Source organism: Equus asinus, chromosome 17 (genome assembly GCF_041296235.1).
Source record: "Equus asinus isolate D_3611 breed Donkey chromosome 17, EquAss-T2T_v2, whole genome shotgun sequence".
NCBI classification, from domain to species: domain Eukaryota; kingdom Metazoa; phylum Chordata; class Mammalia; order Perissodactyla; family Equidae; genus Equus; species Equus asinus.
The window spans coordinates 32167153-32311331 of NC_091806.1; the positions used below are offsets into that span (position 1 = coordinate 32167153).

General features: G+C 36.8%; 4 protein-coding genes and 5 pseudogenes across 4 annotated transcripts; 2 read left to right on the top strand and 7 right to left on the bottom strand.

Moving 5' to 3' along the window:
• Nucleotides 1-11641: 11641 nt before the first annotated feature.
• LOC106822544 (olfactory receptor 10Q1-like) lies at nt 11642-22634 on the bottom strand. The gene is made up of 2 exons (XM_014827790.2): nt 22469-22634; nt 11642-12606 (listed from the first exon to the last, which is right to left on the bottom strand). Exons 1-2 carry the CDS (start codon nt 22632-22634, stop codon nt 11642-11644), a joined length of 1131 nt encoding a protein of 376 aa, XP_014683276.1.
• A 4635-nt stretch (nt 22635-27269) lies between these two features.
• LOC106822545 (olfactory receptor 5B12-like) lies at nt 27270-28217 on the bottom strand. The gene has a single exon (XM_014827791.3). It carries the CDS (start codon nt 28212-28214, stop codon nt 27270-27272), a length of 945 nt encoding a protein of 314 aa, XP_014683277.3. The 5' UTR covers nt 28215-28217.
• An 8963-nt stretch (nt 28218-37180) lies between these two features.
• LOC106822546 (olfactory receptor 5B3-like) lies at nt 37181-38128 on the bottom strand. Its single transcript, XM_014827792.2, has one exon. The coding sequence runs from the start codon at nt 38123-38125 to the stop codon at nt 37181-37183; it is 945 nt and encodes a 314-aa protein (XP_014683278.2). The 5' UTR covers nt 38126-38128.
• Nucleotides 38129-47857: 9729 nt separating this feature from the next.
• Nucleotides 47858-48801, top strand: LOC106822553 (olfactory receptor 5B12-like; annotated as a pseudogene).
• A 9435-nt stretch (nt 48802-58236) lies between these two features.
• Nucleotides 58237-59555, bottom strand: LOC106822547 (olfactory receptor 5B3-like). The gene has a single exon (XM_014827794.3). It carries the CDS (start codon nt 59550-59552, stop codon nt 58614-58616), a length of 939 nt encoding a protein of 312 aa, XP_014683280.1. The 5' UTR covers nt 59553-59555; the 3' UTR covers nt 58237-58613.
• A 31710-nt stretch (nt 59556-91265) lies between these two features.
• Nucleotides 91266-93866, bottom strand: LOC106822552 (olfactory receptor 5B3-like; annotated as a pseudogene).
• Nucleotides 93867-112470: 18604 nt separating this feature from the next.
• On the bottom strand, nt 112471-113408 carry LOC106822551 (olfactory receptor 5B12-like; annotated as a pseudogene).
• A 9512-nt stretch (nt 113409-122920) lies between these two features.
• On the bottom strand, nt 122921-123857 carry LOC106822548 (olfactory receptor 5B3-like; annotated as a pseudogene).
• Nucleotides 123858-141704: 17847 nt separating this feature from the next.
• Nucleotides 141705-144179, top strand: part of LOC106822549 (olfactory receptor 5B12-like) — a 6744-nt pseudogene continuing 4269 nt past the window's right edge.

Consider the following 144179-nt stretch of genomic DNA (forward strand, 5'->3'; position numbering starts at 1 on the left):
CATATCTATTCATGAAAGTGTCTTGGATATCCTATTGTCAGAGACCTTCATGAAGAAACTGAGACCCAGAGAAGTTACCTGACTTGTGTGAGGTGCTCAACAGGTCAGTTGCAAAAATAAGACCAATTCAATTCTTATTTCACCCAAACTACCCTGTGACTATCTAGCAATAAAACCTAGTTACTCTTTATGACATCAAAAGGAATGAATAGAGAATAATTGTCTATTTTTTTTAAAGAATGTCACACTGCTTTCCATAACTCAATAGACTAACGAGTTAATCTTTTTTTTAAAGATTAAAACTAATTAGAGTCAGAATTTTTTGAAACAATATACTTCTAAGACCATAAAATGACTGCATAATTTGAAATAATTTGTATATGAGTTTCTAGTAAAATAAAATCTTAAAAGCCTTTCCTCACAGTTTGCTATAAAGAAACATACCTTCACAATTTTAACTTACACAGATCAGTTGTCATTTCTTGAGCTGAAAGGCAGATCACTGGGATTTGGTCCCAAATCAGGCTCATAAATATGTGGAACTACGTACTGTCAGTTATCAAGGCCAATGCAAGAATACTGGGAGTAGTTCTAAACCCAGATGACTTCAAGGTACAGTAGTCAACATAAACAAATGCACCAGGAGGGCACACTTAAGAGGATGGTAAGGGGATAGTGGTAGATATGAAAGTTCAAGTGTTTCCCCAAAGCATTTAGACTCATAGAAAAACAAAAAACAAAATGACGGCAACAAAAAACTGTGCTGGCTAAATAAAACATATCAGGAAGCCAGATTCAGTTCACAAACTGACGTCTTTTGCGCCTTGTAGGAGTATCCAAAAGTCCCTGTATTTAACTCTAGAATTAGACTTTAGCCATGTATAGACTAGGCCTGAATGTGAAAAAATTTAATATTTTGGAATTTCACAAATCTTTCAAATGAAAAATCAGTTATATTGAAGAGATATCACTTGTTAGCAGGGACAATATGTCCTGTTTCCCCACTTCACTACTCTGCTAAAATATTTCTGTGGTACACGGAATAGGCAGCATCATTACTCAGATTAAAGCAATGTGCAAAGAGAACGGACAGGTACTCAATCCTGGAAAGTGCTCTGCTTAGATGTTGCCTATGAAGATAAAGAGAATTTGACAGTACAAGACTGCTAGGATTTCTCTAACCAGAACTCATTATCAGTAAATTCTCTTTCCGTATAAGAGCACGATGTTTACCACCAAATCCTTCATGTATTTTATATATATGTGTGTGTGTATATATATATGTTTATTGTGATTGCAGCATATATATTTATATATATACACACATACATATTATGTGTATACATAAATATACATATTATACTACATATCTTTAAGTTATTATATATATAACATATATATATATTTCTTGCCATATAATATTTTTCTATCTTGGCATTTGTTGTCTCTCTCCAAAACTTTACTTGTTCATCTCTGTGTCCCCAGTACTCAGAAGAGTACCAGGAATGCCACAGATACTTAATAACATTGGACAAGTGATTTAGTTGCTTGGAGAATAACAATACTTCATGAATTAAACCAGAAGTTTTGGCTAGAAAACATCAATACCTTCTAATACACCTGTTTACTGACCAGTGTTTTTCTTCTTTTTCTTTATTTTCCAGATTTTTCTACAGTGACTATGGATTTCTCTATCAAATTTGGGGAGGGATGCTTTATTTTAAAATGTCATGGAGATGTTCAGCATACTTTTATGGGCAGCGTTCAATTTTCCCTTTGTAGTTTAGATTATATACTTCTTTCCCCTGCCACTGTCATTTATATTTTGTAAACTTGCTTCCAAAACTATGATTAAGGAGAAAATCCAGGATCTGCCTTGCCTGACCACTTCTATGAGGCCAAGCTTTTGACCCACACATCTTGCAGGGGGTGCCAAAATGTGTGGAGCTCAGCTTTGGGTGGATACGTCCAGACCAGATTGCCTCCTACCAACATTTTTCTTCTATTTTGGAGATGGTTTCAAAAGGATTAAATTTAAAAAGCATTGTTTTTGAGAGACAAGCTTCAGTTTTCTGGGAAGGGCACACTTGAATTATCTGGAAAAAAATACTTACATTGTCATTCTGATTTTTTCTGAGTTTTACATGAAGAATGGATGCCGAAGTGATTGCAGTGTGCCTCTGACCCCAAAAGATTGCCTCCGAGTGATATCATGTGTAATGAGTGCAGAGGATGAAGTCATCAATCCTGGTTCCAAGGTGGCATTTGAACACTGGGGCTTGAAAAATGTATTTCAGTACATTTTTCAGAGAAAGAAATCCATTCCTAATTTCATTATGTTAGTTTGTCTTGCTTCATAATAATTTAAATTGATAAATTTAAAAAGAATAAAGAATAGGAGTTATGTTGATTGTTGATTCTCTAAAGTCTAGAGGAGTGGAATTTGTTATTTTAGAAACTAGGTGATAGAATATGCTCATCCTTCCTGACATAATTAATACTCTATATAAATTAGTAGGTCGTCATGATTTAAATATTATGTATGCTCTAATGACAAGCTCCAAACTGGCTTCAAACTTGCATGCAGATATATGCGTCTACCTCCCTACCGATAGTATTCACCCATCTAGTGATTTTTAAAAACTTAATTACATATTATTCTAGAAATTCTTTGATTAATTCCCTTCCATAAACCCAAAGATCCCATTGCTCAACATATATTCCTAGATCTTTTCCTTTTTTCGGAAAAAAATGTAGATATAATTACTACTGTTTTGTATTTTTCTTAAGTATATCACATGAAATCTACACTCACTTTTGTCAGAATATTATTTGCAATAAATACAATGCTGACAGAAGTCCCATGAGAAATCTGAACAGAAAACAGCTTATTAAATATGACCAAAATGAGATAATGGAGTTATGACTGGAGTTATTATTATCAATTGCATCGGACCCAGGTGTGAAGAAACAACCCTCCCCTCTTTAAAGAAGACATCCAGTCATTGGCAAAACCCTTTGGGTCAGCTTTCTCTCAAAATGCATATCCAACTCTGCTTGGATGTATGAAAAATAATTATCTTACAATTAGAATGCAGCAATTAGAAAATTATGTAGTGTTGCTTATGATGAGACTGAAAAATTAAGAGGAGACATTTTTATCTGGCATCCAAGTCCCTTGAAGTTTGGGAATTTCTCCTTTACTGCTCGGTTTTAAGGAAACAAAACTAAGTTTAGCTGCAGGGTAAGTCATTCTTGATTTAGGCAATGACTGATTAATACAGATACACAGTCTCTTGAGAAGTCAGTTCATCTGGCAATAATGGAGACAGATGACTTCTATTCGAAAGATGTGAATAGGCTGTCATTGGATGCTTCTCAAACTGTAGCCACCCTCTCCTTCCCCATGTATCCACTTGAATCACAGACCATCATGCAAAAATTCTCACCTGCTTCAGATCTATCTGATAAAAGCCAGAAAACTCACAACACTGAAAGGTCTGTCCAATGTGCATAGCCTGGTAATTTCCTGTTGCTGATGTAACGGTTCTTACATTGAAATGGACTTGAGCCCACAGGCAAAGTGTCCTAGAATACACAGCATTAATGAAATAGTTATTTCAACCAGAATTTATTGATCTATTCTTTGCATCATTCACTGTCTATATACAAGGACTGCTCATCTCCAGACCTTGGTTTTACCACCTCCCAAGACTGGGTATCCATATCATCTCTCCTATGAAGATGCTTTCTAGAGAGTTTGACCATGACTCTTGATGCCTCAATCTTTATTCTCCACAGTTTAGGCGTCTTAGTGTTGGGAATCTGGCTGTCAACCTCAAAGTATGTTAATTCTTACAGGAGATAGACTTAAGAGTAGTCTCCACTCCACCTTTCTTGACTTACATATACATTCTAACATTGAACATTGGAGCATAGATTAAATAAACACACAGGGACCCCTGTTACATGGGAAAAATGTTTAACGAGGAAAATAGGTAAATTTTTATGGCAAATATGAGAATAAGACATATTAGGTAAAGTGAAATATCCTTATGAACATTTTTCTTTTTTAAATTAATTTTCTTTCTTTTATTGCAGTGACATTGGTTTATAACATTATATAAGTTTCAAGTGTACATCATTGTATTTCAATTTCTGTGTAGATTACATCATGCTCACCACTCAAAGATTAATTACAACCCATCATCATACACACATGCCTGATCAACCCTCTTGCTCTCCTCCCTCCCTGCTTTCCTTCTGGTAACCACCAATCCAATCTCTGTCTCTATGTATTTGCTGTTGTTTTTATCTTCTATTTATGAGTGAGATTATATGGCCTTTGATTTTCCCCCTCTGACTTATTTCCCTTAGCATAATACCCTCAAAGTCCATCCATGTTGTCACAAATGGCCAGATTTCATAATTTTTTATGGCTGAGTAGTATTTCATTCTGTATGTATACCACATCTTCTTTATCCATTGGTCCCTTGATGGGAACCTTGGTTGCTTCCAAGTCTTGCATATTGTGAGTAATGCTGCAATCAACATAGGGGTGCATATATCTTTACACATTTGTGTTTTCATGTTCTTTGGATAAATATCCAGCAGTGGAATAACTAGATCATATGGTAGTTCTAGTCTTAATTTTTTGATGAATCTCCATACTGTTTTCAACAGTGGCTGTACCAGTTTGCACTCCACCAGCAGTGTATGAGAGTTCCCTTTTCTCCACATCCTCTCCAAAACTTATTTCATGTCTTGTTACCTATAGCCATTCTGACCTGGGTGAAGTGATATCTCATTGTAGTTTTGATTTGCATTTCCCTAATAGTTAATGATGTTGAACATCTTTTCATGTGCCTGTTGGCCATCTGTGTATCTTCTTTGGAGAAATCTGTTCAGATCTTTTGCCCATTTTTAAATTGGGTTCTTTTTGTTGTTGTTGTTGAGATGTATGAGTTCTTTGTATATTTTGGATATTAACTCCTTATCTGATATATGGTTTGCAAATATCTTCTCCCAATTGTTAGGTTGTCTTTTCGTTTTGTTGATGGTTCCCTTTGCTGTGTGGAAGCTTTTTAGTTCGTTGCAGTCCCATTTGCTTATTTTTTCTTTTGTTTCCCTTGCCCTGTCAGACATGGTACTTGAAAATATGCTGCTCAGACTGATGTCAAAGAGTGTACTCCCTCTGTTTTCTTCTAGAAATTTCATGGTTTCAGGTCTTACATTCAAGTCTTTAATCCATTTTGAGTTCATTTTTGTGCATGATGTAAGATAATGGTCTACTTTCATTATTTTGCATGTGGCTGTCCAGTTTTCCCAACACTGTTTATTGAAGAGACTCTCCTTTCTCCATTGTATGCTTTTGGTTCCCTTGTTGAATATTAGCTGTTCATAAATGTGTGGCTTTATTTCTTGGCTCTTGATTCTATTCCATTGATCTGTGTTTCTGTTTTTGTGCCAGTACCACTCTGTTTTGCTTACTATAGCTTTGTAGTATATTTTGAATTAGGGAGTGTGATACCTCCAGCTTTGTTCTTTTTCCTCAGGATTCCTTTGGCCATTCGGGGTCTTTTGTTGTTCCATATAAATTTTAGCGTTCTTTGTTCTATTTCTGTGAAAAACGTAGTCAGAACTATGATAGGGATTGCGTTGAATCTGTAGATTGCTTTAGGAAGTACAGACGTTCCATTTTTAAAATTTTTAAAAAATTTTCGGATGTACATCATATTTCGAATTCTGTGTACATTACATCATGTTCACCACCTGAAAACTAATTATAGTGCATCCCCTCACATGTGAGCCTAATCAACCCTTTTGCCATTACCCTATGGTAACCACCAATCCAATCTCCAATGCTATGTGTTTTTTTGTGGTTATTTTTATCTTCTACTTATGATTGAGATCATATGGTATCTGACTTTCTCCCTCTGACTTATTTCACTCAGCATAATACCCTCATTTTAACTATGTTAATTCTTCCAATCCAAGAGCACAGAATTTCTTTCCATTTCTTTGTATCTTCTTCAATTTCTTTCAACAGTGTTTTACAGTTTTCAGTGTACAGATCTTTCACTTCTTTGGTTAAGCTTATTCCTAGGTATTTTATTCTTTTTGTTGCAATTGTAAATGGGATTGTATTCTTAATTTCTCTTTCTGCTACTTCGTTGTTAGTGTATAGAAATGCAACTGATTTTTGTTTGTTGATTTTGTATGCTGTGACTTGACTATATCTATTTATTATTTCTAAAAGGTTTTTAGTGGATTCTTTAAGGTTTTCTATATATAAAATCATGTCATCTGAAAATAGTGACAGTTTCACTTCTTGTTTTCCAATTTGGATCCCTCTTATTTCTATTTCTTGCCTGATTGCTCTGACTAGGACTTCCAATACTATATTAAATACGAGTGGTGAAAGTGGGCATCCTGGTCTGGTTCCTCTTCCTAGAGGGATAGCTTTCAGTTTTTCTCCATTGAGAATGATATTAGCTATGGGTTTCTCATATATACCTTTACTATGTTGAGGTATTTTTCTTCTAAACCCATTTTATTTAGAGTGTTCATCATAAATGGACGGTGTATCTTGTCAAATGCTTTCTCTGCATCTATTGAGATGATCATGTGATTTTTATTCTTTATTTTGTTAATGTGGTGCATCATGTTGATTGATTTGTGGATGAACCATCCCTGCATCCCTGAAATAATAATTGATCATGATGTATGATCTTTCTAATGTATTGTTGTATTTGATTTCCTAGTATTTTTGTTGAGGATTTTTGCATCAATGTTCATCAGTGATACTGGCCTATAATTTTCTTTTTTTGTGTTGTCATGTCTGGTTTTGGTATCAAGATAATGCTGGTTTTGTAGAATGAGTTAGGAAGCCTCCCCTCCTCAATTTTTTTTGAAGAGTTTGAGAAGGATAGGTATTAAGTCCCCTTTGAATGTTTAGTAGAATTCCCCGGGGCATCCATCTGGTCCTGGACTTTTATTTTTTGGGAGGTTTTTGCGTACTGTTTTGATCTCCTTACTGGTGATTGGTCTATTGAAATTCTCTACTACTTCTTGATCCAGTTTTGGAAGGTTGTAAGATTCTAAGAATTTATCTATTTCTTCTAGATTATCCAATTTTTTGACGTATAGCTTTTCATAGTATTCTCTTATAATCTTTTCTATTTCTGAGGTGTTCATTGTAATTTCTCCTATTTCTTTTCAGATTTTATTTATTTGAGCCTTTTCTCCTTTTTCTTGGTGAGTCTAGCTAAAGGTTTCTCAATTTTGTTTATCTTTTCAAAGAACCAGTTCTTGGTTTCATTGATTTTGTCTTTTTTTTCATCGCTATTTCATTTATTTACGCTCTGATTTTTGTTATTTCCTTCCTTCTGCTGCTTTTTGGATTTATTTTTTCTTCTTTTCCCAGTTTATTTAGGTGCACTGTTAGATTATTTATTTAGAATCTTTCATCGTTGTTGAAGTAGGCTTGAATTGCTGTAAATTTCCCTCTTAGCACCACTTTTGTTGTATCCCACAACTTTTAACTTGTTGTATTGTAATTTTCATTTGTCTCCAGGTATTTTTTAATTTCTACATTGATTTCTTCACTGACTCAATCGTTGTTCAGTAGCATTTTATTTAATCTCCACCTATTTGTGGCTTTTCTAATTTTCTTCCCGTAGTTGATTTCCAGTTTCATACATTTGTTGTCAGAAAATATGCTTGGTGTTATTTCGATCTTCTTAAATTTATTGAGACTTGTTTTGTGGCCTAATTTGTGACCACTCCTGGAGAATGTTCCATATGCTTTTGAAAAGAAAGTGTATTTTGTGGGTTTTGGACGGAATATTCTATGTATATCTACTAAGTCCATCTGATCTAATGTGTTGTTTAAGGCCAATGTTTCCTTATTGATCTTCTGTCTGGATGATCTATCCATTGGTGTAAGTGAAGTTTTACAGTCCCCTACCACTATCATGCTACTGTGTATTTCTCCTTTTATGTCTGTTAGTAATTGTTTTACATATTTAGGTGCTCCTATATTTGGTGCATAGGTATTTACAACTGTTATGTCCTCTTGTTGGATTGTTCCCTTTATCATTATGTATTGCCCTCTTTTTCTCTTGTTACAGTATTTGTTTTAAACTCTATTTTGTCTGATATAAGGATTGTCACCCCAGCTTTCTTTTCTTTGCCATTTGCATGGAGCATCTTTTTCCATCCCTTCACTTTCAGTTTGTGAGTGTCTTTAGGTCAGAAGTGTGTTTCTTGTGTGCAGCATATATACGGATCTTGTTTTTCATCTAATCGTCCACCCAATGCCTTTTGATTGGAGCATTTAGTTCATTGACATTTAAAGTAGCTAGTGAAAAGAATGTACTTACTGCTATTTTCTTACTTTTTTATGGGTATTTTAGTAGTTCTTCTCTGTTTCTTCTTCTCTTTCTTTCTTCCCTTGTGTTTTGATGGATTTCTTTAGTGTTATGTTTGACCTCCTTTCTCTTAATTTTTTGTATATTTATTACAATTTCTGGTTTGTGATTACCATGAGCTTCATGTATAATAACCTACGTCTTTAGTAATCTATATTAAGTTGATGGTTTATTATATGGACCTCTTGTTAAAAAGCTCTACTCTTTACTCTTTATCTCCCCTCCTCCCACATTTTACGTTTTTGATACCATAGCTGACTTCCTCTTTTTTTTTTTGCACGTGTATCTGTTACCCTCTTATCATGGAAACAGATGATTTTAGTACTTTTGTCATTTGATCTTCATATTAGCTTCATAGGTGATTTATCTCCTACTTTTACTGTATGTTTGTCTTTATCAGCGATTTTATTTCTTTTTTGGGATAATTTTCTTATTCTTACCTGTGGTCATCTATTTTCCACTTAAGTAAGTCCCTCTGGCATTTCTTGTGAGGCTAGTTTCTTGTGGGCAAACTCCTTTAGTTTTTGCTTCTCTGGGAAACTCTATCTCACCTTCCATTCTGAATGATAACCTTCCCAGGTAGGGTATTTTTGGCTGTAGGTTTTTTCCTTTCAGGACTTTAATATATTGCGCCACTCGCTTCTAGCCTATAAGGTTTCTGCTGAGAAGTCAGCTGATAGCCTTATTGGATTTCCTTCGTATGTAACTTGCTGCCTTTCTTTATCTTTAATTCTTGACATTTTGATTATAATGTGCCTTGGTGTAGGACTTTTTGGGTTTATCTTGTCTGGTGATCTCTGTGCTTTCTATACCCAGATGTCTGTTTCCTTCTTTGGGTTAAGAAAGATTTTAGCTTTTATTTCTTCAAATAAATTCTCTGCCCCTTTATCTCTCTCTTCTCCTTCTGGGACACCTATAATACTAATATTAGTGCACTTATTGTCCCAGAGGTCTCTTACACTGTCTTCATTCTTTTTAATTATTTTTTGTTTTATCTGTTCAGCTTGGGTGATTTCTTCTAGTCTTTCATCCAGTTCACTGCTCTGTTCTCCTTTATTGTCTACTCTGCTTTTGAGTCCCTCTAGTGAATTTTACATTTCCTGTGTTGTATTCTTCATTTCTGATTGGTTCTTTTTTTAATTTTTTCCAATTCTTTGTTGAAGTTCTCACTAAATCCATCTATTCTTCTCCAAGATCAGTAAGCATCCTTACGACTCTTAGTTTGAACTCTTTTTCAGGTAGATTGTTTATTTCTGTTTCATTTAGTTCTTTTTCTGAGGCTTTGTCCAGTTCCCTTACTTGGTATGTATTCCTTTACCTCCTCTTCTTGGCTCTTTCTCTGTGCTTTTATCTGTGTATTAGGGAGGTTAGCTATGTCTCCCAATCTTAGAGAGGTGGCCTTACACAAGAGATGCCTTATGAGGCCCAGTAGTGTCCTTCCCTCTTGTCACCGGTTCCAAATATTCTAGGCATGTCTCCTGTGTGGGCTGCATGTTTCCTTCTGTTATGGCATTGTTGCTCCTGCTTCAGGTGCCTAGGGAGGCTAGGCTGTCCCCCTGACCAGTTGGTTGTAATGCTCAGCTGCATGTGGCTACTATGGATCCTTCAGTCACTTTATTAGGCATGGGAAGCCCCAGCACAATTGGTTGCAAGGTCTAATAGCATATTCCTGTTGCAGTTTTCTGTTAAGTGAGTAGGACTCTAGTCTGGCTGGTTGCTAGGCTCAGGGCCTTACAACTGCTGTATGCCTCTGGCCTTCCATGCTGTTGTCAGCTCTCTCAGGATTGCAGCTCAGTGGGGCCAGCCCCAGGCATGCGAGTACCCAGTTTTTTCAGGCTTTTGAAGGTGGGGCCAATCCCCTATGTGGCTATTTGAGAAGCACAAGTCTACTGCAGCTGACAAGCCCCACCACTCACAGGGTCACACAGCCCATCAACACATTCCTGCCCCATGTGCACTCGCCAACCCACTGAAGTGGGTGCCATCACCTCACTGCCACAAAAGCTCCACACCCTCCACCAATGCAGGCCCAGACTTTGCACATGCTCTGTCTCACAGAGGTGGACCCACCCACCTGGCCACAGAGGTTCCAGGCACCCTGCCTATGGGAAAACCCTAGTTGCCCAAGGGCCTGCTGTTGGTTAGGGCCAGGCCATAGGGTGGGCTGCCTGCCCTGGCTGAACTGGATTAAACTGGGTGTGGCAAACTTCTGGGCTAACAGGCCAAAGGAAGAACTTCAATGGCATCTGCCAGTGTCTGTGTCAGCACACCTGTACTAGATCACAATAATGGCTGCCACCAATGTTTCAGACCCTGGAGAGGTGGTCCCACCCCGGGGAGGTCTCACTTCTCACTAAGATGCACCCAGAGCCTATCAAGTGAGTCTCTTTTCACAAAAGGACTGTGCATCTTTCTTTCTGGTAATTTTACGTTACTTTCCAAAAGGGGTGAATTTGTCCATGGGCCCTTTAAGAACAGGCTTTTTTCCCTTTGTGTCAGATAACTTTTCTGGGGATATTCTGCACTGTAGTTAATAGCCAGCAAAGCCAGATATTATGACTCTTGTCTTGGTTGTGCTGATTCCAAAAGCTGCTTATTATGGTAACACTCCCCTGCTCAGATCCCCCTCTCTCTAGGGAAGGCTTCATACCTTAGGATTGCTCCAAGTTGGCTGTGAAGTGCCATGGCTCAGACATGGCTTTTTTGGCTCCAGGAAGGAATTTCTGCCTCTTCCATCTCAGTCAGCATCTTCCTTTGTTGTGGAGGTTTTTCTTAAATCCAGTTTTTGCTTCTCTCTCAGGGGTAATTGTTCCAACTGTAGGTATAAGTTTGTTGTGTCCATGGAAAGAGGTGAGTTCAGAGTCTGCCTATGCTGCCATCTTGACCTGAACATTTTTCATCTGAGGCACTATTCAAGGAGTCAGTACCACTGCTCCTAAGGAGGAAGCTTCAAAGATAATAAAGTTGCTTCAGAGGAAACATAAATCTTTCAATATGGGGCCTATAGTTCCTTTGTCCCCACTTTTAGAGTTTTACAGTTTCAGAGAAATTTTAGAAAATATGAGTGAACTGTAACAACTAAGGATATTAGGAACAGAGCATTAACAAAAGCACAGATTGTAGCAAATGAAATATAAATCTTTCATTTATGTGTAAGAGTTTCACTGTTGTCACATGCTCAGGTACCTCTTCCAAGTCCCCCTAAACCTTCAGAGAGTTTCCACAGTTCCTTTGATACCAATGGCCTTTTTCAGGGCACCTTTGACATCCTTGTTCCTGAGGGTATAAATCAGGGGGTTGAGTAAGGGAGTGACAAAAGTGTAAACAAGGGCAAACTGGCGGTCCTCATCTACTGAGGAGTGGGATTGAGGATGAAGGTAGACCAGGGCACAGAAGCCGTACTGCAGCAAGACCACAGTGAGGTGGGAGGAGCATGTGGAGAAGGCCCAGCGGCGGCCCTCAGCAGAAGGGATGCGCAGGATGGCAGAGGTGATGAACACATAGGAGACACAGATAAGTAGGAAGGGGACAGTCAGAACAAGAATACTCACAACATAGAGGACAGCCTGGTGCACGTGGATGTCAGCACAGGCCAGCTGCAAGACTGGAGGCACATCACAGAGGAAGTGGTTGATTTCCTGGTGGTGCCCACAGAAGGGCAGGGTGAAGATTAAGGATGTGAGCTGCAGGGAGAGGAAGAGGGCCAGGCCCAGGGCACTGGCCACCATCTGGACGCACAGCTTCTGGGTCATGATGAGGGTGTAGTGTAGTGGGTGGCAGATGGTCACATAACGATCATATGCCATGATAGCCAAGAGAAAACAGTCAGCAGCACCAAGTGTGAGAAAAAAGAACATTTGAGCTCCACAGCCAGCTAGTGGAACGGGCTTCCGGGCCCCTAAAATGTTAGAAAGCATCAAAGGCACCACAACGGTGGTGTAGCTGATTTCTATAAAGGACAAGTTGGACAGGAAGAAATACATTGCAGTGCGGAGCGAGGTGTGTGTGCACACCACCCAGATGATGGCTGTGTTGCCACAGAGGATCATCAAGTAGAGGAAGAGGAAGAGGAGGAAGAGGAGGACCTGAAATTCAGGGACAGTGGTGAATACACGGAACACAAATTCAGTGGGGCCAGATTGGTTGAGAACAGGGCTCCTAGAAAACACGTCTCCTGCAAAAGAAGAGAAAGTGCTGAAACTTTCTTTGCTGAGTAGTTTTATCGATTGAAGAAAATAAAAGATTGTAAGTTTTGTTTCTAATATGAGAATTACCTAATTGTCATCAAGATTGTAACAATAATAAAAGAAATAGAATAGTAGCCCTTAGAATTCTTCATATGTGTGTTCCTGAAAACAAAGAAATAGATTTCTAAAAAGTCTTTAAACATCAGTCTTTAACTCTAAGTTCACAGTTGCTAGTTCTTTGCTTTTGCAAAAGATTCATAGTCGTATAATTGTAGACATTTATTTTACAGATGAAACTTTGAATGATGGAATTCTTCATATTAATCTGGATGTTGTGGTTTTACAGAGGACTGAGCACACATCTTTATTCCAATGTTATCCTGACATATGCCACTTATATATTTTCCCTCATTAGAGTAGTTTCTGTAAGGCTTCAACTGTCAACCCAAACTTTAGGGCTCAAATGTACTGACTGGTAAAAACATTGGATGCATGGTAGGCAGAAACAAGAGTGGAGCTGGCTGAGATAACGAAAGATGATGAGGAAACTACACATCCATCGGAGGACGAAAAGAAAGAAAAACTAACCACTTTCCACAAAGTCACCACTTCCTGGCAGATTTGGATGTAAAATATACTTTTTATGATACAAAAATTCAGGAGACAATGGATTACTACCCAAAGTATTTTAAGAAAAATAAATCATGATTAAGAGATCTTATGCCCAATCAAGTTGTCATCCATGTATAAAAATATCAAAAAGAATTTTTCAGATTTGCAAAGGATCTGGAATTGTATTGTCTACATCCATGCTGAAACAATAACTCAATAACTCAAATAACCAAATTTGTTAAAAAATTAATCAAAATAGGGGCTGGCCCCATGGCCAAGTGGTTAAGTTCACGCGTTCCGCTGCAGGCGGCCCAGTGTTTCGTTGGTTCGAATCCTGGGCATGGACATAGCACTGCTCATCAAACCACGCTGAGGCAGCATCCCACATGCCACAACTAGAAGGACCCACAACGAAGAATATATAACTATGTACTGGAGGCTTTTGGGAGAAAAAGGAAAAAATAAAATCTTTTAAAAAAATTAATCAAAATAAAAATTAAATGTTGAGTATTTTGTGATATAAAAGTAGTGAGAATTAAAACATAGTAAGACACAGTTATGTCTAAATGATTATTTCAACTATCGTTTTATAAAGAACAGAAATTCAAATATAATTCTTGAGAAATTCATTATGAAAAATAATTTTTAATAGTAATCAGATCTAAATCTCAACTGATATAAAAATGTGAGAAGAGAGTAAGAGAAAGGAGAGAAAGGTAAAATTGTTTTAATTTCCTCAAACTATGTAAAAAACTATTCAGTATAAACCACATTATTATTTAGATGTGGATAATTAGAGAAAAGTTTATTCTTTTTATACGTAAACATTTAATATTAATTGCTTTGATATTAAGCTCAAATAGATAGTATTTTTCCAAATATATAATATAAATACATACGATATATCTTTCCCAATGATTTAAGAGAAAAATGAAAGAATGAAGCTATAATTAAAAAAAAGAACAAAAATGAATGAGAAATTATATAGAACAAAAATCTTTAAAAAAATGTCGGAAGCAGGAAGAAACCTATCAATTAAGACAATGATCATAAGTGGGCATGTATCACCTAGTAAAATATAAAGATGTTCAGATTGAGTTAGGAAACAAAGAGAGATTTTCAAGAGGCAAGAAGCATAGTGCTTTATAAAACCTATCACTCCTTTCATCCAAAATTTTTCTGGAAATGCTAAAATAGGAAATAAACCACAATGCCCAATCGAAATAAGATGACAGACATCTGATCATCCCTATGAAAACTCTAAGGCAGCCAACTGAGAAGTTGTTAGAACTAATAAGGAAATGTCTTAAGATGGTCAATAGTTAACTCTCTACTTAACCACCTTGTTCTCCTTTCTGTCTGTAAAATATACTGTGAGTGTCCACAGCACACTGAAGTCTAGGTGAGTAGTTTTCATTACTGTACCTCTGAGCACTTAGATTCCCTCCAGTGGAAGTTTTTGCTTATCAAGTCAGTTTTGTTTGTTTCCAATTGTGAAGAAGCCAAGTATACTTGAAACTGTTAAAATTAATAAAATAGTGTATGAAATAATGAACTCTGAATGTGAAAAAGGATTTTTCCAATGCAAATCAATTTTAATGGTTTGGAAATATTTCATAAAAGTGAGTTGCAAACAAGTAATAATTTACTGATGAATTAGCTAAGCTGGGCACAACTGCTGTGTATGTTTGAGGGAAAAAAATCATAAAAAGATTATGTAGCATGCATTTTTTTCAGAAATGTGTTTACATTTTCATTCCATGTTAGACATTGATATTGCAAATTGTTTACGATGATTTGTGAGTATGGTTCACATAAGGAAGACTTCAGTTTGCAATAGTCAGCCAACCAAAAGCATACACACGGAAAAGGCTTGGCATATATAAGAAGGCTGGGGGGGATGCGCAATTATATGTTTTAAGTTAAATTAAGATTTTAAGGAATATGTATATTTTAAAACTAATTTCCTTGTAACTGTCCTTTTAATTAACTGATCAAGCATTGGCCCAAGTAGCTTTGGGTAAAAGGACTTTTACTTTACATAGAACAACAGCTTTTCTCCATACCAGCAATAACTACCTAGAATATTCTAATTAAAATAGCCATGCCAATATAAAATATCAATAAATGTACTGTAATCTTTTTCTTAAAGATCGGCCTTGAGCTAATATCTGTTGCCAATCTTTTTTCTTCTTCTTCTTCTCAAAACCCCCCAGCACATAATTTTATATTCTAGTAATAGGTCCTCCTAGTTCTGCTACGTGGGACGCCGCCTCAGCATGGCTTGATGAGCCATGTTAGGTCGACACCTATGACCTGAACCCCTGAAACCCTGGGCCTCTGAAGTGGAGTGCGCGAACTTTACCCTTGGCCACAGGGCCGGCCCCATAACGTAATCTTAAGACAAATTTAAGGCATTGTTATAGGTTTTTCTAGGATGTGAAAACTCAATATTTTGAAAAATGGCATGTGTCTTAAAAATAATGCATCTAGTTGGTGCAAATCTGCTAAAAATCCCAAGAGAATTTCAGTGTGTGTTTGTGTCTCCATGTACTTCATAATGTGATTTTACAGTTTATTCGGAAGAATAACCAAGTAAGAATAAATAAATGTTCAAAAAACAACAAGGATGAGGTTTGCATTAAATATTAAATTGTAGCATAATTATATGTCGTAAAAATTATATCAATTCAAAAATAAGTTCAGGAATAGAGAGAGAATTCAATAAAACATAAAATACTCATGAATATCTGAGTCTGCAACATGTGATACAGTCAAGGCAGCATATCAGAGTGATTAAGAGCATGTTTTCTGCCATCAGACTGCTCAAGTTCAAAGTTATCTTGGACAGTTTACATAAAATCTCTATACTTCAATTTGCTCGTTTATAACATAAGAATGTCAATAAATGCACTTTCTTTATAGGGTTTCTGTGATGATATAGTGAAAATTAATGAAAGGCGCTTAGTATAGTGCCCATCCCTATAAACATTCACTAAATGTTAGTGCTTACTATTTTTCAAATACCCATAGTATGGAATGATGGACTAATATTCATTTTGACATTAATTTTCTAATTTACCGTATACTGAATTTATTTTGGATGGCCAAAAAGTTTACATTCTTAAAATCATAAAGGAATTAGAATTAATTAGAGCAAAACTAAGAACTCAACCCAGCAAGATTAGTTATTAGAGGTCGGGTCTACCCTATACTCTTGGATTCTTGGATTTTGCTCTTTTAATCTGTGTTGACTGCTTTGCAACTTAGTCAAGATGTTGCAAAGACCTACACAGAAAAGACAGTTTAGTTGGAACAATTCTGTTGGAGTGACTTACACAAACACTCAAACTCTGTCTGGATGTATATTTATAGGAGAGTGCAGGCAATCTCCTATGAAATGTGATTTGAGGAGCTTCAGAAAATCTCTACTGCCCCATATAGGCCCCCTAAAGGCACTGACTGTGAAGGAAATTCTTGAGTTTATTCCTATGAGAAAGTGCACAAGCTTTAAGGTCCTTCCATTTATGTTTGAATCCTGCCTCTGCCACATGGCAGCTCTCTGGCCTTGGGAAATTTACTTAGTCAATAAGTAAACCTACAAATCTCAGTTACCTTAGCTGACAGTTTGCAGGGTTGGTGTGAATGTTAACAAAAATGTACACAGAATTGTGCTGTGTTGTGCCTACCTCTTTTGTTCCCCTAAACTTTTTTTATTGTAAAATGCACATAACACAAAATTTACCATTTTAACCATTTTTAAATGTATAGCTCAATGATATTAAGTACCTTCATATTTTTGTGCAGCTATCATCACCATTATTTCCAGAAATCTTTTCATCTTGCAAAAGTGAAACTCTATACCATTAAACAAATCCCCATTTCCTCCTCCTTCCAGCCCCTGGAAACCGCCATTCTACCTTCTCTGTCTGTGATTTCGACTACTTTCTGTATCACATATAAGTAGAATCATACGGTGTTTGTCTCTTTGTGACTCGCTTATTTCACTTAGTGTATCTAGTTTTTCATAGGGGTTCATCTCTTCCCAGTCCTCTACCCTCTGCAATTCCTTGAATACTATCTTGTCTTTCTTGAAATCATGGAAAGTCCTTCAGCCTGCATGACTTTTACTTCTTTTCTTCTTAGCTAATTTCTACAGGTTTCAGCTCAGCAATCAATTATCCAGGAAGCATTCCTGATTCTCACCGTCTGTGCACCTGTGGATAAGGTGCTTTTCCTATGAATTATTGTAGAATTGTGACTATTTCTCAGTTACAAGACTGTTATGCCTGAATCAGGCTAAGCACTGTCCAGCAGGCAAGGAAGCTAGCTAGCACTTATCAACCACCTGCTATATGCTGAAATCTTAGTCTCAGCTCCAGGGGAGAATATTAAAAACTTATTTTAAAAAGTGGTCATTGTCCTCAATCATGTAAGGGAGACCTGACATTTAACATAATTTGGGAAAAACTCTTCTAAGTGAGGATTTCCTATATAATCTTTTTAGAATACTAAAGCTGTAAAATGCTCCTCCCCCACATAGAAAGAAAGATACATAGATAAATAGATAGATAGATAGATAGATAGATAGATAGATAGATAGATAGACAGACAGATAGATGCCAGATAGAAAGGTTTCTGAGTACCTTACCCAGAAGCGTTTTTGCAGCTAATGTTTTTGCTACATAACTAATTGGCTATAAGGCAATTTTGCTGTAAAAGATAAAATAACTGGTTGACAGTTTGGTTTGACAGTTTGGTTTCAACTAGGAAATACATTGATAAAACTTACTGGAAGTGTGAAATAAGAGAGTGTAAAACCAGATTGCATATTATACTAGAAAATGATAGTATATCAGTTTGCAAATCCTTTGGTGAGCCAGTTCTCTCTCCTACCCATCAAAACCAAAAGTTCACCTAGAGGTGGCTAGTCATTCACAACAGTCTTCAAGAGCATTAATTATTGATTCTTCAGCTAATTTAGATACAAAAATTTGTTCTCTAATGCCATCTTTACCAAATTTATCCTGCAATGTTAGAAGTTGGAGGCAAAGAAAAAACAAAGCTTCTCTTCCTCTCCCCCTGCCCCACCAAAAAAGAAATGGTTATATAATTCCTGATGTGCATAAGTTTCTTGAAAATGGTGACAATGTTTTGCTATTTAATAGTGGAGAACATGATGTGGACAGAATTTTGGTATTTGCCACAGAATCTGGCTTAGATGATTTGGTGAAATATAGGGACTGGGCATGTGATGGAACGTTTAAATGCAGTCCAGATACGTAGTACGTGTTTCATTAGGTTCTTTTTAATGTCTCTCTTTTATTTACTTTTTAAATTATTTTATCTTTTATGGCAAAATTGTCTTATGGCCAATTCATTATGTGGTGAAAATGTTTGAGGCAAAAATGCTTGTGGCAAAGATGTTTAAGGCAAAGATATTTATGGACAAAATACCAAGCATGAATATATATATATACACACATATGTTCATAAATAGATATATTCATAGACACATAGATGTAGGCATACATAGTCAAGCACATTTGGGAAACATTAAATATTCATTTTGCGTGTGCGTGTGTGTGTGAGGAATATTGACCCTCAGCTAACATCTGTTGCCAGTCTTCCTCCACTTTGTATGTGGGTCACTGTCACAGCAAGGCTTGATAAGTGGTATAGGTCTATACCCGGGGTCCAAACCTGCAAACCCCAGGCCGTTGAAGTGGAGCATGGGAACTTAACCACTACACAACCAGGCTGGTCCCTAAATATTCACTTTTTGATTCACAATGGAGATTAAAAAACTCTGAGACTCTGAGAATTAAAAGACTCTGAGAATCCCAATGTGAAGAAGTATGTATAAATTTAACCTTTCAAAATTTTTCATGAAACTCTAGGGTTCATGAAAGCCTCCTTAGATGCCTTGGAAAACATATTCAAATATACTAATAATGGCTTATGTCATAATGTGCAGGTGCTCATCTAAGCTCTCCACAGGTATTAGTCCAGTTGCACCTCTTAACTAAATCATGGGGCAGATAACATTTTCTGTCTATTTTACAGATAAGGAACTGAGGTCCCAAAAGTAACTAGTCTGAGATTAAACAGCTAGTCAGTGGTGGAGTCATAATTCAAGCTCAAGCATTTTGGATCTAGAAAAGAAAGACCTACGTTTGGGCCCTGGCTTGACTACTTCCTAGTTATATGATGTTGGACAAGCCACATCTAAGCCTCATTTTCCTCATCTGGGAAATATGGATAACCACACTCAATCTAAAAAGTCATGTGATTTATTCAACCCTTCTTGCACGTACTTGAAAATTCTCCCTACACTCTAAAGTAAGAATTGGAAAACTTTTTCTATAAAGATCAGATAGGAAACATTTTAGGCATTGTAGGCCACTTTGTTTCTTTGTATATTGTGTATCTTCCTCTCCCCCTCCCTTCTTTTCTCCCTGTCTCCCTTCCTCTTCCTTCTTCCCTCTCCTCCTTCCTCCAGTTGCCCCTCCCCCTTCTCTTTCTCACTTCTGCCCTCCCTTCCCCACTCTCTTTCTTTCATTCTTTTCTCTTAAAGTATAAAATACATTCTTAGTTCAAGGGCTGCGCAAAAAGAGACTGAATTTGGTCTGTAGGTCTAGTTTCCCTACTCTCGCTCTAAAGTATTATACACAGTAATTTAAGATCAATAAGGAAAAAGAATATCCAATTTATTTTTAAAGAGTAAAGTCTCTGAAGATGTTTCCTTACCTCTTTCAATTCACTGTGTTCCATCAGCCATCAAAGAAAATTCAGAAAGGCAAAATATTTGTTTTTCTGAAACACTAATAGTTCCTGCCATAGATGATTAAGTGAGCTCTCCCAGAATGCTTTTTGACTCTATGTATCCTATTCTTTAAGGATGAAATGAAATAAGGATACATGGGCTCCAGATGAGTAGAATCCCCTAGAAATGAAAAGTGACCAGTAGGTGATTTTCTCATAGTATCTCGATGTAGATGGGAAAGGGTGTGCTGGTGTTCAGGAAAAGAGTCTGCTTTTAGAAAGCTGTCCTTGGGATAGGGTAAGATAAAGATACAAGGAGAGTAGGGACATTATGGAAATATCCTCAGCCAGAGTCCTACGTGGGAGGACCAGACTCCTCTTCTGCATTATTTTCTTTACTCAGAGGCCTTTCTTGCCTGATTTAGCCAGATAAGTTAGTGCCTTATGGGATGTCTTAAAATAATGGGTCCCAGAGAGGAGGAATTTCCCCAGTGGTCTTTCTTAAACCAAATTCAACTAAAAAACAATTTGGAGGAAGTTTCCTGGGTTGATCAACTGTGAAAAAGTTATTAGGCAACTTTTCACAAGAGGATCACAGACAACTGCTCTCTGGGAACTATAGGATGGTGTCCACATTCCTACCAACAGGAACCTATGGATGGATTCTAGCAAATCCAATCAATGGGAAATATTCATGCCAGGTCAAGGCTTCCAGAGGTGTAAAGTGCATTGAAATGATCCTAGCCTGGGCAATTAGGAATGAAAATTTTAGGTTGAGCTTTGTCACTTAAATGCTAAGTTACCTCTGGCAAATTTTGAAGATTTATTTATTTATTTGTTATTTGTTTTTTACTGTTTTTAATTTTTTTCTTGTGAGGAAGATTTGTCCTGAGTTAACATCTGTTGCTAATCCTCTTTTTTTTTTTTTGCTTGAGGAAGATTAGCCCTGCACTAACATCTCCCCCTACTTTGCAGATGGGCTGCCTCCACAGCATGGCTGATGAGTGGAGTAGGCCTGTATCTGGGATCTTATCCTGTGAACCTGGGATGGCTTAAGTGGAGGGCATGGAACTTTAACTGCTCAGCCATGGGGTTGGCCTTCTGAAGATTTTTATATTTGAGTTTCCTCATCTATACTATGAGTGGTTAGACTAGATGATGTTCATGATCCCTTCTAACCTCAGAACTCTATGATTTCTACTTCTCTCTCAAGAAATAGAAAATATATTAGAGAATTGTATCCCCTACATCACTTTTAGCTTTCTCCTTTCCCCTGTCAATCGTATTTATATTTCTCTCTGTTATGCCCTGCCTCCTTCCTGTGCTGATAACTATAATTTTAACTCTCCCAGCCAGGTTGCTCTATTTGCTCCTCCTTAGTTACCTCTTTTCAATTTCATGTACCATTTTACCCCTGATACTGCTAACAGAATATCCATTTTCTCCTCTCCTTCTAATCCTGTAACTCCTTGCAAACCTTCCACCTAAGTTCGGGTTATGATAGATTTTCCTGTCCTGGGAAACATATTAAAAAAAAAAGCACATGAACTTGAATATTTTTGTTACAATAGTCAATCAAGAGAGTCTTCCTCTGATTTAGGGATAATATAGATGACTCATATATGAATCAAGTTCATGTAGAGGTTAACTAAGAACACATTCTCCTTGTCATTCATTGAAACACAGTTTCTTTAATATCCTAGAATATCCATAACACTTTTTTTTTGGTGAGGAAGATTGGCCCTGAGCTAGCATCTGTGCCAATCTTCCTCTATTTTGCATGTGAGAGGCCACCACAGCATGGTTTGATGAGTGGTATGTAGGTCCATGCCTGGGATCCCAACCTGTGAACCCTGGACCACCTAAGCAGAGCATGTGAACTTAACCACTATGCCACCAGGTTGGCCCCTCCATAACGCTTTTAAAACAACATAATTAATTATGTTCATCAGCAGTTATAAGGACCAAACTATCTTGTTTGGTAGTGTAAAATCTACCTGGTTGTAAGGTATCTATACAAAAATAGTCCAGAATGTGTAGTATTTATGATAAACCAAGCATTCATTGTTAGGTCTCTAGATAAATTTTGAACCATGACAATAGAGGAAATCCCCTAGGAAGTGAGTGGTGATAAAGCAAAGGGGAGGTCCAGGGACTAAGCTGTGGGCCATACCAACATTTCAGGTTTGGGAAGTTGTTGAGGGTGAAGTAAGTGAGATGAGCAGGTTTTAAGACAAGATAAAAAGCAAGAGTATATTGATGTAAATATCATTATATAGTAACAATTCTCAAATATGTAGCTTTGCCCCAAACCTGTCTCCTGAAATTTGGAAATGCATATCACCTTCTTCCTCCAATCTCCGTGTCTAATTTTAATTTGGTATGTCAGTTAGCACTTGATTTTCCTTACTAACGTTCTCCTCTTGCCATTTCTCCCCTCTGACATGAGTGACAATTCCTTGCATGAGTCACCTTTCTTTTCCACCTCTACACCCACACCATCAGCAAATCCTTTCAGCTCCACATTCCCAAAGGATCCAGAATGTGACTTTCTCCTACGTCCACCTCTACAGCTCTCATCCAGGCTACCATCATCTATCTGTAGCTTGGATTTCTGCAGCTTTTTCTTTGTTTTCATTTGTTTTCTAAATTATTATTTTAATTTATTTCTTATTGCAGTAACATTGGTTTATAATATTATATAATTTCAGGTGTACATCATAATATATTTTGAATTCTGTGTAGAGTACATTATGTTCACCACCCAAAGACTAATTACAATCCATCACCACGCACATGTGCCTAATCACCCCTTACACCCTCCTCCCTTCTCCCTTCCCCTCTGGTAACCACTAATCCAATCTCTGTCTCAATGTGTTTGTTTGTTGTTATTTTTCTCTTCTACTTATGAGTGAGATCATATGGTATTTGATTTTCTTCCTCTGACTTATTTCACTCAGCATAATACTATCAAGGTCCATCCGTGTTGTCACAAATGGCTGGGTTTCAGCATTTCTTATGGCTGAATAGTATTCCATTGTGTATATATACCACGTCTTCTTTATCCATTCGTCCCTCAATGGGCACCTAGGTTGCTTCCAATTCTTGGTTATTGTGAACAATGCTGTGATGAACATAGGGGTGCATGTATCTCTCTGCATTTGTGTTTTCAAGTTCTTTGGATAAATATCCAGCAGTGGAAGAGCTGGATCATATGGTAGTTTTAGTCTTAACTTTTTGAGGAAACTCCATACTGTTTTCCATTGTGGCTACACCAGTTTGCACTCCCACCAGCAGAGTATGAGGGTTCCCTTCTCTCCAAATCCTCTCCAACACTTATTGTTTCCTGTCTTGTTACTTACAGCCCTTCTGACTGGAGTGAGGTGATATCTCATTGTAGCTTTGATTTGCATTTCCCTGATAGTTAATGATGTTGAACATCTTTTCATGTGCCTGTTGGCCATCTGTATATCTTCTAGGGAGAAATCTCTGTTCAGACCTTCTGCCAATTTTTTAATTGGGTTGTTAGCTTTTTTGTTGTTGAGATGTTTGAGTTCTTTGTATATTTTGGACATTAACCCCTTATCAGATATATGGTTTGCAAATATCTTCTTCCAACTGTTAGATTGTCTTTTCATTTTGTTGATGGTTTCCTTTGCTGTGCAGAAGCTTTTTAGTTTGACGTAGTCCCATTTATTTATTTTTTCTATTGTTTCCCTTTCCCAGTCAGACACGGTATTTGAAAAAATGCTGCTAAGACTGATGTCAAAGAGCATCCTGCCTATGTTCTCTTCTTCGAGTTTCATATCTTACATTCAAGTCTTTAATCCATTTTGAGTTGATTTTTGTGCATCTGCAGCCTTTTTTATCCGGGTTCTTAGCTTCCACTCTCTCCTCTTATAGTCTTTGCTCTTTCCTTTTTATGCACACATTTTCTTATTTATAATTTCTAAAGCTAAACTGATTGCTTTTCACATATTGCTTTTATTTGCTGCATGTCTGTTTTTATGATAATACCATACTGTTTTGATTACTGCAGCTTTGTAATATACATATAGATAATAAAGATATAAGCATTAGGCTTAGATAGTGAAAAGGAACATGGTATGTACTTCAAGGGGATGAGGGAAGAGGGGACATTGTGGGGTGATCTGAGAGATGTCCTTTCTTTAGGCACAAAGAATGAAGAAACCTTGAATCCTATAATTAACCATTAGGGACCAACTTTGTGCTGACTCATTTATGCAATCTCAGTTCACTCATTCATTTATTTATTCACTCATGTAATCATCCAGTCACATATTTCCTCATTCATTCATCTAATGTTTCATTGAATGAGCATTTAATGATTCCCATAAAAAGACAAGTCTGCTGAGGATGAGAGGGCTGATGTATGAGCTACTACCAGTCTTCAAGAGTGTACAATTCCCATTAGATTTCAGTTCCAGAGATCACTTTTTAACTTGTAGAAAGCTACATCTTGGCCTAATTAAATCCCTCTGAGTGACCAAGGATATTACTTTAGTTCCCTGTAGCCCAGGTTAAGATTTCCCCTCACTGTTGATCTCAAGTTCAATGTCTGATTAGAATCAAAGTCACAGTTAGTAATTTGAAGAAGAGCTTTAGCTCATTCTGCTATTCCTAATGCTTCTGTCTTAGGTCATTTGGGCTGCTAACAAAATATTATAGATTTGGTATTTATGTTGTTATAAACAGCATAAATTTATTTCTCACAGTTCTGGAGTCTGAGAAGCCCAAGATCAAGGTGCTGGAAGCTTCAGTGTCTGGTCAGAGCCTACTTCTTGGTTAAAAGATGGCCATTTTTTTGCTGTGTCTTCAGATGGTGTATGGGGCAAGGGAGCTCTCTTGGATGTCTTTTATAAGAGCAATAATTCCATTTACCAGATATTGAATCTGTCTCTTCCTAAAGGCCCCACCTCCTACTACCACCACATTGGGCATTAAGATTTAAAATATGAAATCTGGGGCACATAAACATTGTATCTAAGATGCTTCCATTCCAAAAAATAATCCAGACAGAAATTTTTAGTCGTATAAATTCATTATTCATTTTTATCAAAAAGTTACAGAAGCCTGTTTGACAGGATATGGGTGAATTGTTACATTACTCTGTTTCTGTCCAACACAGGGTGTTAGATGTGGTTAAATCGTGTCTGAACTTGCCTGCTTTAGGTTCCACAACTATGTGACTAATACTCCACATCAACCCACCAAGACTTAAAGGTCAGGGCATAGAGATCTTTTCATAATGCATTCATAGTTTACTGTTCTTTTCCTATTTATTCTCAAGTAGGCAATGGGACATTGGGATTTGGTGAAGGTGAGCACATCAGATTTTAAGGTTTGTGGTCTCCAACTTGACTTAAGTGGATGCCACTGGCACATGAAAATTTTCCAGCTAAACTTCTTTATCCAAGTGAAACTTCTCATTAAGTAACATAAAGCTTCTAGAAAAAAAGGATGGCAAATCTTTCCAGATAGCAATGGCTTCATTGTTAGTAGTACCAATGCATGGACAGAATGCAAGGGCTCTAATCCTCTTCATATTTCTCCAAAGATCTCAAAAACCTATGTTACTTAATACGTTCCTAGTTAGAGCTGTGATAAGGTGATAGGGATTTGGGGAGTTTTCAGAATATCAACATTGAAGGAGATTTATACAGTTTCAAGGAAGATTCTAGAACAATATTTATCTGAATTTTTCATGTCTCTTTCAGTCCTTCTAATGCTTTAGTTACAGATAATTGTGTTATCTTGAGAAGATTAGTGGCTCTTTTTGAAAAAGAATTTCTTCAATCTTAATATCCTTTATGTCCACTAGAGTACGTTATGGTGGTAAACTATTGTTAGCTGAAATAAACTGGAAAGGATTTGCTTTGGAGTCCTGAAGACTTGGGTTCAAAATTCTCATCTTGCCACCATCTACCCCTGTCTGAGCCTGCGTTTCTTCTTCTCTGTATGGTTGATCCTCTCAGAGTTAGTGTGAGACCTGATTGAGATAGCATATGCACATAATTGAGCAGGCTCTAGATGCTAAATTAATATTATCTTTTTAGTCTCAATTTCTTCTACATATCAGGCTCTGGGGAAGAGACTGCATTTTACAACCTCCTGGTGCCCAGGTCTTATCCCGAGATCTATTAAATTATACTCTCTTGAGGTGAGATCCAGGCAGCAGTATTTTAAAAATCTGGCGCAAATTATTTTAATGTGCAGCCAAGGCTGAGAACTACTGCTCTGGGCTAGTGTTTCTGGTTGCTTGAGTCCAGTGGTTTTCAAACTTGAGCATGTTTCAGAATCACCAGGAGGGCAGGTTAAAACATAGATAGCTTGGCTCTGCCCCTAGAGTTTCTGATACTGTAGGTCTGTGGTGGGCTTCCTACAATTGGCATTTCTAAAAAGTTACAGGTGATGCTGATGCTGCTACTTTGGTAATGATGCTTTTGAACCACTGCTCTAGGGAAACAGTTCTGAAAGTGTGATCTTCACAGCAACCTCATCTGAAATACAGGGGAAGCTTATTAAGAATGCAGGAAGTCCTCCTTATCCAGACTTTCTTATATGAACTTTATCTATTAGAAATCAGGTAAGGGATAAGTACAGATATGTATTTTTGTTCTCTAAACTGTGTTTTTCTCCACGAAATTCAGGAACTAAATAGGTTTATCTTATATAGTATACCTCACTTTCCAAACTCACCGCTGGCATTCTTGCTATCTAAGCTCAGGATCTAGGTATATGTGGCTAATAAGGGATAACACTGCAGATTTGTGGGCTCCACTAGAGATATACTAAATTAGATTATTCGTAATTAGATTGTGAGATTCTACATTTCAATAGTCTCTCAAGGTCATTCTTAGGAGCATGAATGTCTGAGAAGTATGCCTCTATGCTATGTGCAAGAATCCTGAAGTTTTTTAGAATTCTAGTAACCGAAAGTGTAATTGTAGTGTCATACACCCATGAGATTTACCTACAAAGCACTTTAGGCTAAAAGAGTGATGTAGTGTGGGATTCTATAGCATCTAGGGTGGTAATCTTGATCTTAAGATAGAAGTAACATCCTCTTTCGAGAAAAGGACATCCAAAATTTCTCCTATGAAGTGATAGTCTCAAAACATGAATAGAACCAGTCTCACTGGGGAGGGAACTGCTCAAAGAAATTGAAAAAAGAATGAATTAAAGTTCAAAACATATTTTTAGACACTAGAAGTGCAATACAAGTTTCATATGGTTTACATGTTATTTCTAATTAGAAGGCTAAGCCCAATGAAGACTTTGCTTTTCCAACTACCTTTTTGAATGCACTCTTGACTTCTTTATTCCTCAAGCTGTAGACCAGAGGGTTCAGCATGGGGATGACCATAGTATAGAATACGGATGCCATTTTGTCTGTGTCCATGGAATGATTAGAACTTGGCTGTAAGTACATGAAGATGATTGTCCCATAGAAGATGGAAACAGTGGTTAGATGGGATGCACAGGTGGAGAAGGCCTTCTTTTGTCCCTCAGCTGAGTGCATCCTCAGGATAGCAATAAAAATGAACATGTAAGAGTTCAAGATAACCAAGAGAGTGAAAAAGATACTGGACGCTGCCAATGTGAAGAGCACAATTTCATTTGTGTGGGTGTCAGAGCAAGAGAGAGCCAGTAGTGGGAGAATGTCACAGAAAAAGTGATTAATCACGTTGGAACGACAGAAGAAGAGGTGGAAAGTGAAGGCAACATGGATAGAAGACTGTAAAAGTCCACAGATGTAAGAGCTAGTGACCAGTAAGGTACACACAGTATTTGTCATGATGGTGGTGTAATGCAGGGGTTTACACACTGCTGCATGGCGGTCAAAGGCCATTGAGGCCAGGAGGAAATTTTCACTAATGGCAAAGGCTGCAAAGAAGAACATCTGGGCAGCACATGCATTGTAGGAAATGATGTTAGCTCCAGTGAGAAACCCCACTATTACTTTGGGAGTGACAGCTGAGGCATAAACACAGTCCACCAGGGAGAGGTTACTGAGAAAAAAGTACATGGGAGTGTGGAGTTGAGAGCCCAAAAGAATCAACATGATCATCCCCAGGTTCCCAACCAGAGTGATGAAGTAAATGAGAGTGAAAACTATAAATAAAAGTACTTGCATCTCTTGGGCATCTGTTAACCCCACAAGAATGAATTCAGTTGCCTCTGAAATGTTCTCCATCAAAGTCACTTGGGAATCATCATGACCAGCACCTGTGACAAGATGACAAACTCAAGATAATGATATTTGATCACTATCATGGGAACAGAAGTGTGAATAAGACCTCTTGCTCATGTGTGTGAGCTGCGTATCAAGGACAGGAGTCTGAGTGTGAGAAGTTGGGCTGAATTGTGGGTAGGGTTTGATTGAGTGAAGTTGTTCATCTAGAATGGTATGTAAGGACACTGGAATGTCCTTGCTGACTGTGGCGGCCACAAGGGCACCATATTATGACTCTGGGCATATTTCAGCTTGTTGCTGCATGTTCTACTCTATTATATTAAACCACATAGGACTTTTTCACTACTTGCTGTATCTTACAGGCACTCTTGTCTAAGATATGTATAGAAAGGTTAATAAACAGAAAGCATAATACAGGAAACATTTTGTCAGTTGTTGGTATATGATGCTGACAAGCCCCATCAAATACATTTGCCATCTCTGAGGGACCCCTCAACCACTGGTTCATAGTACCTCAAGATATACAATGATTCAGAGCCCTGCTTTAGAGACATCAACATTTTTCTTTGTAATTTAGAAGGGCCCTTGTTTGGATGCTCCACTGAAACCATTGGCCCCTGAAGGAAACTTCATGAGTTTTGGCACATTCTTAGTGATGTTTTGGCATTTTTCAACAACTCTAAAACTAAAAGAACAGTTTTTTAAAAAGTTGAGGAAAACTGTAGCAGTTTTCTCTTCACGTCATATTCTTTATTTTTTCTCATAGGTTGATGTTTTCCATCTTCCAAGCATTTCCTATGTCTTTGCTTTATTTGTGAGGTAGGGAAATAAGGTGGGGGGGGGAGTGGAAGAGTTGCTTTTGTTCTCATCTAGAGACTCTGTGCCCTCAACCAAGCCATAGACCTCCTGCTTTATTACATAGTGTATCTGGTTGTGCTCACCTCCATTGGTAGCTCACCTGACAGCTTATTGGGCTGCTGTGTTTATAGTATGAGAAGCTTTGTCAATCCAAGAGACACTCCTGACTCTGGAATCTTGTCACATTCATTTCTCCTGGATTAACAATACTTAAGGATGTGATATAGCCCTTTAAAGATAGCCTAGTGGGAGAGAACTGTATCAAAAAGACACATTAAACATAACATATTTCTAAAGTAGAGGCATTCCCAGGGCTCTTTGAAAGTAGAAAGTATGTGGTTAGCCCAACTCAGAGACTCAGGAAGGCTTTCTGGAGATGACAACTCATGAGTTGTTGCTTGGAGACTAAAGAGACATTAATAATGATTATTAGTTATTATAATAGCAAACACATAGCATTTACTCTATGTTAGGAAACTGTTCTAAGCTGTTCATATATATTAACTTATGTAGTACATTTAGCATTTCTGTGAGGCGGGTGCTGTTATTACCCTCTTTTTACTTCAAATGGAACTGAGGTTTAAAGAGGCAAATTACTTACCCAAGTAAAAAAATCTGGTGGTAGAACTGGGATTTGAACCCAGGTAGTATGATCTAAAATCCATACTATTAAGCAGCCTTCTCAAAAGAGTGGGTCAAGTTAATTAACTTTCTAGTATTTCAGCTTCCTTATCTTTCAAGTGGGAAAAACAGCTTTCAGCTTTGAAGGGAGATAAATAGAATAACTTAAATCCTGCAAAACATTTAAAATAATGTCAATTACACAGCAAGTATTCAAGAAGTTTAAGCTGTTACTACTACGGCGACTATTACTATTACTACTACTATTACATTTACTACTACTACTGTTACTACTTTTACTACTATTATACCAGGAAGAAGAAACATCATGGATAAAAGGATGAATTGTTAAACACAAGTGTATAAACAGGCAATTATAAGAAGATAGGTATTACTAATTAGTAAAATACATGGCACAATCAAATCTCAATTAGGGAGTGATGTGCAAAAATAATTGTTAGAAGCAAGACGGATAGAATTGAATCCTAAGAGAAAGAGCGGTAAAATGCGTCAGATTATAGACATAACATGACCATATAGAAGAAGAGCCTAAGGTGACTATTTACACCAAGTATAACTCAAGGATATGTTTTTTCTATTTGTACAGATAAGTGTCACTCCCAGATTAACAACTTAGGTGGGATGTGGCTTTGGGAGTATTACTTACACTCTGTGAATCTGAGTTTCATTTTCTATGAAATAGTTCATTTAATACTTCATGTAACTATTTTACGGAGCTGGAAAGACAAAATTAAATAACATATGGAACCCTATTAACATAACGCCTGGCACACTGAAAGTATTCAATGTTAGTTACCTCTTCTCGTTCTTATCCTAGTTGGCTTTGCATACAAGCAAGCTCTGTACCAGGAGGTGGTGTTATAAAATGAATAACGTGGTTCCTGACTTTTTAATGAGGTAGAGACAACCAGATCTACAAATTATTTCCCCCAAATAATGTGCTATAATAAAAGTGTATCTGAGGTGTTACAAAATGGTCACAAAAATACTCCAAATATGCTAGAACATCCTAGTGACCATGAAGTCACTTCCTCTTGAGATTGGTTCTTCAGTTCTTAGACGTCTCTGTTTGCTGGAGTTGCCAGATTTAGCCCAAATGCATAAACATGTGAATATGATTAAATTTATTTTTGAAAAAAGTTAATTTCTGTATTCCACTGATGCACCAAGAATGGCCAACTTATTGACCGATTTCTTATCTACTGTAAATTTAAAATAGCTCCTTTTGATCTAAAAATTCAGAGGTATAGGGGTATGGATAGGATTGTACTACAAACACAAGATCAATTCTAATCTAGTTCTATTGCTAATCATCTGGGTGTGGGCCTGCCACTGGCCAGATTTTAATTCACAAGATGAAAAACATTCTCTGTTTCCCTTGTTGGCTACTATTCTGCTCTCATGTGACAATGAATATGAAAGTTCTTTAAAAAGCATAAAAGATGCTAACATTTGACAATCAGGCAATCTGAGCCATTACTTTACATAGCTTATCTCATCTCTTCTTGGTTACTGCAGGCTGTTCAGCCAATAATATTGAATGTCCAAATGTTGATGTTCTTAATGAAAATGGCTTTATATTTGAGATCCCCAGATAGAAGAAAGTTCTACAACCCCTGATTTCAGAAAGGGAAGTATGATATTTGCACTGCTACTCTTGTTGCACACTTTAAATAAAAGAAAATTAGGAGGTACAGTCTCCCTTTTGAGTCTAACCATCACTCCAATCATTTATATAAGACATCTGATTGTAATGACCGTGGAAATCTGGGTGCTGTAGCACAGCAAAGCAGAGTGGAAAGACCGGTGGGCTAGGAGTGAGAAGACCACTAGTTAACAGGCTGTCTATGATCTAGTCATTTAATCTCTCAGCGCTTTATTTTCCTCATTTGTAAAATAAAAATGGTTGGAACTTCTCGAGCCCTTTCCCATTCTAATTGACTATGATTGTATGTTTTCCTAATACTTACTTTTGTCCTAAGAACAGACAAATGAGGGGACAAAGGAGGGAGTATGGAAAACCTTCATGCCCAGATTTTTGACCAGAAGTCCACATCCAGGAAAGCATCGTGCTGGAGAAACTCCTTCCCCACTTGTGGAGCTCTGTTGTGGAACGTAACTCGGGTTTGCCTTCTTGCAAATATCAAGGCAGAGACAATGACTTTTTCTTACAACAAATCTCAGGGGAACCATTTAGTGTCATATAAGTAGATATCTCAGGAGACTCCTGATCCCAGATTGGGCCTCCTAACCTGAACCTGACTGTAGATATCAGAGGATAATGTTTGCATGTATTTCAGCTGAGAATCATGTGCTTATGAAGACGTGGGGAAGGGAAGCTTAGAGGGAAGTTCCCCTAGTCATCAAATCAGCAGTGCCATGGTCAAGTTAGGCAACAAAAATAAAAAAACTCACTAAAATCTCTGGCTTAGGTGATGTCAGGACTTCATGCAGGATTTCTCATATCTAGTTCTTTCCTTAGAGCCTAGAAATTGCCCCAGGATTTTTTTTTAAACAAAACACCCATTTGTCTTACCACTAAAGTGCTGGTCTGGGGATATTTAGGAAGATTTTTTTCTTTTTTCTAGAACTAAGAGATGGATCCATTCTTTCCTCTGCATGGTCATCTCTGACTCCAAATACTCAAGCAGAACTATCTCTCTTTCATCAGTCAGTCAAGCATGGCTGTTACAAATTTGAGCTGTGCAGTCATGTGACATAAATTATGCTAAGAAATGGGAAACATCAGCCTATGAGAAAAAAATAAAGACTGTCATATGAAGAATGAATTCAGTCACTTCTGAAATGCTCTCCATCAAAGTCATTTGGGAATCATCATGAGAGGCACCTATGACAAGATGACAAACCAAAGATAATGCTATGTTATCACTATCATAGGAAGTGAAGTGTGAATGGGGTCTCTCACTCATGTATGTCAGCTTCCTGTAGAAGGCAGGAGCTCATATGGAAGAACTTGGACTGAGTGCAGAATAAGAGTGAGTTGAGTGAGGTCGTTCATCTAGAAGTATGGTTGACATACAATATGATATTAGTTTCAGGTGTACAACATAGTGGTTTGACATTTATACGCATTACAAAATGATCACCATGGCAAGTGTAGTATCCATTTGTCACCATACAAAGTTACTATAATATTATTGAGTATATTCCCTATGCTGTAGATTACATCCTTGTGACTTATTTATTTTATACCTCTTAGTCCCTTTCACCTATTTTGTCCATCCTCTCACCCCCTCCTCTCTGGGGGCAACCAATTTGTTCTTTGTATCTATGAGTTTGGTTTTTTTTGTTCATTTTAGTTTTTAGATTCCACATATAAGTGAAATCATGTGATATTTGCCTTTCTCTGTCTGACTTATTTCACTTAGCATAATATCCTCTAGGTCCATCCATGTCATTGCAAATGTCAAGACTTCATTATTTTTTTGGCTAAGTAATATTCATATATATATATGAATATATATATATGAATATATATATACACACACATATCACATCTTCTTTATCCATTCATCTAAAACAATGGGGAAAAGACAGTCTCTTCAATAAATGATGTTGTGAAAATTAAATAACTGCCTGCAAAAGAATGCAATTGGAACACTATATTGCACCATATGCAAGAATAAACTCAAAATGGATTAAAGACTTGAGTGTAAGACCTGAAACCATAAAACTTCTAGAAGAAAATATAGGTAGTAAGGTCTTTCACATAAGTCTTAGTGATATTTTTTTGAATCTGTCTCCTCAGGCAAGGGCAACAAAAGCAAAAATAAACAAATGAGACAACTTCATACTAAAGGACTTTTGCACAGTGAAAGAAACCATGAGCAAAATGAAAAGGCAACCTACTGAATGTGAGAAGATACTTGCAAATGATTTATCCAATAAGGGATAGTATTCAAAATATGTAAAGAACTCATGCAACTTAATTTCAAAAAATCCAGTTAAAAAATTATCAGAGGACCTGAATAGACATTTTTCCAAAGAAGACATACAAATGGTCACCAGGTACATGAGAAGATGCTTAACATCACTCATCATCAGGGAAATGCAAATCAAAACCACAATAAGATATCACCTCACATTTTCCTGGGACAGGAAAAATTCAAGATGAGTCTAGAGCACCTTCTAGTTTCAGAAAGAAAAAATCAAAACAAAAGAAAACAAAAACCAAAAACAAAAGGACTGGGGCATATCAAATGAAAAACAGGTCAAATTGAAAGTGTCCCCAATGGCCAAAGATGGAACAAGTCAAGCAAAAAAATAAATAATATCATATTGAATTATAACTAGGATGTAAAACAAAAATAAATGAGCCCATGCTGGTAAAAACAGACAATCAAACAAACAAATTAAGTGAAGGAGGAGAGACTTCATTTTTGTAGAAGAATTCTAAATAATATATTTAGGAACCACTCCCCTGGAAAGGAAATGCACAACTCGTCTGTCGATTGTCATACTGTGGCAGCTGCATGCTTCTCTGAAGTGGAAAGCTATGCCACCAGTATTTTAAGGACCAGCAGAGTCACCCATGGTGGACAGCTTTAAGTGGAGTTTCTAGACTAAGACAGACTAGGAAGAAGGACTTGTTCACCCACTTCTAAAAAAAAATTGGCCATGAAAACCCTATGAATAGCAGTGGAGCATTATCTGATATAGCACTGGAAGGTGAGAGGATGGTGCAAAAGACTGGGCAGGATTCTGCTCTGCTGTTCACAGGGTCACTGGGAGTTGGAATCAACTCGACTCCAGGGCACTAACAACAACATACCCCAGGATGGGGAGTATACTACCCAGCCACCTTGAGTCGGGTAAGGACTTTGTGATTAGCTTGCAAAGGATAGAGTACAAAAAGTGGAAAACAAGTAATTTTACAGTGAATAAACTGGCAAAAATATCTTGGTCAGGTGATCAAGGTTAACATCCTCAGTGACAAGTCATGTTGGTAACATATATCCCCTGATAGGATATGATGAGAAAGGCATGTCTTATTCTTCCTGAAAACCTATAACCACTGTCTAATCAAGAGAAAAACATCAAGCAAACGCAAATTGGAAGACATTCTGCAAAGTATCTGACCAGTATTTCTCAAAGCTATCAAGGTAAAAGAAAAACAAATAGAGACTGAGAAACTGTTACAGATCAGAGGAGACTTAAGGAGGCGTGCAACGCTGTGAATGTTGTTTCCTGGACTGGATCTTGGAAGAGAAAAAGGACATCATTTGAAATACAATACAATCTGACTAAATTCTTGAAGTTTAAGCAATAGCGATGTGCCAATGTTAGTTTTGACAGATGTATTAAGATAAAGTAAGATGTGAACAATAAGGGAGACAGCGAAAGACATGCCGGACTTGTCTGTAATATCACAGCAATTTTCTTGAAGTCTAAAATTATTATAAAATTTATAATATATTTAAAATAATCATTAAAAATGTTTCCAGGAGGAGAAAACACCATTTTCACAGCCTTTGGAGCCAGAAGAGGATATTTGTGTTACACCATACCATCATTGATAATATCAGCATGTCCCTCTATAACATTCAAGTACAGTTGTATAAATCTTGAGATGTTTAATGTTTCTAATTTTATAGAAATGGGAAAGAATTCATGAGTGCAAATTCCTTTGAATAGCTTTAGTATAGAATTGAACTCATTTTAGGGTCCAAATAAAATACCTAATTATTGTATATTGTATTAGTGTATTGAGGTAGGTTATGTTTATTGTTGTAAAGTATTGTCATGCTTACATTTTGTATGGATACTTAGAATCATCAATTATTCTTAAAGTTAAATAAATCATCAATATGTAGGAAGAAATTGTTAAAATTGAATCATGTAGGAAACTTAGCACAGTCTCATATTTTGTCTTTTTATGATTTACTAAATAAATTAATTTCATGTGTTATTTGCCACTTATTGAGAAATTTCTAATAAAAAAACTTAAGACGGTTTGATATGTTCTACTTGATGGTGTGTTTTTCAAAAGATTACATATTCCAAAAGTGGGAGAATGCAAGTAGTGAGTGATAAAATAGAAAAAACTAGTTACATCTCATGAAATGCTCTAGAATTGTTTTCTAAAGACTTATATAATAAGTAATGAACTCAATGATCAGTGGTTCAAATATATAGACTGCTGGACTCAAAGTATAATTAAATAATTGATTTATTAATTTAACAAATATTTACAGAGGAATTAGTATGAGCCAGAATGTAATTTATGTTTTGAGGAAGAAGTTGTTAGTAAAGAAGCAAAGACATTCTTCTAGGGTAGTGTATATTCTAGATATGGAGATAGATGAACAGGTGAACAAATAAATTAATAGTAACAACAATAGTTGAGTACTAATCAACACTATGAAGAATAAAGCAAGAATTGAACAGTATCCATTACGAAGTGGAGTGACTGTGATATGGTAATATTTAAGCAAAGACCTGACGGAAGTGAGGGAGCTTTCTGAACATTGGCAACAGCAAGTGCAAAGACCCTGAGGCAGGAACATGCTTGGAGTTGTCCAGCAATAGCAAGGAACTGTGTGAAGGAAGTTGAGTGAATGAGTAGGAGAGTGGTAAGACATGATGTACTCATCTAAAACTAAAGTATTCATGCATGAGTGACATTAGCCATTTCACAGTATTTCTAGAGAAAAAAAAGAATAACATTATTATTGCTCCGTGCATTTTCTTTTACAAAGTTGAGGAGTTGGTAGTCATACACAGAAAAATTGAAAAATTCCCTTGTTATCAATTGATCCCCTTTTTTTTAACTCTGGTCTTACTTTTGAAAATTATTGTGTGATCATACTTTTTCTACCAAATGACTTACTGAAGACAAAAATTTTAATTCCTTCAAGGTGTTATACCTACATAGCTCTGAAAAAAAAAGCCAACAAAAAGTATATACCTTTATTAAAAATATGTGTCATGTTTTCCCTTATTTTGGACTCTTGGAATAGTTTTTTTAATGAGAGAAATAAAAAATATTAGACATAAGTTTATATACTGCTACCACAATTAATTACTTTGACTTTTTAAATAAAAGCTAGTCATACTCCATCTACATACTTTAACAAATTTCCCACTCTTGTGTGTATGTGCACACGTGGGATCCTTGCATGCACTCCTATTCATGGGTTTGAGCCCTGTTTTACAAATATATTTGCATTGGTATATCATAAAGAAAATGTGAACATATGAATAAATCAAATGTAATTAAGAAGGTTTATGACAAATAGGATCTAAAAATTTTTAAGATGCCTTTTGGCTATCCTCATTCAGATATTACATATCTGGACATTATTTTTTGTTTTATAGGAGACACATTTTTGAAGGGGAAAGGGCAATACCTCAGTAATGTAAAGGTAGTGTAGGCCATAAAATGTGAGTTAATGCATGGAGAAGATCTGACAGGACTGAAACTAGGTCTTGCGGATCCTATAACTTTAAGATCTGAAGCCTAGAGACAATTTTGCCTTCTCAACAGCCTTCTTGAAAGCACTCTTGACCTCTTTGTTCCTCAGGCTGTAGACCATGGGATTTAGCATAGGGATGATCATTGTATAGAACACAGATGCAATTTTGTCTGTGTCCATGGAATGACTGGAGCTAGGCTGTAAGTACATGAAGATGACTGTCCCATAGAAGATGGAGACTGTAGTGAGGTGAGAAGCACAGGTGGATAAAGCCTTCATGTATCCTTCTACTGAGGGCATCTTTAGGATGGTGACAAATATGAACAGGTAGGAAATCAAGATTACCAGGAGAGCAAAAAAGATGTTGAAGCTTTCCAGAAGAGCAAGGATCAGCTCACTAACATGTCTGTAAGAGCAAGAGAGGGCCATGAGAGCTGGAACATCACAGAAAAAGTGAGGGACCATATTGGACTTACAGAAAGAAAGACTGAATACATCCCCAACATGGATAGAGGCATTCAGGAAACCACAGATATAGGAGCCTATGGCCAGACGTGTACACATACTTGTTGTCATCATGGTGCTATAATGTAGGGGTTTACACACTGCTGCATAGCGGTCACAGGCCATAGAGGCCAAGAGGTAACTTTCCACAGTGGCAAAGACTGCAAAAAAGAACATCTGAGCAGCACATGCATTGTAGGAGATGACCTTGTCACCTAAAAGAAACCCAGCCATCATCTTGGGAGTGACAGCTGTAGAGTAACAAATGTCCGCCAGAGACAAGTTACTGAGGAAAAAGTACATGGGAGTGTGGAGACAAGAGTCCAAGAGAATCAACAGGATCATCCCTAGATTTCCAAGTACATTAGTGAGATAAATGAAAGTGAAAATGATAAAGAGAGGAACCTGCAGTTCTGGGGCATTGGTTAGTCCCAGCAGGATGAACTCAGTCACTTCTGTGTTGTTCTCCATGGATGTTATTTTGGAATCACAGGATGCCCTGTAGCAATGAGAAATAAAGGTACAGAGTGACAAACAAAGAAGAGATTGAAGTAAAATTCATTTAATATTATATATATATATATTTTTCATTATAACAATAATTTATATGTCAAGATTCTACAAGTTTAAAGTATTGACTAAACAATAAAGTTTAAGGCATGAATTATCTGTAGAGTCTCACACTTTTGAAACTGAAAGATTTTTATGGATCATTTTTCAATTTTTAAATTTTATGAATTTGTAAACTGATTTGTAGAAAAGGTAATGCCTTGATTAAGATGAAATGTCTTGAATGACTGCATCTGTCAACTCAGTTTTTCTGAGCCTACTAAACACTTAGATCTATATTGCCCATGTGCAGGAACTGCTCAAGGCATTTTACATGTAGATTCATTTATTACTCTCAACCTCCCTATGGGAGTGATTAATTGTTACATGCATTTAACTTAGGAAGCACAGAGGTTGGGTAATATATTTAAGTTTACAAAATTATTTGTGCCAAAGCCAGGCCTTGTACCCAGGCAGAGTGATTCCCAAGTCTACGGGTCTTAATTGAATTTAAACCAAGTTGAATTTAATTCAATTTACAATTACTCCATGTCTCCAAAGTTCTAAACTCAGAGTTTGGAATATTACAGTGACATAAGAGAGATATATGCATAGTGCATGTAGTGGTGTAACTGGAGCAGTAGGGGCATGTACATCCAGCAGAGGCAATTCTGAGAGGAAGGCACAGCATCCAGTATGAAGCCTGGGTTCTGGACTGAGGTGCATATCAGCCGTATCATTCACTACCTAGGAGTTATTGGTCCTCTCTTAACTCTTCTCAACCTGATTTTCTTCATCTACTAAATGAAAATAGTAATGAGACCTAACTCAAGGTATTATTGTAAGAATTAAATGATAGTGCATAAAAAACAATGAGTAAAGTGCTGGGTATTTAGCACAGTCTAATTAGATTTAGATGTTTATATTAAAATCAGAATTATGATTATGATGGAATGATAGCCTCCATGTTTGTTTGAAGAAGGTGGATGGTTAAATGTAAGGCTCCAGTGTGGTAGAGTTTTTTAAGACTTCTCTCTTCAATTTGCCTTTTTTCACACATGTGGTGCCCTGAGATTTTCTGTGCCTCCAGTGTTTCTCAGTTTGTCACTCTGTCTACATGAGTGGATGTTCAGCCATTTCATGTGGGCCATTCTTTTGCTTAATTTCTTCCTTAACATCTATGGCTTAGCTTGGGTTGAAAGGGTATTCTTTCTTAAATTCATTCTTTCTTTCATTACTCTTATCCCATAGTTGAATCACAGAGAACAAAGGGTGAATGTTCTTAGTTTGTTGGCTACAGATCTCTTTTGTTGGCCAATTACATGCTTGAAAATTTTTTATTTGAATCTATTCTTGTTTAGGTACAGTGTTTTTAATCTTTTTATTTGACTTTGATACCTTTACAAGGGCATGTATTATCTGCTAATTATTTTTTATCACCATCCTCTTTAATCTTTTCATAGCTTCACTTTAATGCCTAGCCCATAAAGTCATTATGTTTGCCAACCATAACCACTTGTAGAATATACTGTGTTCTACAATAAAAAATAAGACCTAGGGGCTGGCCCCGTAGCTGAATAGTTAAGGTCGTGTGCTCCACTTCGGTGGCCCAGGGTTTCGCCAGTTCAGATCCTGGGAGCGGACATGGCACTGCTCATCAATCCATGCTGCGGCGGCATCCCACATGCCACAATTAGAAGGACCCACAACTAAAAATATACAACTATGTATGGGGGGCTTTGGGGAGAAAAAGGAAAAATAAAATCTTTAAAAAAAATCTATATACATTTATATTTGTGTGTGTGCATATGTATATATATGCATCCTTTCATTTAATCCTCACAATAATGTTATAAGGTAAGTGATATTATTATTTCAATTAATAGAACTGATGATTTGAGAAACTATGTAAAGCTCTACAATTAAGAGCTAGTGTGAGGAAAATTCAAGACTTAGGATTCAAACCCAGCTGTGACCAAATCAAAAGTCTTTGCTTTTAGCCACCTCACTGTCAGCATTTATAGATGTGCTAGTAACAATAAGAGTGAGATTATGGGGAAAAGTTTACAGTGGAGTATGGATCTTGCTCATTCAAGAGGATTTATTTCACACTTGTCTTTTTTTAACCTTCACTGAGAGGTCAACAGATAGTGAATAAGATGAAATTTATGCCTGCTTACTCAAGCATCATCTATCCTTTATTTTTAATTTTATTTATTTTTATTTTTATTTATTTTTTTACCAGTCTCTTTTAGGAAAGCAACATGAAAATGTTTCAGAATTATCACTAAACTTCCTAATAATGGAAGTTTTGATACTTATGTCCAGTCTCAACTCACTGCTGTAGCAAAATATTCAAAAAACCTATTTCTGTGCTTAAATAACTCATAGAAGGTATAGATGCTCCATTGATTTTGTATGAATTACACTTCTGACTTAAAGTGTATATGTATTATAGAAGCTTACCTTGCTGCTGGAGATGAAGGGGCAGTAAATCCTGAATAGTGAATCTAAAATCAGAAATTCAGCCATAGAGTAATATATATTTACTGTGAGCAATGTTCTCTATTAGGCACTCGTCAAAAATTTCCAAAGTCTCTAAGGCAAGTAGAGATGAGAGGAAGAACACACATGGAGGCAGGAACATGTGTTTAAGTACTGAATTCATCATGCATTCTTTGTGTACCCTTGGTAAAGTCTCTTATCTTCTTCTTATCTGTAAAATAAAGAATAAAATTACTTCTCCCACATAATCCAAGGAATTGTGTATGTGAATAGCAAATAAGGGAAGCACCATAAAAAGCCTTGCTGAAGGGTTATCACTTTAAAGTCAACCAATATAATTTTCATCTCAAAGTGTTCTTCCTGGTCATTGTTAGGAGTTCATAGCAAATCGTCAGGTCAAGATTTGGGGGTGGGAGGAAAGCGCTTAAGTACTAACAGCTGTTAACATTTAGATGAAAAATGATGGCTAAAAGCACACAGTCAGTCCTTCTAAAATGATGTTAGATTGAAATATATTTGGGATTCTAGAGGCTAAATAATGGGAATCAAGAGGGATTTATAGACACATGGACCTCTCTGGGGATGTCTCCCATGAGGACACATGACTTTTATAACACTTTCCTAGGGAAAAAACAAATTGCCTGTGGAGACCTACCTGGATACATTGAGGGTGCACACCTGTGTGTATTACTTATTTCTTTTTTCTCCCACTTTCTAATTAAAGTAAAATTTACAAACAGTAATATCCACAGTTTTTAGTGTATAGTTCTAATAGCTTGGTCAAATTTCTATCACATATCCACTAGCACAGTCACAATGTAGAAGAATTTCATCACCTAAACAAAACCTCTGAACTTATTTGTGGTCAAATCCTTCTCTTACTCAATGCCCATGACAACCACTAACCTATTTTCTGTTCATATGTTTTTGTCTTTGCAAGAATGTCACTTAAATAAAATCCTAATAAATGTAGCCTTTGACTCTGGCTTCTTTTGGCTAGCATGGTGCATTTGAGATGCATCCATATTGTTACTTGTATTAATTTCTTAAAGCTGCCATGAAAAAAGTACCGCAAGCTAGACGGATTGAACAATAGAGATTTATTGTCTCACATTTCTGGAAGCTAGACATCTGAGACCAAGGTATTGGCAGATTTTGTTCTGTTGGTTCCTTCTGAAGGCTCTAAGAGAGAATCTGTTTCATGTTTTTCTTTTAACTACTGGGTAGTTTGCTGACAATCTTTGGTGTTCCTTGACTGCCTATTTGGGTAAATATCTATAAGTTGGATGGCTTGGTCAGATGGTAAGTATATGTATAATTGAATGGAAACTGCCAAGTGTTTTCTGACTGCCAGTTTGCATTCCTACCAACAAGGTATTACAGTTGCTTCACTTCTTTGACAGCACTTGATATTACAATGGTTTTAAAATTTTTATTTCGGTTTTATTTCATGTTCTTTCTTGCTCTTTCTCAAGGAAGATTTAAGAAATTTCCATGATAAAATCTGTTATTTACATGCCCTTTTGCCTTACCAAGACAGTTCTGGCTTGAGAATGCTTTTTTTTTTCCAACAAGGGAGATAGATCCATTCTTTCCTCTGCACGGTCACCTATGAGTCCACACTTCCAAGCAGACTTACCATATCTTTGTCAGTGCAGATAAGTGTCATGGTTACAAATTTGTTCAGTGAACTCAGGTTGATTTTCTTCTCATGTTTAAAGAGGGAGATAGTAATGTAACACTTATGGACTTTCAAGAAGCTTATAACCTGGCATAGATACAAAGTTTAGCATACTGTCTAGCACATATCAGTTGTTCCATCAGGTTAATTATTAATATTTTATTACTTATAAAATAATTGATATAGCATAGTTCACAAAGATAGTGTTGCTGAAGCATTTCATATGCTGCTTTACATGTGCTTGCCCCATTGCAGGTGGGCTCAGAAATGACTAGTTGCAGAAGTGGATTGTCATATGTAATGATATGCGTCATTTCTGGGTGAGTTAAAGCAGATGTGCAACCTTCCAGTTGTTTCTTCTGCTACAGTGACTGAGGAGACTTAATGTACCAGCAAGCGCAGCTATAGATGGTAAAGCCTATGTCAGTAGTGTTTTTGGGTGACATCTCGGAGAAATACTGCCCCTCCCTAGACAAGCTGTGTTATGAACTTGTACTGTCAAATGTGAGAAACAAACCTATAGTACACTGAATAATGACCCCCAAATATCAGATCCTATTGCCTGGAATGTGTAATGTTACCCTATATGACAACGACTTTGCAATTGTTATTAATTTAAGGGTATGTACATGGAGATTATCATGGATTAATCAGTGGACTCTAAATACAACAACCAGTGTCCTAACAAGAGAGAAGCAGGAAAAAGACCAAAAAACACCCCCAAAACCCCCAAAAAAGGCAAACACCATCAGAATAAACCTTTTCTCAGAATTATTCTAGATCATATTCAAAATCTGAAACCAAGTAAATGTTGATCCATGAGAATGGCAACTTAACCAAGATGTTTAAGGAAATCTCTGTCAAACCAGCAACTCAACACAAGCGAAAGGGATAGACATTTCAGATACTATACACAAAACATACAGTCAGTAAATAGTTTAGAAAACTGATTAAACAAACAGATACAACCAATGACAGGAAAACAACAACAAAAAACCTGAGAGAGAACAATCTGATTTCCAAAGTTTATCACACTATATATTCACAAGTATATATGTGAATATATTTGCATATATTCACAGTGTAGTTTTCAGTAAAAATTAGGAGACATGCAGAAAAACAAGAAGATATGTCCCATTCACAGGGGATAAAAAGAGTTAACAGAAACTGTTCCTGAAGAAGTGCAGACATTGGAATGATTGGCCAAAGATTTTAAGTTACCTGTCTTAAATATACTCAAAGAACTAAAGGAAACCAGGAGAATAATGTCTGAACAAACAGAGGATATCAATAAAAAGATATAAAGGATAAAAAGGAACTGAATATAAATTCTGGAGCTAAAATACAAGTGAAATTAAAAATTCGCTAAAAGGTTTCCACAATTGTTTGAGTAGGAAGAAGGAAGAACTAGCAAACTTAAAAATAAGTCAATTGAATTAATTCAGTGTGAGGAACAGAAGAAAAAAAGAATGAAGAAAAACTGAACAGAGCTTAAGAGACTCTTGGATCACCATCAAGTGTACTAGAATATGCATAATGAGAGTTCCTGACAGTGAGGAGAGAGAAGGAACAGAAAGAATATTTGAAGAAATAAGGCTAGAATTTCCCCAAACTTGATAAAAAAACATGAATCTACTCATCCAAGTAGCTCATCAAACTGCAGGTAGGATATCACAATGAAATAAATACTGAGACACACTGTAATCAAATTATTGAAAGTCAAAGACAAAAAGGTTCTTGAAAGTAGCAAGAGAGAAATGACTTGTCACATACAAGGGATTATTAACAAGATTAATAGTCAACTTCTCATCAGAAAACATGAAAAAAGAAGTCAGTGAGAGAAGATATTTAAAGTGCTGGAAAAAAATCCTGTCAACTAAGACTTCTATATCTGGTAAATCTATCCTTCAAAAAATAAAAGAGAAATTAAAGAATTCCCAGATAAACAAAAGCCAGAGTTTATCTCTAGTCAACATGTCCTACAAGAAGTTCTTAGAAAGAAGTCCTTTAGACTGAAATAAAATGACGTTAGATAGTAATTCAGAACTATACAAGAAGTAAAGAACACTATAAAGATAACTATATAGGTAAATGAAAAGCCAGTATTATTGTAGTTTTGGTATGTAACCGCTCTATTTTTCCCATATGATTTAAAAGAAGAATGCACAAAAATGATTTTAAACTAAGGTTAATGTCACAAAATGTGCAAAGATGTAATTTATGACAATAAAAGTGTAAAGGGGAGAGATATAGCTAATAAGTATATTTGATTCCCAAGACCATGATTTTTAATTCCCCACGTTGACTCAGAATGACATTCAATACATCAATCAGTCTTGAATAAGGCAATATAATGAGTCACTTTTTTGTATCCAGGCTTGGGGTAGGCAGTTTACATTATATGTGAAACATTAACGCGATATTTCTTAGTTATTAAGCTTTCAGATCAACATGTTTCCAAATTCCAATTCTGCTCATTGCTAGCATTACAGTCTTCAGTGTGTAGCTCATTGTCAGCAAGCTTCAGTTTCTCCATGCGTGAAATGGGAATATATCTCACATGGTTGCAACATAAATTAATGAAAGTATAGTATAAATGTGGTGTTCCCAAAATAACAAGGGCACAGTAAATCCTCGCTATCACAGTTTGTCATTATTAAAGTTCTGATATCCACTTTAATACAGATACAGATGATACAGATGATATCGATCATCTGTATGGGAAGGTAAAGCTTAAATTAGAGAAAGCAAATTGTTACAAGTAACAAAGTAATAAAAGATTGCCTACGGATTATAATGGCAAGCCAGTGTCTAAAGAGGAAAAGTTACTGAAGACTTTGTGGAAACTTGTGCTATTCTTTGAAGAGTAAGTGAGATTTGTGCTGGGAGCACAGAGCATCTTGTCAGGAGGACTGCACTTTTTAATTCTTTCCTTAGCACCAAGTATGTGGTGGTCCGATCCATAAAAAGTTCCCCATCTCGGAACAAAGAATGCTAAGAAGTCAACAAATGCTTCGAAGGACTTTTGTTTTTATCAACAGATTAATTTGATTATGAGTGATCCCCAAACTAGTTTTCTTCCCCAGGAAAATGTTGAATTAAGATCCACTTCTTTACTTTGTGGAGAAGAGAGATGGTTAAAAAAAAAGGGGGTTTTCAGTTCTTTGTTTTTTTCCAGATTTAAGAGAGTGTATAATTCTGTGTGTTGACTGAGGTAAGTAATTTAAGGGACCAAAATGGTGCCTTAGGCACTTTGCTCTGGATAATAGTGCCTCTCCAGTGGCCTCCATACTACAAATGGCAGAAGTTTAGAGGGAGCAGAGAACTCTGCATGCTTCTATCAAAAACCTTCACCCTCCCCTTCCCACTCCCAAACTCGTAGCCTGATTGTCACTGTCCACCTGGAGACCTTAGGACTAATCTCAATGTTCTTTTTCTAACTGTGTCACTCACCATGAAGCTGAGAATCTCAGACCAGACCTCAACCTCTATAAAATAATGTCCGTATCTCTTTATTTCCCTATTTCTGTCCCCAAACTCACTCCTGCCCAAACTCTTGAAAACTTTCCACTGTGCACTCTGGAATTCATAGGAGTCATCAACATAACCCAGTATACACTTAACCTCTCCTCTGAAAGTTCCATTTACCTACATGGTCTAACTGAAATCTATGTCCTGGGACAGTGTTCCCCTTGCAGTCATCTCAGGGGGAGGCAATTTTCTCTCTCACTTTCTTCTTAACACTGTACCACCTCATGTTCTTGACTTTGTTAACAGTATAACAGTCTAATTTTTGTTTGCTGTAAACTCTTTCCTTTTGGTGACTTTAATATGATATACATTTGTTGAAAATTAGAAGTTGCCAACGGAGTTCAAATTAATAAAATCTAACGCTGCCAGTCCTCTCCTCTGAACTCCAGACTTGTGTAGCCTTGTGTTTATGCAACACTTCCACATGGATGGCCAAAAAGAATCTCAAACTCAGCATGACTAACCTGCGATGGTGTCTCTCATTTTTTCCCAAAGAACTGCTTCTTCTACACCTTTCCGTGTAACACTATACATAAAAATGGAGTCATCATTGTTCTCTTCCTCTAATGCCCTATATTCAATATATCAGGAAATCCAGCCAAGTCTACTTTTGAAATATATCAGGATTGGATAATTTCTCACCTCTCTATCACCCTTATCTAAGTTATCATCATCTCGTGCATAGATTAATGAGATTAATGCAAAGAAACATGCAATGGGTGAGATCATAGGACCCCAGCTTTCATTCTCACATGGAAGCTCTCCTTAACCTCGCCTACAATTTGGATCCCTAGATAGAGCCTGTCACTATCTTTAAAAATGATATTTTAAACTAGCTTTTAGATATAATAATATCATTTATAGAATGTGTTTAAAGTGTTAGGCAATTTTATCTCAATTTTAACAGGTGGGGAAACTGAGACCCAGACACATTATTTAATACTCAAGATGACTGAGAAAATAAATGGATTTTTACTTGACATAGCTGGACTGGCCACTGTACAGGTAGAAAAAGAATATTGTGTGAAAAATTGAAGGAAGGAATGAAAGGAATGTGAGAGTGGAAGGAATTTTGAACAGAAGCAAATGGAGTGAGTGAGTATATAGGATAGATTTCACACTTATTTGGAATCCCTCTGTAACAGCATTCACCCCTCTAATCCATACATAGATCAATGACTGTGTCCTCGTCATAATGTGTAAGAATTTACAATGTCAGTTTGCATTATCAATCCAGTTTGATTATGAGTTCAAGGGAAAATTGATGACCGAGTGATATTGAGCAACACCCAAGGTCACCCATCCAGTATATAGTAGAGCTAGAGTTTGCATCCAGATGTCCCCAGTTTGGATTCATACTTTTAACTTTTATTCTCTAGCTGTCTTTATTCCTTGTACATGAATTTCTATAGTATCTCATTGTGTGGTAATTACACATTTTATGTATCTTATTATCCTGTGAGATATTGAATGCTACAACATGATATATTAAACTATCTTTTGCTAACATATAATACTGAGCTTGATACAGTGGACATAATGGTAAAACAGTGACTCAAGTGAAATGAATTAAATTACACTAAATCTACTTTATTACATGGCTATTTTGTGTTAGTGTTTGAAGATCTGAACTGGGAGGCTAACATAAACCCATCAGGAATAATCCTGATTTTGCACACACTCCATCCCTGCACTCTGGTTTAACCATTTATGAAGTTAGAAGAATGAGTTATTTTAACTCCAAAATACTTTTGGTTGGAACACTCTCTAGTCTACCAATTTCTAAAAACTACATTTTGCTGTTGTACCCATGTTAGATTCAGAGAATACTGATATAAGTTATACATTGGGCATAATGATGGCTCTAAGCACAGCTATTATCTAGATCCTCTTTTCTCATTGCTATAAGGCATTCATATAATCCACAAATGACCCCAATGGAGAACAGTACAGAGCTGACCAAATTCATTCTTGTTGGGATAACTGATGACGCAGAACTGCCCATCCCACTCTTTAAAATGTTCACTTTCCTCTGCCTCATCATGCTGGTTGGGAACTTGGGGATGATTGTGTTGATCCTGCTGGACTCTTGTCTCCACTCTACCATGTACCTCTTCCTCAGTAGTCTCTCTCTGACAGACTTTGGTTACTCCACAGCTGTCACTTCCAAAGTGATAGCTGGATTCCTTACAGGAAACAAGGTCATTTCCTACAATGCATGTGCTACCCAAAAGTGTTTTTTTGTGGTCTTTTTCACTGTACAAAATTTTCTCTTGGCCTCAATGGCCTATGACCACCATGCAGCAGTATGTGGACCAGTAAAGTACACCACCATCATGACACCAAAAGTGTGTATGTGTCTGGTCATAGGCTCCTATGTCTGTGGTTTCCTGGATGCCCTCATCCTCACTGGGGACATATTCAACCTCTCTTTCTGTGGGTCCAAAGTGGTTGATCACTTTTTCTCTGACGCTGCTCCTCTCCTGACTCTCTCATGCTCAGACAACTACATGAGTGAGATGATTTGGTTTGTTTTGGTGTGCAGGAATATCCTCTTTTCTATCCTGCTTATCTTGATCTTCTACCTTTTATATTTATCATCATGCTGAGGATGCACTCATCTGAGAGATGCCATAAGGCCTTTTCCACCTGTACTTCCCACTTCACTGCTATCTCCATCTTTTATGGGACAGGCATCTTCATGTACTTACAACCCAGCTTCAGCCATTCCATAGACACAGAGAAAATAGCATCTGTGTCCTATGCCGTAGTTATTCCCATGCTGAATGTGCTGGTCTATAGCCAGAGGAACAAAGAGGTCAAGACTGCCTCTAAAAAGGCTTTTGGGAAGGGTAAGTCTTCTATAGGGTTCATATTTTAATTTTATAGAATCAAGAATAAGACATTCATACAGCTCAGATCCATGTGGGGAAAATATTAACTTGCTAGACTAACAATTTTATAAATTCCTGAAGTAATTTCCATCGGTTCTTTACTAAGTATACAACCAATTGTGTTGACAAATATTGAGGTCTCAGGAATAATAGCTTAGGAAGAATAAACATGAACTTAGAATTTTTATTTGAAAATTTCTCCTTCATTACATTTTGTTATTTAATTTGTTTACAAAATCATCCACACCACCATATGCACACCTACAGTCACATGTATATTTAAGTATATTCCCACACATCCTTCATTCATGCAAAGCCCATGTAACTCACACATCCATGAATGGACAGTGGAATAAGTTCAAGAGATGAATGGAATTAATCTATTTTTATAGGATAATTTAAAACAATGATTTTAATATTTGATAATAAATCGTTTAATATGAAACTGTTAATTTTTTAATAGTCCCTACATGTGTGATTTTTAAATTTTACTTTTAAAAACTTTTTATGTGAAAATATTTTATTTTAATTTACTTAAAATTGGTTCCAAACATCCTGGGTATAGGTTTATTACTGCAGGGGTTTTTTTTGTTTGTTTTGTTCCTTTTCAATGATAATAAAGGTCATCATGTGGGCATCTTTATTTAGCTCAATATCCACCTTTATTGATTCATTACCCAGTATCAACATTTTATGTGACAATTTTAATAAAGGAAGCAGACCAGAGTATAAGAACAGGGAAACAATAATAGAAGCATATTTTAATCTACTGAAATAAAAATAACAACATTTAATATTAATGTGAGGCTTGACTCTTTGTCTTCAGATGCTCAGTCCAGGACACATTTCATATTTCTTTCTTCATGTATACAGTCAGGTTGCCAACTTTTTGGTCAACATTTACCTCAGGTTAGAGGCTGACCTGACTGTTCTTGTCTGTCTCGAAGAATTATCTTGCCTAGATTTTTAATTTCAGTGTGTTAGCACACTAAGAATAGTTCACAGGAGTGATAACAGTTATGAAGATGTCTTTGAAAAAGGAAACTATTATCTTATTTTATTGAGTCTAAAGAGTATTTCTTTGAATTATCAATACTCTGCATATTGGTTTTTCTTTGAATATTCTTTTCCTATCTAAATAAGTTAGAACATATTTAGAACACATACAAAAATATATATATTTTTAAACCTTAGCCTCATATGTGGGAAGAGGGAAGTATACTTTGTTCCATGTGGTGTCTGTAATCTAGCATTTAGGACTCCTGTGGTTTAACATGAAGTGCCAACATACCTTGCTATGGCATGGTAGAGATATTTAAATGTAAGGGACATATCCTTCAGAACCAAATGAAAAATCAAAGCAACAAATTGTCTCTCCTGATAAGGAAGTGTTTTCCTTTTGTAGAAAAGTAACCGAGTTCTCCGATCTCTCCAAGTTATTCTCCTAAAATGCTAAAACCTGGAGAAGTTCCTCTACAAGATGGTGAAAAAGGAGCCTCCTGAACTCACCTCTACCAATGGACACACCAAATCTACAGCGACATATTAGACATTTTCCTGTTACATAAATCATAAATCCAGAAATAGCTGAGTAAGTCCCTCACATAGGGAGAAGGAGAAAATATTCACATCACTCACATTGAAATGGGTGGGAAATGTTGAGGCACACTCTCATCTTTAACCCCCACGTCCAGCATAGTGCCATATAATCAAAAGGGAATGCCCAAATCCCAGCCTCTCCCTGATGAGCAAAGGGTTTGAATTCTTCATCTAGCACTCCAACTTTTAACATTCTCACCTGAGGGACAGGCACTCCAAACACCTATCTCTGAAAGCCAATGTGAGACAGGAACCAGCCTAAGAATATAGCGCCATCTGCAAGACCCCTGGCCTAACAAGATAAGGACCCTAACCAATTGGCAAGCTAGGAGAACCAGAGGCCACCAAGATTCACATTCAGCAGCCTCTGGACTTTCCTGGGCTTACACATGTGCCCTAGCATCCAGGAGTCCACTGAAGGTGACTCTAGCCCCTTACCATAGTAAAAATCACCACTAGGGGTGGAGAGCTAGCATGCTAATGATACATGCATCACATGTAGTAGCATGCTATGTGACAGCACACGTGAAAGTACAACCCTACCTCTACATTCCATGACAAGACATTCCTCCCTAGCTTTTGCCTAACAAAAGCCCCACAGTCTGTTCCCTAAGGAGGCAGCCACTTGCCCCTTTCCTTTCTGCACTGGTTCCCTTGTGCCTTTCCTCTGCACAAGCTAATAAACTTTTACTTTTCTACTCCCACTTATTGTCTCTCTTGATTTCTATCCTGGGGGACAATAAGAACCCAATGTGCTGGTAACAAATGGAGCTTGCATACACAAGGCCTACAAGACTATAGCAAAGAAAGAAACAGTTCTTAACAGGCTCATGAGGATTTTCTGTGGCTCTCCTCTAAGAGCCCAGTACAGAGGAAGCAGGCAAAGAATGCCCATCTCCTGGTATGCCTATATGCATACATTAAAAGCTGTTGCCTCAGTGTCAGTATTATAATTTAATATACATCTAGGGGCTGACTTCAATTCTCCCTGGCTTCTCCCAGAGAAGACAGCAGAAACCACCTGCCCCCCTCTGTAGGCCACTACGAATCACCAATACCTCACTAGAAGGTGCTGGTACACATGTCCTGCCCTCCATATTTTGCAGCTGCTGCCCAAAGCACAGAACCCTAGATTGTCTGGCTCTGATAAGCCAAAGGTGCTTGCATTTGCAGGTCCCACAGGAGGGTAACAAACAAAGAAATAGTTTTTAACTAGCTATCCTCCCAGGGCTCAATGCAGAGGGAAAAGATGGAAATGCACATCTCCCAGTCTTTCCCTGAAAGAGGTCCATTTTCATACTTTAAAGGCTGTTTCCTGAGGGTAAGGCTTCTAATTTAGCATGCATCTAGGGGCTGATTGATTCTCCCCAGAGACTGGGGAAACCAGCAGATTCCACTTCTGCCTTCTAATTCAAGATAGCTACAAATTGCCCATATCTCCCTGGAAGGAGCTTGTACACACTTGGTGCCCCAGTTATTGCAACTGCCACTGAAAGGACAGTCCCCTGGATCACCTGGCTCTGACAGCCAGTGGGGCTTGCATTCATAAATCTCAAAGGACCGTAGCAAAAAAAAAAAGAGGCAGTTATGAATGGATTCAGGAGCAGCCTCGACCCTCAACTACACACCTGAATCCAGCACAAAGGGAGCAGGCAAAAACACCCATCCCTCTCAGTTTGTACCAGGAAGGGCCCTAGCTATACACTTTCCCAGCTACTGCCTGAGGGATTGGCTTCCAGTAGACCTGCATCTAGGTGCTGACTGAGATCCTCCCGTTTGGGACACTGACAGATTTTGGCAAACCATCAACAACAGAGAACCCCTAAGAAGAAAGAAGGCAACTCAGACAATCACAAAGGTTTGAGAAACAAACAAGGGGTCATACCAGACTGATTGATAAGTTTCATCTTCCACATAAGACCACACTGTCAAAACTGAGAGAGGTGGTTATTTTATCCTATGTGCAGAAAACAGCACAGACAGTCAAGGAAAATGAAGAAACAGAAGAATATATTCCAAACAACATTATAAGATAAAATTCCAGAAAAAAATATTAATGAAATGGCAATGTTATTTACCTAACAAAGAGTTCAAAATAATGGTCATAAAGATACTCACCAAGGTCAGCAGAACCAGGTATGAACAATGAGAGAATTTCCAGAAGGAGATAGAATATATAAGAAAGTACCAAACAGAAATCACAAAGCTGAAGAATACAATAACTGAAATGAAAAATTCAATAGAGAGGTTCGTCTGCTGACTAGATCAAGCAGAAGAAAGGATCAGTGAACTCAAAGACAGAAGCAATGGAATTCATCTAATCAGAGGAGCAAAAAGAAAAAAAATAAGAAAGAGTGAAGATACTATAAGGAACTTACGGAAACCATCAAGTAGACAAATATATGCATTACGAAAGTCCCAGAAGGAGAAGAGACACAAATTCAGCGAGCTTATTCAAAGAAATAATCACTGAAAAATTGTTTAACTTGGGGAAAGAAACAGACATCCATCCAGATGAGGAAGCTCAGAGAGTTCCAATTAAGATACATCTAAAAAGCCCCACACTGAGACACATTATAATTAAATCAAAAGTTGAAGACAAGGAGAGAATCCTAAAAGTAGGAAGAGAAAAACAGCTTGTTACATACAAGATAACCCCCCAGAAGCCTGTAAGCAGAAGATTTTTCAGTAGAAACTTTGCAAGCCGGAAGTGAGTGGCACGATAAATTCAAAGTGATGAAATAAAAAAACTGTGAACCAAGACACTCTACTTGGAAAAGTTGTCCTTCAGAATTGAAGGAGAGCTAAAGAGTTTTCTAGACAAGCAAAAGCTGAAGGAGGTCATCACCACTAGACCAGCCTACAAGTAATGTTAAGGAGACTTCTTCAAGCTGAAACTCTATATTTTTATTCCTCCCACACACACATCAGTTATTAGTGAAGTTGTTTTAAGTTGTTAAAATAGACAGTTATGGGAAGTTTTATATAAGCCTCATGGTAACAACAAAGTAAAAGCCTATTCTGGATACACACATGATAAATAGAAAGGAATCTAAGTTTACCATTGCAGAAAATCATCAAATCCCTTATAAAGAGACAAAGAGAAGGAAGGACTCACTGTTACTTTTTTTGACAATAACATTTATTTATTTTCTGTCTACTTTTTAACTATTTTAATTGTTATTTTATTGATGTTCTTAGGTGTATTTTAATTATTTTTTATTTTTTATTGAGATATAATTAACTTATAATGTCATTTACGTTTAAGGTGTATAATGTATTAATTTGATATATATATATTGCAATATGATTACCACTGTAGCATTAGCTAACACTTGTATCAGGTCATATAATTATAATTTTATCATTACTTTTTTGTGGTGAGAATATTTGAGATCTAGTCTTTTATCAACTTTGAAGTATATAATATAGTTTTGTGGACTATAATCACTATGCTGTGCATTAGATCTCCAGACCTTACTCGTCTTCTACTTGCAGGTTGGTACTCTTCAAATATAGAGCTTCTCAAAAAGTCCCATTTAGTAAATTTGCCCTTGTTTTGGACAAATTCTAGCAGGTATCTCTTTTATTTTAAACTTTTTGGTGAGGAAGTTTGGCCCTGAGCTAACATCTGTTGCCAATCTTCCTCTTTTTTTTCTCCCCAAAGTCCCTAGTTGTAGGTCATTTTGGTTTTTCTATGTGGGGTGCCACCACAGTGTGGCCTGATCCCATGCCCAGGATCCCAACTGGTGAACTCTGGGCTGCTGAAGCAGAGCATGGGAACTTAACCCCTTGGCCATGAGGCCAGCCCCTCAGGTATCTCTTTATGTATGGTTTCTACCATATTATCTTTCCTCTTCCTTTCTTAGTCTTCAAAACATATATAAACAACCTTTTCACCAGGTCATTCATGTCTCTCTTGCTCTTTTCTTTAATTTCTATCAGTGTTCTGCTCCATTTTTTAGCCTGGATAGTTTCTACTGAGCCCTTTACTAGTTTACTCCTTTGCTGTGTTTAATGTGCTTTCAAGCTAAATATTGAATTCTTATATTTAGTAAGAAAATAAGGAGTTTATGTCAATCCTTTTCTCTTTTCTCTAGTACTTTGGCTTCTCAATTAATGACTGTCTTTGTTGTTCTTCAATGCCTTTATACAACTTTTTTTAAAAAATTAGTTTTTACAGTTGTACTCACTGGCAGAATTAGGCTGTTCCCTTCTACATGGCTATAATCCCTGATAGTCCTTTTTACTAAATTATGTGCCAGATTTCTTAGCCATAAATTGACCCATAAAAAGAGCTGAGATCAATGTATATACATCCCATAACTCAATCTACTTCTCTTTTGAATAATAATTTTCATATCTATTTACTATGTAACTTCTCTTATTAGTTGCAATAAATTAGATTATAAATAGGTTTCTGAGGGTGACTAATTGATATATCTGTCCAGTGACTTTTGAAGTGAATTGATTTGAAAATTCTCTTATATCTGAAAGAGGAAGGAGAGATGGAACACTTTTTTAAATTAACTCACTAGATGACTAAGTATTCCAGATTATTGCCTTCTTTATTTAGCAAATACAAAGTTTCTGAAGTTAACCCAATTTTCTTATAATACAAGACATTATATCTCTATATGACCTGCCTATCTGTATCTCCCTCTCTTTTCTCCCGACCATATCTCATTTCATGTATTCCTCTCAACTCTACTATATATTATCACACTGTGATGTAGATAGTGCTATTATCCCTTCTTTATTACAGGTGTTTTCCAAAGGTGTCAAAGATAGAAAATTGAAAAGTCTCACGTTTAAAACCAGATGTATTTCTGTGCACAATCTATGCTCACAACCATTACACTATATAGATATTGGTAACAACATGGACCTAGAGGGAAAAGTGTTCTGATTCATTTACAATAACAAGAACAGCAGGAATTCTTGCCATGACAAGACAAAAAGGCATTGGCCATGTGGGATGGTGATGACTGAGACATGAACAGGCTGAATACCTTGGTGTACAAGTTTACTACTAAGTCATATCTCAGTAGAGTGGAGGTTAATTATTCACAACCTCTAGGAAAATTATAGGAACTACTCACACTATCATGGGTTTTTAAACTCACAGTCTGTAAGTTATTCTCCTTGGGTATGATGGATATTCCTCAAGAAATGGCAATGGCTTTTATCACGATGTTGCAGGTTTCCAACAAATCATTTCCAATTTGAAGCTAATTTTGAATCCCAATTTTCATTGCTTCTGGTATGATAATATTTGAGCTATCTTTATGACCTGCCTATTCGGATCATGTGATCCAGACCAACAACCCTGGTATCAAGAATAGATGGATTTGTTTGGTTTTATTTGGATTTTATTCTCAGAGGATGCTGAAATGGAAACTATCAAGGAAGTGGCTTTGCTATCTATGCTGCAGACACATCGGCTTCTTTTAGATTCTACGAACTTTTTTTAAATTTGGAGCCATTAGTACATACTGTCACTTTCTTTGGGACGATCTTTCTCACATTGGTTCTTTGTCATTAGCCCTGGCTAAAATGAAAACTCTGGGCTTTTCCTTCTGCCCTAAGGCTCACCTAACATCAGACACTGCCACAACCTGAAAATTACTTCTTTTTGTTACGACAATACAGATTTGCCTTCCTAAATGTATTACACACATGAAATTCATACATGAAAAATTGTGTCAATTGTGATAACTTGAACTATATTTTGAGTATACAATAAACTGTTTAATCAATAAAGTTATTGATCAGTCCCTCAAAAAAAATTTCTGAGAATGAGAAAACATTCTGTCCAGTCAATATAAAGTAGATTTCTTCTTTTCTCTCTCATTTTTCTATGTATAATTACATGCTTATTCTATACATAATTATAAATGGATGGCATTTTTTTCTACATATAATTGCATGCTTCTTAGGGTGTTTCATTGTTCAGTGTTTATCTTCCCCATTAGACTTGAGCACCATGAGTGCAAAAATGGTGTTTACTTCGCGTGAGTCTGTATTCCCATGGCTCATCATTATGGCTGAAACACACTTGAGATCAATAAACAGTTAAGTGAACTAATATTTCTTCCAGAACACTGAATCTGGACATCATATTCTCCCCTTTCCCCAGCCTTTGCTCTTTTCTGTTATTGTTTTTGTTTTTTTGATTGCTGTAGGCTCTCTCTCTGCTGAGGATCAGCCTAATGAGCAAACTTAAGGTCTCCTCAGGTCTTTTCTGAGCTTCTCCCTGGGCATGTATAGTCATTTTCTGATCTACTTATTTTTATGCAGTTGTTTTTGAATGTTCTAGACTTTAATGTTTGGCTCTAGAAAGGGGAAAAAATTAAGGGGAAAATAAAACAGGCAATAGCCCTTTAAGTCCCCTGGAAGTCACTTCAGCTAATGGGGGGGGAGGGAGTCTTGAAATAATAGGGGAAGTAGAACAACAATGACCTCCTACCTCTTTGTTTGCACCTCTGTGATCTGAAGCAGCAATCAGAGCACAAATTCTCAATATTTAGAGGACAGAGTCATTTAGCCCACCCTGGCTCTTGCAAGTTGTGTGCAAGCTGCTCCAGGAACACATGCACAGCTGCTTGTCACATGGCTCAGAGTGGGAAATGGGTACCTGCTACTGTGCTAAGAGCTGAAAATGATCAAAATTAACTGCAATTTATCATCCAAGTCTTCCCCTGGAAGTAGCAAGCCAATAGACTCCAGAAATGCCAAATAGTTACATCAGACAGATTCTCAGTGTAATTGTCTAGGTGAGGAGATAGATTCCTGGTGCTTCCTCTTCCAGCATCATCTCAGAATCTTAGCCTCTATGGCTCCTTCCTATAAGAACATGTGGGATTTTATTTAGGATACACACAGATAATTCAGGATAACCTCCTAATCTTAAAATTCTTAATTTAATCACATCTCAGTAGTTCTTTTTTGCCATATAAATTAATATTCCCAGGTTCCAGAGATTGGGTCATGGATCTTTTGGCAGCTATTTTTAGCCTGCCACAAGATTATATAGAAACATTCTGTGCTATTTCTGAAAATCTTCTGTTATTTTTAAAATTAAATAATCATTTAAAATAAAAGATAGAAACAATTGCAAGAGTAGAAACATTATCATAAATACCAAAATGAATATTTGTGTTAAACTATAATGATTCACAAGTACCACTACAAGAATCCTAACACATTCAAGGCACAATCTTACAAATATTGAGATGCTGAAGTCTCTTATTTTATACAGACAACAAATTAGACATGGGTGTACATTCCTGTAGATAGGTTTTATAAGTATCAAACCCCTGAGGATCAAAATTAAAAGTACAAAGATTGTGCATTATACTAGCATATTGAATGCATATTGTCTTTATTACTGAGAGATACTGTCATGTTTATATTTATATGGACATTTAGAATAATTTAAGTTAATTACAATTTGTATGTATGCAGTAATTTTCCAATTAGAAAATGTTTTTAATTTCCCCTCCATTTTTCTTGTACTCTGGCTCTTGTATTCTTTCAAAAATTATATTGTGAATATATTGATTGTATAAAATGGCTCAGTCAAGACGCAGCAATTAATTTGTGTTGCATTTATGTATCTCCAGATAAAATATGTCAAGAAAAAAGCAAATACTTTCATTTAAAAGTCACTTTATTTTGAAATTAGGACCCTTAGAACACTTAGTCAACAAAGTAGATACATAATGTTAAACATAAATTGACGTTCTAATACTACAATTAATTACTAAATTATGTAAGTTAAAAGCTAGCCACATTCCATTACATATGACAAATTTCCCACTCCCGTGTATAAGCTCCCACATGAGGCACATACATACACTTCTGCTCATGGGCTTGTTTGTGCCCCTGGTTTAGATGTATGTTTATAGCGGCATATGGTAGGGGAAATGTATGCAGAATGAGTGAATGAGTCAAATATCCATAACAAGGTTTTTGACAAGCAGGACACAAGATGTCTTATGATTCACCTTAGCCATTCTCATTCTGGTATTATATTTCTCAACATAATATTTCCTTTTTTCTAGACAACAAACTTTTGAAGAGGGACGGTAATAACTTAAAGAACTTAGCTTCAGTGTGGGCCTAAAATATGAGTCAGTACATGGGGAAGATCTGAGAGAAATGAAATGAGGTTACTGTGAATCTTATGACATTTAAATCACAAACATACAGACAATTTTGTCTCCAGAAGAACCTTTTTGAATGCACTCTTGACCTCCTTGTTTCTCAGGCTATAGACAACAGGGTTGAGCATGGGGATAATCATACTATAGAACACAGACACCGTTTTGTCTGTGTCCATGGAATGACTGGAGCTCGGCTGTAAGTACATGACAATAAGAGTCCCATAGAAGATGGAGACTGCAGTGAGGTGGGAGCCACAGGTGAATAAAGCCTTCTGGTATCCTGCAGATGAGTGCATGTTTAGGATGGTTATAAATATGAATAAGTAGGATATCAAGATGACCAGGAGAGCAAAAAAGACATTGAAGCTGGCTACATAAAGAAGAACCAACTCACTCACAAGCCTATCAGAGCAAGACAGAGCCAAGACTGCTGGAATATCACAGAAAAAGTGATGGACCACATTGGACATACAGAAGGGAAGACGGAATGTGTTCCCAACGTGGATGGAAGCATTCAAAAAACCACAGGCATAGCAGCCTATGATCAGACGTGCACACATACTTGTTGTCATGGTGGTGGTGTAATGCAGGGGTTTGCACACTGCTGCATAGCGGTCATAAGCCATTGATGCCAAGAAAAAATTTTCTATAGTGGCAAAAGCTGCAAAAAAGAACATCTGAGCAGCACATGCATTGTAGGAAATGATCTTGTCTCCTGTAATAAACCCAGCCACGACTGTGGGAGTGACAGCTGAAGAGTAACACAAGTCTACCAGAGACAAGTTACTGAGAAAATAATACATGGGAGTGTGTAGATGAGAGTCCATGAGAATCAGCAGAATCATCCCCAGATTTCCAACCACATTTGTGAGATAAATCAGAGTGAACATTATAAAGAGAGGGATCTGCAATTCTGGGTTATCAGTTAGTCCTACAAGGATAAACTGCATCACTTCTGTCTTGTTGTCCATCTACGTTATTTGAGAATCACATGCCCTGTAGCCAAGTAAAATAAAGTACGAGTGTTAAGTGGAATAGAGATTACAGTGAAATTGAAACATTCATATACCATGTGCATTATTTCATTATAGCAATAATATGTGTTTCAAGATTCTCCATATCTAAAGCATGAGCTTAACCACAAAATTTGGTACCTTATCTGTGGTTAAAAATAGCTGAATTAGAAGGATCTTTATGGATCTTCGTCTCAGTTTTAAAATTTTTTAATTTGTAAACTGAGATTTGGAAAATTGAATGACTTCTTTCAGATGACATGTCTGGGGTGCCGTATCCAGTTTTTCCCATCCTAGTAAAAGATTACACCACTATGTTGCTCATATGCCAGGACTGCTTTAGATGCTTTACATGTATATCCAATAATTCCTCTCAACAGTCTTATGAGGTTGGTTAGTTGTTACTTTCATTTAAATTGTGAGGCCCAAGACATTGAGTAATTTATTCATGTTTCCACAAGTATTAATGGAAAGCCAATCTTTGGATCCAAGTAGAGTGGTTCTAACTAAAATTGTATTAGTTGAATTTAAATAGAATCAGATTTAACTCAATTCACAATTACTTGTCTCCATTGGTCCAAATTCAGCGTTGGGGGTTTCACAGTGAAGCAACTGAGAATCATATGTATAGTGTGTGTGGTGGTATAAGTGGAGCTGCAGGGGCATGCACAACTAGCAGAGGCAATTCTGAGGGGAAAGCATAGAACCAGGTATAGAGCTTGTGCTCTGGGATGAGGTACATATCAACTCTACCACTTACTATCTAGGAATCATTTGTGTTAACCTAACTCCCCTGAACCTAATTTTCTCCATTTACAAAATGAAGATAGTAATGAGATCTAACTCAAGGTATTATTGTAAGAATTAAATGAGATAATGCATTAAAAAAACAATGAGGGAGCCAGCCCACTGGTGCAGTGGTTAAGTTCACATAATCTGTTTTGGTGGCCCGGGGTTCACCGATTCGGATCCTGGGTGCGGACCTATGCACCGCTTGTCAAGCCATGCTGTGGCAGGCATCCCACATATAAAGTAGAGGAAGATGGGCATGGATGTTAGCTCAGGGCTAATCTTCCTCAGCAAAAAGAGGAGGATTGGCGGTAGATGTTAGCTCAGGGCTAATCTTCCTCAAAAAAACCCAAAAAACTATGAGTAAAATATTGAGAGTTAAGTGATAAGTATTAGCTATAAAATTACTATTAGGATGGAATTATGGTCTCTCTGTTGGTTTGGAAAAAGTGAGAGGTAAGATGCAGGGCTTTGGGTGTGAGTGAATTTTGAAGTCGTGTAGCTTCCTTCTTCCATTTGCCTTTTCTCACACCATAGGATCAGGAGATTTTCTGTACTCTCCAGTAACTTTCATTCTTTCCTTGTTCCACTCATACAATTGGCTGCTCTTTCACATACCAAGTTTTTTTCTTAATTTCTTCCTTGAAATTTATCTTTTAAATTGCGTTAAAAGTGTCTTCTTCTCTTAAACCCTTTTTTTTCATGACTGTCATCCCATATTTGAATCACAGAGATATAAAGTGAGAGTTCAGTTTGTGGCTTCCCTCTAGCCTGCATATCTGTTTTTGTGACACACTTTGTGTTGTTATACATTTTATATGAATCTGTTCTTGTGTAGGAACAGTATTTTAATTCTTTTTATCTGAATCTGAGTCCTTTGCAAAGGCAGCCACGTTATGCTGACTGTTATTTCCTGCCATCTTCCTCCTACACCTTTGGCACTGTCACTTTACAAGGCTAGCCCTTGAAGGTTGTGTTTGCTCACCTTAACATACATAATCACTTTTAGCATATACCATGTGCTACAACCAATGCTAAGAGCTTTACATATAACAATATGTGTGTGTGTAAGGTAGATAGTATCCTTATTCTTATTTTAACACTAAAGAATTAAGGATTTGTGAAGTTATGTAATGATCTATAATTACACAGCTAGTGTGAGGATTTAAACCCATTATCAACTAATCAGAAGCCCGTGTTTTAGCCATATCACTGTCAACATGTGCAGATATGCTAGAAACAACAAGGATGAAATTCTGGGAGAAATGTTAAAACAAAATTTGGATCTTGCTATTTCTCTTTTGTCCCTTTCATAGTTTAAAGAAGAGTCATTTCACTCTCCTGTTTTCTTTTTTCTCCTTACTTACAATAGGGGGGCAAACGTACAGTGAACACAATAAAATTACCACTTAATGGTAGCATCACCCTAATTATTTTTTTATTAATCTTTTTTAGAGGATCATCATGATGTTTCATAAGTATCATTTAACTTTCTGCAGATGGAAGTTTTGACATTTACTCCCCAGCTTCACTTCAGTTTTTAAGGAAAATGTTCAAAACATCTATTTCTGTGCTTGATCAATCATAGTAGGTGTAGCTACGCCACTGCTTTTGCATGAATTACAGTTTTCCCTAAAACCGTACGTTGAATATGGAAGCTTACATTGCTGTTTGAAAACAAATGACAGTCAATCCTGAATAATGTGTTTGAAATAAAAAGTTCACCCATGGAATAATGCATAAATACTGTTAGAGAAGCTCTCTCAAATAGTGGTCAAAGGTTCCAAGGCCTCTAAGGCAGAGAACAATGGAGGAAAGAACATTAACATGGGTTCAAGTCCTGAATCTACCCTGCATTCTTTCTGTGTCCTTGGAGGGATAAATTCCTTGCTCATATGTAAAATAAACATAATAAAATTACCTCTCCCACATAATCTGCATAAATCTATCTGTAAATAAGGAAATGCCTTATTTCCAAATAAAGAAATGCCTATAAAATAACTTGGTGAGTGCAAGGGTTAACATTTTAAAGTCATTCAATATAATTTTTACCTTGGAGTATTGCCTTGGCCGTGGCTGCAGGCTTGTAGGAAATCTTAAGATCGAGAGAAGGCCTGTATGTGAAAACAACCATCAACATTCAGATTAATAAACGATGACCAAAAAGGCTAGGGCCAAAGCCTGGTCCCTCCAAAACAAAGTTACCTGGAGTCATGTTGGATTTCAGAGGCTAATGCATGGGAACTGGAGTGAATTATAGTGACATGGAGCTCTCAGGAGATGCCCCCATTAGAACATCTACAGCGTCTCTTCCTACTTTCCTAGGGAAGAAGTAATTAAACTGCTTGTGGAGACCAAGTTAGATATTTTGAACATTCACATATGTTTTTGTATTGTTATTTCATAGTATTTTTATTTTTAATTAATGTATAAATAACAAACAGTAATATGCATACTTTTTAGTATATAGTTCTAATAATTTGATCATTAATTTCCATGTATAGTCATGTAACCACTACTGCAGTCACCCGTAATAAATTTCCCCGAGTTTCTGTGTAGTCAACCCTCTCTGTGACCCATTGCCCCTCATAAGCACTAATATGCTTTTTTCCACATAATTCTGCCTCTGCAAGAGTGTCCTTATCTAGAATCCTAGAATATGTAGTCTTTGATTCTGGCATTTTTCACTTAGCGTAATTTAATTGAGATCCATCCATATTGTTACCTGTATCTGTAGTGGAATTTTTTAACTGCAGAGTAGTATTCCATAATATAAACTTCACATATTGTTTTTTTCTTTCCACAGTTGTTTCCAGTGAGTGATTATAAATAAGGCTGACCAAAACATTGGCTAAAATTTTTGTGAACATAGGTTTTTATTTCCTTTGAGTAAATATCTAAGAGTTGGATTACTTGTTCATTTGGTAAATACACTTAATTGAACAGAAATTGCCAAACTGTCTATGGAAGTAGCTCTACCATTTTGTACTCCCAAGGCCAAACACATTCAAATTTCTTCAAATTTTTGCAGCACTTGGTACTTTGAATTTTTAAAATTTAATTTAGTTTTATTTTCATTTCTACTCTTTCTCAAAAATGTCTCAATAAGTCTCTTTAGCAAAATCTTTTTTTTAAAATTCCTCTTACCTTACCACCACAGTTATGGCCTTCAAGTGTTTTTTTCCCCCAATAAAGGAGATGGATTCATTCTTTCCTCTCCACATTTTCCTCTGAGCCCAGATTCTCAAGTAGAATTATTACACTTTTCTCATTGCAAGCATGTGTGACAGTTACAAGTTCGTTTTGTGTACTAAAGTGGCTTGGCCTCAAAATGAGTAAGTAATTTGTCATCATAAAACTTCAGCTTATCATCTGTAAAGAAAGAGATAATAATATCATGCCATCCTCATAAGACTGTCAATGAAGTTATCAGATTACATGCATACAAAGCAGAGAACAATTTCCAGCACATATCACATTTTCTGTAAGGTTAAACAGTAATATTCCATTATTCAAAAAAAATTGATAAAGCATGACTCACAGAAATAGTGATATTCAAACATTCCATCTGCTTCCTCACAGGTACCTACCAATTATAGGTAGAGTGAGATGTGTATTAGTTGCAGACAACGGACTGCAGAAAGAACTGATATATATCATTTTGGGGTGGGTTGAAGCATACTCATTACTCTCTTGTTATGTTTCTCCTGCCGCAATGATTGAGGAAGCTTCATGCTTGAGGAGGTGCAGCTACAGATGGTGAAGGCTTCATCAGCCTTGCGTGACCACGTAGAGGAGGCTCTCCAATTTGCTAGATGCCCACGGATATATAGTAGCATAAGTGAGAAACAACTCTGTAGGGACCTGAATAATGATCCCCAAACATATCAGATCCTAATCCATGGAATCTGTAAATATTACCAATGGCTTTACGATTGTAATTAATTTAAGAGTCTTAAGATGGAAGATTCACCTGAATTATTTAGTGGGCTATAAATGTAATAATCAGTGTTCTTAAAAGAGAAAGGCAGGAAAAATAACCAGTTAGCACATTTCAAGGGCCCATTCCTATATAAAAACACTGAAAAAATTAAGCGAAAGCTCTAGAATCAACTGTGTTAAAACTCTGAAAAATAGTCAAAAGTTTACAAGTGAGTGCTGAATCAAGAAGAAGATAGTTAAATGTGGTGTTTAAGGAAATCTTTGTCAAACTACTATCTGATTATAAGTAAAATTTCAGGGACCTCAGAGACCACACCTGACAAAGAATATCATATTTAAAAATATTTTAGAAAATTCATTAAACAAACAACTACAATCCACAGCAAGCAATAAGAAAAAAGCCTTGGGAAGAGGGAAGAATCTGATTTTCATAGTTACAAACCTATAATATTTGAAATGCCCAGTTTTCAACAAAAATGAAAAGATATGAAATATAACAGTAAAGTACATACCATTAAGAGAAAACAAAGAAATTGACAGAAACTCTGAGAAAACATAGATATTATTATTATAAAGCACAGACTTTGTTTGCTGAGGAAGATTTGCCCTAAGCTAACATCCATTGCCAATTTTCCTCTTTTCGCTTGAGGAAGATTCACTCTGAGCTAACATCTGTGGCAATCTTCGTTTATTTTGTGCAAGGGTTGCTGCTACAACATGGCCACTGATGAGTGGTGTAGGTCTGTGCCCAGGAACTGAACCCAGGCCAATGAAGCAGAGCACACTGAACTTAACCACTAGGCAATAGGGCCAGCCCACAAAACAAAGATTTCAAATAAACTGTCTTGAATATTTGTAAAGAGGTAAAAGAATATTGGACATATGATGAAAGGAAACTAGGAGAATGAATTTTCATTAAATAGGGAGCATCAACAAAGACAGAGAAATTTTAAAAAGGAACCAGCTAGCATTTCTGGAACTGAAAAGCATAATAAGTAAAAAGAGAAATGCACTAGAGGAGTTCAACACTGATTAGAGCAGGGAGAATAAAGAATCAGTGAATTTAAAGAAGAATTAATTGAAGTAATCCAGACTGAGGAGCATAATGAAAGAATGAAGAAAAACCAAAAAGAACCTAAGAGACAGGTTGGATGCCATTAAGTGTGCCTACTCATGAAAAATGGAGTTCCAGAAGAACAGGAGAGTTAAAGAAAAGAGAAGAAAGCTAATTGCATAGGTAAATACAAAACCAAATAATTTTTACTTTTAGTTTCTAACTCTTATTTCTTCTACATGATTTTAAATAAAATAATTATAAATCTATATTAATGGTACAAAAAGTATAAAGATTTGTGACAATAACAAGGTAAAGTAGGAGGGAGGCAGCCATATAGGAGAGGAGTTTTTATACTACTGAAGATACCTTGGGATTACTCAAACAAAATTATTGTAAATTTAGTTGTTGATTGTAATCCCAGGATAATTGCAAAGATAATTAATATGAAAATGAGAAGGAAATAAAGGGTACACTAAAAAATCAATTAAACACAAAATAAAGCAGTAATGGCAGAAGTAAAGAACAAAAACTATAAGACACATGGAAAACAAATAGCAAAAGGCCAGAAGTAAGTTCTTTCTTAGCAGCAATTACCTAAATGAAATTGGATTAAACTCTCCAATAAAAGTTAGTGATTGGTGGAATGTGTAAGAAAACATGATTCAACTATGTGTGTACTGTCTACATGAAACCTACTTACATCCAAGACACACATAGGTGAAAGTGAAAGAATGGAAAAAAGTATTCTATGCAAACAGTAGCCAGAACAGAGCTGTGCTAGCTGTGCTAAGATTAGACAAAATAGACTGTAAACGAAAAACTCTTAGAGGAGACAAAGAAGGACATTATATCTTGATAGGAGTCAATTAATCAAGATCTAACTATTATAAATATATATATAAAACAGGGCCCTAAAATATATGAAGCAAAAATTGGCAGAATTGAAGGGGAAATTGACAGTTCTACAATAATAGCTGGAAATATCAAATACCTCACCAGAATAACAGAATGACTGGAGAGAAGACCAGTAAAGAAATAATAAGAGCAACACTATAAACTAACAAGATACAATATGTATTACATCCTATCCAAGAACTGAAGAACACACATTCTTCTAAATTGCATAGGAAACATTTTTCCAGGATAAACCATATACTATAAACCAGGACAAACCAAGAAAATCACAATACTTTTTGTTATTGTGATGACATTGGTTTATAAAATTATATAAATTTCAGGTATGCATCATTATATATTTTAAGTTCTGTGTAGATTACAACATGTTTAATACCCAAAGATTAATTACCATTCATCACTATACACATGTGCTTAATCACCCCTTTTGCCCTCCGCCCTGCCCCCATTCCCTCTGGCAACCATCAATCCAATCTCTGTTTCTATGTGTTTCACAATACATTTAAAAAGATTAAAATCATGTGAAACATCTTCACTGACCACAATGGAATGAAACTGGAAATCAATAAAGGAAAGAAATTTTGAAAATTCACATATTATAGACATTAAAGAACACACTCTTATGCAGTGCTCATAGGGTAATCTACAGCTATAAGTACCTAAATTAAAAATGAAGGAATATCTCAAACCAATAATTTAATTTACATCTGAAGGAATAAGTAATAGCAGTGCAGCTAAAGCCAAAGCTAGCAAATGAAAGGAAATAATATAATTACAATCAGGTTAACAAAATACAGAATAGAAAAAGAATAAGGAAAATCAACTATATCTAAAGTTGATTCTTTGAAAAGTTCAACAAAAATGACAAGCCATTGTACATTCACTGTGAAATAGAGAAAACTCAAATTACTAAATTCAGAAATAAAAGTGGAGGCATTACTACTGAGCTTACAGAAATGAAAAGGATTATAATAGAATACTGGAAATACACAAGCTACCAAAACGGACTCAAGAGGAAGAAAAATCTGAAGAGATCTATAACAAGTGAAGAGATTGTATCAATAATAAATAAATTTTCAGCAAAATAAAGCTCAGGAACAGATGACTTCACTGCTGAATTCTAGCAAACATTTGAAGATGAATTAAGACCAATTCTTCTCAAATTTTTCCAGAAAAAGGAAGAAAATGAAAACACTTCCTAACTTGTTCATTACTCCTTTATCAAATTTAGGAAAAAAAAGAAAACAAAACTATGGACCAATATCCCTCATGATGACAGATGCAACAAACCCAATCAGCATATTAAAAGTATTATAAGCCATGACAGAATATTTGTGCCAAGAATGCAAGGGTAGCTTAAAATTCAAAATCAGTCAGTGACGTCATCAAGTTGTGACATATGCTATTCCTGACTTCAGTCTTCCTGACAAGAAGACCAGTTAGCAATTATCCATAGACAAGACACCATTGAGAAAATCCCAGAACACAGGGGTGTGGCTGAAGCAGGTCTCTGGACCACAGATACTGAAAAGGACCACATTAGAAGTATTGGGGGAATGGCTACACTCTGACTGAATCACACTTCCCCCAGGCCAGCACAGTGCTGCACTAAGAGGGTATTCCTGTGCTTATGGTTACTCCGGCAGGAAAAAGAGAGTCCAAGGTGGACATACAGTTCCACCAGTGCTGCAGGATGCTTCCTAGGAGGCCCACTCAGGTCTCACAGCATCATGGGGGAATCTGTAGGTCTTGACTATTGGAGATAGAATTGGGACAGAGAATAGGGTGAGACTCACAGAAACCACCGCTCAGATCTTGGCAGACTGAATTCTTCCTTGCAGCAGTGCCCATACAGAGATACCAGTCAGTGGCTCTTCCCATCACCAGAGCCAAGTTGGTGACACCATCTGGCCAGGTGTGTGGTCCTTACTGATATGAGTCCACAGTCAAAAAGCTGGGCCTTGGAGCCTGTTCTATCAGCATGCCTGGGCAGGAAAGCAAATTCATAGCCCCACCTACTGCTGACTATTGCCCGCAGCCCAGCTCAACAAGGAAGTCTAGGTAGAACACCCAGGAAGTGGTATAGCCACTACAACCATGTACAGCCTTGCTTACAGTGGCACTGGAGCAAAGAGCACAGCAAGCAACCATGACCATCTGTAGGGCTGAGCTGGTGGCTCTGAATGGCAGAGAGTTCACTGCAGTTCTGCTTGCTTCAAGTGCATAGCTAACTAGCGTTACAGGTCTTGGAGCTTGTTCTATTGCCCTACCTGGTAAGGGAAGCAAACTCATGATCCTGCCTAGTCCTCAACATAGCCCCAAGTCCTGTGCAATCAGGAGGCCTAACCAAAACACCTAGGAATCTGCATAGCCCATCCTACAGCCCTGCTTACAGGAACACTGAGCACAGAGCCTAGTCAGTCACTTTGCTCATCTGCAGTGCTGAGTTGGTGATCCTGTCTGCTCAGGAAGCACCATGGGAAGTTTTGCCTGATTTAGATCCCCAGCAAATGAGTTATACCAACGATGGAGTCAGTTTTATGATTCTATCTGGGCTGGGAAACCAGAGAGTGAAAAGATATATTCAAAATATTGAAAGAAAAAAACTGTCAATGAGAATACTATATCTGGCAAAGCTATCATTCAGAAATGAAGGACAGATAAAGACCTTCCCAAACAAACAAAAGCTGCGGGAGTTCACCAGTTCCTCCACTAGACCTGCTTTACAAAAAACACTAAAGGGCCTTCATCAAGCAGAAAGTAGAAGATGCTAATTATCATCATAAAAATATGTGAATTTATGTATAAAACTTGCCATTAATGGTAAATGTAGGCAAAGTCATATTCTCTAATATTTTAATGGTGATGCATAATTCACTTACAACTTCAGTTTAAACATTTAAAAAGTATAGAAATAATCATAAGTACAATAATTGCTTATTTGATACACAATATAAATATATGTGAATTTTACCATCAATAACTAAAAAAGTTAGGAGAGGAGAAGTAAAAGTATAAAGTTTTTGTTTGTTATTGAAGGTAAGTTATTACCAGCTTAAAGTACATTACTATAAATATAAGATGTTTTATGTAAACCTCATGGAAGTCACAAAGGAAAAACCTGTAGCAGATACAAAAAAATATTATGATAACAGAGTCAAAGCATCCTACTGCAAAAGTCATCAAATCACAAAAGAAGATGTAGCAAGATAAGAAGCAAGGAAGAGTTTGATCCAAGAAGGCAAATATAGGAAGCTCCTGAACTCAATTCTTCCCACAGACACACAATTTCTACAGCTACAAAGATGCAATTTCCTCTTAAAGAAATTCAGAAACTAGTGAGTGACTTCCAAACATTGGACAAATTAGAAAAAAAAACACAGAGTGAAACAGGTAGGAGAGGCTGAGACACGCCATAAGTTCCACCCCCAGCACAGTGACATACAATCAAGAGGAAACTCACAACTCTCAGCTTCTCCCTAAGGGCCAAAAAGTTTGGACCGAACATCTAGCATTCCAACTTTTAAAACTTGTACCTGGAGAATGAGCTCCAGAACACCTAGCTCTGAAAGTCAGCAAAGGCTTGCATCCAAGAAACCCACAACTACAGCAAAAAAATATATAAAGAGCTCAAAGTGGGCTACCAAGTTCACACTCTGGCTATCCTCCCAGGGCTCAGTGCAGTGGGAACAAAAAAGAAAAAATCTCAGTCCCAGGCTTTCTCTGAAGGAGATCTGTTTGCATACCTCAAAAGCTGCTGCCTGAGGGTCATGCTTCCAATTCAGCACATAACTATGCACTGACTGTCATCATAGCTGGATATAGGGAAGCTGGCAGGGGCCATCTCCACATACTCCCTCTAGCCTACTCAAGGTCACTGGTACCTCTGGAGGGAGCTTGTGCACATGTCTGGTACCCTTACTTTAGCAGCTGTTGGAAGGGGATTTACCCCTTTATTGGTGGGCTTTGGTGGCCAGCAGGGCTTGTGTTTGTAGGTCCCACAGGCTGTAGCAAAGAAACAGTTTTTAACCAGCTATCACCACACTGCTTAGCAGAGAGGGAACATACAGAATAGTTTATCTCCTAGTTTTTCCCTGAAAGGGCTCCATTTGCATACTCTAAAAGCTGCTGCCTGAAGGTCTGATTCCAATCAGACTGAAGTCATTCCCTTTAGGACAGTGACAGGTCTTGACACAACTTAACTACTGTAAACAACTAAGAACAAAGAAGGCAGCTTCTCTAGTTACAAAGGTTTGAAAGACAACCAAGAACTTGGGCCAGACTGAATGAGAAGATTCATCTCCTACATGAGACCACTTTGTCAGAGAGTCAAGAAAAGTGAAGAAACAATAAAATATGTTCCCAAAAAAAAAGAAAAAGATAAAACATAAAACTCCTGAGAAAGACCATAATAAAATGGATATACGTAATTTACCTAATAAAGAATATAAAATACTGGTCATAAATAATGCAGGCTTGGTGAGTCAAGGAGTCAAAAGAAAGATTTCTTGGACTCTCAAGGTCTTGCAGTAGTGCTGTTTTATTCAGAGAATAGCATGGAGCAGCATGGGGACAGGACCCATGGGTAGTAAAGAGCTGCAGGCATGGGGGCAGTAATAGCTGCAAGCAAGGGTTGAGGGTAGGGCTAAATTTAAGGCATAGCTATGTGAGTTATCTCTTTACATGACAAAGGAAAGATGATGTAAAAAAAGTCATTAAAATGGTATCAGTGCAGGTGGGGTGTGGTTATTGGGCGGTCATATAACTTTAGACAAGTATAAGATCGGATCAGGTCAGGACATCCTATGCTCCCCCAAGGATGATATAGATCAGTATGTAGGACAAGTCACCTTGAGCTTCTCTCCCTGGGGCAGCCTTGCTCCTCATCAATAAAAATGCTACCAAAGTCAGGAGAATAAGGCCTGAACAAACTGAGAATGTCAACAAAGTTAAGTGGTAGAAAGGATCAGTGAACTCAAGGACAGGGCAGTGGAACTAATCCAAACAAGAAGCAGAAAAAAAAAAAAGAATAAAAAAGATTGAAGATAGCTTAAGGGACTTATGGGACAAAATCAAGTGGACAAATATTCACATTACAGAGGTTCCAGTAGAAGAGAGAGAGAAAGAGGGCATAACACTTATTTGAAAAAGTAATAGCTGAAACCTACCACAACCCAGGAAAATAAACATATATGCAAATCCAGGAAGCCCCTCTATGTTCCACATAAAATGAATCCAAAGAGATCCACACTGAGAAACATTACAATTAAATTGCCAAAAGTTAAAGACAGGAGCTGGCTCCATGGCTGAGTGGTTAAGTTCGCGAGCTCCGCTGTGGTGGCCCAGGGTTTGGATTCTGGGAGCAGACATGGCACGGCTCGTCAGGTCACGTTGAGGTGGCATCCCACATCCCACAACTAGAAGGAGCTGCAACTAAGAAATACAACTGTGTATGGGGGGGCGGGGCAGTTTGGGGAGATAAAGCAGAAAAAAAATGTTAAAGACAAAGAGAGAATCTTAAAAACAGTAAGAGAGTGACGTCAGTGTCATGGCAGAGTGAACTTGCCTGAGACTCTCTCCCCTCCAACATACAACAAAAAGAAGCAACCATATTCCAACGGATAATACCCTAACAGCACAAAAATCCTTAGAGAGTCACGGCGGCCACATGATGGAGGGTGGAGAGGCTGGAGCTCCCCTCAGAGGAGATGGAACTGGGTAAGAGAGAACTTTGCTTCCTCCCCTAAAGACTGTGGTCACTGCCATGGGAGGCACCATGAAGAAAGGAGTGGAGGGGTCACACATCCGCAGGATCAGCCAGGACTCCCTGGGCCCCTCACAGCCTAGAGGGAGACCCTCTAATGGGGAAAAGCCTTCACACAGGGTGACCTCATCAAGCCAAGACCCCAGGAGACCAGATAAGAAGGGCTGATTGAGAAACAAGAGACTGCAGGCAGGAGAAATTTCCCCTCCCCTGACCCATGCCGTGCCATCTCAGCTGAAGGCAGACGACTCAGAATACTTGGCTCTCAATCCCCATCCAGTGGTGATAGGCTGTAACCACAACCGAAGAATGGGAAAATCCCATCCTTCCAACATCAGGCACTTCATCAAATCTTCAGACCAGAGAGAAAACGATAAGCACCCAGAACTCAGTCTTGAGGACACAGAAATAAGTAAACTAAATGACAATGAATTCAAAATAGCTATCATCAAAAAACTCAATGAGGTAAAAGAGAACATAAACAATTCAATGAGTTTAGAAGCTACTTCACAAAAGAGATTGCAAATATGAAGAAGAATCAATCAGAAATATTAGAGATGAGAGACACAATGGAAGAGATAAAACAAAATATGGATTACCTAACTGCTCGTGTGGACACCATAGAGGAGAAAATCAGCATAATGGAAGATAGAGATGTTGAAATGCTCCAGACAGAGGAGAGAGAACTAAGACTAAAAAGAAGTGAAGAAAATCTCTGAGAAATATCCAACTCAGTGAGGAAATGCAAAATAAGAATTATAGGTATTCGAGAAGGTATATAGAAGGAGAATGGAGCAGAAAGTATGTTAAAAGAAATAATAGCAGAGAATTTCCCAAATCTAGGGAATGAGAGAGAAATGTGTGTGGAGGAAGTTTTCAGATCTCCTAGATTTCTCAATGTAAAAAGAGCTACTGCAAGGCATATAGTAGTAAAACTGGCAAAAATAAATGACAAAGAAAGAATACTCAGGGCAGCAAGGCAGAAGAAAATAACCTACAAAGAAACCCCTATCAGGCTTTCAGCAGATTTCTCTGCAGAAACCTTACAAGCTAGGAGAGAATGGAATGACATATTCAAAACGTTAAAAGATAAAAATCTTCAGCCAGGAACACTCTATCCAGCAAAAATACCCTTCAGATATGAGGGAGAAATTAAATCTTTCCCAGGCAAACAAAAGCTAAGGGACTTTGTAGCCACAAGACACCCCCTAAAAGAAATCATTGAGAAGGCCCTCGTACCTCTAAAAAGAAAAAAAGGGAGAAAGGATCACAAAACACAGAGCAAGGAGACAAAGAGATAGACAGAATCAGAATAGGATAGCAAATATTCAACTATAGCATTAGGCTAAAGGGAAAGAAAACACCAAAAACAAAGACAATCTTGTCACTTTAACCACAAACTCACAATACAAGTTGGAATAAGCTTTGAGAATAATAACTTAGGAGGGGGGGAGGAAAGGGGCTGAGTCAGTTTAGGCTAAGGAAATAAGAAGCCATCAGAAAAGGGACTATGTTATACACGAGATTCTGAATACAAACTTCAGGATAGCCACTAAATCAAAAAGCAGAACAGAGACACAAAAATAAACAAGGAAAAAACAAAGAAACACATCATAAAAAACTGCAGAATTCAATGGGTAGACCAAAACACACAGGAAAAGAAACAAAGGAAATGCAGGAAAACCAGAATACGAGTGATATAATGACAGCATTAACCCCTCATACATGAATAATCACCCTCAATGTAAACAAACTGAACTCTCCAATACAAAGACACAGAGTGACAAGATGGATTAAAGAACAAGATCCAACAATTTGTTGCCTCCAGGAAACATATGTCAGCTCCAATGAAAAATGCAGGCTTAGAGTGAAGGGGTGGAAGACGATACTCAAGCTAATGGCAAACAAAAGAAAGCAGGCATTGCAATACTTATATCAGACAAAGTAGACTTCAAGATAAGGAAGGTAAAGAGAGACAAAGAGAGGCAATATATAATGATCAAAGGGACACTCCATCAAGAAGAAATAACACATAAATGTCTATGCACCCAACACAGGAGCACCAAAGTTCATAAAGCAACTATTAACAAGCCTAAAAGAAGATATAAAAAATAACACAATAACAGTAGGAGACCTCAACACCTCACTCACATCATTGGACAAATCATCCAGACAGAAAATCAACAAGGAAACAGTGTAATTAAATGAAAAAAGAAACCAGTTGGACTTAATAGACATATATAGAACACTTATCCAAAAACAACAGTATACACATTCTTCTAAAGTGCACATGGAACATTCTCAAGGACAGACCATACGTTTGGAAAACAACAGAATACACTTTCTTCTAAAGTGCACATGGAACATTCTCAAGGACAGACAATACGTTTGGAAACAAGGTAAGTCTCTATAAATTTAAAAAAATTGAAATAATAACAAGCATCTTCTCTGATCATAACACTATAAAGCTAGAAATCAATTACAAGAAAAAAGCTGAGAAAGGGACAAAGATGTGGAGACTAAATAATATGCTATTGAACAAGAAATGGATCATTGAAGAAACTAAAGAAGAAATCAAAAAATATCTGGAGACAAATGAAAATGATAACATGCCGTACCAACTCATATGGGATGCAGCAAAACCTGTATTAAGAGGAAAATTCATCCAAGTACAGGAACATCTTAACAAACAAGAAAAATCCCAAATAAGCAATCTCAAATTACACCTAATTGAATTAGAAAAAGATGAACAAACAAAACCAAAAGTCAGGAGAAGGAGAGAAATAATAAAAATCAGAGCAGAAATAAATGCTATTGAAACAAGAAAAGCAGTAGAAAGGATCAATGAAACAAAGAGTTGGTTCTTTGAGAAGATAAATAAAATTGACAACCCCCTAGTCAGACTTACAAAGAAAAAAAGAGAGAAAGCTCAAATAAACAAAGTCGGAAATGAAAGAGGAGAAATAACAACAGCCTCCACAGAAATACAATGGATTATAACAGAATACTATGAAAAACTGTATGCCAACAAAATGGATAACTTAGAGGAAATGGATAAATTCTTAGACTCTTACAACCTCCCAAAGTTGAGTCAAGAAGAAATAGACAATCTGAATAGACCAATCACAAGGAAAGAGATTGAAACAGCAATCGAAATCATTACAAAGAATAAAACCCCAGGACCAGATGGCTTTCCTGGGGAGTTCTACCCAACTTTCAGAGAGGATTTAATAGCTATCCTTTTCAAGCTATTCCAAAAATTTAGGGAGGATGGAACACTTCCTAACACATTCTATGAGGCCAACATCACTCTGATACCAAAGGCTGACAAAGACATCACAAAAAAGAACTACAGGCCAATATTGCTTATTAACACAGATGCAAAAATTCTCAACGAAACTTTGGCAACTCGAATTCAGTAATACATCAAAAGTATCATACATCATGATCAAGTGGGATTCATACCAGGGACACAAGGATGGTTCAACATCTGTAAATCAATTGTGATACACCACATCAACAAAATAAGGAATAAAAACCACATGATCATCTCAATAGAAGCAGAGAAAGCATTTGACAAGATCCAACAGCCACTTATGATAAAAACTCTTAAGAAAATGGGGATAGAAGGAAATTACCTCAAATAATAAAGGCCATATATGACAACCCACAGCCAACATCATACTCAATGGGCAAAAACTGAGCACCATCCCCCTGAGAACAGGAACAAGACAAGGATGCCCACTATCATCACTCTTATTCAACATAGTACTGGAGGTTTTGACCAGAATAATTAGGCAGGAGAAAGGAAGTGAAACTCTTGCTTTTTGCAGACGACATGATCTTATGTATAGAAAACAAAAAAAAATCCATTGGAAAACTAATAGAAATAATTAACAACTACGGTAAAGTTGCAGGGTACAGAATCAACTTACAAATATCAGTTGGTTTTCCATACTCCAATAACAAACTTACAGTAAGTGGTCTTGAGAATATAATTCCATTTGCAATCACAACTAAAAAAATAAAGTACCTAGGAATAAATGTAACCAAGGAGCTGAAGGATTTATACAAAGAAAACTATAAGACATTACTGAGAGAAGTTAATAATGACTTAAAGAGATGGAAAGAGATTCCTTGCTCATGGATTCGAAGAATAAACATAGTTAAAATATCTGTACTACCCAAAGTAATCTACAGATTCAATGCAATCCCAATCAGAATCTCAATGACATTCTTCATGGAAATAGAGCACAGAATGCTAAAATTCATATGGGCCAATCAAAGGCCCCAAATTGCTAAGGAAATCCTGAGAAAAAAAGAACAAAGCTGGAGGTATCACAATCCCTGACTTCAAAATATATTACACAGCCATAGTGACCAAAATGGCATGGTACTGGTACAAAAACAGGAACAGAGATCAATGGAACATAACTGAAAGGCCAGAAATAAAACCACACATCTACAGACAGCCAATCATTGACAAAGTTGCCAAGAACATACAATGGTGAAAGGAGAGTCTCTTCAATAAATGGTATTGGGAAAACTGGACAGCCACATGCAAAAGAATGAAGGTAGACCACTATCTCACACCGTACACAGAAATAAACTCACAATGGATCAAAGACTTGAAGATACATCCTGAAACTGTAAAGCTCCTGGAAGATAATATCGGTAGTACATTCTTTGATATCAAACTAAAAAGGATCTTTTCAAATACCGTGTCTTCTCAGACAAGGGAAACAAAAGAAAAAATAAACAAGTGGGAATTCGTCAGACTAAAGAGCTTCTGCAACACAAACGAAACTAAACACAAAAGAGACAACCCACCATTGGGAGAATTTATTTGCAAATCACATATCTGACAAGGGGTTAATTTCCATAATATATAATGAACTCACACAGCTGAACAATAAGAAAGCAAACAACCCGATCAAAAAGTGGGCAGAAGAGATGAACAAACATTTTTCCAAAGAAGATATACAGATGGCCAATAAACACATGAGAAGATGGTCAACATCACTAATCATCAGGGAATGCAAACCAAACTACACTAAGATACCACCTTACACCTGTTAAAATGGCTATAACCACTAAGACTAAAAATAACAAATGTTGGAGAGGGTGTGGAGAGGAGTGAACCCTGACACACTGCTTGCAGGAATGCACACTGGTGCAACCACTAGGAAAACAATATGGAGATTCCTCAAAAAACAAAAAATAGAACTACCATCTGAACCAGCTATCCCACTACTGGATATCTACCCAAACAATTTGTAATCAACAATCCAAAGTAACATATGCACCCCTATGTTCATTGCAGCATTATACACATAACCAAGACATGGAAGTAACCCAAGTGCCCATCAACTGATGATCGGATAAAGAAGATGTGGTATATATATACAATGGAATACTACTCAGCCAGAAAAAAAGACAAATTCATCCCATTTGCAATAACATGGAAGGACCTAGAAGAAATTATGCTAAGTGAAATAAGCCAGTCTAAGAAAGACAAGTACCAGATGACTTCACTCATACGTGGAATATAAACAAGTACTGGAACAAAGAAAAAAGTTCAGTAGTTACCAGGGGAAGGGAGGTGGGGGGCACAAGGGGTGAAGGGGAGCACTTATGTGGTAACAGTCAGAAATAATGTACAACTGAAATATCACATTGATGTAAACTATTATGAGCTCAATAAAAAACAAAACAGCAAGAGAAAAACATCTTATATGTACAATGGAACACCCAAAGGACTATGAGCATATTTTCCAGCATATACTTTGTAGGCCAGAAGAGAATGGCACAATTTATTCAAAGTGCTGAAAGAAAAAAATGCCAAATAAGAATACTTTACCTGACAAAGTTGTCCTTCAGAATTGAAGGAGAGATAAACAATTTCCAGCCAAGTAGAAGCTGAAGTAGTTAATCACCACCAAAACAACCTTACAAGAAATGTAAAAGAACCTCTTTAAGCTGAAGAAAAGGATAGTGATTAGCAACAGGAACATACGGAAGAATAAATATTACTGGTAAAGGTAAATATATGACAAAATCAGAATATTTTAATGTTGTAATTGTGGTGGGTAAAACATGGCTCTAATATGAAGGTTACAAGACAAAAGTAAAATAAAATTGCTACAATAATTTGTTAATGGAGACACACAGTAAAAAGATAAAAATTGTGGCATAAAATATGTAAACGGTGGGGAGGTGTAAAAATGTAGAGTTTAAGTGTGCTTTGAAGTTATTAACAGCCTAAAATAGACCTTGGTAAATATAAGATGTTTTATGTAAGCTTCATTGTAACCTAATCACAAAACGAAAGTCTCTAGTTGATACAAAAAAGACAAAGAGAAAGGAATCTAAACATTCCATTATAAAACATCATCAAATCACAAAGGAAAAGAGCAAAAGGAGAAGAAAGGATAAAAGAAATTGCAAAAAAGCCAGAAAACAATTAATATAATGTCAATAGTAAGCTCATACATGTCAATAATTACTCTAAATAGAAATGGACTAAATTCTACAAGCAAAATTTATAGAGTGGCTGTATGTATAATAAAACAGATCCAACTATGTAATGTCTAAAAGAGTTGCACAACAGCTTTAAGGACATACATAGGCTGAAAGTGAAGGGATGGAAAAAGATAGTCCATGCAAATAGATGCCAAAAGAAAGCAGAGGTAACTATACTTTTATCACACAAAATAGTTTAAGTTAAAAAAGTCAAAAGAGACAAATAAGGGCATTATATAATGACAAAGGGGTCACAACATCAAGAGGCTATAACAATTATAAATATATTTGCATTAAACATAGGAAAACCAAAATATACCTGTATTAACAGACCTGAAGTAAGAAATAGGCAATAATGTGGTAATAGTAGGGACTTCAATATCTTACTTTCTACAATGGATAGACCATCCAGACACAAAATAAACAAGAAAACATTGTGTTTACACTACACATTAGACCAGATGGACTTCATAGATGTCTATAGAACATTACCTCCAATGACAGCATAATATACATTCTACTCAGGTGCACATGGACAATTCTCAAGCATAGATCATACGTTTTTTTCACAAAAATGACTTCATGAGTCAGCCCTGATGTCCTAGCTGTTAAAGTTTGGCATGCTTCCCTTTGGCGTCCTGAGTTTGGTTCCCAGGTGCAGAACAAAACCACTTGTCTGTCAGTAGCCATGCTGTGATGACAACTCACATAGAAGAAGTAAAAGAACTTACAATTATGCAAAACTATGTACTGAGCTTTGGGGGGAGAAAAGAAGGATAAAGATTGGCAACAGATGTTAGCAAAGGGTGGATCTTCTGCTGCTGCTGCTGCAAAAAAAGTCTCCATAAATTTAAATAGATTGAAATCATATCAACTATCTTTTCTGACCATAATGGCATGAAACTAAATATCAATTACAAGAAGAAAACTAGAAAATTCACAAATATGTGGAGATTAAACAACATGTTTCTGACCAATGAGTCAAAGAAGAAATCAAAAGAGAAGTCAAAAAATATCTTGAGGCGAATGAAAGAGAAAATACAACATACCAAAACTTATGGTTGCAGCAAAAGCAGTTCTTGGAGGGACGTTCATAGCAATAAATGCATACAATAAAGAAAAAAAGATTTCAAATAAACAACATAACTTTACATCAAGGGCCAGAAAAAGAAGAACAACCAAAGCCCAAAGTGAGTAGAAGGAAAGAAATAACAGAATTGTGAGAGGAGTTAGATGAAATCAACAGTAAAGAGAAAACAGAAAATGTCAATTAAACAAAGAGATGGCTCTCTGAGAAGGTAACTAAAATAGACAAACATTTAGCTAGACAAGAAAAATAGAAAAAGAATTCAAAGAAATAAAGTTTCAAATGAAATAGGAGATATTAATACCACACAAATATAAGAGTTCATAAAAGCCTGTTATGATCAATTGTACACCAACAGATGGACAACCTAGAAGAAATTTCTAGAAAAATAAAACCTACTAAGACTGAATCATGAAGAAGTAGAAAATCTGAGCAGTTAAATTTCTAGAAAGGACACTAAATCAGTAATCAAAACCACCAAACAAATGAAAGTCCAGGACCAGATGGCTTCAGTGGTGAATTATACCAAACATTTAATGAAAAATTAATACCAATCCTCCTCAAAGTCTTCCAAAAATATAAGAAGAAGGAACACATCCAAATTCATTTTATGAGGCCAGTATTATGATGATTCCAAAACTGGACAAAGACATTAGAAGACAAGAAAACTACACGCAATATCCCTGATGTATATATGTGCAAAAATATTCAACAAAACCAAATTCAACAATACATCACAAAAGGATAAAATTTTGTGACTATTCCAGGGATGCAGACATAGTTTAAAATTGTCAAATCAATCAATGTGATACATGACATTAACAAAATGAAGGATAAAATCATACGGTAGTCTCAATAGATGCTCAAAAAGCATTTGCTAAAATATAACATTCATTCATGATGAAAACTCTCAAGAAACTTGGTATAGAGGGAAAGTACTTCAACACAATAAAGGGCATATGACAAGTTGACAGCTAACAAAATACTCAGAGTTCAAAAGCTGAAAACTTTCCCTCTAACATGAGGAAAAAGACAAAGATGTCACCTCTCACTGTTTTCATACAACATAGTCCTTAACGTCCTCGCCAGAACAATTAGTCAAGAAAAAGAAAATAAAGGCACTCAAACTGGAAAGGAAGAATTAAAATCGTCTCTATTTGCAGCTAAATTGATATTATGTATAGAAAACCTCAAATATTCCACCAAAAAACAGAATTAATAAACAAGTTTGGTAAGGTTGTTGCATATAAAATAAATATACAAAAATAAGTTGCATTTATATACACTAATAATGGACTATCAGAAAAAGAAATTAAAATATCAATCTCATTTACATTTGCATCAAAAAGAATAAAATAACTAGGAAAATTTAACCAAGGAGGTGAAAAACTGTGCACTGAAAACTATAAGACTTTGATAAAAGAAATAGAAGACACAAATAAATGAATAGATACCCTCATGTTAATGGATGGGAAGAAATAATGTTGTTAAATTGTCCATACAATCCAAGTAATCTACAAATTCAATACAATCTCTATCAAAATACCAATGCCATTTTTCACAGAAACAGAGAAAAATATGCTAAAATTTATTTGCAACTACAAAAATATCCTGAATATCAAAGTAATTTGAGACAGAAGAACAAAGTGGAGGCATCACGCTTCCTGATTTTAAATTATATTACCAAGCTATACTAATCAAAACAGTATGTTACTGGCATAAAATTAGACACATGGATCAATGGAGCAGAATCAAGTGCCCAGAAATAAACTCTTATATATGGTTACATGTATGGTCAACTATTATTTGACAAGAAGCCAACAATACTCAATGTATAAAAGATAATCTCGTCAATAAATGAAGAGGGGAAAATTAGATATTCATATGCAAAGAATGGAACTAGACCTCTATTTTATATCACTCACAAAAATTAACTATAAACGGATTAAAGACTTAAATGTAAGACCTGAAGCCATAAAACTCCTGGAAAAAATCTTGGGGGAAAAGCTTCTTGACAGTGGTCTTGGCAATGGTTTTTTGGATATGATGCTAAAGGACAAGAAACAAAAGCAACATTAAACAAGTGTGACCACATCAAACTAAAAACTTCTGCACAGCAAAAGAAACAATCAACAAAATGAAAAGGCAACCTATTCGCGAACTATATTTCTGAAAAAAGGGTTAATATCCAAAAAATAAAGAACTCACATTACTCAATAGTAAAAAAGCAAATAATCCAGTTAAAAAATGGGCAAAGGACTTAAATGACATTTTTCCAAAGAAGATATTCAAATGGCCACAGGTACATGTAAAGGTGCTTAACATCACTAGTCATCAGGGAAATGCAAATCAAAAACATGAAATATCACCAGACATCTGTTAGAATGGCTATTATCTAAAAGAAAAGAGATGCCAAGTTCTGGTGAAGACGTGGAGAAAATGAACCCTTGTGCACTGTTGGTGGCAATGTAAATTGGTACAGCCACTATAGTTAATATTGTGGAGGTTCCTCAAAAAAAGAAAAATAGAACTACTGTATGATCCAGTAATTCCACTTCTGGGTGTATATTGAAAGAAAATGAAATCAATATCTCATAGTGATTGCTGGACCCCCATATTCGTTGCAGCATTATTTACAATAGCAAAGGAATAGGAGTCATGAAAACAATCTAAGTGTCTTTTAATGAATGAATGGATAAAGAAAATGTGGTATAGATTTAGACATAGAAATATTATTGTGCCATAAAAAAGAAGGAAATCCTGCCATTTGCGACAACATGAACAAAACTTGAGGGCATTATACTAAGTGAAGTAAGCCAAACAGAGAAAGATAAATAATGTACAGTCTCACTTATTTGTGAAATCTAAGAAAACTGAACTCATAGAAACAGAACAGATTGGTGGCTGCCAGAGGTGGAATTGTGGGAGGGGGAAACAAGTGGAGGTGGTCAAAAGGGATAAATTTCCAATTATAAGATCAACAAGATCTTGGGACGTAATGTACACCATGATAACCATAATCAACAATACTGTATTGTATATGTGAAAGTTTCCAAGAAAGTAGATATTAAATGTTCTCATCACAAGATAAAACATTTGTAACCGTGTGAGGTGATGGATATTAACCAAACATTGTGGTAATCATTTCAAACAATTGCATTGTACAACTTAAACTTATATAATGTAACATATCAATTGTATCTTAATAAAACTGGAAAAAAAGAAAATTTGAAATTAGTCAATGTAACTAACAACTTTGATAGAATGAAGAGAAAACACATGATTATTTCATTCATTAATTCAGAAAACATATTTGAGAATATCTCTCATGGTTTCATGATAAAAACAACAAGAAACGTAGGAATAAAAGTGAACTTCCTGGGGGCCAGCCCTGTGGCGCAGTGGTTAAATTTGCACGTTCTGCTTTGGCAGCCCGGAGTTTGCTGGTTCTGATCCCGGGTGTGGACGTGGCACCATTTGGCAAGCCACGCTGTGTAGGTGTCTCACATATAAAGTAGAGGAAGATGGGCATGGATGTTAGCTCAGGGCCAGTCTTCCTCAGCAAAAAGAGGAGGATTGGTGGCGAATGGTAGCTCAGGGCTAATCTTCCTCAAAAAAAAGTAAAAAAAAGGAAAAAAGTGAACTTCCTCAAACTGATAAAGAGCATTAATGAAAAACCCACAGCTAACATCATACTCGAGTGTGAAAGACTGAAATCCTTCCCTGTAAGATCAGATACTAGACAAGGGTGACTTCTTTCACCACTTTTATTAGAAGTTGTACTGGGATTTCTATCTAGAGCAATTATAAAGGAATAAAAGAATTACAAGGTGTACAAATTGGAAAGGAATAAGAAAAACCATTTCATTTTCAGATGATATAATCTTTGAAGTCTACTTTGTCTGATATTAGTATAGCGACACCTGCTTTCTTTTGTTCATTATTAGCTTGGAGTATTGTCTTCCATCCCTTCACTCTGAGTCTGTGTTTGTCTTTGGGGCTGAGGTGTGTTTCCTGGAGGCAGATATTGTTGGGTTTTGTTCTTTGATCCATCCTGCCACTCTGTGTCTTTTGATTGGAGAGTTCAATCCATTTACATTTAGAGTGATTATTAAAATGTGGGGGCCTACCGCTGCCATTTTATCTCTTGTTTTCCAGTTCTCTTGTATTTCCTTTGTTTCTCGTCCCATGATTTTTGGATTACTAATTCAGGTATGTAAATTTCTGTATTGGGTTTCTTCTTATTTGTAATTTGTGTCTTTATTCTTATTATTTGTTTAGTGGTTACCAGATGGTTAGTATAAAACATCTCATAGATGAGATAGTCCATTTTCTGATAGCCTCTTATTTCCTTGAATTAAAACCTTTCATTCATTTTCTCTTCCCCTTCTAGGTTGTTATTGTCAGATTTTTTTTTCCTCTTCTTTCTTGTGTTGTGAGTTTGTGGTTAAAATGACAGGGTTATATTTATTCTTGGTATTTCCCTTCCTTTTATCTTTAATGTTTATTTAACTTTTGCTAACCCATTCTGATGGAGAGCTGCTACTTTCTATTATTGTCCTTCTACTTATCTCCTTTGCTCTTGGTTTTGTAGCCCCTTTCCTTTTTCTGATTTTTCAGGTATGAGGGTTTTCCTGAGCATTTCTTGAAGAGGAGGTTTTGTGGCAATGAACTCCCTTAATTTTTGTTTATGTGGGAAAGTTTTTATTTCTTCATTGTATTTGAAGGATATTTTCACTGGGTAGAGTATTCTCGGCTACAGGTTTTTGTCCTTCAGAGTTTTGAATATATCATTCCACTCTCTTCTAGCCTGTAAAGTTTCTGCTGAGAAATCTGCTGATAGCCTTATGGGGGTTCCTTTGTAGGTTATTTTCTTCTGCCTGGCTGCCCTTAGTATTTTCTCTTTGTCATTGACTTTTGCTAGCTTCACTACTATATGCCTTGGGGTTGGTCTTCTTGCATTGATAAAGTTTGGAGATCTATTGGCTTCTGTCACATGAAGTTCCATCTCACTCCCCAGGTTTGGGAAGTGCTCAGCCATTATTTCTTTGAACAGGCTTTCTGCCCCTTTCTCCTTCTCTTCTCCCTCTGGTATACCTATAATCCTTATGTTGCATCACCTAATTGGGTTAGATAATTCTTGGAGAGTTTCTTCATTTCTTTTTAGTCTTAGTTCTCTCTCCTACTCTGCCTGCAGCATTTCTATATTCCTATCCTCAAAATCGCTAATTCTGTCCTCCATATTATCGGCTCTACTGTTCAGAGCATCCAGATTTTTCTTAATCTCCTCCACTGTGTTCTTCATTTCCAGTATTTCTGTTTGGTTCTTCTTTATAGTATCAAACTCTTTTGTGACATAGCTCCTGAACTCATTGAGTTGTCTATCTGAATTCTCTTTTAACTCATTGAGGTTTTTAATAATAGCTGTTTTGAAGTCATCGTCATTTAGGTTATATATTTCATTTTCTTTGGGATTGTTTTCTGGGTATTTGTCATTTTCCTTCTGTTCTGGAGATTTAATATATTTTTTCATACTGCTTGATGGCATAGATTTGTGCCTCCACATAGAGATAGAGTTTAGTTACTGTTTCCACTTGTTTCTACTGGTGCGGTGGGGGAGCAGCTGTTTAGACTGCATGGACCAGGAACCCTGTCAGCTGTTGCTAACTGGGCGTGGGCCCCTCCTCGTAGTCACAGTGGTCTTCTGGGGTCCCTCTTCAGCTGTGGGGGCAGTCACAAGGGGGCTTCAGGCTGTTGGTGCCTATGTTGCAGACCACCTAGACATACTCCCTCCGTAGCATCTGCAGTGGTGTTATGGGCTTTCCCAGCGGCCAGGGGCAGGATCACCTATGTTTGTGGCTCTGTCACTGTTGGAGCCCACAAAATCTCACTTGCCCACTATAGGTCACAGCAGAGCTATGGGGATCTTCCGCGGTCTGTGGTTAGCTCACCTAGCTATGCTACCTTTGTCCCAGGGCTTTCCAGCCTTGTGATTGCTGGGAGGGGCCTCTCTACTAGTGCTAGCAGAGGCTTTCGCTGAGGCTGCTGTGCGACTATAGAGTTTCACCCTGGGCCGTGGAGCTGGGCTGCTGGAACTCCACCCAGGCCCAGACCAATCCCACAGAATCTCTGGGTGCCGCTTGCCCCGTCTGGAGGACAGCCAGAGTCCGTGAGTCTGGCAGCGGCTGGTGGGCTGCTGCCCTGCCCAGAGTCCTCCTCTTCAGGACCCTCCTGGTGTTCTGAATGCTGGGCAGGGCCTCTCTGCTAATGGCAAGTAGAGGCTTTCCCTCCCGCTGGTGCAGGACCATGGAGTTTCCCCCTGGGCCATGGAGCCAGGTCACTGGAGCTCCACCCAGCCCCAGTCCTCTCCCCCTGGGTCTCAGGGAGCCCCTTGCCCTGTCTCAGGGACAGCCAGATACTGTGATTCCGGTGGCAGCTGGCTGGCTCCTGCCCTGCCTGGGATTCTCCTCTTAGGGACCCTCCTGGCGTTCTGAATGCTGGGCAGAGCCTGTCTGCTAATGGTGAGTAGAGGCTTTCCCTGCCGCCAGAACGGGACCCTGGAGTTTCCCCCTGGGCAACGGAGCCGGCCACTGGAACTCCACCCCACCCCAGTCTTCTCCCAAGAGATCTCCGGTAGCCCTGTGCCCCATCCGGGTGACAGCTGCTGTCCGTGAGACTGGCAGTGGCAGCTGGCAGGCTGCTGCCCCATTCGGGATTCTTTTCGGGAGCCTCCTGGCATTGTGGATGCTGGGAAGGGCCTCTCCACTAATGGCGAGTAGAGGCTTTCCTTACCACCACCAGTGTGGGACCCTGGAATTTCCCCCTGGGCTTAGGTGTAATCGCGGGGGGCTTAGGTAGGGCTGTAGTCACCTGTTTCCACCGTCACTCCTCTGGTGTGCGCACCCCCCTGCCCTTGGTGCGTGGCGATGTTATGGGGGAGTCCGCTGGAAGAAAACCGTTTGCAGGTACTAGGCTGTTTGGGGGTCGGGGTGGGAGAGTTTTCACCTACCTCTATCTCCTCCCGGGGGAAGTCCGTCCAACTTCCCATGTATAGCAGCATGGGTCTCTCAGGCGTCCTGAGATGCTATATGGATATCCTTTGTTAAGCAATGAATGTCCAATTAGTTGTAGATTTGAAGGGGGAGAGACAAAGAAGACTACTCACACTGCCATTTTGGTGACATCTCCAGATGACATAATCTTATATACAGAAAATCCTAAAGAATGTACAAAAAATATTATCTAATAAACTTATTCACCAAACAAAAATCACCAAAGAATGTGATACTTACATACACTAAAAATAAACAATCCCACAAGGAAATTAAGGAAAAAAATCTATTTATAACAGCAAGCAAATGTTAAAATACACAAGAATAAATTTAATCAAGGAGTGAAAGAGTTGTACACTGAAACTGTAAAACAAATTGCTGAAATTCAAGAAGACTTAAATAAATGGAAGGACATTCTATGTTCATAGATTGAGGGATGTAATACGGTTTAATGGCAATAAGGTCCAAAGGGATCTACAGATTTAAGTAATCACTATTAAAATTTTAATGGCCTGTTTCCAGAAATGGAAAAACTATTATTAAAATTCATATAGAATTGCAAGGGATCATCAATAGCCACAACAATCTTGAGAAAGAAGAACAAAGTAGGAGGACTCACATTTCTTGATTTCAAAATGATTTGCAAATCTACAGTAAGCAAAGCAATTTGTTACTGTCTTAAGGATAGAGACACAGGGAAATGAAATAGAATTGAGAAACAAGAAATAAGTCCATATATCTATTGCCATTGATTGATTTTTGATACAAAGGTATCAAGTCCTTCAAAGGGAAAAGAATTGTCTTCAGCAAATGGTGCTGAGACAACTGGATATTCACATGCAAAAGAATGAAGTTGGACTCTTACTTTACACTATATACAAAAATCAACTCAAAATGATTGATGACCTAAATATGAGAGCTAAAAACAGAAAACAATTAGAAAATGTGGGTAAAAATCTAGACCCTGGATTTGGCAATAGTTTCTTATATATTATACTAAAATCACAAGCAATAGCCACAAAAAAGAGACAAAATGGATTTCTTCAATATTAGAAACTTTTTGTATCAAAATACATTATCAGAATATGAAACAAAAACCTACAGAATGAGAGAAAATATTTGCAAATTCTATTTCTGAGAAAGGCTTAGTGTGCAGAATATATAAAGGACTTGTACAACTCAACAACAAAAAAACAAACAATCCAACAAAAAAATGAGCAAAGGAGTTGAACAGACATTTCTCTAAGGATATTTACTAAAGGCCAATAAACACATGGAAATATGTTCAAAATCATTAGTCATTAGGGAAATGTAAATAAAAACTACAATGAAATACTATTTCACACCCATTAGGATGGCTATTAGAAAAGCAAATGGAAACTAACAAGTGAGGATGTTAGTGAGGATGTGAATAAATTTGAACTCTTGCACATGGCTGGTGGGGATTTGAAATGGGACAGTTGCTGTTGAAAACAGTTTGACAGTCTTCAGAAGTTAAACATAGAATTAACATATGAACGAGCCATCCTACTCTTAGTTATACACCAAAAAAATGGAACAGGTCCTCATATAATACTTGTACACAAATACAGGTATTCACTTTGTATTATTAACAGTTGTAAAAAGATGTTAACAATCTGAAAGGTCATCAATTGAGAATGTATGAACAAAATGTGGTATATATAAAAAATGAAATATTGTCATAAGAAGAAATGAAATATTGATACGTGCTACAACATAGATGAGTCTTGAAAACATTATTCTGTGTGAAAGAAGTCAGACATAAAAGGTCATTCATGTATTATATGATTCCATTTACATGATATATCCAGAATAGGTGAATTAATAGAGATTGAAGGTAGATTTTTGGTTTAATAGAATTAGTTGGTTCAATAAAATTAATAGAGATTGAAGGAAGTTGTTGTAAGGCCCCCATTAAGGTAGGGGGCCTGAACGGGTACAGGATCTTTGTTAGTGAAAAAAGATTTTGGAATTAGATAGATGTGATGGTTGTACAACATTGCAAATATATTAAATACTACTGAATTGTACACTTTAAAATAGTAAATTTTGTTGTGTACATCTCATATAAATTAAAAAGCGAGTAGAGGGAAATTAGACAATAAGAGGAGAAAATAATGTGACCAACAAAAGCAGAGATTAGATTGATGCAAATATAGCTAAGGAATGCTGGCAGCCACCTGAAGATTAAACATACAATGGACAGAGCCTTCCCTGGAACCTCTAGAGAGGGATGCTTTGGTTCCATCCTAGTGAAACTGATTGCCAACATCTGGACTCCAAAGCTGTGAGAGAATAAATGGGTGTGGTTTTAAACCCCCTATGTGGTAATTTTTTACAGCAAACATGGAAAATGATTATAAAATCTTTGTTGTGTTAAACTGTTGGGTTTTCAATGTAATGTGCTACTGCAGCATGACCTAGCAGGCTTTGTTGACTGTATTCTGTTTTTACAAACAGATGATAAGTTTTTCTGTTCAGTTCCTCATCATTAATTTATTCATTAAAATCTTTTACTGAGCCCCAACTTTGATCTAGGCATCAGTATTTGTTAGGGAACAAATCAGAAATTGTTCATGTATACATGGAACTTTTATTCTAATGGGAAGACAAGTTAAAGAAGTGAATACACACACAAAATGAATATGCAATTACAAATTATTTTGATCACTGCCATGAAGGAAAAGATGGTAGAGATAAAAATTCATGGCCTAGTTAATAGTGAGGAGGTCAGCCCATGAAACTTTCTTCCTACACTGAATCATGATTTTATTAGACACTCTTGAGTTCTCCTATAGAATAAATGTTAGATTCTGAGAATACATACCTAAAACATCTTTGTTCTCAAAGGATCCACAATTCAGTAGTACAGCTAAACCTGTAAATACAAACCAATATAATTCATAAGTGTATTACTAGTTATATAGAGTAGGTTGACAAATTAGATGGCAAAATGAAAGAAAGATAGGAAAAGGAATGGCAGGGAAAGAATACTAAGATATTTTGAGCAGCTATTCTGTTTCAGGCCCTAGCTTTAGTCTGGCTTTTTCAATATCCATTTAACATAATCCTGTGAGAAAAGCATTAATTTCCCCAGTGCAAGCTTAGAACACTTAAATAACTTACCCTATTTCACAAACTTTGATTAGATTGAATTCAAATTGAATTTCTCCTGTCTCCAAAACCTGTGCTAATTTAACTCGTGGTAGCCAATTTAGTTATGATTTGGAGGCTTGGTGAGGATTCACAAATAAACAATCACAGAATTAAGTTGTGTTGGAGAAATTGGACAGATTTTCCACTATATACGCCCTCCCGCTGCACCAACAACATCCAGATTGTCTTATGAGAATTTGTCTGTATCAGTTAGGGTAAATAATACTAGCTGTCATATAAGCAAACTCCAACATTGCAGTGGCCATAGAGGTTTTTCTTGCTCTTATATGGTTTAATTAGTTGTTCTGTGGGAAAGGATACAGAAATTCAGTGACCCAGGTTCTTTCCATTTGGTGGTTTCATCATCTCTTGTCTGAATCCTCTCCATCCAGCTGGTGACAAACAAAGAGAAGGGGCAAAACATCACATGAGAAGTTTTATGGGCCAGACTTGGAAGTGGCACATATAACATACATTTCATTGATAAGAACACAAGCACATGGCCTCAATTAACTGCATGAAGGCTGAGAAATAGAGCCCACATATATTCCCAGGAGCAAAAAGAAAGTAGTCTGGAAAATAACTAACCAGGCTCTTCCATTGTAGTGCTTATCATCGTCAAATATCATTTTATACTTCCTCCCACATACAGAATTTGTTATCCACCTCCACCAGGGAGACAACCTAGACACCAACTAATCAATATAGAAGCTCAATGTTCAGGCTATTGAAGAGATTAAACCAATCTAGATATGGTTCTTCATTGTCTAGCAACTTAAGAACTAAAAAGAAAAATTAGCTCATTCTACGTTCACACCCAATAAACAATGTTGGACCAGAGTAAAGACAATTAGACAAAAAGACTCTATTCATCACTGACAGTAATGGAAGACACATGAGATTTCAGTTTAGAAATCTTTTTGAATTGATTTTATGAAGGTAATTCAACGCTAGTGATGAGAAATATTTATTTATGAGACTATGATTTTTTTCTCTGGGAAAAACTTCATTTTCCATTGTTTTCCTTGATCCCTGATCCAATCTCTTAAATGTTTTTTTCTTACTCATTATTCTTCATTAACTTTTCTGAAGTACATCAGAGAAAAACCTGTGTCCAACACAAAATTAACAAAGAAAGTTCATTCATAAACTTGCAGCAAAGGAAATCATCTTCCATCACTTCCATTTCTTCAAGAGTTCAAGGGTGATAAAAAAGAGTGTAAGTTTATTGAGTAAGACAAATAAATATAGAGTTAGTGTATGATTGGCAAACATTTTATTTATTAAGGTGTGATTTGGAGAAGTGGGAAATATATTCTAATTGGCCCTTACATATATTTTTCCATCCTTTCTAGGCTGCCAGAAGAAAAAAGTTTGGAGAATTTCAAAAGAGGAAGGATTATTCCATGTTTTTTGTTGTTAGTGTCATTAAGTCAATTCTGACTCCTAGTGACCCTGTGTACTGCAGAGTGGACCCCTACTGGATCTTTTTGTGCCACCCTCTCACCTTCTGGTGCTATATCAGACAATACTGCACTACTATTCATGGCTTTTCATGGCCAATTTTTTTCAGAAGTGGGAGACCACTTTCTTCTTCCTAGTCTATCTCAGTATGGAAGATCTGCTGAAACCTATCCATCATGGGTGGCCCTGCTGGTATTTGAAATACTGGTGGTATAGCTTTCAGCATCACAGCAACATTCAGCTGCCACAGTATGACAACTGACAGACAAGTGTTGTGGTTCCATGACTGGGAAACAAACCAACTGTGCTGGTGAGAGCACTGAATAATAACCACTAGACCACCAGGGTTGGCTGTTCAATGTTAGGATTGGAGAATTTTTTTTTTTAAAGATTTTATTTTTTTCCTTTTTCTCCCCAAAGCCCCCCAGTACATAGTTGTATATTCTTCGTTGTGGGTCCTTCTAGTTGTGGCATGTGGGATGCCGCCTCAGCGTGGTTTGATGAGCAGTGCCATGTCCGTGCCCAGGATTCGAACCAACGAAACACTGGGCCGCCTGCAGCAGAGCACGTGAACTTAACCACTCGGCCACGGGGCCAGCCCCAGGATTGGAGAATTTTTTGAGACTGTCAATTCATTGCGAAAGTTGGCGTCATTATCCAGTGGATGTTAGGGAGTATTTGCACCTTGAATTTTACAGTTTTTACAGCCTACTTTCAGCCATACAACTTGAAACTTCTTCAGTTGTTTAAAGCTCTGTGAAATAATTTTTAAATCAAGACTCAAGCTTTATTTCTGGTGAAATAAACAGATTAAGCTACTGCTCACAGGGAATTTCCATTCAAGTTTAGGGATACAGATGAATAGGTGAACAAATAAATACAAGAGCTGAATGTTGATAACAACTGTGAAGAATGAAGCAGGCTGATGAAAGAAGGTCCAAGAAGACTGGAGTGACTATTTCGTAAAGCAGTTCAAGGAAGTTCTGTATGAATTCTCTGAGCAGGCAACATTTAACCAGCAGTCAGAAATGATTGTGGGAGTATTCCATGAAGAGGAAACAACAAATGCAAAGCTCCTGAGACACAGGCATGCAAGGAGTTGTCCAGAAATAGCAAGGAATCAGTGTAAATGAAGTGGGTTAATGGGATAGGAGAGTGATAAGACATGATATAGTTCAACTAAAGTATCAGTAGTGGAAGTAACAATTCAAAGCTCTTCTAAAAAAAGAAAATAGCACTATTAATGTCAGTGCATTTTTTTTAGCACAATGTGAAGAGTTGGGTGTCATAAGGTTAGGGCAAAAGAATGACTTATTCTGCCTACTCTAGTATAACATAGTGTTTGTTAAAAACAGTTATCACATTTTTCTGCATTTTGGATGCTTGGACCTGTTCCAGAGCTAAAGAAACAATCATTATTCGATAAAATTTTATGTTCTACTACTTAACATGGTCATAAACACTGAATTATGACATGGAGTAGATCTAAGAGGGATGAAAAACTGTTGTGGATTCCACATCATTAAAAGACTAAACTTAGAGAATATTTTGCCTTCTCAACAATCTTCTTGAATGCATTCTTGACTTCTTTGTTCCTCAGGTTATAGACCACAGCGTTCAGCATGGGGATGAGCATAGTATAGAACAAAAATGTAATTTTGTCTGTGTCCATAGAATGACTGGAGCTAGGCTGGGAGTACTTGAAGATGTCTGTCCCGTAGAAGATGGAAACTATAGTGAGATGGGAAGTACAGGTGGATAAAGCCTTCACATATCCCTCTGCTGAGTGTGTCTTCAGGATGGTGACAAATATGAACAGGTAAGAAATCGAGATAAACAGGAGAGCAAAAAGGATATTGAAACTTGCCACAAAAATAAGAATCAGCGCACTAATAATCTGTCAGAGCAAGAGAGAGCCATGGCTGCTGGAACATCAAGGAAAATGTGATGGATCACATTGGACATAGGAAAGATAGACTCAATGTATCCCTAACGTGGATGGAGGCATTTAGGAAACCACAGAAGTAGAAACCTCTGGCAAGACGTACACACACTCTTGTCATCCTTATGGTGGTGTAATTTAGGGGTTTACACACTGCTGCCTAGCGGTCATAGGCCATTGATGCCAAAAGTAAATTTTCTATAGTGACAAAGGTTACCAAAAAAAGCACATTTAAGCAGCACATGCGTTGTAGGAGATTACCTTGTCTCCTATAAGGAATCCAGCTATGACCTTGGGAGTGACAGCAGTAGAGTAACAAAACTCTACCACAGACAGGTTACCAAGAAAAAAGTATATGGGAGTGTGGAGGCAAGAGCCCAAGAGAATCAATACGGCCATCCCCAGGTTTCCAACCATATTGATGAGATAAATGAGAGTGAACATTATAAAGAGGGGGTCCTGCAGTTCTGGGGCATTGTTTAGTCCCAACAGGATAAACTCAGTCACTTCTGTATTGTTCTCCATGGATGATATTTGGGAATCACAGGATGCTCTGTAGCAATGAGAAATAAAAGAAAAGTGATAAACAAATAAGAGGGTGAGGTGAAATTTACTCAATATTGTGTTTATATATACAGTATTTCATTATAGTAATAATTTGTACTTCATGATTCTCTACATCTAAAGTATCGACTAGACAATAAAATTGAAGACACACATTATCTATAGAGTTACACACTTTTGAAGCTAAAAGTTTTCATGGATCATTTTCCAACTTTTATATTTTATAAATTTGTAAACTGAGATGTAGAAAATATAATGTCCTGATAAATATCAAATGTCTTGAATGGTATATATGTCACTCAGTTTTTCTGATCCTTAGATCTATGTTGCTCATGTGCAGGAACAGCCATAGACACTTTACGTATATATTCATCTGTTACTCTCAGCAACACTATGAGACTGATTAGTTATTATCTCCATTTAACTTATGAAACATAGAGGCTGAGTAAGATATTTAAGTTTATAAATTATTACTGCCAAAGCCAAGCTTTGTACCCAGGAAGAGTGATTCCCAAGGCTACCAGTATTAACTGAATTTAAATTGAGTTGTTCAATTTACAAATACTCCATTTCTCCAAAGTTCTAAACTCAGAATGTGGAATGTTACAGTGACATACTGAGAGATATATGTATAGTGCGTGTGGTGGTATAACTGGAGCAGTAGGAGCATGTACAACCAGCAGAGGCAATTCTGAGAGGAAAGCACAGCATCGAATATGAAGCTTCGGTTCTGGGCTGAGGTGCATATCAGCCCTACCATTCACTATCTAGGAATCATTGGTCCTATCCTAACTTCCCTGAACCTGATTTTCTTCTCCTACTAAATGAAAATAGTAATGAGGCCTAACTCAAGATATTATTCTGAAAATTAAATGATAGTGCATAAACAGCAATGAGTAAAATGTTGGGTATTTAGCACAGTCTTAGTGTTAGGTAATATATTACGATCAGGATTAGGATTAGGATGGAATGATAGCCTTCATGTTTGTTTGAGGAAGGTAGATGGTGAAATGCAAGGCTTCAGTCTGGATGAATTTTTTTAGTCTCATAGTGTCTCTCTTCGATTTGCCTTTTTTCACACACTTCGTCCACTGAGATTTTCTGCGTCTCCAGTGTATCTCAATCTGTCCCTCCTCTGCCTGCAGGAGTGGCTGCTCCAGTCATTTGATATGGGCCATTCTTTTGCTTAATTTCTTCCTTAAAATCCAAGTTTTAGATTGAGTTGAAAGGGTATTCTTTCTTAAATTCATTCTTTCTCTTGTTACCCATCACATAGTTGAATCACAGAGATCGATGGATGAAAGGTCCTAGTTTGTCATCAGCAGACTATTTTACTGGCTAATTAGATACTTTAAAATTTTTATTTGAATCTATTCTAGTGTAGGAACAGTGTTTTTAATCTTTTTATTTGACTTTGAAGCCTTTAGAATGGCATCTGTTATCTGCTAATTGTTGTTTTACCCCCATCCTCCTTAATCCTTTCACCACTTCACTTCATATGCCCAGCCCATAGAGTCATGTTTGCCCATTTTGACAATCACAACCACTTGTGGAATACACTGTGCTCTAAAATCAAAGATAAGATCTGTATGCATATATATTTATGTGTGTGTATACATCTTTTCATTTAATCTTCACAATAACATTATAAGGTAAGTAGTAGTATTGTTCCTATTTTACCGTTAAGACAACTGATGATTTGAGAAACTGTGTAAAGCTCTAAAACTAACATCTAGTATGAGGAAAATTCAAGATTTAAGATTCAAATCCAGCTGTGACCAAATCAAAACTCTTGTGCTCTTAGCCATCTCATTGTCAGCATTTACAGAGGTGCTAGTAATAATGAGGGAGAGTATGGGGAAAAGGTCACATTGGAACATCTTGTTTTTAACCTTCACTGAGAGGTCAACAGATGGCGAATAAGATGAAATTTATGCCTGCTTATTCAAGCATTTTCTATCCTTTTATTTTATTTCTTTTTACTAATCTCTTTTAGGAAAGCAGCATGATAATGTTTCAAAAGTATCACTAAACTCTCTACTGATGGTTGTTTTGATACTTATGTCCAGCCTCAACTCAATGTTGTAGCCAAATAGTAAAACAAAATTAGTTCTGTGCTTAAATAACTCATAGTAAGTATAGGTGCCCCATTACCTTTTCATGAGTTACGCTTCTCACTAAAAGTGTATATTGACTATAGAAGCTTATCTTGCTGCTGGAAAAGAAGGGGCAGTTAATCCGGAATAGTGAGTCCAAAATCAGAAATTCATCCATAGAATAACACATGCATACTGTTAGAGATGTTCTCTACCAGGTGCTGATCAAAAAATTCCAAGGTCTCTAAGCCAAGTAAAGACGAGGGGAAGAGTACAACGTGGAGCCAGGAACCTGTGTTCAAGTACTGAACTCACCAGGTGTTCTTTGTGTACCCTTGGAGGAATCTCTTACCTTCTTCTTATCTGTATAAAGAATAAAGTTACCTTTCCCACATAATTCAAGGAATTGTGTTTGTGAATAGCAAATGAGGGAAGCTCCATAAATCACCTTGCTGAGGGGTTATCATTTTAAAGTCAACCAATGTAATTTTCATCTCAAGGTGTTTCTCTTGGCCATGATTAGGGGTTCATAGCAAATCCTCAGGTCAGGATTTGGGGGTAGGAGGAAAGCACTGCATGTACTAACACCTATTAACGTTCAGATGAGTAAAATGGTGGCCAACGGGACTCAGCACAAATCTGGTCCTTCTAAAATGATGTCAGATTGAAATGTATTGGGTATTTTAGAGGATAATTCATAGCAATTGAGAGGGAGTTATAGACACATGGAGCTCTCTGGTGATGTCCCCCATGAGGATATCTATAGCTTTTATTCCACTTTCCTAGGGCAAAAACAATTAAATCACCTGTGGAGACCTCCCTGATGTGTTGAGGGTGCACAGATGTTTTGTATTACTTATTTATTTTTTCCCCCTACTTTCTAATTACAGTATAATTTACAAATGGTAATATCCACAGTTTTCAGTGTATAGTTCTAACAGTTTGATCAAATTTATGTCACATGACTACTATACACTATCACAATGTAGCAGAATTCCATCATCTAAAGAAGACCTTTGAGCTTCTTTGCAGTCAACCCTTCTACTCAATGCCCATGTCAAATACTGAACTATTTTCTGTTCATACTCTTTTTGGCCTTTGTATGAATGTCATTTAAATAAAATCTTAATGTATGTGACCTTTGACTCTGGCTTCTTTTGCTTAGCATGGTGCATTGGAGATCCATCCATAATGTTATCTATGTTAATTTCCTAAAGCTGCCATAAAAGAGTATCACAAACTGGACAGAGTAAACAAGAGAAAATTGTCTCACATTTTTGGAAGCTGGACATCTGAGATCAAAGTGTTGGCTGGGTTGGTTCTGTTGGTTTCTCCTGAATGCTGTAAGGGAGAATCTGTTTCATGTTTTTCTCTTAGTTACTGTGTAGTTTGCTGACAATTTGGTGTTCCTTGACTTTTGCTGCATTATCCCAATCTCTATCTTCATCTTCACATGATGTTCTCTCTGGGTGTGTATATCTCCAAATTTTCCCTTTTTATAAAGACAGTCATATTGAATTAGGAGCTGTCAAATCAATAAACATAAACTTCATTAAATTGGAGTTGGGAGGGCAAAGGGGGATTTCTCACACCCTATTTGGATAGCAGAGCTCAACAGGAAGAAGAAGGACTTCCTCTTCTTGACTGGAAAGAAGCTCAGGCAATGAAAGACTGTCACAACTAACTCAATGAAAAGCCACTACACCTTGAACTCTTTGTTTACAATAGCCCTCCCAACTTCCTTTCCCCCTCTATTAAAGAGTTTCTCCTCCCTTGCTGCTGGGGGACTCATAGACCACTTGCCGTGGTTTTAGACCCAGAGTTACAATCCTTTGCTGATCCCAAATTAACTCATTTTGACCAGAAGCATAACTTGCTATTTGTTCAAGGTCAATGGAGGCCACCCTGCTGCCAGTATGACCTCATCTTAACTGATTACATCTGTAGTGACCAGATTTTCAAACAAGATCACATTCTGAGGTGCTAAGATTTGGACTTTAATATATAATTATTGAGGGACACAATTCAACACATAACATATCAGTAGTAAAATCTCTTTTTGTTGCTGGATAATATTTCATTATGTAGAGATTATAAGTTGTTTATCCATTTCCCAGTTGAGGGATGTTTTGTTGGTTCTAGTGTCTGAAGATTAAGAATAAAGCCTATATAAACATTTGCCTAATTTATTTTTAACATGAAGATAGATTTTCATTTCATTTGGATAAATATCTGAGTTGGATGGCTTGGTCAGATAGTAAGTATGTATTTAATTGAATGGAAACTGATGAGCTGTTTTGTGAAGTGACACTATGATATTGCATTCCCATAAGCAATGCATTACAATCGCTTCACTTCTTTGAAAGCACTTGATATTATAATGTTTTTAAAATTTTTATTTTTGTTTTATTTCATATTCATTTTTTGCTCTTTTAAGGAAGAGTCAAGAAATTAACTTTTCAAAATCTGTTGAATAAACATCCCTTTGCCTTACCAAGACAGATCTGGCCTCAGAATGTTTTTTTCCAACAAAGGAGTTAGAGCCATTCTTTCCTCTGCACAGTCACCTATGAGTCCACACTTCCAAGCAGACTTATATGTTTCTCAGTTCAGACAAGAGTCATGGGTACAAATTTGTTCAGTAAACTCAGGTTGATTGTCTTCAAATTCAAGAAAGTGATTTAATCTAGTCAAACTTCAGCTTCTCTTCCTTAAAGAGGAAGATAATAACATCATGTGACATTTATGGACTATCAAGATTTTAATCTTACATAGTTACAAAGTCGAGCACACTGTTTAGCACATATCAGTTGTTCCAAAAGGTTAATTATTAATATTTTATCATTTGTAAAATAATTGATATAATATGGGTCACTGAATAGTGTTGCTCAAACATTCCATATGATGCTTTACACGTGCTTGCCCCACTACAGCTGGGCTGAGACATGACTAGTGGCAGACATTGGATTGTAATATGTAGTGATATGTGTAATTTCTGGGTCAGTTGAAGCAGATATACAACCTTCCAGTTGTTTCTTCTGCTATGGTGACTGAGGAGACTAAATATACCAGCAGGTGCAGCTATAGATGGTGAAGCATAGATCAGCCAATGTTTTTGAGTGACTTTGTGGGGAAATGCTGCCTCTCCCCAGACAAGCCATGTTACGGACTTGTAGTGTCATATGTGAGAAATAAATATGTGGTACACTGAATAAAGACCCCCAAACATCTGGTTATATTGCCTGGAATATGTAATGTCACCCTACATAACAATGACTTTCTAATTATCATTAATTTAACAGTATGAGTGTGGCAGATTACCATGGATTAGTGAGCAGATTCCACATGCAACAACCAGTGTCCTTACAAGAGAGATGCAGAAAAAATGACAGTAGGTATCCTAAGGGCCTGTCATTCCACAAAAATGCTAAAAAAAGCTAAAACTTTCAGAATAAACCTTTTCTCAGAATGATGTTGGAAAACATTCAAAAGTTCAGAGACCAAGTAAATGTTGAGCCACGAAAATGGCAACTTTATCATGATGTTGAAGGAAATCTCTGTGAAACCAGTAACTAAACACAAGCTAAAGGGACAGACACTGCAGATATCACACACAAAACACACAGTCAGTAAAGAGTATAGAAAACTTGTTAAATAAAAATTACAACCAACAGCAAGGAAATAACAACAACAAAAACCTGAGGGAGAAGAATCTGATTTCCAAAGTTACCACATTATATATTCATAATGTCTAATTTTAAACAAAATTAAAAAGATTAATTTTAGTTTTTAATAAAAAATAAGAGTCATCCAGAGAAAAAAGAAAGTGTGTCCCATTAACAGGGCAAAAAAAATGAATTAACAGAAACTGTCTCTGAAGAAAGTGCAGATATTGGAATAACTGAACAAAGATTTTAAATTAATTGTCTTAAATATGCTCAAAGAACTAAGGGAAATCATAGGCAAAGAACTAAAGGAATGCAGGAGAATAATGTCTGAACAAAAAGGGAATATCTACAAAAAGATAGAAATGATAAAAAGGAAGTAAATATAAGTTCTGGGGCTAAAAACAATAGTGAAATAAAAAATTCACTAGTGGATTTCCACAATTATTTGAGCAGGGAGAAGAAAGAACTAGCAAACTCAACAATAAGTCAATTACATTAATCCACTGTGAGGAACAGAAGAAAAAACGAAGAGGCGCAGCCTAATTGTGTAGTGGTTAGGTTCGTGTGCTCACTTTGGCAGCCCTGGGTTCACAGGTTTAGATCCCAGGCATGGACCCACACACTGCTCATCAAGCCATGCTGTGGTGACATCACACACACAAAATAGAGGAAGAATGGCACAGATGTTAGCTCAGGGACAATATTTCTCAAGCAAAAAGAGGAGGTTTGGCAACAGATGTTAGTTCAGGGCTAATCTTCCTCAAACCACAAAAAAAGAATGAAGAAAAACTGGACAGAGCTTGAGAGACCCTTGGATCACCATCAAGTGTACCAGAATATGCATAATGAGAGTTCCTGAAGCAGAGGAGAGAGAAGCGGCAGAAAGAATATTTGTAGAAAAAAGGCAAAAATTTCCCCGAATTTGATAACAATTGATAAAAAACATGAATCTATTCATCCAAGTAGCTCATCAAACTGCAAATAGGATATCACCAAGAAATACATGCTGAGACACATTGTAATCAAATTATTGAAAGCTGAAGACAAAAAGATTCTTGAAAGCAGCAAGAAAGAAGTGACTTTTCACATAAGAGGGATTCTTAATAAGATTAATAGCTGACTTCTCATCGGAAACTATAGAAACCAGAAGACAGTGAGATAAGATATTTAAAATGCTGAAAAAAAAATCCTGTCACCGAAGATTTCCATATCTGGTAAAACTATCCTTCAAAAAATGAAAGAGAAATTAAAGAATCCCAGATAAACAAAATCAAGAGAGTTTATCTCTAGTCAATATGTCCTACAAGAATATCTTAAAAAGAAAAAAAGTCATTTAGACTGAAATAAAAGGACTTTAGATAATTCAAAGCCATAAAAGAAAAAAGAGCACTATAAAGGTAATTATGTAGATGAACAAAAGGCCAGTTTTACTGTATTTATGGTATGTAACCACTTTATTTGTCCTATATGATTTAAAATACAAAAGCATAAATATAATTATCAACTTATGTTAATGGTCACAGAATGTATAAAGATGTAATTTGTGACAATAAAAATGTAAAAGGAGAGAGATATAGCTGTATAGGAGCATAATTTTATTATATTATTTAATATAATTTGGCATTGATTCAAAGAAGAATATTATAAGCGTAAGATATTAATTTTAATCCCCAGGGTAACCACCAACAAAATAACTAAACTATACAGGAAACAAAATGAGAGGAGAATCAAAAGCATACACTACAGAAATCAACTGAACACAAATGAAGGCAGTAAGGTAGGTATTGAGGGAAAAAATGATTGAGAAACACAGTAAACAAATTGCTCAGCAGCAAAAAAGGGCCTTCTTTAACAGTATTTACTTAAATTGAAAATGTATTAACTATCCAATAAAATGTAGAGATACGCAGAACAGATAAACAACATGACTAAACTGAACAGCCAATGGGTCAAACAAGAAATCAAAAGCGAAACAAAAAATAGATAAATGAGACAAATGAAAATGGAAATATAACATACCAAAACTTACCAGATGCAGCAAAAGCAGTTTCAAGAGGGAGTTTCATAGTGATAAATGCCTACCTCAAGGAACAGGAAAAATCTTATGCAAAAGAACCTAACTTTACACCTCAGAAAACTAGAAAAAGAACAGATGAAACCCAGAGTTAGTAGAAGGAAGGAAATCAATAAATTAAGAGTGGAAAATGAAATAGAGGCTAAAAAGACAATAAAAGAGGTCAATGAAACTAAGAGCTGGTTTTGAAAAGACAAACACAATTGAAAATCTTTAGTTAGACTGACCCAGAAAAAAAGGGAGAAGACTCAAATAATTAAAATCAGAAATAAGAGGGAGATGTTACAACTGATACCATAGAAATACAAAGGATTATAAATGATTAATACTAACAATGATACAGCAAATTGGACAACCTAGAAGAAATGGATAATTTCCTGGAAACATACATTCCTCCAAAACTGAAACATGATGATGTAGAAAATCTGAACAGACAAATTACTGGTAAGGAGGTTGACTCAGTAATATAAAACCTCCCAACGAAAAACATCCAGGGCTAGCATCCCTTGTGAATTCTGTTGAACATTCAAAATAGAATTAATACCAATCCTTCTTAAACTATTTAAAAAAACATAAGAGGAGAAAACACTTTCAATCGTTTCATTTTATGAAGGTAACATTATCCTGATACCAAAACCAGTCAAGGATGCCACAAGAATTAGAAGCCAATATCCCTGATGAATATAGACACAAAAATGATCAACACAATATTAGCAAACCAAATGCAACCATACCTTAAAAGCATCATACAACATGATCAAGTGAGTTTCATTCCAGGGATGCAAGGTTAGTTCAACATTTGCAAGTGAATCAATGTGATATACCACGTTAACAAAAATGAAGGGTAAAAAACATATGATCAGCTCAACAGATGCAGAAAAAGCATTTGAAAAAAATCAACATCCATTTTTGATAAAAACTCTCAACAAAGTTAGTATAGAGGGAATGTACCTCAACATAATAAAAGTCATGTATGACAAGTCCACAGCTAACAGCATACTCAATGGTGAAAAGCTGAAAGTTTTCCTTTGAGATCAGGAACAAGAGAAGGATGCCAACAGTCACCAATTTTATTCAACATTGTATTGGAAGTCCTAGCCAGAGCAATTAGGCAAGAAAAAGAAATAAAAGGCATCCATATAGGAAAGGAAGAATTAAAACTTTCACTATTTGCAGATGACATGAAATTATGTGTAGAAAACTGTAGAGACTCCACCAAGAAGTTGCTGCAACTAATCAAAGAATTTAGTAAAGTTGCAAGATACAAAATCAATATATAAAAATCTGTTGCATTTCTATATACTGATAATGAACTATTGGAAAGAGAAATTAAGAAAACAATCTCATTTAGAATTCAATCAAAAGAAGAAAATATCTAGTATAAATTTACCCAAGGAGGTGAAACACCTGTACATTAAAAACCACAAGACATTAATGAAAGAAGTTGAAGAAGAAACAAATAAATGGAAAGATATTCTGTGCTCACAGATTAGACGAATTAATATTGTTAAAATGTTCCTCCTCATCTTATTCCTGATCTTAGAGGAAAAGCTTTCCGTTTTTTGCCATTGAGTATGATGTTAGCCATGGGTTTGTCATGGATGACCTGTATTATGTTGAGATATGTTCCATCTATACCCATTTTATTGAGAGTTTTTTTTTTTATCACAAATGGATGTTGAATTTTGTCAAATGCTTTTTCTGCATGTATTAGCTGATCATATGATTTTTATCCTTCATTTCATTAATGTAGCATATCACATTGATTGATTTGCAGTTGTTGAACTATCCTTGCATCTCTGGAATAAATCCCACTTGATCATGGTGTATGATGCTTTTAATGTACTGTTGGATTTGGTTTGCTAATATTTGTTGAGAATTTTTTTCTTGTGCATGTTTTATATTCCAACTTAAATTGTAATAACGTATGTTTCTTGGGAAAAAAGGGCTTAATACATTGTGTTCTCAAGAAAAGTTTGCGCATTAATAGAATGATAACAATCATTATCAAGAATATTTTGAGTGATTATCATTTTAGGCACTGTAGTATGATATATATACATCTCCTTCCAAGTATATTGTGACATGTGGTTGCATACAGTACCATTATACCAGCTTAATTGCAAGTGCTTGATAAAGGTTTCCTAAATACAAAGTGGAGAATATGGTACTTAAATTCAGACATGTTTGTCTGCATATTATATGCTCAGAAACACCACACTATATAGATACTGGTAACAGTATGAACTTTGAACAAAGAAAGATGCTAATGCATTTCCAGAAATAAGGGCAGTAGGTGTTTCTCCCAGGAGAAGATAAAAAGATTAGTAGTGTAAGATGGTGATGAATGAGAAATGAACAGGCTGAATACCTTGGTGTATGAGTATTTCATCAACTATGCCTCAAAAGAGTAGCGATTAATTACTCAAATGCTACAAGGTAAAGCAGAGGAATTACTCACTATATCGAGGCTTTTAAACCCACAGGCTGTAAATAATACTTTTTGGATACGATGGATTCTCCTTGATAAATATTTTATGACTTTGGTTAAAATGATATGGGTTCCCAAATTAATGGGAATAAAATGGACTCCAATCTGAAGGTAATTACTAATCCCGGTAGTTTCTGCTTTAGGCAGGACAAGATTTGTGTTATTCTTACAACCCCCGCATTCTGGTCCAATGATCTATACATATTATCCCTACTAGTATTTCTGGTGTATGGGATGAGCATTTTTGTTTTGTTTTGATTTATTTAAAGATTTTATCCTGGAAAGGATGGTGAAAAGAAACTGCTAAGGAAGATTTTTTACTAACTATGTTGCAGTCATTCTGGCTTCTTTAGATTCTGCCACCTTCTTCGACAACTGGAGACTTTTACCATAACTTTTCACTTTGCTTGGGGCAGTCTTTCCTGTGCTGCCTCTTTAGATCCTTTAGGCATTGGCTGAAATGATGAGTCTCTCCTGAGAAAACATTCTGTCCAATCAACTAAAAGTAGATTTTACTGTTCTATTTATAATTATATGCTTATTTGTGTATTGTTTCGTGTTTGTCTGCCTTATTTAACTTAAGCACATGAGACTAAGATCACGTTTGTTTTGCATAGACATGTGCACCCAGGGTCCAAGACCTTGGTTGACACTCGTTTAGGATCAATAAACAGTTGAATGAATGGATAATTCTTTTTTTTCTTCATTTATTTGTTTATTTTTGGATGTACATCATAATATATTTTGAATTCTGTATAGATTACATCATGTTCACCACCCAAAAACTAATTATAGTCCATCCCCTTACATGTGAGCTTAAACACCCCTTCTGCCCTCTCTCCTCCCCCCTTACCCTATGGTAACCACCAATCCAATCTACAATGTTATGTGTTTGTTTGTCGTTGTTTTTATCATCTACTTATGAGTGAGATCATATGGTATTTGACTTTCTCCCTCTGACTTATTTCACTCAGCATAATACCCTCAAGTTCCATCCCTGTTGTCACAAATGGCCGGATTTCATCATTTCTTATGGCTGAGTGCTAGTCCATTGTGTATAAATACCACATCTATTTTAGAATGGATAATTCTTATCAATGGTGCAAATACTTAAGGTTAATTAAGGGATGCAATAATTTCTGGGATCTATTTGGCTTGTTTGTTGATACAGCCTGAGTCCCTATCACTCCATGTTTATGTCAAATTGGTGCTGGAGAAGTAACACCCTAACTTTATTTCTGCATTATCAAAGAGAATTAGTACAAGTAATGTAAATACACTCAAGATCTACCCTCAACAAGCAAAGCTGGATGTCCATAGACACTTTAATCACTGTTCTCTAATCGTGTGAGATAAGGAGTTGTTGCTCTCATGGGGTCTTTGTCGCCTGGGAGTTCCATGATTGTATAATTCCCTCCTGGTTCCCAGGCTTAACCCTGTCAAGTCCCCATATGACTCTTTGAGGAACCAGGCCAAATGCCAAAGCCCCTTGATCATTCATTCATTCACCTGATGGTTAATAATTGTCTGATACCAATGATGAACTTCCCCCAAACTGAGATTTATCAAGAACCTGCGATAAGGACCACAAAAAATACCTGCAAATAATAGTTATTTTAACCATGGTTATGATGATCACCCCTTTTCAGGTATAAGACATTACAAGGACTCTCTTATTTTCTCATGACAGCACCAGTCTTTCACAAATATATCATTTGGAGCTACCTTTCTAATATTTCCCCTTTATAGATGAAGATATAGAGGCTCAAAGCAGTTAAGTGACTCATCTGAGAAGAGAGATCAGCAGATCTAACAATAGAACTCACGTTCATTACTTCCCAGGCAAATAAGTATTTTATTCCCTCAATATCTCTTTGCTCTGGAGAATGTTTACCCTTTAGATGAAAAACTAAAGAAATTGTCTCAATATTCTGTTTATTTTTTTTCTCACAGACTGAATTTGTGATTCGAGAATCACATATGAATTTTCTGGATTTGCCTGTTGTGTTATTCTGCTTGTTTTACAGAAAAGAACTGAGATTCCAAAAGATTAAGTAATTAGTGTAATTAAGTAGGTAATTAAACAGTAATTAATATTAAGCTAAGTAATTAAACAGCTAGTCAGTGGTGGAGTGGTGATTCAAATCCAAGCATTTTAGATCTAGAAAAGAAAGACCTAAGTTTGGGCCCTGATTTCACTACTTCTCAGTTATGTGATTTTGGATAAACCACATCTAAACCTCATTTTCCTCATCGTGGAAGTATGGATAATTATACCCAATCCAGTAAGCCATTTGATTTATTCAAACCTTCTAGTATGTACTTGAAAATTCTCTCGACACTCTAAAGTAGGAATTGACAAACTTTTTCTATAAAGGATAAGAGAGCAATCATTTTAGGCATTGTAGGCCACTTCAGTTCCTTCTATATTGTCTATCTTCCCCTCTCTCTTTCTCCTAACTTTCTCCCCTCCCTCCCTTCTCCTTCCTTCCTTCCATCCTTATTTCCTGCCTTCCTGCCTTCCCTCTTTTCTTCCTTTCTTCATTCCTCCCTTCTCTCTCTCTTTCTTTTTCATTATTTTCTCTTAAAGTATAAAACATTTTTAGTTCAAGGACCATATAAAAAGAGGCTAAATTTGGTCTGTAGATCTAATTTGCTTACCCTTGCTCTAAACTATTATATATAGTAATTTAAGATTAGGATAAAGAATAGTCAATCATTTTCTAAAAAGTAAATTCTCTGAAGATGTTTCCTTACTTCTTTGCAATTCCCTTCATGCCATCAAACATTAAAGAAAATTCATTAAGGCAAAATTTTTGTTTTCCTGAAATGCTAAAAATTCCTGCCATAGATGATTAAGGGAGCTCTCTCAGAATGCTTCCTGACCCTATGTATCCTGTTCTTTAAGGATGAAGTGAAATAAGGATACATGCCATCCAGATGTGTAGAATCCCCTAGAAACGAAAAGTGACCAGTAGGTGATAGTCTCATAATATCTCAGTGTAGAAGGGAAAGAGTGTGCTGGTGTTCAGGAAAAAGAGTCAGACCATCCTTGGAGTAGGGCAAGATAAAGAGGGATACAAGGGAAATAGGGACATTATGGAAATATCCTAAGCCAGAGTCCTGCATGGTAGGACCAAGCTCTACTTCTGAATTCTTCTCTTTACTCAAAGGCTTTTCTTGCCTGATTTAAACAGATAATTTAATTCCCTGTAGGATGTCTTAAAATAATGGGTCCCAAAGAAGAAAAATTTCCATAGTGGCCATTCTTAAACCAAATCCAACTAAAAAAAGTACTTGGAGGAATTTTCCTGGGTTGATCAGCTGTGACAAAATTAATAGGCAATTTTTCACATGATGATTACAGACATCTGCTGTCTGAGGACCACAGGACGGTGTTCTTATTTTTACCTATACGCAACAGAAATTTATGTATGGGTGTTCCAGCAAAATCAATCAATGAGAAATGCTCATGCCAGCTCAAGACTCACAGAAAGTGTAAAGTGCGTTAAAATTATCCTTGCCTGGGCAATTGGGGATGTGAACTTTAGGCTGAGTTTTGTCACTTAAATGCTAAGTTAGCACAGGCAAATTTTGAAGTTTTTATATGTAAGTTACCTCATCTATATTATGTGTTGTTAGACTAGATGATGTCCATGGTCCCCTCTAACTCAAAACTCTATGATTTCCGCTTTTCTTTCAATGAATAGAAAATGTAATGAAGAATTATACCCCATTCATCATGTTCAGATTTTTTATAATTTTAACTCTTACTCCACCAGCTTGTTCTATTTGCTCTTCCTTAGTTGCTTCCCTTCAATTTCATGTATCATTACTCCCCTGATTCTGCTAACAGAATTTTTATTTTAACCTCTTTATATAATCTTATAAGTCGTTACAAAACTTCCATCTAAGTCAGGGTTATCAGAGTATTTTCTGTACTGGGCTACATATTAAAAAAAAATATAAAAGGAACTTTAACATTTTTTGTTACAATGGTCAATAAAGAGAGTGATCCTTTGACTTAACAATAATATAGATGACTTACATATGAATCAAATCATATAGAGTATTAAGAACTCACTCTTCTTATCATTCACAGAACACATTCTCTCTTCTTATCATTCATAGAACTGCAGCTTCTTTAGTATACTAGACTATCCATAACACTTTTAAAACGATGTAATTAATTATGTTCATCAGCAATTGTAAAGGCCAAACTGTCTTGTTTGGTAGTGTAAAGCTATCTGTAGTCAGTGATCTATATAAAAATAGCTCAGAATGTGTAGTATTTATGATAAGCCAAGCACTCATCATTAGTTCTCTTGATAAATTTCAAACTGTGACACTAGATGAAATCCCCTAGGAAGTGAGTGGTGATAGAGCAATGGGGAGGTCCAGGGACCATGCTTTGGGCCATATCAACATTTAAGGTTTGGAAAGATATTGAAGATGTAGTGAACGATAAGGAGCAGCCACTGAGATAAGATAAAAAACGAGAGAACATTGATGTGAGCAGTGTTATATGCTAACAATTCTCGTATGTCTAAATTTTGTCTCCTGACAAAAACTTGACTCCTGATCTTTAGAAGTGCATCTTACCTGCTTCTTCCAATTTTTCAAACCAAGTTAGCCCTTGATTTTCCTCACTAACCTGCTTCTCTTGCATTTCTCCTCTCTGAGGTAAATGATAATTTGTTGTATGTCACATTTCTTTTCCACCCCCACACCCACACTATCAGCAAATCCTTTAAGCTTCATTTTCCCAATGGATCCACAATGTGATTTTCTTCTACTTCCACCTCTTCAGCTCTTGTCCAGGCTACCATTATCTATAACTTGAATTTCTGCAGCCTTTTCTAACTGGTTTCCTAGCTTCACTCTCTCCTCTTATAGTCTTAGTTCTTTTTTTAATGCACACCTTTTCTTATTTATAATTTCTAAGGCTAAACTGATTCCTTTTCATATATTCACTTTTATGTGTCTTTTTTTATGCCAATACCATACTGTTTTGATAATTATAGCTTTGTAATATAGAGTGAAATCAGAAAGTGAGCTGTCTCTATCCTAAGGTATAAGCACTGGGTTTAGTTAGTGAAAAGGAACATGGTTTGTACTTCCATATGATGAAGGAATAGAGGATGCTGTGAGATGATCTCTGAGATTTTCTCTTTTTTGGGCACAAAAAATGAACAGATTTTGAATCATGTAATTTGCCATTAGAGATACAGCTTTGTGCTGACTCGTTTATTCAATCTCAGTTCATTCACTCATTTATTTACTCACTCATGTAACCATTCAGGCACGCATTTTGGCATTCATTAATTTTTTATTTCATAGAATAAACATTTAATAATTGTTATTAAAAAAAAAGCCTGCTGGAGGATGAGAGGGCTGCTGCACACTGGTTTCAAGAGTATACAATTCCCATTAGATGCCAGTTACAGGGATCATTTTTTAACAAGTGTAAAACTACATCTTGGCCTATTGAACCCCTCTGAGTGACCAAGGATATTATTTTATTCCTCTGTAGCTCATCTGTAAAGATTTTCCTTCATTGTGGGTCTTTGTTCAGTGTCTTGTTAGAATCAAAGTCACAATTAGCAGTTTGGAGGAGAGCTTGAGCTCATTCTACAGTTCCTAATGTTTCTCTCTTAGTTCACTTGGGCTGCTATAACAAAATGCCATAGATTGGATATTTATGTTGTTATAAACAAGATAAATTTATTTCTCACAGTTCTAGAGTCTGAGAAGTCCAAGATGATGGTGTTGACAGATTCTGTGTCTGGTGAGAGCTGGCTTTCTGGTTAATAGATGGCCATCTTTTTGCTGTGTCCTCACATGGTGCAAGGGCCAAGAGAGCTCTTTGGGATGTCTTTTATAAGAGCATTAATCCCATTCACCAGATATTGAATTTGCCTCCTCTCAAAGACCACCCCCCCTACTAACATCACATTAGGGGTTAGGTTTAGCATATGAAATCTTGGGGCACACAGCCTTTCAACCTAAGCAGCTTCCATTTCCAGAAATAATCTAGACAGTAATATTTAGTTGTATAAATTCATTACTCATGTTTATCAAAAAGTTACAAAGCATATTTGGCAGGAGAGGGGTGAATTCTTACATTATCCTATTGATGCCCAACACAGGACATTAGATATGGTTAAATCATGTCTAAACTTGCCTGCTGTAGGTGCAACAATTATGTTACTAATACCCGACACTAACCCACCAGGACTTAAAAGGTGAGGGCATGGAGGCTTTCTGGGCGCACAGTCATCATTTACCGTCCTTTTCCTATTTCTTCTCAAGGAGGCAATGGGACATTTGGGATTTGGTGAAGGTGAACACATTGTATTTTAAGGTTTGTGGCCATCAACCCTCCTAAAAGCAGATGTTCACTGGAGCATGCAAATTTTCCAGGTAAACTTCCTTATCCAAATGATGCTTCTCACTATATAGCACGAAGCTTCCAGCAAACAGGGTTGAATAGTTTTCTCAGATGACAAAATCTTCATTATAAGTAGTGGCAACACAGGGAAAGAACACAAGGGCTCCAATCCCCATTATATACCTCTGATGACTTAAAAAACCTATGCTGTTTAATGTGCTCCTACTAAGAACTATAATGAACCATGGTGATTGGGGGGGTCTTCAGAATATCAACATTGAAGGAGACTTAAACAGTTTCAATATTTAAATAGATAAATATTGCTCTGACTTTTTCACATCTTTTTCAGTTCTTCTAATGCTTTAGTTACAGATAATTGTGTTATCTTGAGAAGATTATTGGCTTTTGATAAAAGCGAATTTCTTTTACTATCCTTTATGCCCACTACAATATGCTATGATGTTAAACTACTGTTAGCTGAACTAAACTGTAAAAAATGTGCTTTGGAGTCCTGCAGACTTGGTTCAAGATTCTCATCTTGCCACCATCTACCCATGTCTGAGCTTGCATTTCCTCTTCTCTATTTGATTAATCCTCTCAGAGTTAGTGTGGGACCTGACTGAGATGGTATATGCAAATAACTGGGCAGGCTCTAGATGCTAAATAAATATTATCTTTTTTGTCTCAATCTCTTCTATGTATCAGGCTCTGTGGAAGTGACTGCATTTTACAATCTCCTGGTGCCCAGGTCTTATCCCAAGATCTATTAAACTATACTCTCTGGAGGTGAGATCCAGGCAGCAGTATTTTAAAAATATGCCAGAGTTTATTATAATATGCAGCGCAAGGTTGAGAACTACTGCTCTAGGCTAGTGTTTCTAGGTTGCTTGAGTCCAGTGGTTTTTAAATCTGAGCCTTCTTCAGAATCACCAGGAGGGTTTATTCAAACATAGATAGCTTGGTTGAACTCCTAGAGTTTCTGATACTGTAGGTCAGACGTAGGATTTCTATAATTGGCATTTCTAAAAAATTCCAGATGATGCTGTTGCTGCTGGTTTGGTAATGATGCTTTTCAACTACTGCTCTAGGGAAACAGTTCTTAAAGTGTGATCTGCACACCAACATTGTCTGAAATACAGGGGAAGCTTGTTAAGAAGGCAGGCAGTTCTCCCTATCCAGAATCTCTTATATGAACTTTGTCTATTGGAACTCAGGTAAGGAATAGGTATGGATTCATTTTTGTCCACCAAGCCGTGTTTTTCTGAAATTCAGGAACTAAATAGATTAACTTGTATAGTATCCCTCGTTATCCAAACTCACCACTGACATCCTTGCTATCTAAGCTCAGGATCCAGGTATATGTGCCTAAGAAGGGATAACTCTGCAGATTTGTGGGCTCTACCAGAGACATACTAAACTAGATTATTTGGAATTAGATTCTGGGATTCTACATTTCCACAGTCTCTCAAGGTCATTCTTAGGAATGAATGTCTGAGAATCATGCTTTTCTGCTATGGATAGAATGAAGAGTTCTTTATAATTCTAATAATTAAAAATATAATTTTAATGTGATACATTTATGAGATTTACCTGCAAAGTGCTTTAGACCAAGAGAGTGACGTAGTGTGGGATTCTATAGTATCCAGGATTATAATCTTGATCTTAATATTGAAGTAACCTCCTTTCTTGGAAAAATACTTCAAAAATTTCTCCTACCCAGTCATATTCCCAAAGCATGAATAGAGCCAGTCTCATTTGGGAGGGAACTGCTCAAAGAAATTAAAAACAAGATGAAAGAGTTAAAGTTCAAAAAGTATTCTTAGACGCTAGAAGTTCAATAGAAGTTTCATGTGGTTTGCATGCTATTTCTAATTAGTAGGCTCAGCCCAATGAACACTTTGCTTTGCCAATCTTCTTTTTGAATGCACTCTTGACTTCTTTGTTTCTCAAGCTGTAGACCAGAGGGTTCAGCATGGGGATGATCATAGTATAGAATACAGATGCCATTTTATTGGTATCCATGAAATGACTAGAACTTGGCTGTAAGTATGTGAAGATGATTGTCCCATAGAAGATAGAAACAGTGGTTAGATGGGATGCACAGGTGGAGAGGCCTTCTTCTGTCCCTCATCTGAGTGCATCCTCAGGATAGCAATAAAAATGAAAATGTAAGAGTTCAAAATAACCAAGAGAGTGAAAAAGACATTGAATGCTGCCAATGTGAAGAGCACAATCTCATTTGGATAGATATCAGAGCAAGAGAGAGCTAGTAGTGGGGGAATGTCACAGAAAAAGTGGTTAACCACGTTGGAATGGCAGAAGGAGAGGTGGAAGGTGAAGACAACATGGATAAAAGATTGTAAAAGTCCACAGATGTGAGAGCCAGTGACCAATAAGGCACACACAGTACCTGTCATGGTGGTGGTGTAATGCAGGGGTTTACACACTGCTGCATGGCGGTCAAAGGCCATTGAGGCCAAGAGGAAACTTTCACTAGTGGCAAAGGCCGCAAAGAAGAACATCTGGGCAGCACATGCATTATATGAAATGATCATATCTCCTATGAGAAACCCCACCATTACCTTAGGAGTGACAGCTGAGGCATAAACACAGTCCACCACAGAGAGATTACTGAGAAAAAAGTACATGGGAGTGTGGAGTCGAGAGTCCAACAGAATCAACATGACTGTCCCCAGGTTCCCAACCAGAGTGATGAAGTAAATGAGAGTGAAAATTATAAATAAAGGCACCTGCATCTCTAGGGCATCTGTTAACCCCACAAGAATGAATTCAGTCACCTCTGAAATGTTCTCCATCAAAGTCACTTGGCAATCATTATGAGCAGCACCTGTGACAAGATGACAAACGCAAGTAATGCTACTTCATCATTATAATGGGAACTGAATTGTGAATAAGATCTCTTGCATGTACGTCAGCTTCCTGTCAAGGACCGGAGCTAGTGTGCAAGCATTTGGACCAAATGGTGGGTAGGGATGGGTTGAGTGAAGTTGTTCATCTAGAATGTTATGGAAGGACACTGGAATGTCCTTGTTGACTGTGGCTGCCACAAGGGGATGATAGCATGACTCTGGGGCATGTTTCACCTTACTTGGTGCATAATATACTCTATTATATTAACAGGACTCTTTTTAACTACTTGCTGTACCTTACAAGCACTCTTGTCTAAGATATACATAGGAAGCTTAATCAACAGAAAGTAAAATATAGGAAACATTTTGTCAGTTGTTGGTATATGATGCTGACAAGTCCTGTCAAATAAACATTTGCCATCTCTGAGTAACCCTTCACCAACTTGTTCATACTAGCAGAACATATACAGTGATTCCGAGCTCTGCTACAAAGACATCCACACTTTTCTTTCTAATTCATGAGGGCACTTAATTGGGTGCTCCACTTCAACTGATGTGTCCTAAAGTAACACAATGCCTGGTACAGAGAATGTATTCAGTATTAGTTCCTTCTTCTCATTCTCTTCCTAGCTGGCTTTGCATACAAGTCAGCTCTGTACCAGGAGCTGGTATTACAAAATGAATAACATGATTGCTGACTTTTTAAGGGGCTGGAGACAACCAGATCTACAAATTATCCCCCAAAATGATAAGCACTATAATAAGTGTGTATGAAGTGTTATTAAAAAAATCACAAAAAGTACTCAGAATATGCCAGAACACCCTACTGACCATGCAGTTACTTCCTCCTGAGGGTGAATCATCAATTCTTAGATATCTATGGTTGCTGGAGTTGCCAGATTTAGCCCAAATGAATTAATATGTGAATCTGACTAAATTTATTTTTGAAAAAAGTTAATTTTTGTATTCTACTGATACACCAATAATGGCCAATTTATTGGCCAAATTTCTTAACTATACTAAATAAAAATATCTCCATTTGATCCAGAAATTCAGAGGTGTAGGGGTGTGGATAGGATTGTACTACAAACACAAGATCAATTTTAATCCTAGTTCTATTGATAGTCAGCTTGGTGCAGGCCATTGGCAAATATTCTTAATTCATAAGATGAAAAACATTCTCTATCTCCTTTGTAGGCTGCTATTCTGCTCTGATGTAAGAATGAATATGAAAGTCCTTTAAATAGCATAAAAGATACTACCATTTCACAATCAGGCAATCTGAGCCATTATTTTACATAGTTTCATCTCTTGGTTACTGCAGGATATTCAGCCAAAAATGTTGATTTCCAAACTTTGATATTCCTAAAGAAAATGGCATTATATTTGAGGTCCCCAAATAGATGTTCAAAGTTCTACAAGTCCTGAAATTCATAAAGGGATATATGATATTTGCACTGCTACTCTTGTAGCACACGCTAAATAAAAGAAAATTAGGAGGTGCAGTCCCCCTTTTGAAGCTAACCATCACTCCAACCATTTATCTGATTATAAGGAGCATGGAAATCTGGGTGCTGTGGAACAGCACAGTACAGTGGAAAGGAGACGACTAGCTAACAAGGTGTCTGTGTTCTAGCTATTTAATCTCTCTAGGCTTTATTTTACTCACTTGTAAAGAAAAAACTGTTGGATCTCCTAGAGCCCTTTCCCATTCTAATTGGTGATGATTGTATGTTTTCCTAATACTTACTTTTGTCCCAGGAATAGATGAATGAGGGGACAAAGGAGAGGATATGGAAAACCTTCACGCCCATATTTTTGACCAGAAGTCCACATCCAGGAAAGCATCATGCTGGAGAAACTCCTTCCCTACTTGTGGAGCTCGGCTGTGGAACATAACTTGGGCTTGTGCTCTTGCAAATATAAAGCCAGAGACAACGACCTTTTAACACAACAGATCTCAGGGGAAACACTAGGTGTCATATGAGTGGTTATCTCAGGAGGCTCCTGATCCCAGATTGGCCCTCCTAACACCTGAACATGACTGGAGATATCAGAGGATAATATTTGTATGTATTTGAGCTGAGAATCATGTACTTATGAAGAGACGGGGAATGGAAGCTTAGAGGGAGGAGCCCCCAGTCATCAAATCAGCAGTGCCACAGCCAAGTTAGACAAGAAAAGTAAAATCCTCACCAGAATCTCTGGCTTAAGTGATGTCAGGACCTCATGCTTTCTCATATCTAGTTCTTTCTTTAGAACCTAGAAATCTCCCCAAGATTTTTTTTTAAACAAAATACTCATTTGTCTTACACTAAAGAGCTGATCTGGGGATATTTAGGAAGATTTTTTTCTTTTTTTATAACTAAGGGATGGATCCATTCTTTCCTTTTCATGGTCATCTCTGACCCCAAACACTCAAGTAGAATTGTCTCTGTTTTATCAATGCAGTCAAGTATAGCTGTTACAAGTTTGAGCTGTGCAGTCACGTGGCACAGATGGTAGGAAATGGAAGACATCAGCCTATGAGAAAAAAATAAAGACTGTCATATGAAGAATGAATTGCCACCTCTGAAATGTTCTCCATCAAAGTCACTTGGGAATCATCATGAGAGGCATCTATGACAAGATGACAAACACAAGATAATGCTATTTGGTCACTGTCATAGGAACTGAAGTGTGAATAGGGTCTCTTACTCACTTATCTCAGCTTCCTGTAGAAGACAGGAGCTTGTGTAGAAGAAGTTGGACTGAATGCTGGGTAGGAATGAGTTGAGTGAGAGTGGTCATCTAGAAGCATAGTTGACATACACTATTATATTATTTTCAGGTGTACAACATAGTGATTTGACATTTATATGCATGACAAAATCATCACCATGGCAAGTCTAAATTCCATTTGTCACCATACAAAGTTAATATTATTGACTGTATTCACTATGCTGTACATTACCTCCCTGCGACTTGTTTATTTCATACCTCTTAATCCCCTTCACTGAACTAACATCTGTTGCCAATTTTCCTCTTTTTGCTTGAGGCAGATTGTCACTTAGCTAACATCTGTGCCAATCTTCCTCTATTTTGTATGTGAGACGCTGCCATAGCATGGCTTGATGAGCTGTGTGTAGGTCCATGCCCGGGATATGAATGCACAAACCCTGGGCTACCAAAGTGGAGCATGTGAACCTAAGCACTATGCCACTGGGTTGGCCCCCTTCCCTTTGCCTATTTTGCCCATCCTCCCACCTCCTTTCTGGCAACCACCAATTTGTTCTTTGTATCTATGAGTTTGCTTCTGTTTTGTTCTGTTTGTTCATTTTTTTTGGTTTTTAAATTCCACATACAAGTGAAATTGTATAGTATTATCCTTTCTCTGTCTGACTTATTTCACTTAGCATAACACTCTGTAGGTCTACCCATGTGTTGCAAGTGGCAAAATTTCATTCTTTATTTGGCTGAGTAATATTCCATTTTATATATATATATATACACACACACACAACACACACACACACACACACACCCCTCATTTTCTTTATCCATTCATCTAAAACAGTAGGGAAAAGAGAGTCTCTTCGGTAAACGGTGTTGGGAAAATTGGACAACTACGTGCAAAAGAACTAAATTGGACCACTATCTTACACTGTATGCAAAAATAAACTCAAAATGGATTTAAGACTTGAATGTAAGACCTGAAACAAAAATTCTAGAAGAAAATATTGGCAGTAAGCTCTTTGACATCAGTCTTAGCGATTTCTTTTGGATTTGTCCCCTCAGGTAAGGACAACAAAAGTAAAAATAAACAAATGGGGCAACATCAAACTAAAAAGTTTTTTCACAGTGAAGGAAATGATCAGCAAAATGAAAAGGCAACCTACTGAATGGGAGGAGATATTTTCCAATGATTTATCCAAAAAGAGGTTAATTACTCAAAATATTTAAAGAACTCATACAACTTAATATCAAAAAAATCCAATTAAAAAATGAGCAGGGGACCTGAACAGCCATTTTTCTAAAGAAGTCATACAAATGACCACCAGATACCTGGAAAGATGATCAACATTGTTAATCATCATGGAAATGCAAATAAAAATCACAATAAGATATCACCTCACATCTTTCAGAATGGCTGTTATCAAAAAGACAAAAAATAGGAAGTGTTGCTGAGGATGTGGAGAAAAGGAAAGCCTTGTGCACTTTGGTGGGAATGTAAATTGGTGTAGCCACTATGGAAAATAGTACAGAGATTCATCAAAAAATTAAAAATAGAACAATCATACGACCCAGCAACTCCACTCAAGGATATTTATATGAAGAAAGCAAAACTATTAATTTGAAAAGACATATGCACCCCAATGTTCATTGCAGCATTATTTATAATAACCAAGACATGAAAGCAACCTAAACATCTAACCATAGATCAATGAACAACACTTGTTATCTTCTGAATATTTGATAATATCTTTCCTAACAAGTGTGAGGTGGATAACTCATTGCAGTTCTGATTTGCATTTTCCTGATTCTTAGTTATGTTAGGCATCTTTTCATATAGCTATTGGCCGTTTGTGTGTCTTCTTTCAAAAAAATGTCTATTCAGATTCTTTGTTCATTTTTAATGGGATTATTTCTTTTCTTGCTATTGAATTGTATGTGTTCCTTATATATTTTGGACACTAAGTTATTATTGGATATATGACTTGAAAATATTTTCTCCCATTCCATACATTGCCTTTTTATTTTCTTAATTGTTTCCTTGGGTGTGAAGAGACTTTTTAGTTTGATGCAGTCTTATTTATTTTTACTTTCATTGCCTGTGCTTTTTTGTCAAACCCAAAAAATTATTGCCAAGACCAATGTCAAGTAGCATGTCCTCTATGCTTCCCTCTGGTATTTTATGGTTTCAGTTCTTATTTTTAAGTTTTTAATCCATTCTGAGTTGATTTTCCTGTGTGGTATAAGATAATGGTCCAATTTCATTCCTTTGCGTGTGGCTATCCATTTTTCTCAACACCATTTACTGAAGAGACTATTCTTTTTCCATTGTTTATTCTTGCCACCTTTGTTGAGAGTCACTTGACTGTACATGTGTGGATTTATTTTTGAGCTCTCTTCTGTTGCATTGTTCTATATGTCTGCTTTTAAGTCAGAATCATACTGTTTCAATTACTATAGCTTTGTAATATAATTTGAAATCAGGAAGTGTGATGCCTCCAGCCTTGTTCTTCTTTCTCAAGATTGCTTTAGCTATTTGGGGTCTTTTGTGGTTCCACAGAGCTAGGGTATAGAGAGAGAGCACATGTCAGTTATATCCAGGGGTTAAGAAAGGAGAGAGTTGTTGTCTATAAAGCGACGCATGGGGGATTTTAGAGTGATGGAATTATTCTGTATGGTGTTGGGATGGCAGATACATGAACGTATGTATTTGTCAAAACCTATAGAACCATACAGCACTCACTAAGAGTGAACTTTAATGTTTACAAGTGAAAAAAATTCAACTTGCAGGTAGTGGGCCCCAGGACCAAATACAGACTATTACAAAAGAATCTAATCCACTGAAAAGGGAGGGAAAAAAGGGTTTACATAAGTAATCTTGGGAAAATGTGTTGACGGGAAACTGTCAACTCCACAGGCTAAAAACAAAAAGAACTTTACAAAACGACTGTGCTCCAATTGGTAACATTGTTGCTCGCAGGGATACTGGCTGACAATTTTGGAATGGCTTTGCTTGTATACTGGAGTTGAACGCATAAACAAGAGCTGGTCAGAGAAGTAAGGCAGAAGGCTGAAACAAAATGGATTATATTAGATACTTTAGCATGAAGTTATGTTTAGCATGCTGTCTCCCCCTGTCTGTCTTTCCCTCTCTCTATATATGAATTGATATAGAAAGAAGTAGAGATTTGATTGATTTGTGTGTATACACAGATACCTATGTACACACCTGTATTTCCTAACTCTGTCTGCTTAGAGGGCCTGGAAGTGACCTCCAGTAGCAATGAGTATACCAAGCACTCAGATCTTGTTTCTTAATATACTTCTCTAGCAAAAGGAAGCAGGACTGTGAGCAGTTGACTAATTTTAGGGCTGGTACAGGAAAAATACAAGATGAGCCTAGAGCACCTTGCAGTCCCAGAAAGAAAAAAAAATAAATAAAAGAAACACCAAAAACAAAAGGATTGGGGCATATCAAAATGAAAAACCGGTCAAACTGAAAGTGCCCCCAATGGCCCAAGATGGAACAAGTCGAGTGATAAAATAAATAAGGTAATAGTGAATTATAACCGGAGTGCAAAATAAAATAAATGAGCCCATGCTGATAAAAACAGACAAACAGACAAACACACAAATAAAGTAATGGAGAAGAGACTTCATCCTTTTAGAAGAATTCTAAACAACATATTTAGGACACCCTTATAGAAGGGGGTCTGCCTTGGCCTACGGTTCATTTCCTAGTCAAGGAAACACAGAACCCTTCTGTCTGTTGTCCTACTGTGGCAGCTGCATGCTGCTCTGAAAGTTAAGCCACCAGTATTCTAAATACCAGCAGAGTCACCCATAGTAGGCAGCTTTCAGTGGAGTTTCTAGACTAAGACAGACTAGGAAGAAAGGCTTGGTCATCCACTTCAGAAAAAAAATTGACCATGAAAATCCTGTGAATAGCAGTGGAGTATTGTCTGATACAGTGCTGGAAGGTGAGAGGATGGTACAAAAAGACTGGGCAGGATTCTGCTCTGGTCTTCACAGAGTCACTGGGAGTTGGAATCGACTTAACTCCAGGGCACTAACAACAACATACCCCAGGAGGGGGAGTATACTACCCAGCCACCTTGAGTGGGGCAAAGACATTGTGACTAGCTGGCAAAGGATAGAGTACAGAACGTGGAAAACAAGTAACTTTACAGCGAATAAACTGGCAAAAATATCTTGGTCAGGTGATCAAGGTTAATATCCTCAGTGACAAGTCTTGTTGGTAACATATATCCCCTGATAGGATGTGATGAGAAGGGCACATCTTATTCTCCCTCAAAACCAGTAATCTCTGTCTAATCATGAGAAAAAAAATCAAATCAAACAAATACAAATTGAAAGCCATTCCACAAAGTACGTGACCAGTATTTCTCTGCGCTATCAAAGTAAAGAAAAACAAAGACTGGGAAACTGTCACAGATCTGAGGAGACTAAGGAGGTGTGGAAAATGTGAATTGTGTCCTGGATTGGATCTTGGGAGAGAAAAAGGACATCATTTGAAATACAGTGAAATCTGACTAAATTCTTGAAGTTTAAACAATAGTGATGTGCCAATGTTAGTTTCTTAGTTTTGACAGATGTATCATGATAAAGTAAGATGTGAACAATAAGGGAAACTAAGTGAAAGATATGCAAGACTTGTTTGTAATACCACAGCAATTTTTTTGAAGTCTAAAATGATTCTAAAATTTAATAATATATTTAAAATAATCATTAATAATGTTTCCAGGAAGAGAAAACCCCATTTTCATAGATTGGAGCCAGAAGGGGCTATTTGTTTTACACTACACTGTCCCCACTAATCTCAGCATATCCCTCTTAGGACATTCAAGCACAGCTTTATAAATCTTGAGATGTTCAATGTTTCCAATTTTATAGAAATGGGAAAGAGTTCATGAGTGAAAATTCCTTTGGGTAGCTTTAGTACAAAATTGAACTCACCTGAGGATCAAAATAAAATGCACAATCATTTTACATTTCATTAGCATATGGGGGTAGGTTATATTTATCGTTGTTAAGTGTTGTCATGCTTACATTTTCTGTGGATGTTTAGAATCATTGGAGTTAAATGAATCATCAATATGTAGGAAAAAATATTGAAAATTGAATCAGGTATGAAACTTATCATAGTCTCATATTTTGTCTTTTTATGATTTACTAAATAGAATTAATTTCATGTGTTATTTTCCACTTATTGAGAAATTCCTAATAAAAAAATTTAGGATGGTTATATATTCTCCACTAGATAGCGTGGTTTTCAAAACCATTAATCATCCCAAAAGTGGGAAAATGAAAGTAATGAGTGAGAAAATAGAAAGAAAACTAGCTACATCTGATGAAATGCTCTAAAATTATATTTTAAAGAATTATGTAATAGGTAATGAACTAATTGATCAGCGGTTCAGTTATATTGACTGCTCAACTCAAAACTTAATTAATTACTTGATTTATTAACTTAACAAATTTTTAATGAGAAATTAGTATGGCCAAATTTTATGTATTGGGGAGGAAGTTCTTAGTAAAGAAGCAAAGTCACCTCTGTAGTGTAGTATATGTTCTAGGTTGGGAGATTGATGAACAAGTGAACAAATTAATTATAATAACAATAACTCAGTACTGATCAGGACTGTGAAGAATAAAGCACGGAGGGAACAGCGTTCGTTAGGGAGTGGAGTGACTATGATATGGTAACACTTAAGCAAAGACCTGAATGAAGTGAGGGAGCTTTCTGAGCACTGGCAACAGCAAGTGCAAAGACCCTGAGGCAGGAGCATGTTTCCAGTTGTCCAGCAATAACAACAGACTGTGTGAAGGAAGTGGAGTTCCTTCCTAAGTAGGAAAGTGGTAAGACATGATGTACTCATCTAAAACTAAAGTATTTGTGCATGAATGACAGCCATTTCATAGTATTTCTAGAGAAAAAATAGTGTAACATTATTATGACAGAGCATTTTGTTTTACGAAGTTGAAGAGTTGGTAGTCATACACAGAAAAATTGAAAAATTCCTTTATTATCAACTAATTCTCTTTTCTTGAACTTAGGTCTTCTTTCTTTTGAAAATTATCTTGCAGTGATACTTTTTCTACCAAATGATTTACTGAAGACAGAAATATTAACTCCTTCAAGACGCTATACTTACAAAGCTCTGAAAAAAATATGCCGACCAAAAGCATATACCTTTATTACAACTCCATGTCATGTTTTTCTTCATTTTGGACTCTTGGAATAGTTTGTTTTTAACTAGAGAAATAAAAAAATATTACACATACATTTATATTCTGTTACCATGATTAGTTATTTTAAGATTTTACTGAAAACTAGCCATACTCCATCTACCTCCTTTAACAAATTTCCCACTCTGTGTATATGTGCACACATGGAGTCCTTGCATGCATTTCTATTCTTGGGTTTGAGCCTTGTGTTACAAATATACTTGCATTGGCATACAATAGAGAAAATGTGAACATATGAATAAATCAAGTATAATAAATTTTATGACAAGCAGGATCTAAAAATTTTAAGGCCCCTTTTGGCCACCCTCGTTCAGATATTACATATCTGGACATACTATTTTCTTCTTTTAGGTGGCATATTTTGAAGAGGAAAGGATATAACCTCTATAATTTAAATGCAGTGTGGACCATAAAGTGTGAGTTAATGCATGGAGAAGATCTGACAGGAATGAAACTAGATTATTGTGGATTCTATAACTCTAAGAAGTGAAGCCTAGAGATAATTTTGCCTTCTCAACAACTTTCTTGAAAGCACTCTTGACCTCTTTGTTCCTCAGGCTGTAGACCAGAGGCTTTACCATGGGGGTGATCATATTATAGAACACAGATGTGATTTTGTCTGTGTCCCTGGAATGACTGGAGTTGGGTGGGGAATACATAAAGATGACTGTCCCATAGAAGATAGAGATGCAGTGAGATGAGAAGCACAGGTGGATAAGAACTTCAGGTATCCCCCAGTGAGGGCATCTTTAGGATGGTAACAAATATGAACAGGTAGGAAATCAAGATTACCAAGAGAGCAGCAAAGATGTTGAAGCTTGCCAGAACAGCAAGGATCAGCTCACTAATGTGTCTGTCAGAGCATGACAAAGCCATGACTGCTGGAATATCACAGAAAAAATGATCTACCAAATTGGATCTAGAGAAATACAGCCTGAAAATGTTCAGCGTGGATGGAAGCATTCAGTAAATCACAAAAGTAGGAGCCTGTGACCAGACAAGCACACACACTTGTCATTACGGTGTTATAATGTAGGGGTTTACACTCTGCTGTGTAGCGGTCATACGCCATTGAGGCCAAGAGGTAACTTTCCACAGTGCAAAGACTGCAAAAAAGAACATCTGAGCAGCACATACATTGTAGGAGATGACCTTATCTCCTATGAGGAACCCAGCTATCACTTTAGGAGTGACAGCAGTGGAGTAACCAAAGTCCACCAGAGAAAATTTACCAAGGAAAAAGTGCATGGGAGTGTGGAGACAAGAATCCAAGAGAATCAACAAGATCATTCCCAGGTTTCCAACCACATTGATGAGATAAATGAGAGTGACAGTGGTAAAGAGAGGGATCTGATCTTCTGGGGCATTGGTTAGTCCCAGCAGGATGAACTCAGTCACTTCTGTATTGTTCTCCATGGATGTTATTTGGAAATCACAGGATGCCCTATAGCAATGGAAATAAAGGAACAGAGTGATTAACAAAGAAAAGATTTAAGTAAAATTTATTAAATATTATATGTATTCATTTTCATTATAGCAATAATTTGTATGTCAAGATTCTATAGCTCTAAAGTATGGACTAAACAATAAAGTTTAAGGCACAAATTATCTGTAGAGTTTCACACTTTTGAAGCTGAAAGATTTTCATGGATCACTTTCCAAATTCAAATTTTGTAAATTTGTAGCCTGAAATGTGGAAAATGTAATGTCTTAATTCAGATGAAATGTGTTGAATGGATATATCTGTCAATTCAGTTTTCCTAAGCTTAATAAATAAATATGCCAGAACTGCTCAAGACACTTTATATGTATATTCATTTATTATTCTCCATAACCCTATGGGGTTGATTAATTATTATCCCCATTTAACTCATGAAGCACAGGGATTGAGTAATGTATTTAAGTTTACAAAATTATTACTGCCAAAACCAAGCTTTGTACCCATGCAGAATGATTTCCAAGTCTACTGGTCTTACCTACCTTTAGATCAAATTGAATTTAATTCAAATTACAATTGCTCTATGTCTCCAGAGTTCTAAACTCAGTGTTTGGAGTTTCCCAATAAAGTAACTGAGAGATGTATGTGCAGTGTGTGTGGTGGTATAATTGGGAAGCAGGGGCATGTACAACCAGAAGAGGCACTTGTGAAGGGGAAGGCACAGCATTGAGTATAAAGCTTTGGTTCTGGGACTAGGTGCATATCAACCGTACCATTTACTACTTAGGAATCATAGGTCCATCTTAACTCCCCTGATCCTGAGTTTTTTCATCTGTGAAATGAAAATAGTATGGAGACCTAACTCAGAGTATTATTGTAAGAATTAAATGATAATGCATTAAATCAATGAGTAAAATGCTAGGTATTTAGCACAGACTGATTAGTGTTAGGCATAATATTGGTAGTAAGATGGAATGATAGACTTCATGTTTGTTTGAGAAAGGTGGATGGTGAAAGGCTCCAGTGTGGATGAGTTTTTTAGTCTTGTAGCCTCCCTCTTCAGCTTGCCTTTTTTGACTCACGTGGTCCACTGAGATTTTCTGTTTCTCCAGTGTTTGTCAGTCTGTCCCTCCTCTGTCTGCATGAGTGGATGTTCTAGTTATTTCATGTGGGCCATTCTTTTGCTTAATTTCTTCTTTAAAATCCACGTTTTAGCTTGGATTGAAAGAGTTTCCTCTCTTAAATTCATTCTTCTCTCATTTCTGTTATCCCGTAGTTGAATCACAGAGATCAGCGGGTGAAAGTTCCTAGTTTGTTGGCTACAGATCTGTTTTATTGGCTAATTATAGGTTTTAAATTTTTTATTTGAATCTATTCTTGTATAAGAACAGTTTTTTAAATCTTTTTTAAAACTTTTTATTGAGATTATGATAGTTTACAACCTTGTGAAATTTCAGTTGTACATTTTTGTTAGTCATGTTGTAGGTGCACCACTTCACCCTTTGTGCCCTCCCCCACTCCCCCTTTACCTTGGTAACCACCAATCAGTTCTCTTTGTCTCTATGTTTAACTTCCACCTATGAGTGGAGTCATACAGAGTTCGTCTTTCTCTATCTGGCTTATTTCACTTAACATAATACCCTCAAGGTCCATCCATGTTGTTGTGAATGAGACGATTTTATTCTTTTTATGGCTGAGTAGTATTCCATTGTATTTATCTTTTTATTTGACTCTGAAGCCTTTAGAAGGGCATCTAATTATTGTTCTACTGATCTTCCTTAATCTTTTCACAGCTTCCTTTACATGCCTGGCCTGTAAATTCATTTTGTTTTCCAACATTTGTCAATCACAACCACTTGTAGAATATACTGTGTTCCACAATCCATATTAAGATCTATACACATTTATGTTTGTGTATGTGTGTATATATATACATATATATCTTTGCATTAAATCCTCACAATAATGTTATAAGGTAAGTGTTATTATTATTCCCATTTTACCATTAAGAGAACTGACGACTTGAGGAATTATGTAAAGCTCTACAATTAATATCTACTTTGAGATAATTCCAGATTTAAGATTTAAACACAGCTGTGAAAAAGTCAAAAGCCTGTGCTTTTAGCCACCTCACTGTCAGCATTTATAGATGTGCTAGTAATAGCAAGAGTCGGATTATGAGAAAAGTTTAAAGTGGAGTATGGATCTTGCTAATTCAACATGGTTTATTTTACACTTGTTTTTTTTAAACCTTCACTGAGAGGCCAACAGATGAAATTAATGCCTACTCAATCAGAGCATCATCTATCCGTTTTTATTTTACTAATCTTTTTTTAGGAAAGCAGTATGATTATGTTTCCAAAGTATCACTAAACTCCCAAATGATGGAAGTTTTGATACTTATGTCCAGCCTCAACTTGCTGCTGTAGCCAAATATTCAGAAAATCTATTTCTGTGCTTAAATAACTCATAGTAGGTATGGCTGCCCCATTGCTTTTGTACAAAGTAAACTTCTCACTAACAGTGTATATGGAATATGGAAGCTTACTGGAAAAGCTGCTGCTGGAAAAGAAGGGGCATTCAATCCTGAATAATGAGTCGCAAATAAGAAATTCAGCCATAGTGTAATGCACATATATCATGAGGGATGTTCTCTGTCAGTATTGGTCAAAGATTTCCAAGGTCTCTGTGGCAAGTAGAGATGGAGGGACTAACACAACACTGAGCTAGGAACCTGTGTTCAAATACTGAATCTACCATGCATTCTTTGTTTTCTCTTGGAGGAGTCTCTTATCTTCTTCTTATCTGTAAAATAAAAAATAAAATTATCTAGCCCACATAATTCAAGGAAATGTGTCTGCTAATAGCAAATAAGAGAAGCTCTATAAAACATCTTGCTGAAGGTTATCATTTTAAAGTCAATCATTATAATTTTTCATCTCAAATTGTTCTTCCTGGCCATGATTAGGGGTTCATAGCAAATCCTCAGGTCTGGATTTGGGAGTTGGAGGAAAACCCTGCATGTACTGACAGCTATTAACATTCAGATGAATAAAAGCACACAGTCTGGTCCTTCTAAAATAATGTCACAATGAAATATATTGGGATTTTAGAGGCTAATTCATGGGAATCAAGAGGGATAATAGACAGATGGAACTCTCTAGGGATATCCCCCATGAGGATATCTATATCTTTTATCCCACTTTCCTAGGGAAAAAGCAATTAAATTCCCTGCAGGGACCTGGCTGGAAACATTGAGGGTTTGTACACATTTTTGTATTACTTGTTATTTCTTTTTTCTCCCACTTCCTAATTTAAGTATTATTTAATACGCACAGCTTTTAGTGTATAGTTCTAACAGTTCAGTGAAATTTATATCACATAGACACTTAACACAATCACAATGTAGAAGAGTTCCATCATCTAAACAAAATTTCTGAGGTTCTTCGTGGTCAACCCCTTCTCCTACTCAATGCCCATGGCAACCACTAAACTATTTTCTATTCCTAGTTTTTGTGCCTTTGCAAGAATATCATTTAAATAAAATCCTAACACATATGGTCTTTGACTCTGGCTTCTTTTGGTTAGCATGGTGCATTTGAGGTCCATCCTTATTGTTACCTGTATTTTTTTCCTAGAGTTGCCATAAAAAGTATCATAAACTAGATGGCTTAAACAACAAAAATTTATAAATTTACTGTCCCATATTTCTGGAGGCTAGATGTCTGAGATTAAGGTGTTGGCAGGATTGGTTCTGTCGGTTCCTTCTGAAAGCTATAAGGGAGAAGTGTTATATGTTTTCCTTTCACCTACTGGGTGGTTTGATGGCAATCTTTGGTGTCCCTTGACTTCTGCTGCATTATTCTGATCTCTATCTTAATCTTCACATAATGTTCTCCTTGTGTGTGTATGTTCAAAATTTTTCTTTTAAAAGGATGTTCATATTGAAGTAGGAGTTTCAAATTAATAAACAGAAACATCATTAAATTGGAACTGGAAGGCCAAAATCATGGACTCTCATAACCTATGTTAACAGTGGAACTCAACAGGAAGAAAAGTAGACTTCCTCTTCTTTTTTGACAAGATGTGCAGCCAAGGAGTGACTGTCGCAACTCAGCCAACAAAAAGCCACTGCACCTTGAACTCTTTGTTTACAGTAGCCCTCCAAAATCCTCTTCCTTTTTATAAAAGAGTTTCTCCTCCCTTGCTGCTGGGATACTCTCAGGCGGCTTGTCATGATTGAAGACCCTGAATTGCAACTGTTTGCAGATCCTGAATAAACTTATTTTTTCTGGATAAATAACTGAACGTCTATTTGTTTAAGGTCAACAGAGGCTAGCCTGTTCCAGTATGACCTCATCTTAACTACTAAGCTCTATAATGACCCTGTTTTCAAACAAGATCACATTCTGAGGTATTTGGGTTAAGACTTCAACATATAAATTTCGGGGGACACAATTCAACCCACAACATATCAGTAGTGAAGTATTTTTCTATTGCTGGAAAATATTTTATTATATGGGCAAAACAGATTATTTATCCATTTCCCAGTTGAGGGATATTTGGGTTGGAATAAACCCTATCTAAATATTTGCCTAATTACGTTTTTTTGCATGGACATAGTTTTCATTTCATTTGATGAATATCTGTGGCTTGGATAGCTTGGTCAGATGGTAAATATATATTTAATTGAATGGAGACTACCAAACTCTTTTCTGAAGTGGCAGTACAATTTTTCATTCCTATCAGCAATGCATTGCAATTGCTTCACTTCTTCGACAGTGCTTAATATTATAACGGTTTTTAAATTTTTGTTTTACTTCATGTTCATTTTTTGCTCTTTCTCAAGGCAAGTTCAAGAAATTTCCTTGGCAAAACCTGTTATTTAAATACCCTTTTGCCTTACCAAGACAGTTTTAGCCTGAGAATTTCCTTTTTATCCACCAAAGGAGATTGATCAATTCTTTCCTCTGCAATCACCTGTGAGTCCACACTTTCAGGCAGACTTATCTTATCTTTCTCAGTGCAGACAAATGTCATGGTTACAGATTTATTCAGTACACTTAGGTTGGTTGACTTCAAATTAAGAAAATTGATTTAACCTAGTCAAACTTCAGCTTCTCATCTTTAAAGAGGGAAATAATATCAGGTAACACTCATGGACTTTCAATGACATAGTTACAAAGTTGAGCACACCGTCTAACACATTTCCGTTGTTCCATCAAGCTAATTATTAATATTTTATTATTTATAAAATAATTTATATAGCATGGTCACAAGGATAGTGTTGCTCAAACATTCCATATTCTGTTTTACATGTGTTTGCTTCATTGCAGCTGGGCTTAGACATGTCTAGTGGCATACAGAGGATTGTCAGATGAAATGATATGTGTCATTTCTTGGTGGGTCAAAGCACATGTACAACCCTCCAGTTGTTTCATCTGCTACAGTGACTGAGGTGACAATATACCAGCAAGTGCCCCTATAGATGAAGGCTACGTCAGCCTGTGTTTTTCTGTGACCTTTTGGAGAAACGCTGCCCCTCCCCAGACAATCTGTGCTATGAATTTGTACTGTTATATGTGAGAAAAAATCTGTAATACACTGACTAATAACCCCTAAATATCAGATTCTAATTCTTGGAATGTGTAATGTTACCTGATATGCCAATGACCTAGCAATTGTTATTAACTAAGGTTCTGGACATGGCAGATTATCATGGTTTAATCAGTGAACCTTAACTGCAATAACCAGCATCCTTACAAGAGAAAAGCAGGGGAAATGAAAGAGTAAGGATTCTAACGGCTTGTCACTCCACAGAAACACACAAAAAAACGAAAACTGTGAAAATAAACTTTTCCTCAGAATTCTGAAAAATATTCAAAATACAGAAAGCAAATAAATGTTGAAAATGGCAACTTAACAATGATGTTTAAGGAAGTCTCTGTCAAACTAGCAACCAAACACAAGCTAAAGGGACAGACATTTCAGACACCACCCACAAAACACAGAGTTAGTAAATAGTTTAGAAAACTCATTTAAAAAAACACTACTGACAGTAAGCAAAACAACAACAAAAAGCCTGAGAGAGAACAATCTGATTTCCAAAGTTACCTCACTATGTATTCATAATGTCCATTTTCAACAAAAATTAAAAGACAGGCAAAGAAAGGAAAAAGTATGCCAATTCCAAAGAAAAAGAGAAATTAATAGAAACCATTCCTGAAGAAGCACAGACATTAGAATTACTGAACAAATATTTTAACATAACAGTCTTAAATATGCTCAAAGAACTAAAGGAAATCATGGTCAAAGAACTAAAAAATGATGTCTGAATTAATGGAGAATATCTACAAAATGTTAAAAATGATTTAAAAAAAGCTGAACATAAATTCTGAAGTAAAAAATACAAGTGACATGAAAAACTCACTAGAGGATTTCAAAAATTATTTGATCACGAAGAGGAAATTAGTAAAGTTAACAGTAAGTCATGAAGTTAATCCAGCATGAGGAAGAGAAGAGAAAAGAAGGAAGAAAAACTGAGCAGAGCTTAACAGACCCTTGGATCACCATCAAGTATACCAAAATATGCATAATGAGTGTTCCCAAAGGAGAGGAGAGAGAAGGGGCAGAAAGAATATTTGAAGAAATGAGGCTGAAATTTCCCCAAATCTGATAAAAAACATGAATTTGCCTATTCAAGTAGCTCACCAAACTGCAGGTAGGATATCACCAAGAAATTCATACCAAGACACATTGTAATCAAATTATTGAAAGCCAAAGACAAAAAGATTCTTGAAATTAGCAAGAAAGAAGTTATGTGTTGCATACAAGAAATTCTTCTCCTCCTTCTTCTTCTTCCTCTTCTTCTTCTTCTTCTTTTTTTTTGGTAAGGAAGATTGGCTCTAGGGTAACATCTGTTGCTAATCTGCCTCTTTTTGCTTGAGGAAGATTGTCACTGAGCTAATGTCTGTGCCAGTGTTCTTATATTTTGTATATGGGATGCCACCATAGTGTGGTTTGGTGAGTGGTATGTGGATCTGTGCCTGGGACGTGAACCTACAAACCCTGGCTGCATAAGGGAGCATATGAACCTAGCCACTATGCCACTGGGTCTTCCTAGAGATTTTTAATAAGATTAATAGCTGACTTCTCATCAGAAACCATGGAAACCAGAAGGCAGTGAAATAGGACATTTAAACTGCTGAAAAAAAAAATTCTGTCTACCAAGATTTCTGTATCTGGTAAAATAATCATTCAAAAAATAAAAGATGAATTAAAGAATTCCCAGATAAACAAAAGCCAGAGAGTTTATCGCTAGTCAACGAGTCCTATAACGATTTCTAAAAAATGTCCTTTAGACTGAAATAAAAGGACTTTAGATAGTAATACAAAGCAATACAAGAAGTGAAGAACATTATAAAGGTAACTATATAGGTAAATGGAAACCCAGTATTATTATATATTTGGTATTTAACTGCTCTATTTTTCCTATATGATTTCAAATACAAATGCATAAAAATGTTAGACTTAGGTTAATGATCACAAAATGTATAAAGATGTAATTTGTGACAATAAAAACGTAAAGAGGGAGAGATATAGCTGGACAGGAACATAATTATACTATTGAATCTACATTGGTATTGATTCAAAGTAGAGTATTATAAGTTTAAGATGTTAATTGTAATCTGTAGGGTAACCACTAAGAAAATAAACTAAAATATACTGGAAATAAAATGAGAGGAGAATAAAAATTATACACTACACAAATCAACTAAACAGAAATGAAGGCAGTAATGGAGATATTGTGGGAAAAAACGATTGAGAAACACAGAAAACAAATAGCTAAGTGGCGAAAGAAAGAATTTCCTTAGTAATTTAAGTGAAAATGTATTATATTAAATGATCCACAAAAATATAGAGATAGAAAGGATAGAGAAGAAAATATGATTAAATTGAACAACTAATGGGTCAAACAAGAAATCAAAAGAGAAATTAAAAAATAGATAGAAGAGGGGCTGGCCTGGTGGTGCAGCAACGGGTTAAGTTCGCATGTTCCCCTTTGGTGGCCAGGGGTTCACCAGTTTGGATCCCAGGTGTGGATCTATGCACCGCTTGTCAAGCCATGCTGTAGCAGGCATCCCACATACAAAGTAGAGGAAGACGGCATGGATGGCAGCTCATGGCCAGTCTTCCTCAGCAAAAAGAGGAGGATTGGTGGCAGATGTTGGCTCAAGACTAATCCTCCTCAAAAAAAAAAAAAAAAAGACAGATGAGATACATGAAAATGGTAATAGAGTATACCAAAACTTATGAAAGCAGCTAAAGCAGTTCCGAGAAAGAAGTTCATAGCGATAAATGCCTACCTCAAGAAAGAAGGAAAATCTCAAATAAACAACCTTACTTTACACCTCAAGTAATTAGAATGAGAAGAACAAATGAAACTCAAACTTATTAGAATGAAGGAAATAAAAAAATTCAGAGTGAAAATAAATGAAACAGAGACTAAAAAAATAATAAAATGATCAACAAAACCAAGAGCTGTTTCTTTGAGAAGATAAAAAATTGAAAAACTTTAACTAGATTCACCAAGAACAAAATAGGGAGGACTCAAAGAAATAAAACCAGAAATGAAAAAGATGTTGCAACTGCTAGCACAAAAATACAAAGGATCATAAGAGTCTAGTATGGACAGTTATACAACAACAAATTGGACTATCTAGAAGAAATGGATAATTTCCTAGAAACGTATATTCTTCCAAGACTAAATCATGAAGACATAGAAAATCTGCACATAAAAATTGATAGTAAGGACATAATAAAAAAATCTCCCAAAAAACAAAAGTCCAATCCTAGAAGGCATCACTGGTGAATTCTACCAAACATTCAAAAGAGAATTAATAAAATCCTTCTCAAACTCTTAAAAACATAGAAGAGGAGGAAACACTTCCAAACTCATTTTATGAGGTCAGCATTACTCTAAGGCCAAAACCAGACAACGACATCACAAGAAAAGAAAATTACAAGCTAATATCTCTGATGAACATAGATGCAAAACCCTCAACATAATATTAGCAAAATAAATTCAACAATACATTAAGAGCATCAAACACCATGATCAAATGATATTTATTTCAGGGATGCAAGGATAGTTCAACATCTGCAAATCAATCAATGTGATGCACTAATATCGACAAAATGAAGGGTAAAAACCATATGATCAGCTCAACAGATGCAGAAAAAGCATTTCACAAAATTCGACATTGATTTGTGATAAATCTCAACAATGTGAGTATAGAGGGAATGTTCCTCACCATAATAAAGACCATATATGACAAAACCACAGCTAACATCATACTCAATGGTGAAATTCTGAAACCTTTTTCTTTAAGATCAGGAGCAAGACAAGGATGCCAATGCTCAGCACTTTCGTTTACCATCATTTTGGAAGTGCTAGCCAGAGCAATTAAGCAAGAAAAAGAAATAAAGGCATTCAAATAGAAAAGAAAGAAGTAAAACTTTCACTATTTGCAGATGACTTGATATTATGTATAGGAAACCTTAGAGACTCCACAAAAATTGTTACAACTGATCAAAGAATTTAGTAAATTTGAAAGATTCAAAATCAATATACAAAAATCCGTTGCATTTCTATACACTGATAATGAACTATCAGAAAGAGAAATTAAGAAAACAATTGCATTTACAACTGAATCAAAAGAAGAAAATATCTAGGAATGAATTTAACCAAGCAGGTGAAAAACTCACACTGAAAACCATACGACATTGATGAAAGAGACTGAAGAAGACACAAATAAGTGGAAAGATATTCCTTGCTCATGGATTGGAAGAATTAATGTTGCTAAAATGTTTCTCCTTGTCCTATTCCTGATCTTAGAGGACAATCTTTCAGCATTTTGCCATTGAGTATGATATTAGCCACAGGCTTGTCATATATGGCATTTATTAATATTGAAGTATTTCCCTCTATACCTGTTTTGTTGAGAGTTTTTTTTTTAAATCACAAATGGATGTTGAATTTTGTCAAATGCCTTTTCTGCATCTACTAGCTGATCATATGATTTTTACCCATCATTTTGGTAACGTCATGTATTACATTGATTGAGTTGCAGATGTTAAACCATCCTTGCATCTCTGGAGTAAATCCCGCTTGATCATGGCATATGATGTTTTTAATGTACTGTTGAATTTGATTTGCTAATATTTGTTGAGAATTTTTGTGTGTGAATGTTTTATATTCTCACTTAAAGTGGAACCACCTGTAGTTCTTGGGAAAAAAGGATTTACTACTTTGTGTGTTCTCAAGAAATGTTTGTGCATTGATAGAACAATAACAATCATTATCATGAATATTTTGAGTGGTTATCACTTTAGGCACTGTAGCACAATATATACATATACCTCCTTCCAAGTATATTATGTTATGATGATGAACACAATGCTATTATATGAGCTTTATTGCAAATGTTAGCTAAAGGTTTCATAAACACAAAGTGGAGAATCTGGTATTTAATGCCAGATATGTTTGTCTGCATATTATATGCTTATAACTACTGCACTATATAGGTACTGGTTACAGCATGAACTTACGGGAAAGAAAGACTATAAAGCATTTCCAGTAATAAGGGCAGCAGGTGTTTTTGCCAGGGCTGAGACAAAAAGTCATTATTGGTGTAAGATGGTGATGAATGAGAAATGAACAGGCTGAATATCTAGGTGTATGAGGATTCTATCAATCAAGTCTTAGTAGAGTATAGGTTAATTACTCAAATGTCATAATATAAATCCAAGTAATTACTCACTCTGTTGTGACTTTTAAAATCCATAAGCTTTAAGGAATATGTTATGTTTTGGATATGACATATTCTCCTGAGATGTGCATTACAACTTTGCTTGTGGTGGCACAAGTTCTTAAATTAATGGGAATAAAATGGACTCCAATTAGGAGGTAATTTTCAGTGCCAGAGGTTTTTGCTTTAGACAGGACAAGATTTGAGTTATTCTTTCAACAAACCCATTCTGGTCCTGTGATTTATACATATTATCCCTGCTGATAGTTTTGGTGTTTGGGAGAGCATTTTTGGTTTTTTTTCATTTGCTTAAAGATTTTGTTCTGGAAAAGACACTGAAAAGAAACTGCCAAGGAAGAGGTCTTACTAACTATGCTGCAGCCACTATTCCTTCTTTAGATTATGTCAATTTGTTTGACAACTTGAGGTCGTTACCATAACTTTTCACTTTCATTGGGGTAATATTTCCTATGCCTGCTCATGTCATCATTTACACATTAGCTAAATTGTTGATTCTCCTGAGAAAACATTCTGATCAATCAATTCAAAGTAGATTTTTACCATTCTTTCTCATATTGGAACTTTGTTATATATACAATTATGTGTTTATTTGTGTACCGTTTTGTGTTTGTCTTTTTTATTAAACTTAAGTATCTGAGACTAAGAACTACATTTATTTTTTTATTTCTTTAAATTTTTTTCATAAGGAAGATTGGCCCTAAGCTAACATCTGTTGTCAGTCTTCCTCTTTTTTGTATGTGGGACACTGTAAAGCTTGATGAGCGGTGTGTAGGTTCATGCCCGGGATGTGAACCAGTGAACCCTGGGCAGCCAAAGCAGAGAGCATGGACTTAACGACTATGAAACAGGGCCAGCCCCAGAACCACACTTATTTTCCATGGATATATACACCCAGGGTCCATGTATATATATACCCATATATATATTTCATGAATATATACACCCCGTGGCTGACACTCATTTGGGATCAACAAACAATTGAGTAAATTCTTATCAATTGTGCAAATATTTAAGGTGAATTAAGTATGCCATAAATTTCTGGGATACTTTTAGCTTGTTTAGTGACAGTTTGTGTACCTATCACCCATGTTTATGTCAATTTTCTGCCCTAGAGGCAATGCTGTAAGTTTATTTTTGTGTTATCAAAGAGAATTAGTAGAAGTAATGTAAACACACTCATGATATTTCTCAACAAGCAGAGCTGGATGCCCGTAGACATTTTTTTTTATTAATGTTATGATATATTACAACCTTGTGAGATTTCAGTTGTAGATTATTGTTAGTCATGTTGTGGGTACACCACTTCCCCCTTTGTGCCCTCCCCCCACCCCCCCTTTTTCCCTGGTAACCAACGATAAGATCTCCTTGTCAATATGTTAACTTCCGCCTATGAGTGGAGTCATATAGAGTTCGTCTTTCTCTGACTGGCTTATTTCGCTTAACATAATACCCTCGAGGTCCATCCACGTTGCTGCGAATGGGCCAATTTTGTCTTTTTTTATGGCTGAGTAGTATTCCATTGTGTATATATACCATATCTTCTTTATCCAATCATCAGTTTCTGGGCATGTAGGTTGGTTCCACGTCTTGGCTATTGTAAATAATGCTGCGATGAACATAAGGGTGCAAGGGACTCTTGGGATTTCTGATTTCAGGTTCTTAGGATAGATACCCAGTAATGGGATGGCTGGGTCATAGGGTATTTCTATTTTTAACTTTTTGAGAAATCTCCATACTGTTTTCCATAGTGGCTGTACCAGTTTGCATTCCCACCAACAGTGTATGAGGGTTCCTTTTTCTCCACATCCTCTCCAACATTTGTCACTCTTGGTTTGGATGTTTTTGCCAATCTAACGGGTGTAAGGTGATATCTTAGTGTAGTTTTGATTTGCATTTCCCTGATGATTAGCGATGATGAACATCTTTTCATGTGTCTATTGGCCATATTTATATCTTCTTTTGAGAAATGTCTGTTCATGTCCTCTGCCCATTTTTTGATCGGGTTGTTTGTTTTTTTGTTGTTAAGCTATGTGAGTTTTTTGTGTATTATGGAGATTAACCCTTTGTCGGATAAGTGGCTTGTAAATATTTTTTCCGAATTAGTGAGCTGTTTTTTTTGTTTCAATCCTGTTTTCCCTTGCCTTGAAGAAGCTCTTTAGTCTGATGAATTCCCATTTGTTTATTCTTTCTATTGTTTCCCTCAACTGAGGAGTTATAGTCCGAAAAGATTCTTTTGAAATTGATGTCAAAGAGTGTACTGCCTACATTCTCTTCTAGAAGACTCATTGTTTCAGGCCTAATCTTTAGGTCTTTGATCCATTTTGAGTTTATTTTGGTGTGTGGTGAAAAAGAATGGTTAATTTTCAATCTTTTTCATGTGGCTGTCCAGTTGTCCCAGCACCATTTGTTGAAGACAGTTTCTTTTCTCCGTTGTAGGCCCTCTGCTCCTTTGTCGAAGATTATCTGTCCATAGATGTGTGGTTTTATCTCTGGGCTTCCAATTCTGTTCCATTGATCTGTGGACCTGTTTTTGTACCAGTACCATGCTGTTTTGATCACTGTAGCTTTGTAGTATGTTTTGAAATCGGGGATTGTGATTCCTTTGGCTTTGTTTTTCTTGCTCAGGATTGCTTAGCAATTCGCGGTCTTTTGTTGCCCCATATGAATTTTAGGATTCTTGTTCAATTTCTGTAAAGAATGTTCTTGGGATTCTGATTGGGATACCATTGAATTTGTAGATTGCTTTAGGTAGTATGGACATTTTAACTATGTTTATTCTTCCAATCCATGTGCATGGAATGTCTTTCCACCTCTTTATGTCGTCGTCAATTTCTTTCAAGAAAGTCTTGTAGTTTTCATTGTATAGATCCTTCACTTCCTTGGTTAAGTTTATCCCAAGGTATTTTATTCTTTTCGTTGCGATTGGGAATGGGATTGAGTTCTTGAGTTCTTTTTCTGTTAGTTCATTGTTAGTGAATAGAAATGCTACTGATTTATGTATGTTGATTTTATACCCTGCTACTTTGCTGTAGTTGTTGATTATTTCTAATAGTTTTTCTATGGCTTCTTTGGGGTTTTCTATATATAAGATCATGTTGTCTGCAAACAGCGAGAGTTTTACTTCTTCATTGCCTATTTGGATTCCTTTTATTTCTTTTTCCTGCCGAATTGCTCTGGCCAACACCTCCAGTACTATGTTGAATAGGAGTGGTGAAAGTGGGCACCCTTGTCTTGTTCCTGTCCTCAGAGGGATGGCTTTCAGTTTTTGTCCATTGAGTATGATGTTGGCTGTGGGTTTGTCATATATGGCCTTTATTATGTTGAGGTACTTTCCTTCTATACCCATTTTATTGACGGTTTTTATCATAAATGTGTGTTGGATCTTGTCGAATGCTTTGTCTGTACCTATTCAGATGATCATGTGGTTTTTGTTTTTCATTTTGTTGATGTAGTGTATCACGTTGATTGACTTGGGGATGTTGAACCATCCCTTGTGCCTGGTATAAATCCCACTTGATCATGGTGTATAATCTTTTTGATGTATTGCTGTATTCGGTTTGCCAGAATTTTGTTGAGGATTTTTGCATCTATGTTCATCAGTGATATCGGCCTGTAGTTCTCCTTCTTTGTGTTGTCCTTGTCAGGTTTGGGGATCAGAGTGATGTTGGCTTCATAGAATGTGTTAGGGAGTACTCCATCTTCCTCAATTTTTTGGAATAGTTTGAGAAGAATAGGTATTAAGTCTTCTTTGAATGTTTGGTAGAATTCTCCAGAGAAGCTGTCTGGTCCTGGACTCTTATTTTTGGGGAGGTTTTTGATTACCATTTCTATTTCCTTACTTGTGATTGGCCTATTCAGATTCTCCATTTCTTCCCGATTCAGTTTGGGGAGGTTGTTGGAGTCTAGGAAGTTGTCCATTTCTTCTAGGTTGTTCAATTTGTTGGCATATAGTTTTTCATAGTATTCTCTTATGAGCCCTTCTATTTCATTGGTATCTGTTGTGATTTCTCCTCTCTCATTCCTAATTTTATTTATTTGAGATTTCTCTCTTCTTTTCTTGGTGAGTCTGGCTAAAGGTTTGTCGATTTTGTTAATTTTTTCGAAGAACCAACTCTTTGTTTCATTGATCCTTTCTACTGTCTTTTTTGTTTCAATATCGTTTATTTCTGCTCTTATTTTTATTATTTCCCTCCTTCTTCTGACTCTGGGCTTTGTTCTTCTTTTTCTAGTTCTGTTAGGTGTCGTTTGAGGTTGCTTATGTGAGCTTTTTCTTGTTTAGTGAGGTGAGCCTGTATTGTGATGAATTTCCCCCTTAGGACTGCTTTTGCTGCATCCCAAATGATTTGGTATGTCGTGTTCTCATTTTCATTTGTCTCCAGATAATATTAGGTTTCTTCAATAATCCATTGTTCAGAAGCGTGTTGTTTAGTCTCCACATTTTTGCACCTTTCTCTGCTTTTTTCTTGTAGTTGATTTCTAGTTTCATAGCATTATGATCAGAAAAGATGCTTGACATTATTTCAACTCTCTTGTATTTGTTGATGCTTGCTTTGTTTCCCAAAATATGGTCAATCCTTGAGAATGTTCCATGTGCACTTGAGAAGAATGTGTAACCTGCTGTTTTTGGATGAAGTGTTCTATATATATCTATTAAGTCCATCTGGTCTAATTTTTCATTTAATTCTATTACTTCCTTGTTGATTTTCTGTCTGGATGTTCTGTCCATTGGTGTTAATGGTGTGTTGAGGTCCCCTACTATTATTGTATTGTTGTTGATGTCTTCTTTTAGTTCTGTTAAGAGTTGCTTTACAAATTTTGGTGCTCCTGTGTTGGGTGTGTATATATTTATAAGTGTTATGTCTTCTTGGTGGAGAGTCCCTTTTATCATTATGTACTGTCCCTCTTTGTCTTTCTTTATCTGTTTTGCTTTGAAGTCTACCTTGTCTGATATTAGTATAGCAACACTTGCTTTCTTTTGTTCATTATTAGCTTGCAGTATTGTTCTCCATCCCTTCACTCTGAGTCTGTGTTTGTCTTTGGGGCTGAGGTGTGTTTCCTGGAGGCAGCATATTGTTGGGTCTTGTTCTTTGATCCATCCTGCCACTCTGTGTCTTTTGATTGGGGAGTTCAATCCATTTACATTTAGAGTGATTATTGAGATGTGGGGGCCTACCACAGCCATTTTATGTCTTGTTTTCCAGTTTTCTTCAATTTCCTTTGTTTCTTGTCCCATGGTTTAATCTGTTCTGATGAAGAGCTGCTACTCTCTATTGTTGTCCTTCTACTTATCTCCTCTGCTCTTGGTTTTGTAGCCCCTTTTCTTTTTTTGATTTTTCAGGAATGAGGGTTTTCCTGAGGATTTCCTGAAGAGGAGGTTTTGTGGCAATGAACTCCCTTAATTTTTGTTTATCTGGGAAAGTTTTATTTCTCCATCATATTTGAAGGATATTTTCGCTGGGTAGAGAATTCTTGGCTGTAAGTTTTTCTCCTTCAGAGTTTTGAATATATCATTCCATTCTCTTCTAGCCTGTAAAGTTTCTGCTGAGAAATCTGCTGATAGCCTGATGGGGGTTCCTTTGTAGGTTAGTTTCTTCTGCCTGGCTGTCCTTAGTATTTTCTCCTTGTCGTTGACTTTTGCTAGCTTCACTACTATATGCCGTGGGGTTGGTCTTCTTGCATTGATAAAGTTTGGAGATCTATTGGCTTCTGTCACCTGAAGATCCATCTCTCTCTCTAGATTTGGGAAGTTCTCAGCCATTATTTCTTTGGATAGGCTTTCTGCCCCTTTCTCCTTCTCTTCTCCCTCTGGTATACCTATAATCCTTATGTTGCATCTCCTAATTGAGTTAGATAATTCTCGGAGAGTTTCTTCATTTCTTTTTAGTCTTAGTTCTCTCTCCTCCTCTGCCTTCAGCATTTCTATATTCCCATCTTCCAAATTGCTAATTCTTTCCTCCATATTATTGGCCCTACTGTTCAGTGCATCTAGGTCTTTCTTAATCTCCTCTATTGTGTTCTTCATTTCCAGTATTTCTGTTTCATTCTTCTTTATAGTATCAAACTCTTTTGTGACATAGCTCCTGATCTCGTTGAGTTGTCTATCTGAATTCTCTCTTAACTCATTGAGTATTTTAATGATGGCTGTTTTGAAGTCATCATCATTTAGGTTATATATTTCATTTTCTTTGGGATTGTTTTCTGTGTATTTGTTATTTTCCTTCTGTTCTGGAGATTTAATGTATTTTTTCATATTGCTTGATGTTGTAGATTTGTGCCTCCGCATAGAGATAGAGTTTAGTTACTGCTTCCACTTGTTTCTGCTGGTGTGGTGGAGGAGCAGCTGTTTATACTGCACCAACCAGGAATCCTATCCACAGTTGCCAACTGGGCCTGGGCCCCTCCTCGTAGTCACAGTGGTCCTTTGGATTCCCTCTTCTGCCATGGGGTCCGTCATGGAGGGGCTTCAGGCTGCTTGTGCCTATTGTTGCAGCCCACCTAGATGTGCTCCCTCCTTGGGGTCTGCAATGGTGTTATGGACTTTTCCAGCGGCCCGGGGTAGGATCACTTATATTTGCCTCTCTGTCACTGTCAGCACCCACAAAATCTCACTTGTCCACTATGGGTCACAGCAGAGCTTTTGGCATCTTCTACAGCCTGTGGTTAGCTCACCTAGCTATGCTACTTTTTTCCTGGGGTCTTCCAGCCTTGTGGCTGCCAGATGGGTGCTCTCTACTAGTGCTGTGCAGAGGCTTTCGCTGAGGCTGCTGTGAGCATATAGGGTTTCCCCCTAGTCTACGGAGCCGGGATGCTGGAACTCCACCCAGCCCCAGTCCTGTTCCCCAGGAACTCGGGGAGCCCTTTGCCCTATCTGGTGGATAGCCAGAGATCCTGATTTCAGTGGTAGCTGGTCAGCTGCTGCCCTGCCTGATATTCTCCTCTCCGGGACCCTCCTGGTGTTGTGGATGCTGGGCAGAGCCCCTCCACTAATGGCAGATGGAGAGTTTTGTCTGCTGCCCGGGTGGAACTCTGGAGCTTCCCCCCCGGGCCTTGGAGCCGGCCTCTGGAGCTCCACCCAGCCCCAGTCCTCTCCACGATCTCCGGTAATCCCTTGCCCCACAGTGCAGGCAGTGGCAGCTGGGAGGCCGCCGCACCCTCTGTGATTCTCTCTGGGACCCTCTGGGAGCCATGGACACCAGACTGGATCTCCCCGCCGATGGCGGGGCGAGACTCTCCCCGTGGGCTCAGGTGTCTAACTCTGGAGTTTCCCTCTGTGTTTAGGAGTAATTGTGGGGGGTTTAGGTAGGGCTTGGGTTACCTGTTTCCACCATCGCTCCTCTGGTGTGTGTTTGCTCCTGCCTTAGGTGTGTGTTGATCTTCTGGGGGCGCCTGTTGGAAGAAAGCCGCTTGCAGCTACTAGGCTGTTCAGTCAGGGTTGGAGAGTTTTCACCTATCTCCACCTCCTCCTGGAGGGAAGTCCGTCCGCCTTCCGATGTATAGTCACATGGGTCTCTCAGACGTCCTGAGATGCTTCTGGATATCCTTTGTTAAGCGATGAGTGTCAAAATAATTGTAGACTCGAAGGGGGACAGACAAAGAGGACTACTCATGGCACCATCTTGGATCTTCTCTCCTGCCTGTAGACATTTTAATCCCTTGTTCTCTAGTGTGAGGTAAGGAGTTGTTGCTGTCATGGGGGCTTTGTGCCCTGGGAGTTCTGTGATTGTGTAACTCCCTCCTGGTTCCCGGTCTTAAACTTTTCAAGTGCCTATATGACTCCATTGGACCTTATATTAGAGGTACCAGGTCAAGTGCCAGAGCACCTTGACCATTCATTCATTCACCTAATTCTTAATAATTGCCTAGTAACAACGATGACCTTCTGCAGACTGAGATTTATCAAGAGCCTGCAATAATGACCAGGGAAATAACTTCAAATAATAATGACTTTGACTATGGTTGCAATGATCACCCCTTTTCAGGTGTAAAACACTACAGGGACTCTCTTATTTTCTCATGACAGCAGCAGTCTTTCAGTGGGCATGTTGTTGGAGGCTACCTTTCTAATACTTCCATTTTAGAGAGGAAGATATAGAGGCTCAAAGGAATTAAATGTCCTATGTGAGAAGAGAGATCAGCACATCTAACAATAGAATTCATGTTAGCTACTTCCAAGGAAAATAAGTAGTTTTTCCCCGATATCTCTTCACTCTGGAGATGTTTTACCCTTTTGACTCAATGCTAAAGAAAACATCTCAACATGACATTTACTTTGTTTCATGGATCGAATTCATGATTTGAGACTTACATGTAAATGTGTGGATTTGCCTGTTGCATTGTTCAGGGAGCAAGGTAAACCTCTAGATCATATGTACAGTCTCTATGAATTTGCAGGGACAGAAGTAACAAGGAAAATGCATCAAGGCTGCCATTTCTCCCAGGTTCATCCCAACTCAATATTGAAGGTTTTGATCATTTTCATGTATCTGTGATTTACAACAAGGGAATATATGTCTCAAACACCATGGAAATCCTTAGGGAACATACATATTTATCATGTGACAAAAATCAAAGAACAAGAAGACCTTGAGTCACTGCTTTGCCACGTATGAGCTTATGTAACTTGGACTAGTTTTGAAACCTGTCTCAATTTTAGTTTTCTCTTTTGAAATATGGTAATATTAGCTATTTATGCTAATGCCAGGGTTTTTGAGAGTATCAAAAGGGGTTTCAATTTGAAAATTTGTTATAACCTGGAGAGCACATAACAACAGTAATAAAAAAGAGAAAGAATGAAGAAGAATAAATGAGGGGAAACCAGGCTATTAAACAAATTATAACAATGCGTTGAAGGAAGAGGTGTAAATATCACACAAAATGGAACAATTTATAGGAATGAGGAGATTTGGACTCCATTTATAATTCTGAAGATTTACTGGCATTGGGCACTCAGTTCACTATTAGATGAACTGACTGGTGGACTATAGTGTAAATGAGGTTATCTTCCCATCACACTCACCTGAGGAATTGAAAAACAATGCTCTCTGCTTGGGAATAGAGAATGAGAATATCCCATAATAATCATTAGTTTATATGTCTGTCTTCGTTTACTACACATCCTGAGGCTAAGGAATGTGTTTTGTATATCATTGTAGGCCTTAGAATTAGCATAAAACATGATACACCGTGAGCACTTACTTAGTACTTGAAGAGAGAACGAATGTTATATGAATGTCTGAACAGATTCCAGCCCTTTATTGGCTTAAGATTAGTGTTACTTAAAAACTATGTTCCTTTTAATTGTAGAAGGATTTTTTATTGGTGGGAAGGGAGAGGAAGTTGATTGCAAATATTTATGGATTTAGTTCTCATTCAGCTGGATTCAGAAAGAACATTATTTGCTCAAATTCACATTAGCTAATAAGTATATTTGATTCTCAAGACCATGATTTTTAATTCCCCACCTGGATC

What these genes read in the sequence shown, in the direction of transcription:
- LOC106822545 (XM_014827791.3), bottom strand. Translation starts at nt 28,214, where the DNA reads ATGGAGAACATTTCAGAGGCAACTGAATTCATTCTTGTGGGGTTAACA.
- LOC106822546 (XM_014827792.2), bottom strand. Translation starts at nt 38,125, where the DNA reads ATGGAGAACAACACAGAAGTGACTGAGTTCATCCTGCTGGGACTAACC.
- LOC106822544 (XM_014827790.2), bottom strand. Translation starts at nt 22,634, where the DNA reads ATGAAAACAAAGAAAAAGCTGCAGAAATCCAAGCTACAGATAGATGAT. An exon ending in TGTAGAGGTGGAAAAGAAAG is followed by an intron (nt 12,607 to 22,468) that starts GTGACTCATGCA and finishes CTTCTTTTGCAG; the next exon opens with GAGACGTGTTTTCTAGGAGC.
- LOC106822547 (XM_014827794.3), bottom strand. Translation starts at nt 59,552, where the DNA reads ATGGACAACAAGACAGAAGTGATGCAGTTTATCCTTGTAGGACTAACT.